The 144,179-nt window shown below is 31.4% G+C and overlaps 4 protein-coding genes and 1 non-coding gene across 7 annotated transcripts; 2 read left to right on the top strand and 3 right to left on the bottom strand.

Annotated features, from left to right (window-relative positions):
* The first annotated feature begins 34,046 nt into the window (after positions 1–34,046).
* Fas2 (neural cell adhesion molecule fasciclin 2) lies at positions 34,047–63,451 on the top strand. The gene is made up of 15 exons (XM_088268301.1): positions 34,047–34,219; positions 35,504–35,670; positions 36,595–36,719; positions 37,522–37,662; positions 38,235–38,369; positions 39,015–39,158; positions 39,732–39,901; positions 40,532–40,801; positions 41,126–41,318; positions 42,263–42,537; positions 43,145–43,295; positions 43,935–44,127; positions 55,498–55,696; positions 58,694–58,801; positions 63,174–63,451. Exons 2-15 carry the CDS (start codon positions 35,526–35,528, stop codon positions 63,313–63,315), a joined length of 2,391 nt encoding a protein of 796 aa, XP_088124427.1. The 5' UTR covers positions 34,047–34,219; positions 35,504–35,525; the 3' UTR covers positions 63,316–63,451.
* A 3,179-nt stretch (positions 63,452–66,630) lies between these two features.
* On the bottom strand, positions 66,631–93,767 carry GlcAT-I (Glucuronyltransferase I). 3 transcript variants are annotated; one of them, XM_088268299.1, is made up of 7 exons: positions 93,421–93,755; positions 89,489–89,602; positions 85,712–85,871; positions 79,603–79,749; positions 76,719–76,946; positions 74,926–75,082; positions 66,631–68,816 (listed from the first exon to the last, which is right to left on the bottom strand). In XM_088268299.1, the coding sequence occupies exons 1-7, from the start codon at positions 93,618–93,620 to the stop codon at positions 68,812–68,814; spliced, it is 1,011 nt and encodes a 336-aa protein (XP_088124425.1). In that variant the 5' UTR covers positions 93,621–93,755; the 3' UTR covers positions 66,631–68,811. The 3 variants fall into 3 exon arrangements, with proteins under 3 accessions (XP_088124425.1, XP_088124426.1, XP_088124424.1); XM_088268300.1 differs by having other exon boundaries at positions 68,679–68,816; positions 74,938–75,082; XM_088268298.1 differs by lacking the exon at positions 66,631–68,816 and having other exon boundaries at positions 74,858–75,082; positions 93,421–93,767.
* A 7,167-nt stretch (positions 93,768–100,934) lies between these two features.
* smg (sterile alpha motif domain containing protein 4 smaug) lies at positions 100,935–109,799 on the bottom strand. Its single transcript, XM_088268296.1, has 5 exons — positions 109,013–109,799; positions 108,252–108,931; positions 107,174–107,392; positions 102,710–102,926; positions 100,935–102,202 (listed from the first exon to the last, which is right to left on the bottom strand). The coding sequence occupies exons 1-5, from the start codon at positions 109,480–109,482 to the stop codon at positions 102,019–102,021; spliced, it is 1,770 nt and encodes a 589-aa protein (XP_088124422.1). The 5' UTR covers positions 109,483–109,799; the 3' UTR covers positions 100,935–102,018.
* A 6,437-nt stretch (positions 109,800–116,236) lies between these two features.
* On the bottom strand, positions 116,237–116,308 carry TRNAE-CUC (transfer RNA glutamic acid (anticodon CUC)). The gene has a single exon. It is a non-coding gene; the product is annotated as a tRNA-Glu (tRNA).
* A 3,543-nt stretch (positions 116,309–119,851) lies between these two features.
* gt (transcription factor giant) lies at positions 119,852–125,836 on the top strand. Its single transcript, XM_088268288.1, has 3 exons — positions 119,852–120,071; positions 120,697–120,770; positions 123,824–125,836. The coding sequence occupies exon 3, from the start codon at positions 123,826–123,828 to the stop codon at positions 124,849–124,851; it is 1,026 nt and encodes a 341-aa protein (XP_088124414.1). The 5' UTR covers positions 119,852–120,071; positions 120,697–120,770; positions 123,824–123,825; the 3' UTR covers positions 124,852–125,836.
* Positions 125,837–144,179: the final 18,343 nt, after the last annotated feature.

Genomic DNA, 144,179 nt, shown 5'->3' with positions numbered 1-144,179 from the left:
CGACACATTTTTAACTTAATATTTACCCGCTACAGGGCTGAAAGTGTTGTTTTTTTTTTATTTTTTAATAAAAGTATTGTTTTATTATTTTTTTAAATACACTTAATGTTTTTCAAATGGTGAAAAAACATTCAGGTTTTATCTAAAAAGTTCTGTTGCACAATAAAAACTTCAATAAGTGGCTTGATTTTTAATACATTTCATTATATTTTTCAACTTAAAAAACGATCTCCTCAAAAATCAAGTTTTTTTTTTATATATGACGTTGAAAAGAGTGAGCGATATGTGTGAAATTCACCTGTTCTACCCACAATGACAACCACACTAATAAAACTTTTGGAACTTCTTGATATACAAGTATTAATTAAACTCGTAACATAGTTTGTTTCAGTTAAGCAGTGGTTCTTTATAATATCATTAAAATAAACCTCTCTTCTACCATTAAACTAAATTATGTCAACTATTTGTTTAAATTCTGAAAACATTAAAATGCAATTTTCTCAGCTTGCCAGTTTTTGGGTTGGATGGTTTCTGCAGAACATGGTCCAAATGGCTTTGTGTGTTTTATTTATTTTACAATTTTCGCAGAACACGTTTTCCGTAACAAAACAACGATAATTTCAAATTTCTACAATTACACCAACCCGTTGCACTTAAGAACGTTAAACCAAAGTTTGATTTCGAAGTAAGTGCCGATCGCGTAATCGATATTGCTGCATAAATTGCTCTTAATTTTACTCGATATTAATATTTCGTAATTTTCGGAACAAATTTGGGATTGAATCGCCCTATTTTCAATATTTGGAACTAATTTGGAAAGAAAGTCTGACGATAATGTATATGGGCCATCTACAAGGGAACATTAGGGTGGATTGAGACCTTATGAAATTTTATGTATTAAGGTTTCAGATTTTGCCCTCGTCAGTTGTTGGCTTTTGCCATCGTTTTAGTTTACGTTTGTATCGTTTTACTTTATTTTTTCATAAATTTCTTTGATACAAACGGTAAAAAAAACCACTTGATTAGTTTTACAAACTTTACCTTTTTTTTCAGTCTTGTAATATAATCACTTTGGTTAGTTTTTAAATATAATAAAATAATTCACTCTATTACAAATGATTATGTCATTTACTGATTATATATTTATATATATATATATATATATATATATATATATATATATATATATATATATATATATATATATATATATATATATATATATATATATATATATATATATATATATATATATATATATATATATATATATATATATATATATATATATATATATATATATATATATATATATATATATATATATATATATATATATATATATGTATGTATATATCATGTTAATTTATGGTCAATCATTAAAAAATGTTCATGTAAAACGATGAAATATGTGGAGATTTACAATATATTACTCGTGTAATGCAGTTTTACAAAAATATTCTTTACTACGCGTAATTGCAAGTCAGCTCGAAGAAACCTGGACAATTTTTACCCCGACATGTTGATTTTAATTGGCCGGCAAGGTCATGGGAATTAACCAGCCCTTTTGGAGATATTTGAGGGCTAGGGTTTTCGTAATTAGGCCTCTAACGCTATGATTTTTAAAAGTCGACATTAAAAGAGCGATAAGCCAAGAGATGCTGCTACGAGTAACGGATAATTTCCAATAACGACTTCAATAATGTTTAGTTAAATATGATTTTCAACAACAACAAAAAAACGTAAAACTACATTATGTGTCTATTTTTTTTACTGTGGTCATTACATTTAAACAATCAATACCCATTGCGCCACCCTGTATAATATGTTTCCAAGTAGTAGTAGTACTAAGTAGGTACCTTGAGTTTGTAATTTGTTAGTTGAGTAATCATTTTTGAAAAGTTATCTTCAAATTTGATTATTCTCAGAAACAAATAAAGTATTTCGCGATAATGTTTAATAGATCCTTATTAAATATTTCTCGCAGAAAATCTCTCGCCATTACTGAGATTATAATTAATCCTCCTCGAACGCGAACGGAGCGTTAAACCTCTTTTAAAATTGATGATTTAATCAAAAGTTAATCAAGTTTATAGATAAGATAATCGGAATTTAAGAACTGAGCCTTTGTCTTGCACGGGGAAGGTTTTCATTATATCTGATGCCTTGTTTCAACACAATTCTTGATAGCGGCTTATCCGGAAAGTAATGCCTCAATTATTTTTAAAATGAGAAAATCTAGAGCTCGGCTCTCTTTCCTTAAGGTTGTGTTATATCAGGCACCACGTGTGTGGAATGTATTTAAATTTCTTCTCGAAAACGGCATTCGAATAGGAAACTTTGTTTTTCATCACGACAGGGGTGTATCTTCCTCTTGCTCTCTTCCGCACCCGATGGAACACATGGCACTGCATCAAATTTATGTAATGTCAAGTTGATTGTTGATAATAGGTTATTCTCAATAAGGTAATCAGTGTAATATTTACTAATTAATGGAGTAAAAAAACACCTTTATTCAGTATTATAAAATAATGGTTTTAATCACTTTTATTTTTTGTTGTTTCTCTAATCGGTTTCGACAACAACCTTGTCATGTGCAGGGAAAGATATGAATATACATGTCTATCCCTGAAGTTGACATGGCTATTGTCGAAACCGGTTAGAGAAGAGTACCTAAAAATTATGTCGTCAAAACAACATTTGAGTCTTATTTTATATGGTTTTATAAAATTTGTCACAAAGTATCTGCAATATAAAGTATCACAATGTGTGTACGACAAACGGAAAATTCCACATCATTTATTTATGTAAGTATGTATATACTAGTAAAAAAATTCAACATATTATCAAAAAAATATTGTTATATTTTTCAGAACCAAAAATACTTTTCTATTATTTGGTAAAGCTCATTTAGTTTATTTATTTATTTTTTTCAAAACATATCACATACATAAATCATATAATAGATGAGTAATTTCTATTTCTCATTTTGGGACATGGGATTAAATGTTAAGAAGACTGGAACACAAAGTTACATTTTTTTTAAATAACCAAAACTAATACATGTCAAAATATAAAAACAATAAACAGGTATAATAAATAGGTTTAAGAAGCACATTAAAAAGAAATAAATGAGAAAAGCATAAATAAAGAAGCATATTTAAAATAAACAAATGAGAAAATATAAAAAAACATAATGTAAAAACAAAATAAGAAAATATGACTTATCACTACATATATCGCTCACTCCTTTCAAGAACGTCATAAATAAAAAAAACGTAAATTTACAGTTGTACATGTTTTCGGAATGCCCAGAAAATGTGCTATATCCCAGCAAAAGTGGCAGGTTTTTAACTTAATATTTACCCACTGCAGGGCAGAAAGAGTTCGTTTTGCATTTTGAAGAAAAAGTTTGTTTAATTTTTTTTAATAAACTAAATATTTTTCAAATGGAGAAAAAACCTTAAGGTTTTACCTAAAAAGATCTGTTGCACGTAAAAAGTTCAATAAGTGGCTTGATATTTATTTTTAATACAATGAATTATATTTTTAAACTTTAAAAACGACCTCCTGAAAAATCAAGTTTTTTGATTTATGACGTTCTTGAAAGGAGTGAGCGATATATCATTACATAAAGTATTTTTTCAGATCATTTATTTTGGATCCCCGATGTCAGACAACTGGTTAATTTCCGTATAGGCAATATATTTTAAGAAACTTACTCCAAATTTAGTAGTGTTTATCGGCTCCACATGTATTTTGTTATGTCTTCGTGTATTATGATTATGAATTTCTTTGTTAAAAATCGGTATGGTGTTGCTGTGAGTATGTATCACTTCATATATATCTTTCCATAAAGTAAAGTTATTTAACTTAAATATTACTATTAACAGGCACATAATGCAAAATATTTAAAATTGTACATTTTTAATCATTATTTTATTCTCTGTTACAATTGAAAAATTACTGTTTTAACATTGGTAGAAAATTTTGAAGGATGATTTTTAAAAACATATTTTCCTTAATCCGTTCCTGGAACCCTTTAGAACCCAGTTTATTGTATTATGAAGTAACCTAGACACTCAGTTCGCTATATCCCGCAGCCACCGTAATAAACTTTGAAAAACTGCCATACTTTTGCTGTTTCGCACTCTAAATAGTGGGAAATTTCAAAGTTTTTTTTTTCATTTAAGCCGGGATGAGTCGGTTAATATATTTGATAAAACTTAACAAGAAATCTTGGAGAACTACTAACTTGATGTGATAAGTTGTTTAATAAAAGCCTTCATAACCCTCTATAAAAAAAAGTTTCTCGAAGGTCAGTGGCGATGCCAAAGAGAAATAACTAATAAGTTATTAACAAAAGCTCTTATTTTGGTGTAGCTAGGACCTACCCTTTAGATTTCTTTTTACCGTTTAAACTAGATAGTGTTATTTATTGACTTGGCGTTTAATTTGTAGAACTCCATTTTAATTTATGTATTAATTTTAAATCAAACACAGATTTTTTGAGTCTACTATGTTGTATTTTATTAACAAAAAAACACATAAAAAATTATATTGTGACAATTGTTTCGCCTTGTTAGGGCATTATCAAACGAATGTCAACATTCGTTTGATAATGCCCTTACAAGGCGAAACAATTGTCACAATATAATTTATGTGTTTTTTGTTAATAAAATACAACAAAGTAGACTCAAAAAATCTGTGTTTGATTTAAAATTAATACATAAATTAGATAGTGTTATATCTGTAATTTAAACTAACTATCCAACACGCCGCTTTCCCGCAGGGGTAGGCTGAGAGAATAGAATGCCACACCACTCTGTCATTGCAAACAATCTTTGTCACTTAAAGCATATTCCATATACATATTCACGCATCTGCTCATACATACCCACCGATTATTCCGACATCACTTTCACTGAGTTCCTGATCACTTTCAAGTATTTGACCTATTTGATCATGCCAAGTTTTCCTCGATCTTCCTCTGCATCGATTTCTAACTACATTCGACTGAAATTTGAAATCTTCAAATGATCTTATAGATTTACAACATTTCGAGTGTGTCCAAATACTTGTTCACAAAATTTGGATTATCTCCAATTACAGGAGTTATTTTCATATTATTTTTTGACATCTCATCAAAGATGAAGAAGAATATGGAAGTCTGGGCATTTACGGGGCTGACGACCGTCATAGGCTGGTTTAAGTGATCACTTTACACACGTGTAACATTAACTACCCATTATTGACAACCACACTACTCAAATTCTTGGAAGTTCTATGTATATATGAACCAATTTAGAAACCTTGTTCTTAAATCACTAGAAATTCACTAGAGACATCTATTGGTGAGATGTAAACGCCCAGACTTCCATATTCATCTTCATCTTTGATGAGATGTCAAAAAATAATCTAATGAATTCATATGAGAGCAGTCTTTTTTTGTCTTTTATTCGGTTCTAAATGTTATAAATTTTCTTCAAGTTTTTTTTACTGGTAACTGTATATACTTTAACATTTTTTTACCATTCTACCCATGATCGACAACCGCGCTGTTCAAATTTCGGTAGTTATATGCATGCTAAAATTGTAAAAATCTTTGCATGATATTTCTTTAGCGTCGTCTATGGTGGAATCCTTCCTGAAAAAATATTAATATTAATAAATTTAATTAATTTTCTTTCTTTCAGTCGATTACTCCAGAACGCAGTCTTTATACTCAGATTAATCTGGGTTTATTTTGATCAACATTATATATTTATTAGTGTACTCAAAGCAGATAAGATCTTCAACTGAACGAACAGAATCTTGATATCTTAATAATACACAGAATGTATTGAATTTTATCTTACGACCACTCTCCTTATATAATCCTTGATCAAAACCAGTCCAGCAGTAAGGGATTGTTCGCTTTAAACCTTATATTAACGTCGAATGTAAAAACGGTTGAAAGAGTCCTGATGTGAAATTAATTTACGAATTAGCTTCACAGAAATAATATTTTTATATCACAAAAATTGAAATTGAATTTGTATTTCATATGATATTTTATTTTCCTGAAATTTAATTTATATTTTATAATATTTTGATTGTGTTCAAAGTTTTGTTCACAAATTTCAGTAGTGCTCCAAAAATCTTCGATTTTTAAAATGATATTTCTCAACATAAATAAGGAATAATATGTAGGAATGAATTAATACACTCGATATATTTGAAACAAAAAAATAATAATAATAAATTAAAGAAAATATATATTTAATATACGATAATTTCAGGCGGCTCCTAGTATATAAAATTTTTCGGGAAGAAACTTACAAAAATACATACATTACATAAAATTTAAAAAAAATAAACAGTTGTATTATACCACTAATTAAATTTTATTTCATTACAAGAGACTAGTTTCGAAAACTGTAGTTGTTTTCATCGATAGGTGATTAGAAAACTTACAGTTTAACAACAACCTTTATTAGTCAATCATTGGTAGACTTAGGAGTGTTACAACACATTAATTCGTCACTTTTACCAGCCTATGACAAATCGTAGGTCCTGTAAATACCCAATCTTCCATATTCTTCTTCGTCACATCAATAACAACATTCTTTTCTCACCAACAATAGCATTGTTATCTTACTTGGAATTTACAGATTATCCTGCCATCTGTTGAAAACTTTGTGAAAATAATGTTTAAAATTGTAATATACCAATTTTTGCAACAATTTTATTTTATACTTTAGCGTTGGTGCCTACAAAATTTTTTTATTTGTACAAACTTGTCCGCCTCCGTAGTGTAATGGTTCGATTCCCAGGGGGGGTCAAATAAATATAAGTGATTTTTTGACTTTAATATTTATTCAATATTACCCTGGACCTGAAGCGGTGGGCTGATCCCCTTTCCTTCATTCAGCGATCAAGATAATACTGCATTTATATGATGCAATGCCCTATGCACCACTGGGGTACGGATAAAGGTTTGAAAAATCCAACAATTTTATGTTATACTTTAGCGCTGGCGTTTCATGTAAAAACTGTATATGACATTTTTACGTCTTTTGGGTATTTTTTCTGTATAAGACAAACCATGAATCGTCTGTTTAAGTTCCACGGGCTTAATAAACTGCCAGAATCCCATTTTTCTTCGTCTAATTTCCCCTCTTCTCTCGTAGGGTTAATCCTGAGATGATTCATGGTGATATATAGCCCTCGTGTGCTTGGTATCTACAGATTACCTCACAGGGGGTGGATTCTGTATTCTACCGATTGAATTCACCGCGACACCGTATCTCTGATTCCATTATATATATTTTATTTTATTTTTAAAGCATTATTGTATGCGGTGCTTCCGGGAAATCACTGAAAAGTAATCCGTTTATTTATGAGCCATTGTGTGTCGCGTTTATATTTATTTTCTTCAGCTTTGTCATTTTACGAGACTACCGATAGGGCTTTCTCCTTTCTCCCGTACGATTTTGCACATAAGCTCGGAAAAACGTTGGATCTGTGAAGTTATTTGCCGTAAATATTATTCCTTTCCTTTGAACGGAATAGAAATATAAAGCAAAGTTTTTGTATTCGTTTTCTCAGCGCAAGAAATATTACCATACCCTATGCTTGTGATTACTTTTATAAGCACTCATTTTGGGCCACGACTTTTGCCTTTGCTAAAATAGTTAAGTAATACGCTATGTAAGTTTTACTTAGGATACCAATTTATCTTCTTTTTCTTCTTGCCCTTATCTACATCTAATGGTGCATAGAGCACTGCATCTTTGTGTGACATAGGGAGCGGATATCCATAAATAGTAGTAGTGGAGAGTAAAATAAAACTAACAATAATAATTATAAAACCCTTATCCGCACCCCGATGGTGCATAAGGCACTGCTTCATAAACGCAGTGTTATCTTGATCGTTTACACGTGAAGGAAAGGTGATCAGCCCTCCGTTTCAGGTACCAGTCCATGATAATATTGAACAAATATTACAGTGAAAAATATCACTTATTTATTTGACCCCCCCTGGGAATCGAACCCGGGACCTCCAGAACGGAGCCGTACGTGCTGACCATTACACTACGGAGACCGACAAAAAAAAACAAACTCAAAAAACTAAACTAAACCAAAACACTGATATTTATTGTGACACAGTGGGAATTGAACCCAGGATCTTCAGTATTGTAGTTAATCACGGTAAATACTCGTAAATGTGAAGACGGACATACATAGGTGTATTGTACAAGTGGATTTGGATCTAATCTTTCTTGAATTTCGTATATCAAATGGGACGATTAAATTGTACGAACATTATTTCATTTCAAATGTTTAATTTAATTCAATTTATTCAATAATAATTAATATAAACATTATAAACTCAAATTAAATGCGTATACATTAAAACATAAATTTAAAAGTGGGCAAGAATACTCATGTTAAAGATGTAGAATAATTGAATTTAATAAATGCTTTTTATTATCCTTTCATTATAAAAAATGTTTTTTTTTTAATTAAAAAAAATATATTGAAAAAATCATGTGTTCAATATGTGTGATTAACTGTGTAAAGATATAATTATACTTCAAGATATTTTTATGGGGTTTATTGCAATATTTTCAATGCAGCAATCAATATATATAAATATTAATTTTTCAGTTTTAGAGATTATACAGAGATCAAGGCTGAGATTAGCATTAACGATAAAATTAAGAAAGGTGTGTTGAGATGGTTTGGACATGTGGAACGTATGAGTGAGGAAAGAACGGTTAAACAAATTTATGAGGCGAATGTGTAAGGAAAAAGAAGCAGAGGAAGGCCGAGGAAAACTTGGCACAATCAGGTATGTCAAATATTTGAAAGCGGCTGTGTCAGGAGTCGTCATAATCGTCGGGTATGTATGAGGAGATGCGTGAATGTAGAAGAGGCGTTCGATTCTCTCTGCCTACCCCTGCGGGGAAGCGGCGTGATGTTAGTTAGTTAGTTTGTATTGAATTGTCTGACTTATATTTTTCTGTACTTTTTGACAATCAGAACGCAAAAAAACGTTCTAGTATATCTCATTAATTGTGATATAATAAATGAACTATGAACAGACCAAGACTTATATATGCTATCGGACATAAAACTTTTGCGATCGTAAAAATGCGATGCTGACGAATGAATGAAGTGCCGACTGATTTGTTTTATTTCACGTAACAGAAAACGCACATGGTACCGCGTCATTACCTAAAACGGAGTAAACCGTACCCGAGGCCGGAGTTTCTTGAACATATTAAGTTCCACAAACAAGCCGAGGGTGACATCTACCGAGATTTCCCGCAACACCTGCTTCTCAAAACTTGCATATTACCCGCCCAACTAGTGAGAGCCGAAATAAGGTTCATATGAAACATTAAATCTTAACCCAACTTCTGTTATAAATTTATATGAACTTTATATGAGAGGCTTAACCCCTAATTTGACAATAAAAGCTCCTGAATTATTACTGAAACTTGTTAAAGAAGTGTAATTTTCTTAATTTTAGGAAACCTTCATGATGATAATTTGATAACGAATTTAATAAGACATAATTGGTTGTTTTGTTTTATATTTATTAAATTTTATTTTTAATTTGAACTACCTTTGTTTCGTCGGTTTCTTAATATATACTTTCCTTTTTTTTAATATTATATTATAATATTTTGTGTTCATATTTTTGTTCACGAATTCTGGATTTGCTCCATTTGTGAGTTGTTTAAACAAAAAAATATATATTAAGATATCTCAACATAGAAGAATATAGAATTATTGGGTAATATATAAAAAAAACATGTTTTTTTTATTGAATTCTACATTTATTTATGTATATATTAGTACGTGACGCGTTTCGTCTTCTTAGGACATTATCAATAGAGTGTTTGATAATGTCCTAAGAAGACGAAACGCGTCACGTATTAATATATACCTACATAAATAAATGTAGAATTCAATCCAAAAAACCGTGTTTTATTTTGGATATATTACCCAATAATTCAATTTGGAATTCTACCAACTGTCTGCAGTTACAATAAATAAGAATATAGAAGTCTGGACATTTACAGGGCTTGCAATCTGTCATAGGCTGGTTTAAGTGATCATTTTATACGAGTGTTACATTTGCAATTCTACCCATGATCTAAAACCACACGACTTAAATTTTCGGAACTTGTATATTTATACATATATCCTTTAATAGACACATTATTTCATAATGAGTTCTCGCCAGCATCTATGGTTGAGTTTAGTATGCTTATTATTTAGTGAATCCCTCACTGTGTGTATGTGGAAAAAAAATCTTTTTTTTTTACGTAGTGGGAGACAATTTTTTGACGACAATAAATAGTTCTTCCAATAAGTTTCAATTTCATTTTAGATAAGATCTAGTATATTTGATCAATTTTGGTTTTTACCCGATCGAAAGCTTTTCATTTCCTTCCTGTTATTCACAATCACCCGACAGAGAACATGTTTTAAAATAAATAAATTTACTTTCATGAAATTCGTCAAACATTAATCTTTTTTGCCGCAAACATTTCGATTGGAATATAAAATCGAAAAATTTCAACTCGGCTTTATTTGCACTTCAATAGTGAGCTTTTCCCGTGGGAATTACTCGGCGAGCTTCTAAGAAGTTTTCAAAGAAAGTACGTATATGGAAACAAAATTTTCGGTCCCTCGGCTTCTAGATTCTATTTTCGCACTTGCTCGAAGCTATTCCAATGGAGTATGTCAAAATATTTACTAGGAAAATATATGTTTTTGTTTACATACATATTGTTAGTGTACTTTTGCTTTGTTGTTGTTGGTTTCAATTCGTATTTTTTTTTCATTTTTCGTATAATATCATCGATTAATTTACATTTCAATTCTCGATTAATACACTCCTCACATTATTGATTTCATATTGGTTTTGCAACACTCTCTTCTCTCTTTAAACTTTTATTTTTCTAAAGCTTATTTCGTAAATAGATATTTTTTTATTTGACTTTTTTATTGAAAAAAGTTTTAATGCTCTAAATTAAATCCTTTCAAGCTCTAACAAACTAATGATTCGTGAATCCATAAATCATATAGTTATTTAAATAATTTAATAAAAAAAAAACAAGATATACTTCATGTATATATATATATATATATATATATATATATATATATATATATATATATATATATATATATATATATATATATATATAAATAAATAAATATATATATATATATATATATATATATATATATATATATATATATATATATATATATATATATATATATATATATATATATATATATTTGTACAATTACGTATTTGAGGAATATTAAATTTATTAATTATTTTTCTTCTTTGGGAATTTACCTGAATAAGTATTTTTCTTTATTTTTTCACCGATCTAGACTATATCCTTTTCTATAAAAAAAGCAATAAAAATATTTTAATTTAATCAATGTATTTATGATTGACACAAAGATAATTAATTACCTTGTATCAAAATTACGTTTCGAATGTAGTATTAAAAGATACATCAATAACTAGAAACCTCACAAAAAATTCTTTATTGCATCGTTATGCCAATAAAAGTTCACAAAACGGCGCCTCTTTTTTATACTTGACATTCACACGTCATTCAATGTGAAATGCGATGAAATCTTTGTTCCTTCAATCAAATTCATTGTACCTCTTCCGCGATTTCATTCAATAGACATCACTCCACTTCCGTATTTCTTCGTTAAAAATTGGGCATTTCGAAGAGGAAATTTAGCCATTTTAAAAACTGTCTAGGGCTGTGCTCAGGGGTGTTCTTGGAGGAGAAATCAGCGTGTATCGTCACCCCTGACACATTAGGGATGGGAAGTGCTCAATGAAGATTGATGGACGTCGATAACACCCCCGACTGTAAACTCCCAGCTGCTGAATTCGAAAACAGTTTACTACCGGTGCGCGGTGTGGGTAACAAGTACATTGATAATCTTTCGACATTATTAGCCCTTTGTAATTTAAAAAATAATGAAAAATTAAAATTTTCATGTATTAACGCAGATTTTACAATATTCATATATAATCGTTAGAAAGTAAATAAAATTACAAATAATCAAACATTTCTAACGTATTTGTTTGTTATCTATTGTTTTGGCATGAAGTTTGTGGGATAACATAATAAATTATTTAGATATAAAAATAAGGCATTGTTGATAGTCTGTAATTTTATTAACGTATTTTCGTATTAACGCAGATTTTTAAATATTTGTAATCGTTAGAAAGTCCGCCTTCGTGGTGTTATGGTTACCATGTTTTGCTACCGTACTGGAGGTCCCGGGTTCGATTTCTAGAGGGGGATGAAAATACATAATAATGATTATACATTCTAATATTTATTTATATTACCTTGGACTGGTGGTCCCTGAAGCGCAGGAGTGATCACCTTGCCTCCATGAATGTAACAATCAAGATAACACTGTGTCAATACGATGCAGTGCCCTGTGCACCATTGGGTGCAGATAAGTGTATGAAAAAAATCGTAAAGTAAACAAAATTGCAAATAATAAAATATTTGAAACTTTTTATTTATTTATTGATTTGACATTTAACTATGTGAAAAACTACCATCATTTAAGTATAAAATTAAAAAAAATGGTTAATAGTTTGTATTTTCACCTATTGATGAGAATATCTGTAGTTCTCAAAACTAATCGTGTTTACATTAAGAAACTCAAAAGTGGTGTTATAAATTAGTATTTTTTTTAATACATTATTTTTTTTAAGCAAAATAATTAAGACATGAGTCACCTTTTATGACAAGTCATCAATCTTTCTACGTTAAATGTTATTTTTCAATCATTAGTATTCTTATTTGTGTATTATGCCTTTGATATATTACATTTTACCTCCCTTAACGGAAACATCATCCCTAAGTAAGTTTATTGTGCTTACTAAAAGCTGGCTTCTAACAGTCGTGGGTGTGAATTATGTATAATGCAGCTGCCATATTTCATTATACGAGTAATATACGATATTTTAGTAATATTATGATTAATTTCGTAAAATGTCATTTATGCATCAAGGGTAAATGGGTCATTGTTACTTCTACTACTTCCACCATCACGCCGTTTCACTGCAGGGGTAGGTAGAGATGATTGAACGCCATACTAACTGTCTTGACATACACTACTAGCTTCCGTCATATCCCCACATCTAGTCAAACATGCACTCCGAATACGTAGAGTTTTGACACCGCCAAAGTTTTTAAGTTCTGTTTGATCTGATCAGCAGATGGCGCTGCCATTTTGGTACAAAACTGTTTATCAAAAAAGTACATTTCACCCGTCATAGATTAAAAAAACTACAGTATGTAAAAAACATGCGCTTATTCAAATGTATCATTATGAGAAAAAATCAAAACAATCCGTGTATTAAGGAGATTTAAGATTTGAACAAATGAACATTTACATTTTTAATTATATACATTGTAATTGTAAAAATTATTTTTATAATGGCTTTTATTCAGTTAAAAGAAATACATACAATATTTTTTAAGATCTGCTTATCAACATAACATTTTTTTATTTCTTTTTACTCACATAAATTGTATACATTTATTTAAATCACATTTTCGAAACAATTTTTTTTTAAATTGCAGAGACCCACCAAGCCACCTTGTGTGTCTTGTCGGTGGAGTTCTTTTGAAAAACATTTTTCATTGTTTTTAACCATTTACACCTAATATACACACAAAAAAGAGAGAAAAAATAAGAATAAGTATAAATATTTTACAATTTTCATAAAATTAACTCTTGATCATTCACCCATTCCTTTATTTTGCCTTTGTTCCATATTTTATTTTGACCTCTAACATCCGTCGGCAACAAATTAAAAATGTTCGGAACGATATATTGCAGTGTTTGACTCCCATATTTACTGTTAATTCTTGGGACTATCAAACCTTCGTAGAGTGTAAATCGTGTATCATGGTTGTGTACTAGAAGATTTCGATATTTTTGTCTAGTTTGTTGTTCAACGATGATACTGATACACAATATTCCACGTACCGGCAGTAATTTCAAATGTTCAAATATCAAGATCGGATTGTCCCTTTGATTATATATTATATATATAACTGGGTACAATTTTTTGATTATGGAATTTGCAGATTTTAAACCATTTTTAAATTTGTTTTCGTCGAATGTCCCCAAGACTTAATTCCATATCTTTATATGGATTCTACTAAAGAATAGTAAATAATCTTTAAGGTCTGTTTAGGCAGGATAAAGTTCAACTTATAAAAACTCCCTATAATAAGATCATATTTATACCATGACGTAGGGTAAGAATAATCCATAGAGATTTTTTTATTTGAAAAAAAGTAAGCTTTGCACTGTCCGCCTCCGTAGTGTAATGGTCAGCACGCTCGGCTACCGTTCTGGAGGTCCCGGGTTCGATTCCCAAGGGGGGTAAAATAAATATAAGTGATTTTTTCACTGTAATATTTATTCAATATTACCATGGACTGGTACCTGAAGCGGAAGGCTGATCACCTTTCCTTCATGTGTAAACGATCAAGATAACACTGCGTTAATTGACACAGTGCCCTATGCACCATTGGGGTGCGGATAAGGGCTTAAAAAAAAAGCTTTGCACTAATTAACGTACCGAAATAATAATATTCTACGTCAATTCGCGAAACGTTTCAAACATCCAACGCTAAATATAAAATAAATCCCATGTATTTTTTAACGTTTTATCAAAGATTCAAATCACTTTGAAGGAATATTTAAATCCTTTCAAAAGGAAATGCTCAAACGGTGGTTTTCTGTAGCTTAAGGAAGAATATCTCTATTTTAGGATATTAAAAGCCTCCGCCATTTGCTCGCGAACCTAAATGAATACATTTACTAACTCAGTGGTTCTTAACCGGTGCTTGTTGCTTGTTCAAGTGTTCCGCGAAATTATGAAAACCAAAAATTAATGTTGGCTCATTTACTGTGCGATTTAAGTTGCAAATATAGAAGTTGTGTGCGCTCACCTCACGACAGTGGTCAAAATATCTTTGATTCTATATCATCATACTTAGAACAATTGAAAATATGATGGGAATTATAGGTAGAAATTTGTACAGACGGTGCTCCATCAACGGTGGGCTTAATGAAAGGATTTGTTACCCATGATTTGTGAACCTTGGCTTAGCAATTTGGATTCAGAAATGAGTGTGGCTATATCAAATATTAGACCTAATATCGCTGAAATTCATAAAAACCGACAAGCTCAGGTGTCACATTAAATAATTTTCGCCGCAAAAATTTTGATCGGAGTATATCTGTTTTTATGTATTTTTTCAATAATTGTAATTTTTAACTTGTCTGTAATTAAGTAATCAGTTTTATTTTTAATAAAAGTTATCTTTGTTTATTATTTGAATATTTAGTTTTGGTGTTCCGCGAATTTTCTTTGTGATCAAAAGTGCTCCCTGACTTCAAAATGGTCCAGAACCACTGTATAGCTAGCGGATTTTCACGACCAGATGTAAGATTATTATTAATGAACGGAACGTTGTTTAAGAAGCTTCAACTTCTGGTTTGTCAATACGCATTACGCAATTTTCGCTGTGAATTTATTAAATCGAAGCAAACTAAACACTCTTGACTCTTGTTATCGTTGATTTAATTATCTTGATGTGGCATTGTATGATTGATGATTGCTTTGAAAATTGCCGACATGGTTCAAAATAATGTTAATAATAAAATTCCGATACGTTTCAATTTGTTCGATTAATAAATTGCATTTTATGCTTATCTGTTTTTTATGTACATTATAATTACTCAATTATTTATTGTTCGGCATTTACTTTGTGGAATGACATAGTTATTTTTTTAAAATTAAACACCTGAATATACCACTTTTAATGAGTTTAATTTATATTTACTTTATATATAAATAAAACTCATTTAAAGTGGTATATTCAAGTGTTTAATTTTAATAAAACAATTATTAAATATTTTAACATAAATGGCTCTTTGTTTATTCATCAAGAATTCTGTACCAAATATTATCTTTCATGATCTTCTTCTTCAAACCCTTATACACACCCGATGGTGCATAGGGCACTGCATCATATAAACGCAGTGTTATCTTGATCGTTGTTAATACTTGAATGAAAGGTGATTAGCCCTCCGCTTCAGGTAATATTGAATAAATATCAAAGTGAAAAAATCACTTTTATTTATTTGACCCCCCTCCCCTAGGAATCGAACCCAGGACCTCCAGCATGGTAGCCGAGCATGCTGTCCATTACACTAAGGAGGCTATCTTTAATAATTTATCTGCTAAATTGTTTTGTTAGCAGTTTTTGATCGTAGCATTATTGTAGATTCATTAAGCAGTTCGCAGAGGCCTTGCGGAGCCCCAAGGCTCCACGGAATACACTTTGAGAAACCCTGGTAGAGCGTACACACGTACTTGTACGAGCTATTATAAAGGATACAACTCCCTTGTAAACACAGGTCACGAATTATCGGCATATTCGGATGACAATTCAAATTATATCCCTATGGATTTGATCTATATATTGATTGCGCCAAATTACTTTGGCTGTCACAAATTCATCTCAAATACGCATTTCATATTACCAGGAAAGCAGCATCGATTGACAATCACAACTGAATGACGTCTCCTATCTGATCAACTATTCACTGGCATACATCGGGTAATTGTGTATGCACCGCTGAGACACCGTGGCAATGCCGTCCCATGTCACCCTGGTAGATCGAAAGGTTTATGAACCATTATTGGTCACTTAATCGGTCCAACGAGTCAATAAACAGTTTAAATCTTTATCATTTATCATATTGATTATTTATTTGGCTTTAATTTTATTGAGAAACGTGATGATTTAATTATAAAAATAAAACACTTGCAAAATACCGCTTTTTGAGTTTATTAATAACTTTGGGAACTAAAAATGTTTTCATTTGATTTGACAATCAATTTGTGTTAAAATCTATCCATTTTCATTTTTACTTTACTCGGTAAAGCAGTAACTTTGTGATAAAAATGTATGTATTTTGAATTTAAGTATTATTTAGTAGGTAAATACCACTATTTTATCAAATCTATTGTGACACGTGTTTCGATGCATTCAGCATTATTTCCAAACACCGTACGTATGCATGTGTGTCTGAATGCATTGAAATATATGTCACAATAGATTTTTTTAAATTGTGCATTTTTTGTGACATTTAAGAAAAACCTAAATTAAAAATAACAATAATGTTAAATTTTAATTATTTTTTTAATTTTTATACTTTTGAATGTCCATTATTGGTTCGATGTCCACCAATGGCACTTCCACCCTATGTCTGTTCATTTCGAGGACAGTAAATGGTATATTTTCAACTGTCTCTTCATCCCCCGTCCACCTTCTCTACCACCTTCCCTACCTGTGCAATCTACCCTCCCGAGACTAATGGACCAACCCTAATGAACAATGCACGGAATAGAAAGCAGAGATGCGCCAGACGCCAGAATTCAAAAAAAGTATAGCCTTCGTCGCATTTGACTTGAGATGAGCTTTTATATTTCGTGTTGGGAAAAATTTTCTGACTTTCTTAAAAAAAAAAACAACTTTGCAATATGACTTTTATTTTGTTATTTAGTATGAAACTTACTTAATTTTTAATGGGGAACATTAATATTTTGACTTGATGAATTATAAAACTAATTTTATATTTTTATATGATAAATTATTAAAGCTTTAGGCGGAATAAGGAATGTTCGAGTAGATAAATAAATAAAGGTTTAAGGTAGGTGGTCCCGTGGTTAGTGTAGCGGAGTTTCTGGGTTCAAACCCAATCTATTATAACTTAATACCTATTTTTACTATTGGGCCGTTTATGTCATAAAAAATACGAAATTTAAATGTTTTTCTTAATTTTAAATAACTACAAATATTGTTCTTTATAAAAAATCTTAAATCTGAATTTTCATTTGATTCCTGGGTAATGGTAGCTTACTACTACTACTATTGACACTTATACGCATCCAATGGTGCATAGGGTACCACATCAAGTTTATGCAATATTCATTAGATAGTTTATTATATAAAGGCTAGGTGACAACGTTTTTTCGCAGAATTGTTTTTCAATTTTCACTTGGTAAATACCACTATTTTTTTAATGTAATATGACACGTGTGTCATATTAGATTTAAAAAAATAGTGGCAGTGTAAAGTGGCGTCGAAATGACGCATTTGACGTCATTATCAAACACCAAAATTCAATTTCACTTTTAATTTTTACTCCTAATTTGTTTTTTTTTTAAATTCATTACTTTTAATTGTTATTACTCTTTTTTTACAACCAAATTTCTATAAAAACCTTCGTTTTTATTTGTGTTTGTAAGTTTGTTGTGTTCTCATCTAATTGATGAAGAACATTCAAACAATTCGTATTGCACTGTATTTCATTTCTTGTAATGTATTTTTCATTGTTTACTAATGTGAATTATAAATAAATAAATAAATAATGTTGATATTACAACAAAGTGACTGCCGAGTCAATGAAATAAATTACAATATAACCCACTGAACATTATTTTAATGGTTTCTTTATTGTTACCTTATTTTCGTTTTTACAGACAAGGTCAACTCTGTATAATCCAGTTCCTGATTTATTTCTTTACGTTCGGCGTTCCCATAAAATTTTACGCTAAGCATAAGTGAAATATACTTCTTATTCGAGTCAAATTGGATTTCATTCTTTTCAGTTATCCACTCAAATTGAACAAAGCAAAGCCGAAAAACTTTTAAATTTCCTTTTATCCTTCATCTGAGTAAAATCCGTATATATTATACATATAAGAAGACAAGCGCCGGGTTCTGCAATAAATCTACTGACGCGTGTTATGGGAAAAATATTTTTCTCACATTATTTTCCGAGTCATTTTTGGTAATATGGTTTATTTACGTGAGATGATTCGGAGTTTTCTGGAAAGTATCATTAATATAATCTCGAGTTGTATGTAATACTTGCTTGTCAATAAATATTATAATTACAGTATATGTTCATTAATGACGATAGCCTTTTATCATTATCAAACACCGATGTTTGATAATAATGTTGAACGCATCGAAACACGCGTCATAATAGCTGTATTTATCAAGTTAAATTTAATAAATGAAAGATGAAGAAGAATATGGAAGTCTGGACATTTACGGGGCTGACGACCGTCATAGGCTGGTTTCAGTGATCACTTTACACACGTATAACATTCACCAATTCTACCCATTATTGACAACCACACTTATATCATAAGCTTTGTGAATACTCAAGACTTCCATTTTCTTCTCCATCTATGCTCAACATATCTCAATGTCAAAAAATATAAAATGTTATGTTAAACATACTTAGGACGGGAAAGGTATTTCTACCCGGTCGTTCGATTGCTGCTTAAGGACGGGAAGGGTATTTTGACCTTCTGCGCCGGCTTCATTTCAATGACCGAAAAGAAGGAATTATTTCATGCTTTATATAAATATTATATACCAATCTCTTTGCTTTGGTCTTAACTACATGTACACAATTTTTTTCCGTCGCCAGCGGTTAGAAATGTGTTAATATTTAAGTCATTTTTATTATTACGTATAGACTGAAATCTTGTCGTATAGTGTTAACTTCTTACACGCTAAGACACGAGTACCTAGCTCGGAACACGCTTCGTCATTTTCGAATCAAGTTGTATTGTATCAGTCTAGTGCAGATCTCTGAGGCAGCAGACAGTCCACCCTTGAGTAGTCCATCCCCTGATGGCAGTCGAGGCACGTACGTTATCCGCCCCGTCACGTGACGTCACCCGCCTCCTTCATCCCTCGCTGCGCGCCCTGAAGGGTGTCTACCCTTCCAGAGAGACCACTAGACACTGTCGCGAGTCTGATGACGTACCTGCGAAAAATAGATTGGAGACACAAAACCTTACAAGGTCTTAAAAATATCTCATAAGTATCAACACACACTACTAAACCATCGTTTTTTCAGTGTCCACTCACAACAGAGAAGGAGAATTTTCCAAATAGCTTAACACAGGCAGGAATCCAACTCCCCACCCAAGTATCCACCCTTCTTTCTGAACCTAATTCTAGAATTACGGTCATAATTTCTAAAATCATAAAGCTAAACGCATTCAAGCTATAAAATCTCGCATTATTATTTTTTTCAATTATTATTTTGTTTGTTATTAAATAAAAACAATACTTGACACTGGCAGAAATATCCTTTCACTGGATGACTGCCAAATATATATATTTTATAAGTTTTACGTAGAAATAAAAAAAAATAAAACACGGAAAAAAAATATCACACTTAAACACTTGATTTAGCTATTTATTGATTTGGCGTTTAATTTGTAGAACTCCATTTTAATTTATGTATTAATTTTTCGATTTCACGAATGTTTTGTTCGTTTGAATATGCCATACTAGGCGAAACAATTGTCACAATATTATTTTTTATGTTTTCTTTTTTTAATAAAATACAACTTAGTAGATTACAATAAATCTGTGTATGATTTAAAAATTAATACATGAACTAAATTTAACCCTAAAATGCCATTGTATCCTGATATTAAATATCAACACACTCTACAAGTATAATGTTTTAAATCAAACACTGATTTTTTGAGTCTACAACTTAGTAAACTCAAAAAATCAATATTTGATTTAACATTAAATACATAAATTAAAATGGAGTTGTACAAATTAAACGCCAAATCTATTTATAAACACACTTACAAGTTTTACATGGAAATAAAAAAATTAAAACACAGTTTTTAAAAATCGACTACCTATTTTTAAATACTAGAAAGCCATTGTATCGTGATATAAAATATCATGAAACGATGTTTTTATATAGTTTTTCCTCACATATTTATTTGACCAGTCACCGAGTTTACTGACATCATCAGACTGGTGGGAGGCTACAAAAAATATGTTTTGCATACACAACAAGGCAGGGGTTGATTGAACCACGATTTTATAAAAAAAATCTGAGAAAATTAATTCAAATGTAATGCTTTCTCCAATTTAATATAGGTGAGATTCATTCAGAATTGGTTCAAATACATATATTTTTTTAAATATAAAACGAAAATTGCCACGTCTATAAAACATAAAAAATTTTTGTTCAAATATTTGCTTAATGTCATCAAGTTCACACAAATGGAATCGAATCGACGAGGTCTCCTTTTTATGTATGACCGACGTAAATCGCTCCGCCTCTAATGTCTTATCTTCTATTTCTTCCGCTTGTACAACCATCCGATCGAGTTTTTTCCGCCTTTTCATAGAATATATCTCTTCCTCCATAAATATGACAATATCTTTTTAAAGGATAGCGTGAACTTTCAGGAATAAAAATATTTCTTCCGGTTTATTTCGTTTCTAGACTTAAAATAAATAAGTGTAAAATGTTTTCATAAAACAAAGACCCGAATGACTATAGATAATTTGTATTACTTCTTGATTTGGCAATTTTTTTTTTAGTATGTTAACAAAATGCAAACTATGCCATGTTCTCTCCGATTCCACGGCTTCACACGTTAGCCAATGATTTTGAAGGTATAGATTTATTCAATATATTGTTATCCACCTTGAAGTCTGTACTTTCTCAGCATTTCTTCTCCATGTTATAGTGGATAAATTTAAACGTTGTGTTTCACTGTATCTCGCTGCTCGCTGATAGTGTGTGAAGGAAACGTGTATTTACCAGTGCTTACTATTAGTTTTTTTGTTATTATTTTATGTTTAAGACTTTTTGTTTCTCTAATAGTGTATTCATTAGTGTATTTTTATATTAGATATTGTATATATGATAGAAAGATAGATATCAATATATTATAGGAGTTAAACACTGTCTTACGTTTTAGATTACGTTGAGATATTCGTACAAATTCGAATACATTATAAATATCTCCATTATATTTTCTCTCTTCATTCCCAAAATAACACCCGACCCCTAAGTGGGAGTATTATAGTGCGTGAGTAGTGATGTGTGACCGTAAGGGTTTACGAACATTAAATATTAGGTGTGTTTAATTTTCCGGAGTCCCTTATTTAACCTTTTCCCTTATTAATGATCACCTTAATTTTCCAAGACCTCGGAAGGCTCTTCTGCTTTGTGTAAAAAGTATTATATCTACACCCCAAACTCTCTGAAACCATTGTGTATTTACATGAAATATAGCAGAGAGCTTCGGCGAACTTTTCACTTCTCATGAATACTATCTCTTAAATTTTAATTTAATTAAATTTGTTATAAATATTTATTAGATGTTTAACCTTGTATGAATATTCATGGTTTAATTGTGCTATTTTCATAAGTTACGAGGCGTTAACATATTATCACATAAAGCTGATATGATTAGTTTTAAAATGTAGAGACCAAGTTTATGTGTGATGCTCGTGGTTCATTTAAAACAAAGAATCAGCAAAAAGCATCATTTTCGCAAGTTGTATACAATATATGAAAGGAAGATAAAAGTTTGAGTATCCCAGAGCTTACGACCTGGCTGGCTTAAGCGATCACTTTATACCCTTGTGTAACGTTCACTTGAAAAATAACGATAGGTGTTTCATCTTAAGTAAAGACACTTATAATGTGGCCGTATTATGTTTATAACGTTGTATTATAAAATTAAATAAAGAAAATAACAATGAACGAATCCTATGAAATGGACTTACCATGTTATGCCTCTGATGTACTCATATAAATAAACAAACACCTACGAACACCTACTACAAATTTTACAAAGCATTCCAAAGTTATTGTTTTTTTTAAAGTGTCATGATATACTCGTACAATATGAACCTAAATTAGTTTTTTTTTGTTTTAAAAAATATATCATTTCAATGTGTATCTTGTATTTTTATTTACTCAATTATTTTATTACTACATATGTACGCCTAAAACTATTACAAAAGTGTATATTCTATAACATTGATTAAGATTGCTGTTACAGTAATTTAATTGCATGACGTACTAAAATTTTATTATAATTAGCAATGTATTGGCTCGAATTAAGTAACTTTAAACACAAAGAGTAAACCCATCCACGGGTAGCAAAAGGCAAAAAAAATCTTACTAAGTAGAGACATGATAAGCGGTATTGCATAAGCCATTTCTAGATTAGTCATAAACCATTTCTAGATAAAAAAAAATTTCATTTTATATATTTACATTTTTATTTATAACATATTACATTTGAATCATTTATACATATGGAGAACTTTTATATTTCGATTCGCCGTTCCTCTCCATAAAAGAGACTGAGCTCTTGTGCTTGAAGAGGGATTTACACTCGTGGTTTAATGTTATATAATAAAAGATATAATAGTATTTTTTAAATATTTTTCAAGATTTAAATGTTTTAAGCTTTAATTTTTTTCTTAAGTATTTTTATATCATCTATCTTTTTATTTCTTTAGGGAGTTTATTGAAATGTTTGGTTGCCAAATATTTGACGTTTTGCTGAAATTGCTTGGTGTTTCATTTTGGAGTAGAAAAATCGTTAGAGAATCTCGATGATAATTTTTTTGTTAAATTTAAATAATTGTCACCCTTTAGTATTTGAGAAATTGCGGTTTTTATATAAATGGATTCTATATTTGGAACTTGAAATTTAGTTTAAATAATTTTGTTGGATATATGTTTTTTTTTTCAAAATAACTTTAATGATGGTTTTTTGTACTATTTTCACAGAGTTCAGTATGTTGTTGTATGAGCCTCCCCATTCAACAATGCCATACTGTAGTAGTGAGTGTACGATAGCAAAGTAAATTCTTTTTAGGTTGTCGATGGTTAGTACGTTTCGAATTCTAATAAATTGAGTCGAGTAAATTGTATGTAGACAATCTACGTACAATAACTGATATCTAATCTTGATTATGGATATATCAAATTGATACCTACTAACAATCTATCAACTGTGTATACTACAATATTACTTGGCTTTCTATGCTCAAATACATTGAACTAAGTGTATGGGACCACTTATTCCGCCCTCCGTCTCCTCTTTAAGCCATTCCATAATACGTTTAGTATTATTATCAACTCGGAGAACATTCTACGATTCTGTCAAGTACTTCCTTGCATACAGTATTACAATATGATATCATCAGTTGGCTCAAATGCATCCCACAAGCATGATACTTCGTATTATTGTATGTAATATTATTGTTATACACAGAACATAACTTCCAACTATACCTTTGTAATGTCAGTTGTTGGACTTAACGCGGCAATGGGTGTTATAATTTACCAAACCACATTAAATTGTTAATTTAAGTTTTACTCAGCAAATACCAATATTTCTTAAAATCTCTTGTTATACGCGTCACAATCGATTTTAAGAAATAGTGGTATAAATAATTTTTTTCAAATTTGAGTTACGTTTAAATATAAAAATAAAACAAGAGTATTGGACAACTTTTTGATTTATTTAAAAACATGTGTTTATTTTACTTATAATTTATATTTAAAGCAATATTTAACTTTTAAAATCATTGACTTTTAAAATCACTATTTAACTCATCAATCATCAATATTTAACATTTAAAATCACTATAAATATTTTATTGTAACTTTATTATAATATCTACCGGTTTCAAAGCAAACCGCTTATTTTTCATCAGTCTTGAAAAAGAAAAAGAACCGATAGATATTTGAATTAAGTTATTATAAAATATTTATAGTGATTTTAAAACAAAGTTATACATTAATTGTTTTTTTATTGAAATGATCATGTTTTTCCCCAAAGTTATTGCCAAATCAATAAACAATTTACTTATGTACGTTATTTTAAAAATGCCAACATAATAATCATTCTTGTATAATTTTTTTCTTTCGACGTGTATTTTAATAAAACAACCCTTAATTGAGTAGTATGTAAAAAATAAATTAATCGAAACTGTGCGTTTTGCGTAAAATTTCAATTTAGATCGAAACTCTTTGACTAAGTAAGGTTAACAAGAGTCTCAAAATTACACAACTTCCCATTGTGTTCGATGCCAGTATTGTTATAAATTCCCGCTTCCACGATCAGATAGCAAGAAAATATCAGATTTCTCCACCCCACGCTTTCACTTACAGCCCTTGACTTTTCGTATAAAAGGCATAATAAAATAATATATCCCTTAAACATTTATCAGCGCTTTATGTGGAAACTTGTACGTCCATCGGGTAATGCAATTTTATTTCGGCGTTCACCCTAAAGCAATAATATTCGGCCATGCAGAAATAGAGCATTTTTCTTCAAAATGGCTTCGCTCCAACGAATTCAAGATTTCATCTGTATGCGACAAGATCCACGTGTGGTAATATGTACATGCAAAACGCTCCACGTGGCTCCCAATATTTTGGTTCAATTTATATTTTTATTTTATTGAATAAACTATTTGTTATAATAAACGTACATTTGGTGTACTATTACAAGTTATGTCTCGTGACCTGACCATTCAAATATTTTAAATTCTTGATAATGCCAAGTTGTCCTTGGTCTTTTTCTGCTTCTATTTCCAAGTAAATTTTTCTCATAAATATTTATTTCTATTATTTTTTTTACTTAGTTGGTTCACATGACAAAACCATCTTAACACACCATTTTATAAGTTTTTCGCCAATATTCAGCCTTGCATTATTTATTTACATCACCATTCGAACACCTATCATACATCGTTTTACCTCAAATTCCCAAAAATTCAATGAAGGGTTTGAAAATGTATGATGAGATTCCTGAATGTATGAAGAATGAAAAGAGTATAAATGAATTTAAAAATAAATGTTTTGTTTACTGTAAAGAAATGAAAATATATATATATATATATATATATATATATATATATATATATATATATATATATATATATATATATATATATATATATATAAATATATATATATATATATATATATATATATATATATATATACATATATATATATATATATACATATATATATATATATATATATATATATATATATATATATATATATATATATATATATATATATATATATATATATATATATATATATATATATATATATATATATATATATAGTAATTAAGAGATGAGATAAGAGATGTAGTAATTAAGTGTACAAAATTGTTTATATAATGTAATATAAGCTAACTAAAGAAACAAAAATAATAATAAATAGTAAAAAAGATCGCTTTCCAACTGCATTAAATCATCTTTCATCCTTCTTTTGCCAACTCCATCCTCCACTTCCATACTTTTCCGAGCCAGATGAGCTTTCGCTGATAGGTTTTTATTTATCTACAACTGATTTCTTCTTCTTCTTCTCTAAACCCTAATCCGCACCCCAATGGTGCATAGGGCACTGCATCATATAAACGCAATGTTACCGCTAACACATGAAGGATGGTGTTCTGCCCTCCGCTTCAGGTACATCATTATATATATATATATATATATATATATATATATATATATATATATATATATATATATATATATATATATATATATATATATATATATATATATATATATATATATATATATATATGTATATATATATATATATATATATATATATATATATATATATATATATATATATATATATATATATATATATATTTATACACCATTCAAGGGTACTACTAGGGTGCATTATTTTACCAGACTCCAGACCCTTGTAAGACGTATAAAAATGCTACAACGTAAATCATAACAGCGCTACATGACTGCAATCAGGCTTGCTACTCGCGCGGAGACCCCTTCAAAATACACAATAATACTTCTGCAACATAATACAAATATTATTATGGGTCTTGGACATTCATGTTGACTGTAGATTTCCCTCGCCGATTTTAGGGGTGTGTCGCGGCGGTCTCTCCTAGGGAATTTGCGATGCAAGACGTGTTTCTTCGAAACTCGTTCAAACAAACCGTATTTTTCTATTTCAAAATTATTTTTCTGAAACGTAATTTTTTGTTATTTTGACATCGATGAAGTAGAATGTGGAAGTCTGGGTATTTACAGGGCTTATCGCTGTACTGGGGGCTCTAAGTAAAAATCTGGGTTTTTAGGAGTGTAAAAATCATAATAAGACTTTTTTCTTTTATATATCATAATTTTTCCCTTGCCCTTTAGTGCAGGGTTGAGGTTGCCTTTACAAAATGAATGATCTAGTTAACATTGCATCAATCTGATGCAGTGCCATTTGCATCATTAGGTGCTGATAAAAGCTAGAGAAAAAATCTACAACTCATCTAATATAACCATTTAATAGAAGTAATCATTTAGTAATCATATTATTTTTTGACATCTCATCAAAGATAAAGGAGAATATGGAAGTCTGGGCATTTACGGGGCTGACGACCGTCATAATCTGGTTAACTAATCACTTTACACATGTGTAACATTCACCATTCTACCCGCGCTTGAAAACCACACTACTCATATTTTTGGAACTCATACATGTATCATAAACCTCATGATGCGTTTTGTTTGAGTTCACAGTAACTATCTACGGTTGGTAACAAAATGTAAAATTAACTCTTAAGTGGAGAAACCTAAATTCGAAAACACCCTAAAATGGTGTAAGTAATATTTTGTATTTTCAATTCCGTACGTAATATATTTTATACGTGAATGCTAAAAAGTTTTTTTTTAAATAATAAAAAAAAAACTAACTGATTAACTTCTTTGCTACTTCCTCGCAGGGGTAGTCAGAAAAAATCAGTATAACAATGAAATTTTGAAATTAAAAAAATCTGACTTTTAACAGAAATAATGATCAAAGATATAGACACTTAAAATAAGTGTAATAAATTTTAAACTATGTTTCTTAGGCATTTTTTTGGATGTGAAATAATTCCTTAGTATTGCACATACATAAATAAACGATATTTTGTGGACTTACAAATTTTAACCATATATTTCCTCTATCATATTTATTCTGAAAATAAATGTGATTAAGCTTGCAACATTCCGTCAATGCCTATAATTTTCCGAAATTTGGGTAGTATGATGTCAATCATGGAGAGACTGGCGAATGTTAAACAGTGTATAAAGTTATCGATCAAACCATCCAACAACAAATCTTAACTTAACATTATATTTTTAGTTTTATTTTTTTATGGTTCACAAACAATGAAAAACATATTGCAAGAAATAAAATACAGTGCCATACAAATTGTTTGAATGTTTTTCATCAATTAGATGAAAACACAACAAACTTACAGAAACAAATAAAGGTGCAGGTTAAATACATATTTAAAGAATAGAAATTTTGTTGTAAAAAAAGGGTAGTAACAATTAACAGTAATGAAATAAAAACGTTCTCTAACTTCATAATTTCTTCATGTACCTACTTAAATTTTTATTATTAAGTTTATAATTTGACCAGATAATTTATTTACAACATTTTGAGTGTGTCCAAATACTTGTTCACAAAATCTGGATTATCTCCAATTACAGGAGTTATTTTCATATTATTTTTTGACATTTCATCAAAGATGAAGAAGAATATGGAAGTCTAGGCATTTACGGGGCTTACGACCGATTATAATCCGGGATCCGGATCTCACATGCTAATATAAGAGTTTCTGCTTAATAAAAAAGCTTCTTTACATCTCACCAATAGATTTCTCTAGTGAAGTTCTAGTGATTCAAGAACAAAGTTTCTAAATTGGTTCATATATATAGAACTTCCAAGAATTTGAGTAGTGTGGTTGTCAATAATGGGTAGAATTGGTGAATGTTACACGTGTGTAAAGTGATCACTTAAACCAGCCTATGACGGTCGTAAGCCCCGTAAATGCCTAGACTTCCATATTCTTCTTCATCTTTGATGAAATGTCAAAAAATAATATGAAAATAACTCCTGTAATTGGAGATAATCCAGATTTTGTGAACAAGTATTTGGACACACTCAAAATGTTGTACCTACTTAAAAGTCGATCATTTCATTCGGTTATTATTATAACGCTCACATTGTTAACAAAGTCTATTCAGTTGATGACTTCAAATATATATATGTTCATTGTCTTGCTTTTCATATGAAGTTAATTATTATGTCGGGTTTACAATTGTGGCGCCCCCCTCCCCGCGTACGTGAGCAGCATACTACGTCATCACTTCCTCCCCCTCTTCCTATATCCGGTTCCACGTGCATCCCAATGGCGCGATCCTAATTTACCACGTGCTTCAAATTTATTTCACTGACTTATTTATTTCAAATTTCTGTTTTGATGTTTTCATTTTAAAAAAATAATCCTTGACGAAAAATAAAACGAATGCTGGCATAAAATGACTGCCGTTTCATTTAAAAACAAACCAAAATAAATATATTGTATAAAAGTACATATTTGTACGTAACGTGTATGTATATATCATATCATGATATTTGTGTATTTTATGATGTGATGCCTGAATGTATGAAGAATGAAAAAAATCTGAAAGAATTTAAAAATAAATGTTTTGTATACTGCAAGAAGATGTTAATAAATATTATGTAAATTAAGTGTAAAAAAATTTCTTCTTCGACTTCTTCTTCTTCTTTTTTTCTGCTTAGTGTAGGCCTTGTGGCCTGTTTTTACTATAAGTATATATAATGAAATAGTTTGTATTAAATATAATATACGCTTACTAAAGAAAAACAAATCACGTGAGAAAAAGGTAGATAATTTAGATTCATACATTTATTACTTTATTTAAATTGCATATATGCTCAAACAATCCTTACATATGCATGTAATAATTACTCAGCTTCTAAATTAAGCTATCCATAGTTGGATAATGGAGGTGGGTAGATTTGAAATAGATTATATCATTCGGGCATGTTATACATGATTACATGACTGAGTATTGTAAAATGTGCCCTTCGCACGGGAAAACTTAGTAAGGACGCATTATTGTAAACAGTTCAATTTGTGCTTGATGAAAAATCCATTCATGAAAAATTCATAACAAAATTATAACTTACCAAAATCATTACACGTATTTATATTTTTGTAATGTATTCTTTTTTTGTAATATTCTATTCTTGCTTAGCGAACATCTTGTTCATCTACCGCTTTTACTTACTTTTATGTAGTATGTAGGTAGATGTTATTTTTTATTAGCATTACATTTATATAAACAAACTTATTCTCATTATATAGGTACTTAATATATTCGCTTTAATTAAAAAAATTTTAATGTTTCATCATTTGAGCTGGTTTGAGCATTAACTCAGTTATTTTTTTCATTTTATATACAATATTAAAAAAATACGATGTTGCAGCCCAAAAAAATATCCCACGATCTCCAAACAGTGGGGAAAAATAAATCATTAAAATGTGACTACGGCGATAACTGAAAATAATTTCCCTGCTTATTAATGATATTAAACCTGTATTTTACAGAGATTTTAATATGCCAGCGTAAAGCTAATTATTACAAAATAAATCATAGTCCGTGAGACCCTTTCATCAAAATTTATGCTGTGGGGTAGAATTATTAATGTTGCGCTAAATACGGTTAAAGGTTTTTTGCCGTACGCAAGCCTTAAACGCTGCCGCATCGCATCTAATAAGCGTAATTTTTATACATCCTTCCCCTGTCATTAATTTAAACCCGCGAGCTTCCTGAACTACCTTCGATAATGGGGGTTTATTACCATTCTCTTTAGACTGTTGATTTTCCGCGAGTAGCGAGCTGCATTCTGACTCTTATAATTGAAATTATATGCCAAAACATAAAATAATACTGAATAAATATTTGCCGATACTCGGAGGAGCTGATGTCGGTATTATTCATCGTATTGTAGACATTGCCATTTGAGTTGCCGTACATGCGTCGAGGGTCTCGCATTCGATTATAAATTATAACATCCCCTTTGCATCGTTCGCCCCCTATCGTGGAAGCGTGCATAAAAAGCCGCATCATCCCTTCTCTATCAACATTTACTCCCGGCGCAGCTAAACAATTAATAAACCAAACTCAATTGCTTCGCGAAAGGGTACGCGGAGTGTCAATTTTACTCAAATTTCTCTCGATTGTTCGGGGGAAATATAATGTATAACACAATAACTTTATGGTGTCGCGTTAATACTCGGGGAATAAAGAGCGAGGGTGAGTGGAGAGCTCTCGAGTGCATCCTCAGTCTATGTAGAAAGGAAAGGCCTCTCGTCTTCCCGGTTTTAGCTCGGCAAAGGGAGTTCGTGGAGGAAACAATGCCTCTCAATCACGTATAACCTTATCCGCGTTTGCTTAGTGATACATCATACGTCGAATATCCGTACCCGTATTATATTGCAACTGGCATGACTCAGCTCTACACATTTCGGGTAGGAAGTAGAAAGATCGCCGCACCTCGTTCCAGACTGTAGGCGCTTTGTTCTTCTAAATTAGGCGAGCGAAAGCTCTCTACAGATAACGATATTACGTTCTATGGGAAAGTTATCACCGTTACTGAATCTGCATTGTTTCGAGCTTGGCTTGAGGCCTTTTGAAACGTTTTACAGCCTCTAAATAAGGCAGTTTTCTGTTTCCGAACTTAATCTTCCAATGCTACCCTTTATCTCTCGGGTAATATTCCGTCGTCTTGAAAAGTTCTACTTGTAGCGTCGCATTAATTTTATTTAAGTTCGCAATATAATTCAGTCATTTTCATACGTTACACTTTGTGCGCTATATCTTGTATCAATTCCGACAGGTCGGCCTTAATGTGCATGAAGAACATTTATGGTGCCTTGGTGAAATTCATAATACAGGGTGTCCGGTGCAGAATATCACATTTTAATCTATAGTTATATATATACCTAGATCTCATACGTTCAAATCACAACGTGCTCGGCCGCACTAAGAACTGTGTTCACGTTCATTTTTTTAGAATGTATATTGGATTCGAGAAAATTAAGTAGCATCTTATTTTTCTCTTAACCCGGGTAACATTTTACGCAATTGATTTTTTTCTTTAAACACCGTTTTTGTATTGAAAAAACAAGTTTTTTTTCGAAATAATTATATGGTTTTGAAAAGAATTTATTATTATTTACCACAAAGTGACTGCCAAATCAATTGATGAAATTAAAATTATAAGTTTGTAATAACTAGAAATGAATAAAAATTGTATTCAATTGTAAAAAATGTAACTACATACTTATACGAAATAAAATAAAAATATTATTTAAAAAATCGGGCTTGGAAAGACATCTTACCTTTTCGGCGGTTGGCCGGCAAATGAGTTCTGTCTTTGCGAATATCCTCAAATTATAAATTAATTTTGATATTTTGAAATCCCTATATGGTACACTCAATGGTGGGATTCAGCAGGTTCGCACCGGTTCACTAGAACCGGTGCCTGAAATTTTTGGAGTTCTCCGAATCGGTCCTTAACCCTTTGTTGTCACACAATATTCCGATTGAGATCATGTATCGGAGCACGCTCGGTTTACTTGGTCCACCACGTTGTAAAAATATTTGAACCTCACAAAGAGAAAAAAATATTAGAAGATGAAAAAAAAAGTCGAAAAATTCAGTTAAAAAATTCAGGTAAAAAGAATATCTTGAAAGCTATACGCTTCAAAAAATGTACAAGCAAACAATGCTTTCCTTTCTATAACTTGCTAGTCTCCCACGGGGCCAGAAGGAGATAAAAACATTTAATATATTTAAAAAACGCGATAGAAAATTACTACATATTGTTATATTACTTTTAATTGAATGTAAAAACTATATTTTTTATCGGCGGTAGGAGTAGTACCTAAAGGCCGAACCGGTTCTTGAAATTTTTTAATCCCATCACTGGGTACACTCTGTATAAGGAGCTTGCTCCATAAGACTCCAAGTTCCAAGGTTGGCCGTCCGGAGTTTAGTTCGGAGGTGTCATTTATCATTTCAGGAGCTGACCGTAATTCGAGCGCGTAAAACGGATACCTCCGTTTTATGATGCAAAGGAAATTAATTTACCTACTTTCAGGCCGGGGTTACCTATAAATTGTAAATTTTCACCGGCCGTAGTCTCGAACCTGGTTTACTTTAAATTAATTTAAACTTTGGACATTGGTTAATAAATCTGATCGCTTCCAAAGCGTGATAATTAAATTTCGACACGCAATAGATGCCTTTTATTACAGCGACCAAAATTTACAGCACCCAATATAATATAATAAAAATAATAATAACATTTGTGTCGGGTTGTGGTCCCGTGGTAAGTGTCGCGGACTCTTACGTCAGAGTTTCTCGGTTCGAACCCACTCCACCACAATTTTATACCTATTTCTAATAATGAGCTGCTTAATAATAATAATAAAACCCTTATCCGCACCCCAATGGTGCATAGGGCACTGCGTCATATAAACGCAGTGTTTACACGTGAAGGAAAGGTGATCAGCCCTCCGCTTCAGGTACTAGTCCAGGGTAATATTGAATAAATATGACAGTGAAAAAATCACTTATATTTATTTTACCCCCCTCGGGAATCGAACCCGGGACCTCCAGAACGGTAGCCGAGCGTGCTGACCATAACACTACGGAGGCGGAGCCGCTTAGGCTCACAGAATATTTATGAAATTCAAATATTTGTGTAAATGATTAAAACACAAATATGTAAATCTCATATTTTTTTAATGTTTATTCCGGCTTGTCTAAGCGGGGTTAGTTATGTTTTGTTAACAACAAAATCTTCTTCTTCTAACCCTTATCCTCACCCAATGGAGCATAGGGCACTGTATCGTATTAACGCAGTGTAATATTGATTGTTACTTAATAAAACATATTTTATTTAATACAGAGTCTGACTACCCATTTTTTTTTAATTACTGAACATCCAAGTGACTCTGAAATCTAGCTACGGCTTATGCAACACCGCTTATCATGACTACTCAGGCTTCAACTTTTTAAGTTTTATATCCTATGCCTACTCGTGAGTTGATTTACTTTTTATGTTTAAAGTTACTATAATTTCATGTAATTCATGAGTGAAAATTCTAGGCAAAAAGCACTCGCTGACTACCCATTTGTTTGAATATTACAGATGGATGTCGGGCAGACAGCGATCCCGGACTGGAGATTCTCCCCTCGCAGGCTGTTCAGAGCAAAGCAGTGGGATCCAAATTGCTGCTCACTTGCAGACCCAACGTGGCTGATACTGGACTCATCTCGGACCTTAAATGGAGAGACAACAATAATAGAACCATCGAAGAAGCGTAAGAAAATACCTATTCACTATAAGTAGTACAAACGTTAACAATCTTATGCCCTTCAAATACATGTGTTTTTGAAAGCTCAGCGTATAGGGTGTCTCATGAAAAATTTTAAATTTCAATAATTGATTAAGCAGTCACTTTTTGGTAAAATCTATCCATTTTTAATTAAAGTTTTACTTGTTTTATATCACTTTATGTCAAGTGGTATAAAACAAGAGTTTTCTTTAATCATTGTAACATGTCTTACCACAAAGTTAATGCCGAAACAATAAATAAAGTTTTACTTAGTAGATAATGGTATTTAGTGAGCAAAACTTAAATTAAAAATATTAAAAACTACTATTAACATTTTATTTATTGTTTCGGCATTAACTTTGTGGTAAGACATGTTACAATAATTAAAGAAAACACTTCGTTTTTTACCACTCAAGTGGTAAAAACGAAGTGTTTTCTTTAATTATTGTACTATTAACATGTTGAATAGAACGCCACACTCTACTGTCCTGACATACACTCCTAGCTTCCTTCACATCCATACATGCCCTCCGATTCAAGCAATACAGTAAACCCTCCTACAACATTGACATAGGTCTTTATCATAGGCAATTTTATAAAGAGTTAATGTTTTAAATTGTATTTTTACATTTTGACTAGCAGGAATGACTGTAATGAGTCGTTTAAAATTGAAATGCAATTTATAATCGTTAACTTCCCTATAACGTCTCCTCTAATAACGCGCTACCTATCTCAGCATTATAGGGGGGTTTACTGTATTCTGTCCGCTGTTTTTTTGTTAAATGTTATTTATTAACCGCGTTTAGATTGTTATTATGTTTGGATACAGTACATAGAATATGATAAAACAAATAAGAAAAGTGTAAAGCGCCCATCAGACGGTATTATGTAATTGTATAAAAATGTCACTGTATAAAAAAAAGCCAAATATCATTATTATCATTATTATTTTGTCCGCCTCCATAGTGTAATGGTCAGCATGCTTGGCTACTGTAATGGAGGTCCCGGGTTGGATTCCCAGGGGGGGGTCAATTAAATATAGGTGATTGTTTCACTTTAATATTTATTCAATATTACCCTGGACTGGCACCTGAAGCGGAGGGCTGATCACCTTTCCTTCATGTGTTAACGATCAAGATATCGCTGCGTTTATATGATGCAGTGCCCTATGCACCATCGGGTGCGGATGAGGGTTTGAAGGAATCATTATTATCTTGCTTGAAGACAGGCTTCTAAGAGATATCTCTAATATTTATTTTTTTAACACAGGAGAGGAAGGAACAGACCAGCAATGTACACCGAGTTGATGCCGGAAGGGATGTCTCTTGCCCTTTTTATTTCATCCCTCACTGAAGCGATGGCTGGAACCTACCACTGCTCCGCTAGTTACGCCAACAGTGAAAGACTCTATGCCAATGTCACCATCGGAACCATAAGTAAGATCTTTTTACCTTTTAATTTGCCTCAACTTGTATTATTTAGATTGTCAGTGACAGGTATATTGAAAGCTTTTAAATGTAAATTCACAGTAAAGTGGGGATACAATTTTATATTGTTTCACATTTTCAATAAATTCCGCAACTTAGTTCAAAAAAATATATAATAAATTGCCTAGCAAGAGCGGATCTGTCAGGAAGCCTAGATGCTTCTGTATTAGATCTGGGCATGCGGTGGGACAGCTCGACTGTCCAAACTCAAAACACAGTAAGGAACATTTTTTTTGTAGTGTGTTTTTTTTTGTATTTTTGGACTAAGTAGATTCTACTTAGTCCAAAAATGCAAAAAAAAATGTCCCTTACTGTGTTTTAAGTTTGGACAGCCGAGCTTTCAATATTACCTTTTAATTTTTTGAAAACCTTAAAAAATGCTGCAATAATGTCCTTAATGAATTGGCTTACCTTTTAGTTATTAATCAGTCGTATTTAAGCAACTAAATTATTTTAAAAAAGATAAAAATTTAAAGAATCATTGTTTTTTTTTACTAAAACTCGTAAAAGGTAATTTTTAGAATTTATGGTATTTTCAGAATTTGGGCGCCAATATTGAAATAATAAATATATTATGATCACGAAATAAAAGGTCATTATTGAAATCAAAGCATTAAAATATTTTATAGATATAATGTAATTTTGATTGTGGTGTAGTGTAGCCTTCGTAGTGAAGTGGTTAGCGTGTTTTGCTGCCATGCTGTTTGTTTCACAGGATGATTATCATAGTGCCTAAAGCGCAGAGCTGTTCGTAGGGCACTGCTTCTGTATAAGGCATTGCCCTATGCACCATCGGGTGCGAATAAGGGTTAGAAGAAAAGAAGGATTTTTTTTCATGTAAATCCTTATACTATTGTTTTATTATATTCATAGTCGCCATTACATGGAAGGATGCTCCCCTAAACCAGTACCCAATCAAAGGACAGGATTACAAAGTCAAGTGTGATGTGTCCGCCCGACCCCCGCCAACAGTGGATTGGTCCCGAAACGGAGAACAGGTAAAACATTTTTGTCATTAATTCTCCCCATTCTTCACAGTCAGTACTGTTATATGCACCTCTTGTACAAATACAATGAACAAACTCGAAATTTTTGATCGAACTAATACAATGTACAGACTAGAACAGTGGTTCTTTACCATGTTGGAGGTACCGAACCTACAGTACATTTGTTATGACTTATTTTAACCGCCCTACACATACAAACGTATGTGATACGCGCGGTTTTTCTTCACCATTCTGCGCTAACCCATATGACCTACAAGATATCTGTTCCAAAAATATTTTATGCGTACCGGATACACTGACAAATTTTTGTCATGTATCTTCCCTGACAATATTTTGTGACAACAAACGTTATGATTTTTTTTATTGTTTTTAAAAAATATGCTTGAAAATAACCTGAATGTAAGGTGGTTACGTCCCGTCCCATTTTTTTAAAAAAATGTATGATTCGGAATAGGTGCGTTGTTTTAGCATTTGAGTTCTTGCATTATTTTTTCTGCCAGATTGATATATTACTTTCAAATAATATACTAGGTCTATTGGATAAATTAATATATCGTACATCGTATCATATTTCATAATTTCATACAATAAGTCTGGTGTATTTTGACCTTTGCCAAACCCGCGAGACTGACTCACCGAACCCTTGGAGTTCGATTGAACCCAGGTTTAGAACTACTGGACTTAAACCTTTTGAGATGTAGCTGTATAGACACATCCTGGTCTGCAATGGCATATGCAATTGGTCTTATTTTATAAAACTGCAGGCAAATTATGTGATGATTTTTCTCCACAGATTTTCACCAGTGGCCGTTACGTATTGGACGCAAAAGGTCTCCTCATCAAGAATGTGGAAGAATCTGATGATGGAACGTACACTTGCAGGGCTGCCGTCATGCTTACTGGAGAACTTGCTGAGAGGAACATCAAACTAGAGGTAGTTTTTTTTGCGATTAACTGTGTTATGATTATTGCCTTGATCGCGCTATGTATGCTATGAAAAATCCAACTATTTAAAAAAATTACTTGATAACAGCTTCACCAACAGGGTCCAAAATTAACAGAAAGCTGCTTACAGCTAGGACAAACATATACCCAATCCGGACTCGATTGGGTCTGTAGTTCCCGAGACAAGTGGTATCGAACATATGCCAGAATATGAGCTAACTTTAAAGTTATTTTAATATTAACCTAGCCGGCTCGAACAGGGGAATTAAAATCCACCATTTTTGAATTTGAATTATTGTCTAATTGAGCGATACAATTAGATTACTCCGCTTTTGATTGATCTGATTTCCGACCTCTCGCTTATCAGACAGCTGCCGCCAGTCAGCTCTTGGGGGCATGCTGGAACGGATGAAGAATCTGTGACTCGAGTTAAGAGCTCTGTACTATGATTTCCATACAAATATGAACTGGGGTCTTTTGGTACACCGCTTCCGATCATGTGTAATTTTTGGAGGAGCAGTACGGAAAAGGTTAAACCTAATGTGTTTTATATTATCACAGGTTCATACTCCCCCAAGCATGGAACCAATGCCTGAGACAGTGGAGGTCCTGGAAGGTGAAACTACCTCCATTACTTGCCAAGCCAAAGGAAAGCCCCCACCAGTGTATTCATGGACCAAAGTCAACACCCAACAGGTAGGAAACAAATACTTTTAAAAAATACAGTAAATTGTAAAGAGCCCTTGAGGATTTTTCACAAAAATGGTGCTTTACAAATTGTCAAATAAATAAACTAGATGCTATAAATGTCATTAATCGATTCGGCAGTCACTTTTTGGTAAAAACTAATAAAAATTGTAAAGTTAAAATAGTAATAATACTAAGTTTTACTTAGTTAATATATTAGACATCAGTGGCATACACGTATAAAAATTAAACTGCGACTGTGGAAGTTTTTTGTACATTGGTATGGCTTCCAGAAAATTCAAAACATCGGAACAGGGAATACAATAGAAATTCATAAAAATATATATAATAATTAACACTATGACAATGACTTAAGCCTCCCCCCTATTGTGTATGTTCCCACTGATAAGAAATAAAAAATAATATATAAATAAATAAATAAAAATAAGATACAGCTCCTACCCCCTCTTCAACCTTCAACGTCACAAGGACACAAAAATTTAGACTGAGCTTCTCATACGGTGTTTGAAAATGATACGGAATGCAGCGAAACACGTGTCACAATAGATTTTGAAAATAAGTGGTATTTGGTACATAAAAAAAATATTAAAAAGCTTTAGATGTCTTTTAATTAATCTTTGGTTGATATTTCAGGATCTTGGCAAAGCTGATCGTTTCACAGTGAACCAGCACACGGGTATCCTAACCATGTCCAGAGTTGACCAATCGGATATCGGACCATTCAAATGTGTCGCCACCAACAAAGCCGGCAATGCGGAAGTCAACGTAAACATTGAGGTAACAAACCCTTTTTTGTGAACAATTATTTAGACACACTCAAAATCGTGAATAAAATAACTGGTCAAAATATAAGCTGCATAAAATTGTAAAATCAGGCTTTTAAGCGTTTTCCAGTACCGCAGAACGGAGCTACTTGAACTTTGATGTGTTACATGAGCCAAGTACATAAAAATAATTAAATCTGTATTTGGTCTACAATAATGAACTTATAAGTGTCATCTATCATGAAAACAATGAATCATGTTGACACATTCATTATTATAGACCAAATACAGATCTAAATAAAATAAAAATTGTACTGGGCTCAAGTAACACATTATAGTTCAAGTAGCTCCATTCTATGGTATGTAAAATAATCCAGGTTTAGATAATGCATACATCCAAATTAAAGAGTCTCAGCTTAATAAAAGTTTTCTTAATCCATTCATAGACAGTTGTTTTGAACAAATCATGGAAATTCATGAGATTGATTGTATGTGTGTGACTTCCAAGTATTTGGACACACTTAAAATGTTGTCCTAATTTTAATTTTAAAATTTTCTTGTTTCGCATGTGATCTTTTGCTTGCAGGTTTTGGTCAAGCCGAAAATATACGAGCTGTTGAACATCACTTCCCCGATCAAATCCGAGACACGACTGATTTGCAAAGCCACGGGTCGTCCAGCTCCTACAATTACATTCAAGAAGTTTGGAGCCGCCAACAATTACTTTGTGAAAGGCCCTCAAATCGATGATGACAGGTATTTTTTTAAATATTGCATACATCTATGTTGACTCATGCTTACTGACAAATATTTGGGTTATTATGCAAAATGTTATGGTTTGTCCGCCCGCGTAATGGTCAGCACGCTCGACTACCGTTCTGGAGATCCCGGTTTCGATTCCCAGGGGGGTCAAATAAATATAAGTGTTTTTTTCACTCTAATATTTATTCCATATTACCCTGGACTGGTACCTAAAGCGGAGGGCTGATTACCTTTCCTTCATGTATTTACGATCAAGATAACACTGCGTTTATATTATGCAGTGCCCTATGCACCATCGGGGTGAAGATAAGGGTTAGAATGAATGAATATCATGCAAAAAGTAGGTAAAAAATCCCCAGATTTTTCTTCATTAAATATCTCAATAATAATACTGCTTGCTACTTTACTTCAGCCATCTTCTTGTGTCCAGTATTGAACAAAGGCCTCCCTCTTGGACTTCCACGGTTGTCTGTTGGATGCGACTCTCTTCCAGTGCAGGCCCGCCACTTTCCTAATGTCATTGGACCATCTTGTCTGAGGCCTACACACGCTTCTGCATCTTGCTCCAGGCCTTCAGTCAATCACCTTTTTCCTCAATTATAATTATATTTATTTTAAATACAGGATTATTGTCGATGAACAAGTCAACCCCGACAAGAGTGAAACTATCGGAACTTTGACAATTCTCAACACCCAGCGATCTGATGACGGCTTGTACGAGTGCATGGCTTCCAACAAGGGTGATAAGGCGTACAAGAATGGACACATTACTGTTGAGTTCCCGCCCAGTTTCGAAGCCTCCATGAACCAGCCACCGGTTTGGACTTGGGACATGAGACCAGCCAATCTCTCCTGCCTGGCGGAGAGTATCCCAAATGCTACCATCGAATGGAGGTAAGGATTTAATGCCTTTTTGTTATACACCATGTCAACACATTTTGTCAGGACTTTGCGGCATACTGGTACGTGCAGCAGGCGAAAACCAGTGAAAAGTTAACCAAAACCGAATTATACAACTCAAACAAATTATACAAATTGTTTTCCCACATTCATAGTTTATTTCGATAGGTCCCTTGAAAAACGATAGATAGAGGTTTCACTGTAGTTAAAAAATCACCCTTTATAAATTGTTGGGGATGTTCCGGGGTATTCTCTGTATAAATGTGTTTTATCACTACATTTATAAATAATGAACTAAATTATGTCCTGTTTTCCCAGACTAAACAACCAGCTGTTATTGGAAGAACCTAATGTAAGGATATTTGGTACCGGCCCCTCAAGCAACTTGATCATCACTCCCCGAGATCGCAGGTACTACACAGTGTACAAGTGCGTGGCTACAAACAGGTTGGGAAGAGCCGAACACAACATCGAACTGAGACTTGCTACTCCTCCTGGTTCTGTACTGCAGGTATGTCCTGACTTTTTAAAACTATTACTTATAAACATGGATGATTGAATTAAATAACGACTTCAATGCGTATAAAATGATGTATACATACATTCAATAATGTATACAGCACAAATTTTTTAAACCCCATAACGTTGTTCCAATTCAAATAAAAAAAACAACTTAAAAATAATTTTATTCTTTTGTGTTTTTTAAATCACATTAAACCGGCTAAGAATCCGCATCTAAAGATAAATAAATATTAATAAATTCAACGCGACTTCTGTCAACGCTATGTGAAATATTTGTATGGACACAGTAACCATCTTTGACGCACAGAACGTATTAAAATAGGTTCTAACTTAATTAGCTCAGCGTAATAAAAGAATAAGAAATTGAGAAAAAATAGAGTTACAGTAGTTGTATTGACTAGTTTGTGTATTTGTGCCTATCCACTCCATATCTAGAACATTTGGAGTCCAAAACTGCCTCCCAGCTCTTCTGTCGGCTGTCAACTCCTTTGCATCCTTGCAAGTCTAGTCCGCATCCTGAAATTCAGATGAAAACTGCCGACGCACTGTCCGCAATGGGCGTCCTGAGCGGCGGGAATTTTGTGCATTGTAAAAGAGGCAAGCTTTATTATGACATGTGAAGCACATGCCCAAGCTAGCTAAATTGCTTTCTACATCATACCCCCTTATTTGTTACAAAGTAAAACCCCCACAGGCCTATAATTCTTTCTAGATATCTTTCCTCAATGCTAAGTAAACAGCCTCTTTGGGCCCTTGTAACATCCCATGTTTCACAGCATATAAAAAAATAGGAGTAATGCAACTGTATAATACATTATTTGTTTGAGTTTTACTAGTTCTTAAGAATAATAAGAGCACTGTGATAAAGTCCATGTTAACATTAAATATCAGAAAAGAAATGCATTTAAAATATAATTTTGATATTATTTTCAGTCTAAATTGGAGAAAATAACCGCAACATCCGTTACGTACTCCCTGATTGGTCCCGGTGAAAACTTTGGTCTCCCAATCAAGGCTTATGTGGTCCAATATAAAGACGAAAGGAATTACGACTGGAATCATGCTAAGAATAAAACTTGGAGTGTGGACTCTCCCTACATTATTGAGAATCTAGCTCCCATGTCTACATACAACTTCAGGTTCGCAGCACTGAATGACGTTGGATTGGGTCCATTTGGGGCTCCACAGCTCTACACCCTGCCCAAAAGGTATTGAATACGTTTATTTTATTTTATGAAAATGAAACTAGAAATATAATAATTAATTGTCAAAAAATATTAAATGCAAAAGCAAAAAAAAAATATTTTAAACAAAAAAAAAATTACAGCATTCTTTGTTCCTTATTTTTTATTAGTTTTGAACATGGATAATGGGGGTAAATTTTCGTGCCCCAAGAGCACAACTCTAAAATTTAGACTATGCTTCACACGCGGTGTTTCATAATGATGTGAAATAGTACATTTAATGCATGTCACAATAGATATTGAAGAAATAGTGGCTTTACCACAAAGTGATTGCCAAATCAATCAATGACAATATTCAATAATTCAGAGTTGGACTGTTCTGATCGCTTTTTTTAATTTCATGTTTTGAATTGATTTGATCATTAAAAATTAGACACTTGTATTAGACCACTAATTAAGTTTTATGTCACACGACTAGTTTTGAAAACTACAAATGTTTTCATCGACAGGTGATCACAAAAACTAGTCATGTGAAATAAAACTCAATCAGTGGTCTAATACAAGTATTTAATTTTTTTAATCAACATGTCATTCCACAATGTTAATGCCAAATTAATAAATATGATTCAAGGTCATCACCAGAAGCCCCGCGACTTTTGCTTGGAACCACAAGTGAGACAGGAGCTGTTTCCTCACCGTATGCCGACCACTTTGAGCTCAGATGGAAGATCCCCGCTGACAATGGTGAACCCATTGACGTTTACGAGCTTTCCTACTGTCCGGTGAGTTATTTTTCAAAATTATAACTTGTGATTTTGAAGAGTTACCTTTTGATACTGTTCTAATAATGGCGATTAAATGGACACTCTTACTATGTGTTAGCACTGTAAATGTTACTGCCCAGTGTAAACTGTACTTTAGATTCCGAACACGGTTGAAACATCTTTAAAAAATAGCATATGCTTTTATTGCTAACAAGAAGTATGGATGTCACTTTTAACACATTGTTTGCGGGAAACGCTTAAAAGTGTATATTACATACTATGTATTAGTAGAGAGCAGGAAATGCTTTTAAGAATTATATTTGCATACTTTTGGCAGTGCGCGATGGATGCAAAAAAAATTGTACAGATTTGGAATTGGGTTTGTAGGTTACTTGTGTTCAGTATACGACCCTAATTAGTATTCTGATTAGGGTCAGTGTTGGTAAAAAAAACTGCCCAACAACAACGGTGTCTTTTCCTTTGTGTCATAATACTATTTCTGTGTTTCTAAACAAAACTATTTGCACTGAAAGTGCTTATATCTGACAAGCTGCGCTTTTGGCAAAGTACACCATAGTCCATATTTCTATTCTCAGCATCAAATTGTTAAATAACCGTTCTTTTTACGACGTCAATCATTTCTTTTTCTTTTTATAGGTGCACAAAGTGAATGGAGAGTGGACCGAAACATCCGAATCTCAATGCACGAAGGAAGAGATGAAAGCTTACGAGAACACGGCGTATGAAATGAATAACTTGGACGCCGACACGTATTACCGCATCAGATTACGCGCCCACAACCTTATCGGCTACTCCTCACCGGGAGAAATGTTCATGAAAACTGCCAGAGGTAAGTGGAACGAAGGGGAAGGAGACCAAATCAAAAAGGCAGGATTTTATAATGTGTATTACAGCCAAGAAGCTACCAGTGGGGCTATTATTACTAAATATTCCGCCCGCCTCGTGCTTGCAGTTTTTTCTTTGTATTGTTTGTGTTCTGTCGGATGAACTAATTATCATTTAAATTGACATTTTAGTTTGCGTAACTTGTCCATGTGTGTTGAATATTTTTCGTTTTGTGTTTGTCGATGGTATGTTTGTGTTTTTATTATTTTTGTATAATACTTTGGTTAATGCAATTTTTTTATCATGAATAAATTTTGTTTTACCGATATTTTTATTTTTACTTCATCCCCCACTCACTCTCATTACATATGACATTTCAAAAAGGTAAATGGAATAGTGAAATGAACATAGAGCAGTCTTCTTTTTGTCTCTGCCGAGAAAAACATAAAAAATAATGCATGGTTTTAAGTAAATCTTTATTTTAATGGTTAAATGTTTTCTTTTTTGATAAAATAAAACATTTTTTTTTTCAAATAGATCAGAGTAGTACTTCAAAAGCTTGTAGTTAGAACTTTATTAACAAAACTTTCACAATTACGGCAGCATGAATTAAAAAGTGTTGGGTTTTATTGTTGTGTTTATATTTGTTATTTTTGTTGGGTTTTGGTTCTTATTTTACAGCTTCTCTTGATAATTTCATTAATTTGTAACCATTGTTGCCGTAACACACAAAGGGATTTCAATTACTTAATGCTTATAACATATAATGTATTTCCATTTGTCTTCAAAGTATTCTTATATCATGTTACATATTGTATCATATGATATATACATATATTATTTATTATTTTCAGTATACATTTAACTTATAATTTTGTAATATGTATATATTTATTTAAAGACACTCATTATATAATATATTATATACATATCAATACATCAGAAACATACATATTCACATACTACATATCATATACATACTACTCATGATAAAGAGATATCTCGTAAGATACGTAGTAAAAAAAATTACAGGACATAAAAAACTGCAAGATATCAAGATATTTTTATAAATTCGGCAAAGTTATGTGTTTTAGGATAATAACATTTATAATTATACAAACTAGCTATTCTCGGCCGCGTGTTGCTATCACTAAACCTGATCAAATGGAAAAGAAAGAAATGAGATATCATAGATAGAAAGATAGATATTACCAGCTGTTAAGAAGCGCTATCGACCATGAGTAATATTTAGTGTTTTGTGTTTAGCTGCTACGTTTGCCTGATGGCATTGCCATTACGATGAAAAAAAAACATTTTTCTAAAAAGAACATCTTTTGAGGTATATAAAAACTTGAGCGTATTTAAATGCAATGTGTCAAAATTTCAATGCAATCAGTCCATTACTTTTGGAGTTTTAAGATTTTGAACATTCACATTTCTTTTAGTTAGATAGGTAAAAACATGTACCTACTTATGTTGAATACAACGTTGTGTCAAAATTTCAAAGCAATCGGTGAATAACTTCAGGACATTTAAATTATGTAGAAACTAATATTTACATTTTTATTTTTATAGATATATCACAAAAATCTAAATACTATGCAGTTTTTGGATGCCCTTTTAAAATTATATTAATTGTCTTAATTTTCGGCTTCCACATTATTACCAATACCACTTATTTGTTAGTTTTTTGGTTATTATAAACACATATTCAGCTCATGAAAAACGAAACAAAAATCTTACTGACCCATTTAAATACATACAACCTCATCCATCACTCCATTTTAGATTTTTGCGTAGTGTGATCATTACTTACTTATTTTTATTCTTAGCGGAAAACAACTTTATTGTAAAACTCTTCATATTTTGAAGACCATAGTATGATTTCTTTTTAGTGTAAATGGATTACTATGTAGGTGTTTTTCTTTATCTGAACTTCACAGAACAACAAAAATGCTATTAGGTTATCCGGAAATGAATATCTTTTTCCATTTTCAATGAACAGTTCGCTCACTCCTTTCAACAACGTTATATATCAAAAAACTTGATATTTCATGAGATCATTTTTAATGTATAAAAATATAATTAAATGTATTAAAAATAAATATCAAGCCACTTATTGAACTTTTTACTATGCAACAGACCTTTTTGGGTAAAACCTGACTGTTTTTTCTCCATTTGAAAAATATTCAGTATATTTTAAAAAAAATACTAAAATAAAACATTTTCTTAAAAATGCAAACACAACACTTTCTGCTTTGTAGCGGGTAAATATAAAGTTAAAAATATGCTGTTTTGCTGGGATGTAGTACATTTTCTGGGCATTGCGAAAACATGTACAACTGAAAATTGATAATTTTTGATATATCGCTCACTCCTTTCAAGAACATCATAAATCAAAAAACTTGATTTTTCAGGAGAATGTTTTTTAAGTTTAAAAATATAATACAATGTTTAAAAATAAATATCAAGCCACTTATTGAACTTTTTACTGTGCAACAGATCTATTTAGGTAAAACCTGTAGGTTTTTTCTCCATTTGAAAAATATTTAGTATATTTAAAAAAATAATTAAACAATACCTTTTCTTCAAAATGCAAAAACAACACTTTCTGCCCTGTAGCGGGTAAATATTAAGTTAAAAAATATGCGTACTTTTGCTGGGATATAGTACATTTTCTTGGCATTCCGAAAACGTACACAACTGAAAATTAACAATTTTTTATTTATGACATTCTTGAAAGGAGTGAGCGATATGACGTTGTTGAAAGGAATGAGCAAGTTGTGAAAATTACTTTCTGTATTTTGCGCTATATATCAAGTTAACTAATTAGATCAATATGAAATTCGTAAGATGAATTAAAAAAACTTTATAGTCACGAAGAAGATAAAATATGATGTCCTGAGTGTTTACTCAAAACATCATATTCAACCAAAAAAAATATATGTTAGATCAATAAATTTATTATTGATGATATGTAATACATAATGTCATTAACTTCTTCTTCTTCTTTTTCTTCTTCTTTCTGTAGATCGTAGGGATCTGTTAGTGGCTCCGCATGTCGCTCTTGGGATGTTGACTCCCAGCTATCTTTCCATCTTTTCGGAAGTCTGCCTGCGTAATTTAATAAAAAAATATGAATGTATTGTAATAAAGTCCTAAATGGACAAAAATTCAATGCATTCACACATAGTAGGCTGTGTTAAATTTTAAAATTCTGAAGAAGTAAGTTGGAAGATATCTTTCTAAATATTTTGTTTCAAAGCCGTTTGATTACATATTAGGAAAAAGAAATTGTGAAGCATGGTCATACCCATTGAAGACAATAACATTTTAGATTTTTAGATAAATATAAGTAATGTATGATAGATGTTCGATTAGTGAAATAAGGAAGGAATGCAAAGCTGAGATAAGCATTATCGATAAAATTAAGAAAGGTGTGTTGAGATGGTTTGGACATGTAGAACGAATGAGTGAGGAAAGAACGGCAAAACAAATTTATGAGGCGAATGTAATTGGAAAAAGGAGCAGAGGAAGACCGCGAAAAACTTGGCATGATCAGGTATGCCAAATACTTGAAAGCGGTCAGGTTAGGAGTCGAAACAATCGGCGGATGTGTATAAGGAGATGCCTGAACGTGGAAGAGGCGAAGAATGTTTGCAAAGACAGAGTGATGTGGCGTTCTATTCTCTCTGTCTACCCGTACGGTGAAGCGGCGTGGTGGTTAGTTAGTTAGTTAGATAAATATAAGGAAATAAAATACTTGTAAAAATGATGTTCATTTCCGGTTTATCTTTGCATTTAGGATTTTTTTAGTCAACTGAAAGAGTATTATTTATTGCTTGTATAAGCATAATTGAATTTAATTATAATTTAATCTACATGCTTCATTAAATGCCATTACTAGTTCCCATTACATGGGCTTCATATTATAAAAGAAACAATAAAATATTGCCTTTAGTATTTGTAAAATATCTATTTTATAATATGTATCCCTTATCTATGTAATATGTACATATTTTTTATACAATATATATGGAATTCTCCCCTATCCAGGTAATTACTATGGAAGTGCCACAAGAGCAACATCGTCAACATCTTTGGTGAAGGGAATATTGCTAATCATCATTATTAACCTTACTAATACTTATTTTTATGTACAATAATGGTATTCGGAGTGTACTTTAGCCCATTGCAATGATCATATAAAATTGTTATTCCAGTAAAATATTCTTTAATTTAATCAGGATAATATGCTTAATCCAGGTTTTTAAATATATGTTTTGTGCAAATAAACTAAAAGAAGTGTGTTGATTTAAAATCTTAAATTTATAAATAGTTGTAAAGAATATATACAGTTTTTTCATTGTGTTTATTTGCATCAGAGATTTTTAATGAAAAAATGTGTTTTATGAATTGTATTTGAAATTAATGGTATTTCAATGAACAAATGCAGCTTTAATGTGATAATTTAAGCTGCCAATAGAATTTTACAAAATAATCTTGTTATAATTATTGTTTTTATGTTATTGAAATTTTATCAATATCATTATCATTCTAACAATTTTATGGTGTTCATAAATATAACTGATTGTTTCACTTAAATATTAATCATATATAAAATATTAAAAAATTGTAAATATTTAGTACTTATGGTGGTTTTAAGAGTCATTGTAACGTATGTATATATTAAGTTTTTACTGGTTTTGTGTGTAAATAAACACATGCTATTTTATTTCCAATCACCGTTCATTAAAGATTAGTATAGAGACATCAACGTGCAAGAATTATTTTGTGTTTATCCCACCAGTAGAAAATTGTTCATTTCTTGGTGATAGATTTTTCTGTAAATTATTTTAACAATATTATCCTTTGGTGACGTTGCCTTTATAATTTTTTTATATGTTTTACTCTTATAACTTTTCTTTGCTAAAAAAACTCTACATAGTAGTTACAGCCTTTCCATAGAGACTATGAAATTATCAGATGAACTCAAACAGAAAATTTTGATCTTTCTCTGGTTTATCTAGATTTATAAATTATTTTTACTGACTACGATTCTCTGTTCCTGCTTTTCTATTCCTTTAAAAACAACATAAGAATACATTTCTAAGCTTTTGAGAATACTCATAAACCTACAGCCATACTTTTTAAATGATCAAAACCAGCTTATCCAAACGTACTTTTCACAAAAAAATAGCTTTCTAAAAAATCTTTGAAAATTACTTTTACATATTTGCATTTTTATAAAATTTTAAGATAATAGACATCCATCGAAGTATGTTATATGGAATATCAATATTTTGACTACAAGCAATTTTTTACAGTTTTCAAATCACCCTTTGATGTAAGTTTTAAGGTACTTATAAATAATTTGAGTTTTCGAAAAAGACATTCATCATTCATAAATTCATTAAATATGAGTAATATTTAATAAGTGATATTTTTTCATATAAGTACTTAACCAAAATACTTTTCTTTATTATTATATTGTTATGAATAGGGATTAAATTTACACCGGAAGAAATTATCCATAAGGACCAAAAATGCATTTCATATTTCAAATGCTTTGCATTATTATATTATGAAATTACATAGCCATTTACATCAATAAAACAACATCATATATAATGTTATTAATATATTAGTTTTTGAAATCACAGGAAAGAATTCTATTATAATTTTTGGTTTCAAAAAAAGTCATCTCCTTTCATCAAGATTCATCACGATTCATGGAATGAAGGATTTTAGAATATCATATCATACGGTGGGTAAAATGGAGGGACTGAATTGATAATTACTAGACCATTATTTGACTATTTGATATTGGCCTAAGCATTTTTTATATAAGATGTTATCTGACACTTTAATTAGTAGATTTGTGCACATAACTTCATTACACACTTAAGAAAAAATTGGCATCAGAAATCTAAATGAGAAAACATCTACGAAACAAATAAAAAGATTGTAAATATTTATTGTATCTGTAAGTTCAATAATCGTATAGAGATTGAATATTTTGTTCTTTATATTGAAGTGCGTGTATTTTTAGATTCTAATACTTAAAATTGACAATAAGCATTTTGCGTGGTTGGTTTTTCATTGGTAGCTTTACTTGTATCGGAAAACGGTAGAATGACGAATGATTGTCACCCATAAATATACATAATCATTTTCTAGTTCTATGGTATTGTTCTAATTACGGCTGTCAGTGTGTTCTTATAATAATAAAATCATATTCATTGTTAGAAATTCTTCATTACTAAATATTTAGAATATCTGGTTCTCGAGATTGATAGAATTATTAATTTATGAGTGTAATTAATTGTATTGATGTTAAATATATAACATATTATACAATATATTGCTAATGACTTGATAGTACAGGGTAGCGCAATGGGTTTTGATGGTTTCCAGAGTTTTATTATGAATATACTAATGAAATAACCAAAGTCAAAAATGAATATTTTTACTACACATATAATGCAACTGCATTATATGTGTAAACTTACTTTCCTGCATGTATCCTGGTATGGTGATTTGAATTGACCTCAAAGTCATGAAATTTATCCAACCTAAATTTGTGTCTTATGGAGGCTAGGTTTTTCGTAAATAGGCCTCAAATGCAACAAGCATTAAAAGTCAACATTACTCAAGAAATCAGAGCAATAAATCAAGAGATGCTGCTACAAGTTACAAAGAATTTTCAATCACTACTTCAACAATGTTTAGTTAATCCTGGCGGCCATTTAAAAGGCGTTATTTTCAACAATAAACAATTAGTTTGTAAACTGCATTATATGTTCAATGAAAATATATATTTTTTTTACCTTGATTTTTTTATTAGTATATCTAAAATAATATCCTTTTAACCATCAATACCAGTTGCGCCCCATGTAATTTAAAAATTTACTTACGTTTCAACGATTTCGAATATTTATTCATGTAAATAATGTTACCTACTGATTATACTAGATATACAATTCTTTTTTTTTTCATTCATAGGAAAAACAATTTAAATAGTAAATGTGTAAATTCTTTGAAGGATGTTAGTGGATATAAATAATTGAGTTTATTTTTCTTTATTCAATTTTAATAAATCTAGGCTGGCTTGAAAACTTATTTTATATTTTATAAAAGAATGCACTTCATAGTCTTATGCAAAATTCAACTAGATAAAATATGTGAATTTCATATTAAAAGTACTTTGTTTTGTTTCATACATCATGCCATCATTGGTGATCTGCTAATATTTCATTATATTTTAAATATGAAATACCGCTAGGAGATTTTTAAATCATGTAACCCTAACCTAACCTAACTCTAAAGGTACCGGTTTTATAAATTTCAAATTAAAATTGACAACTTAAAAATACATGTTTGCATAGTAAAAAGGCTTTACAGGATATTGTAACAGTTCACTTAATGTTTTATATGTACGGTCAAACATCTGATACGATTCATAATAATTTATTTTGCTTCTGGCCATATTAGAGATATTTGCAGATAGCATTCAATATCACTTTTATTTCAAATGTAACATTTTATTATAAATATATTTGTTAATTTATTAATAAAGAACGTGGTTAAATCTATGCTATTGTATACCTGCATTTGTTTTATTTAATTTTATCTATGTAACATTAAATGTGTAGTATATCCAAAATAATATTGACTGGTGCCAGCCAAAATGATGTAAGCAAAAAATAGCTTCATTACCGAAGACGTATTTGAAGCATTTTAATTTTGTTAGGTAGTCATATAAATTTATATTTGTAAATTGTGCATAATTTTTTTCTTTTTTTCTTTCATATGTTGGAGTTATCATTTTTATTTGCCTTGCTTATGTTGTACAAGGCTTGTTGTATTCAGTAAAAAGATTTTTATTAAATCTGAACAACTTCATGTAAGGATTGAGTGAGATGATTGTGGTCTATTTATTCATGGAAATTTATCTGGCCTTAGGGATGACAATTTGCTTTGAAACGCAATTGTAGACCTACCATTCCACTTCTGAAGTATTTGACATTTTGTGTCCTTTTTCAATTCATATTTTTAACTTCTTTATCGCAAATCTGGAACAGTCCCTATGACTCATAAAAGATTTGATATCACCGAAGTCCTTATTTAGATTCTTGCATTGCACCTCTTTCTTTCTCTGCTAAAAACGTGGCAATGCATCAACAAATGCGCATATTGTAAAGGCTTACTTCCATCTTATAAACTTAAAATGTTATAGGAATATGACTACTTAACAAAGTTAGGCACCAAACATGTAACATATGTATTTAACAAATGAAGAGAGAAAAATCATCTTTCTCTAGTGATATTTCTGTTTTCTGTTTTCAAATAGAATTTCGATAATTATTTTGGTTAGACTACACCTTTAATGTGTTTGACGATGATAACAATGTATATGAATGTTAATTTTTACATTATTTTAAAAAGATGTGTCTAAGTGTTACAAGTACAAGCGAAGAAAATACATTAACTAATCTAGTTGTGTTCACTAATGGCAAGGTCCCACATTTCCAATAAACACCTCCAAACGTGAATATTAAAGGTAATATGACATAAATACTTCATGTATAACATTAACTGCATGTTATGCATTCCAGTGAAGCTGGCTTTATTATTAACATTCTAGCACTAATTAATTTACTTACTTTCAACTTTAACTCTTGTATCTAACTGTAGACAATTTCAGTATCCGATAACCCAACGCTTGCCTTGTTCTCTTTACTAATCAATCAAAACAATCGTGATCAGTTTTTTGTACCGGAGTTAAAGACGCATAGCATGTTTGCTCGATATTTTTAGAATGCGAGCATTTTATTTTACAAATTAGGTTTGTAATTTAAAACAAATATTTCGTTTGACGTCAAAATTTAAATTTACATATCATAGTATTTCACTATTCTGAATTATCTTTATGTATTCATCATTGGAGTATTCTTTAACTTTTTTTAACATCAAATTACTGTATGTTACATCATTTCTTATCATTAATTTTGTATGAAGCATATTTTTATTTTTATACAAAGTGTTAGACACCGCATTGTTTTACATATTGTTTAAAGTGGGTAGCCGTTAGTCTTGCACGTTGATGTTTATTAAAAAAAAAATCATGGATTTTTTTTAAGGATTGCCTTTTTCAAACAGACGTCCAACGTTTTTATTTTCTGCTCTCTAGATCAACTTTTTTGGTTTCTTGTGAACATAGCATGCCATCTGTGATGATTTATTATAATTATTTGAAAACTAGAATGTGGTGTTAATTTTCGTTTGTCAATCAAATAGGATATTATGCAAAACCACACTCACAACCATCATTTAAAGTGGTGATGGCCTTTATTAATAGGTTTCTTAGATTAATAAATATTTTCAGTTTGATTATACTCTATGCCAGTGGTTCTTAACCGTGTTGGAGGTACCAAGTCCCACCAGTTTCATATGCGCGTTCACTGAACCCTTAATTGGAAAAATTTATAGCTAGATTAATTGATATATTCCTTTTAATGAATGTTAGTACATAGATCTAGTGATCTATTGGATAAATTAATATATCTTACTATTTTAGTCGGGTGTATTTTTTGACCTCTACTGAACCCGGGAGACTAACTCACCGAACCCCTGGGGTTCGGTGGAACCCAGGTTAAGAACCACTGCTCTTTATTGCGTAAATTATTTGTCAATACAATCATATAAGTCCTGATTGATCAAACTGGAAAAATTTCTATTTCATGTTAATTTTTACACTGTATTTTAATTTCTTCATTGTGAAAAAACTACAAGCACCTAACCTTCACTATCGAATCAGCCATCATCAACCATCGACACGAGCCTCACCTGCTATACTAACCATGAATCGCAATTTTCCACAGACTCTTCACATTTATTACTACCAGTTCCAAACATCATACTGTTACTGTTATGCAAAACCGTCCTAAATCCAATCTTTATCAATGAAAAAATAAATGATTGTTTTCAATCTTTGATCTCATAAACTCATTCAATGATAGCTTTGAAACACAATGTTACATTTAATTATGTGCATGTTTTCATCTATCTATAAAAATGTAACAAAAGAGATGTAATTTTTTTTTTTGTAAAACATTTTTATCGCAATGGCAATGCCATCTTTCAAACTTAATAGCAACTAACGCAATACAAAGCATTGCTCATGGCGGATAGTGTGCTTCTTGACAGATTCTGTCACATAGCATTTTCAATATATTCGATCGCATTGTTGTTTTACAGATTTTTAATATTTTCATTGTTACCGTAGTCGAGTTATACGAGTATACGTATTAAAAATCTATGCTTTCTTTCCATTCATCTAGACTGAACCAAAACTGCAAATTGAATACCTTAAAAATTTATTTACTTTTCAAATTATGTACAAAATTCTTTTATATTATATATTATTCAAGTATTTAAAAATTAACTTAACTGTTTTTTTTTAAACATATACATTTTGTCAGTTAAGCCAAGTTACTTATGAAACAAAGTTGAGTTGGTTATGTATTCAGAGTCCTAAACGAGGAAACCAGATTTTTATTTTTGGTTGCTAAATATATAGTCCTTTACCTACATTAATTTAGGGCTTTAATATTTAGCTCCCAAAAATTCTCACCTGGCACACTCCGATGCCATGACTCCGAATACACACCCAACTCAACTGTGCTTTATGGAGACTTGGTACAAACTAATTCTACTATTATATGTCAATGTACGTAACCTATTATAGAGCAATCGTCTCCCAAGATATGCGCATATGTGTGATGTAGGATAGTTCTACATAACAGTAATAATATTATATTAAAAAACAATTTGATTGAAAAAAATGTTTACTTATTAAATTTTTTAATTGAAATAAAATCACAACACACCAAATTCTAAAATAAAAATGTTCCAAATGAATAGGTACATATTATTAAAAAAAATACATTTTAACTTTTTAATTTAAAAGATTTAAAATAAGTGTGTAGTTATTAAATAATTTCTATCACACATATCGTAGTCGTACAGGAGAAAGTGACCAACTAACAAAACATAAAATGTTCAGGAGGGTCATTTAAGTCACTTTTGCTTGGCAAGAAAATAAACATCATTGCAGTTAGTCATTTTCAATAAGTCAATAGATTTTTTTTAGGGCGATATTAAGCTAGCTAGATATTAAATAGTCAATGATCACGTTTTTCTAAAAAATGCACTTAGTCACTTTGTCCTGTATGACTACGATATATTCTACATTTAACCCGATCATTATTTTTTATTATTAAAACCTGTAAATATTTTTTTAATTTGCTTAAATAGATCTTTTTATACATTCATGTTTCGAGTAATTTTTAATATTGAAAATATTTTTAAGGTTTGGATACGGCTGTACACCGTCATGAAGGTCCCGCATTGTCCAGTGCGGCAATTATTGGAATAGTCATTGCTGGCGTGCTTCTCATGCTGCTGGTTGTGGACTTGATGCTTTGCTGTATCCGACGCCAAGGAGTGTTTGCTACCATTTGTCACCGTAAATCCAAACAGCATGAAGAAGATGAGGCCAAATTAGGAAGGTAAGCCCGAAACAGTAATGACATTTTCTTCTTTTCACTAATAGAAATATTGTTTATTGTAACTGCAGACAGTTGGTAGAATTCCATATTGAATTGTTGGGTAATATATTCAAAATTAAACAAGGTTTATTGGATTGAATTTTACATTTATTTATGTATATGTTAATATGTGACGCGTTTCATCTTATTAAGACATTATCAAACACTCTGAGTGTTGCTGAGTGTCACATATTAACATATACATAAATAAATGTAGAATTCAATCCAATAAACCTTGTTTAATTTTGGATATATTACCCAACAAGAAATCTTGTTTCTTCAATGATCTACTCACTAATAAAAATATTGTTTGAAATATACTGACTTATTGAAGAAACAATATCGATTCAACAAAAACAAAAATATTAATGTTTGATGTTTACAGTGTTTACTTTGTGGTTAGTCATTTAACTTTTTGTTTGCAAAAATTTTAGTAATGATAGTTTATCACTCACTGAGGTTTTAGTGTACCGGTTTTAAGACGTACCCATCCTAAAATTGTCCTGATGAAGAGAGGGGTACGTCTTGAAGCTGGTAGACTAAAATCTCTATGAGTGGTAATATACTAAGATTTTTGCAAAAAAAGTAAAAATAAATAACAAGGTATTTTAAAAAAAAAGGACATCTGAGTGATAAGACATTGTTACAGTCTAGTCGCTCAGATGGAAAGAATTGTATAGTAAAGAAGTATGAGAAATACATCACAAGCGCTAGACTAATTGAACATTAGTTTTTCTTGAATCAATTTACAATTTGGGGCCCTTATCTACCCAACGGTGCCTATAAATTGTTGTCAAATGATGTTTCAATAAACACAATACCTTTTCTATTTGACATTTTTGTAAAGAAAATTTATGGATTTTATTGATTCTTTCCAGTGTAGTCCGCCTCCATAGTGTAGTGGTATGCATGTTAGGCTACCATACTAGATGTCTTGGGTTCGATGCCCAGGAGAATAGATATTAGTGATTTTCTCTCTAATATTGATTTATAACTGCCTTTAGTGCAGGGCTGATCACCTATCCCTCATGTATTTAACATTAAGATTACACTGCCTTTTTACTATGCAATGCCCTATGCACCATTGGATGCAGATAAGGGTTAGAAGAAGAAGATTGATTCTTTCTGAATCGTTTTCATACTAATCCTTGATTCTGTTTTCTTTTGTAGTTTGACCTTATTTCTTAAATGTACAAATAATTATTTTAACAAGCAATATAGTTTCCTGATTATTAATATAAAAAAGCTTAAGACACCCATATTTATGTAAATAAATACAAAATAGAATGTATCTATCTCCATGGTAATTTATTTTTCTAACTTTTCACTAACTGGATTAGGTTTAACAACTGTTTTAAAAAAAACTCTTTTTAAGACAATTGTGTCGCCTACTTTCAAAATCTGCCTGATCCATGTAAGTCGATTTTACAAAAATGCAAAATTCTCCAGGTAACATTTCTGTTTAAAAGATTTATCTATCTTTAGATAAAAAATTATGAAATAGAGAATTTTTCCATTTTTTAAGAAAATTATTCAGTATTTAAAACAAACACAAGACACAAACCGATAATGACGTCATCTTAATTTTGGACCTATCCCCGCTCTCTGATTGGCCGATATGGGCCAGAAGGCAAGTTCCATGAATATAGCGGAATTTGAAATATAACGCTGTTTTTGAGTATTTTTTAGCAGGGTTTTCAAGTATATAATTATTTTAAACAATAAAACCGAGTATGTTCATATTTTAAAATCTTATAAAATTGGATCTGGTGGATTTTGAAAGTAGGCTACACAGTTGAAAGTATTGTATTAATTTAATATTATGGTAAATCTATGTTTCGCATTCAAATAACCAAAACTACTTCTTACTTTTCTTAATAATTCACCAAAATGTTGATAAATGTTAGGTTTTTAGATTGAAAGGGAACTTAGTTCCAGTTCTGTTTTCTTTCTTTTTATTCTTGGTGTAATGACTTGTACTGTCCATGTTCAATGTTAGATTTTTAATTTCTTAGTTCTCGGTTAATGTGAAAGCATTTTGAATGTTCATCATTCACAAATCATTCAACCGAAATCATCTGTCCACCGTCTGATCATTTTCAACATCAACATGACCTCCGTAGAGCATGATTCCTGTAGTGATAGTATGTATATCACTTCTTGAGTTTCTTCAACACTTTTCCATACATGTTCTGAGATAAAAAGAGACACAACTCACATTTCTTTATACATACACTCTATACAGTTATTCATGCATTAAAACAATTTACAAAATCTACTTTTTGTAATCCAGAAATTCCCTTTCCCTATCATGAGGATCCCTACCCGATAATGAGGAATTATTTTTCTTATTTGTACCTCCTACGATTACTTACTGTAATTTATGTATATTAAAGAGAAATGTACCCTGAAAAAATACACAAGAATACAAATATCCTGTTCAACTTATATTTTTCAAATCAGTAGGCTTACCTGAAGGTACCTGAAGCGGAGGGCTGATCACCTTTCCTTCATGTGTTAATGTGTTAATGATTGAGATAACAGTGTGTTTATATGATGTCCGCCTCCATAGTGTAATGGTCAGCACGCTAGCTACCGTACTGGAGGTCCCGGGTTCGATTCCCAGGGGGGTCAAATAAACATAAGTGATTTTTTTTACTCTAATATTTATTCAATATTACCCTGGACTGGTACCTGAAGCATTTCCTTCATGTGTTAACGATCAAGATAACAGTGCGTTTATATGATGCAGTACCCTATGCACCATCGGGGTGCGGATAAGGGTTTGAAATGAATTAATGAATTATATGATGCAGTGCCCTAGGCACTATCGGGTGCAGTTGAGGGTTTGAAAGAAGGAAAAATGAAGGGTATGGTCCGTATGAAATTGGGAGATCACCAACAGTTTACTCTGTATTTTGAGAGGATAATTCTGAAGGAGGTAAATGTTTGTCTCAGTCTGTACGGCTGGCGCTTCCCGCTCCCTTATTGCAGTAACAAGGCGCCCCCGGCCCCCCCCTCGCCCGCCCCCCTGCCGCCCCCCGTCAAGCTCGCCACCACCCCAACGTAAGACCGCCAACGCCACACGCTGATAACAAACCGACCAACAATCGCATTTCACTTTACCAACACAGCAATACATTAATGTTTCTATTTATTAAGGCCATACTCGCAATAATAAAATTGAGTTAGCTTCCAGCAACGCATAGAGCCGGACGTCAGGTCACTCCCAATTTTTTTTTAGCATTTATATTTGATTTTTGTTTTGTTTTTCAGAATATGTATCGAAAAAATATTTAAATTTTATTTTTAAAACTCCTTACCTTTCAATAACTTTTTCCTTTTCATACTTATTTAGAAAAAAAACTAATTTTTTTCAGTACTTAAAAAATTATATTACGTCACCTATTACCTGGGCTTAAAGAAAATTACGTTGTTATTTAACGAATAGTGTTATTTTTTTAAAAGTATGTTTAATTTTATTAAAAGTATTTTTTACTTTGTGGTATGGTAATATTCCACTCTCCTTATCATTCATCGTTCACTTTGTGTATTACCACTAAAAACACTACTTTAATACTACCGGTTTTGGAATAATCATTCCATAATCAATAATTGATGCGGTAAAGCTGCTCAAAGCATCACTAATAAGTAACAACATATAATGTAATCCTGATTTATTTCCTTAAAACTTTCCAGTCTGTTATATATGAAATATATAAGTGTGACCTCAGTAGCCAATGATAAAATTAGTTTAGGACTTATATTACAGTATGTAATATTATACATAGTGCAGTATCTATATTGTAAAAGATAATTTTAATAACGAATTTTATGACCTTGCCATCAAATTTGTCATTAGAATTATAGTGCACTGTTTTGATGCGGTATCCATTAATACATTTTCAAAATAAGTATAAAAAATTAAACAACTTTGATTTTTTCAATCTTACGGATCAATCAGGTTATGGTCATGTGGATAGTGTTGCCGACTCTAAGTCAGAGTTTCTAGGTTCAAGTCAACAACCATAATTTAATTCCTATTTTTAATAACAGGTCGCTTAGACCTACAAAAATAGTATGATATTGAAGTATTTATATGTTGATATATCTATGACGTGCCTTTTACTTTAAATTATGCAATTAGTTGAAAATATACATATTATTTTACATATTCTTTAAATGTCAAAATCAGCAAAAATCAATAAGTTTTTACAGTCTGGCAGATAAGTAACGTCATTATTTTTTCAGTGTTGTATTTTTAAACTGAAATTAGTACATCAGAGTGTTTTCAGTAATTGAGAGTAGGTAGCATTTCTTCATTCTCTCTGTAAATTGTCATTTTTGTAATGCTCCGATCGAAGTGAAATGTTATTGCTGTTATGGTTTATCCACGTCACGGTGGTTACTTTTGTAATGACGCCTGTTGTATTACCGAAATCATCATTTTATTTTTTATACAATTATTAGTTTGATGCATGCATTTAAGTTTGAGCTTTATTATTTTACGTAAGACCATATTTAATTTAATTTAATTTTTTACTCTCACCATAATAATAGCTGCAATATGATCTGATTTTAAATTTCGTTTTCAATCCATATTACGGTATACCTTCTCAACACCTTTGATAAAATTTTCTCGAACGATTAAAAATACTTAATTGATTTATATTTTATTTCCCGGCAAAATATATATATATATATATATATATATATATATTTATATATTTTTTGAAGATTTACTAAAACAAAATTATATGTACGTTACTGGCGTTAACTATACTTTGCTGAAAACGGTCAATATGCCTTAGTTTTCGTTTAATCTTTGTTCAATCGACAATACATTTACATATATAAAATAGAATAAAAGCTTTCATAAATATATCTCAATATCATTCATTGAACATTTCACAACATTAACACAGATTTTAAAATTTCTTCTAAAACATTTTTTTTTCTTTTCAATCATATTAGCCACTCACACTTTTTCTTTCTCACAAATCAAATATGTACCTATTTTGAATTTAATATGTGATATTATTTTTATTGATGTTTTTTCCATGCACATGTACACAGTAAATTATTTATATTAAAAAAAAAACATTTAATCCAGATTGTTTCACCCTTGAAGCTGGCACAAGCATATTGTCCATAAATGTCAAGAGAAAACACTGTTTTCACAACAAAGTACCTCACATGAAGGATTTATTTTTATAAACTAAACATAACACACTTAAAACCAACTTTACAGACTTAGATATTATTATAATTTTGTTAACCTACAGAGCTCTTTAATAGGTGTTAATACTTAAATCCATTTCCTGAAATTGGCCCAATTCTACTACCATTACTGTTAATGTCAGGGGAACGGGAACCAATTGACTTCAATATACTCAATACTTCTGGATACAGGATAAAGGATTCATCCATTCAGTCTTTGAGTCAGCTTTATATATTATCTTGTTTATAAAACCGACTTACTTCTGCCACATCCTTTCAGCTCTCACATTTATAACCCACTTGATGCATTCAAGTAATTTATGAGAACAAATTAATAGTTTGTCTGTCGCCATAGCGTAGCGGTATATGTGTTTGGTCACTGTACTGTAGGTTCTGAGGAAAAATCTGGGTTTTTAGGAGTGTAAAAATCATAATTAGACATTTTTCATTTATATATCATAATTTCGCCCTGGCCCTTTAGCGCAGGGTTGAGGTTGCCTTTATAAAATGAATGATCAAGTTAACGTTGCATCAATCTGATGCAGTGCCCTTTGCATAATTTTTCTTCAAACCCTTATCCGCACCTCAATGGTGCATACGGCACTGCATCAGATAAACGCAGTGTTTCTTGATCGTTAACACATGAAGAAAAGGCAATCAGCCCTCCGCTTCAGATACCAGTCCAGAGTAATATTGAATAAATATTAGAGTGAAAAAATCACATATATTTATTTGACCCCACCCTGGGAATCGAACCCGGGACCTCCAGAACGGTAGCCTAACGTGCTGACCATTACACTATGGAGGCGGACATTAGGTGCTGACAAAAGTTAGAGAAAAAAATCTTCAACTCCTGAAATATAACCGTTTAATAGAAGTAATCATTTAGTAATCATACTTTAATTTAATTAATTAGCCGTTAGCTCATTGTTTACGCCACTCTTGTAAAGCCAAACTAAACAAAAGTACACAGGTAATTTATGGGGGAAAAAAACTTAGTTCAAATATTGTCAGGGGTTGAAAAAGTTGTTAAAAACACATTTTTGACGAGTTAACATTAACGGAACTGTACTAGAATTGCACCAACGTACCTTTTACATTGTGTGTTTGAACTTTGAGACTTACTTGACATTATGTTCCCTTATGTTATATGCTTGCCACTTGCGTCCGATGTCCTGCCACACCTAATAGTTATGTAGCTACCACGCCAATGTAAGAAAACTAACACAATTCACATTCTTTCTCCTTTCCATTGCACGGCACTAGACAACGGGCTATACATATACTCAGGTCACTTCTAACTATATATTCACTTCTAACAATAATCATCTTATCATTAATGTATACTGCTTACTCCAAAATCATATATTTTGTGTATTTAAAATATATTGTATAGTTGACACCATTTCAGCTTTCAGAGATGCTAAAACACATTCTTACCATAAAAAAAATCTATGGAAGCACTTGGTTCTTGACCACCTTGAACAGCAGGACGGCATTTCATTCTTGCCGCAATCTTACATAAAGATATTTGTATTAAACATTTATCTTTAATTTCACATTCTATAATTAAGTCTAGAAACATCATATAAATAAAATAATAACATCAAAACACTTGCATATATGTAGTAGGTTCCTTGTGACTTATGCATAACAAAATGGTTCTTTAATATGAAAAATTCTTCAATTTGTTAAAGTTATTATTAATTTATGTATTTATTTTTCCTCTCATCCATGTAATTTATAATTATAAACCCTTAAAAAATATCATATTTTCAGAACCCTAGTATTGACCTGAATATGTCAACCCGTAATAAATGTTTTAGTTTTTCAGTATTGTATTGTATTATACATGTTTTTATTGAATGTTATTTATTTTCAGATTTATTTTTGTTCATATTTCAGTGAAACTGCATGATCATTATAGAATTATATGTAACTTGTCTTTGTGATTTTGTATTTTGTGATTTGCCAGCCATATCATATAGTTTGTTTCGTACCTACAATGTTTATTGAGGGATTGTTTTTTTTTTCATTAATAAGGTTTCTCTTTATTATTTATTATAGGAAATTTGTATCGATTTTAATGCTAGTATTGAAGATGCTACTGCTAAATCATAATTATTTTAAAATCATATTTTCATCGTTCGCTTTAAATGTTTTGACATTTAATACCCGAATTTCATCATATTTCATCTTGCATTTGTATGTTCAACAGAGACGAAAAGGAGCCTCTCAAGGATTGCAACGATCGGGCCATCATAGACGGATCCATGATGCGAAACACTTCGGTAGAGTTTGACGGAAGGAGAGCTCACGCCAAAACTGGAGACATCATCGGGAAAAACTCCGCAGTGTAGAAATGTACTCGCGATTTCGCTTCATAATAACATGTTATTACGTTGAAACTCGTGTTATTGAGTCGGCGATGACAGATGTTGGAAGTATCAGTATTCAAAACTCGAGTTTTTCTCTTCCCATGGATAATGGTGGTTTCACTACGACAACCTTCTCCGGCTAACTGAACTTAATACCGTATATTCATTCCATTACACAAAATATGAGAATGTTCACTGTCCTTACTTGTAAATACAAAAAACTAGGGCATGACAACTCTACTCTCAGAATGTCTCTCTTTTATATAAAAATATATTTATTAATCCTAAGATTTAATTTTTAAATATTTATCATTAATTTGATCAAAGTTCTTGTGATTTTCCCTTCATTCAGTCGCTTTTTATCTTAACGAATGTCGTTTATTGTATTTGATAAATAATAAAGATATTTATTTGGTTTGGGATTTTTATCCTGTTCACCAAAAAACCGTTTAGAAATAATAAGGAAAATTAAATATAATTAGTATTATATTGTGTGCTTATCAATATGATATAATATATGCCATACCGCAGCTGTTTGACTATTTATTCTTAATAGTTTTATTGGTTGGACTCATGTTTTATTTATTTAATTTCCATGACTGTTATTAATTTAACGACGTTTTACACTACTCTCTATAGTAAAATAAATAAATGTTAATACAATATCTGGTTTATAACAACAAAAATATAGGTTTTTTTTTACATAAAACTAATCAAATAAACATTGAATAATAAAATAAACATGATGTAATAATTGCGGACCAAACAAATAAAATAAAAATCATAATTTTTAGTTCACAACAAACTTTGTATTAATTTTTATGTTCTTATAGTAGTACCCCTCTGATCTGTCACCTTTGGAACTGGGGGGTATGATTGGAACGCAAAGAAGGACGGATTATCCAAAAATATAGAAAAAAATACAGATTTACAGCAAAATAAACACTGATCTCAAAATTTACTTTGTATTGTTATAAAAGCTGTTTTTTTTTATTGAAAACGAGCAATACAATAATATTTACATATAAAAATTGAAGGTAGCATATAGTAAAAAATTACTTACTATAGAAAAAAATTAAAAACACGGTCCGATCAACCAGAGGAGACCAGCTGACAGCAGACGTGAGGGGTTTTACTGTATTTAGGAAATACAGTTTGCACATACTCTGTACAAATGTAGTACTATACAAAATATTTGATTATGTAAGCACTGAAATTCGAACTGAAATTATAACATTTACATAAAACTAAATTAACTGTTAAAACCTTTTTTTTATATTACACAATAAATATAAATTCACTCTCTAACATCCATGTGTCAACTGAATAATTTTAAGTGTTTGATGATATACTTAGAACCAATTTTCTGTTAGTTATTTAATGTGCGTAGTTAATGTAAGTTTATATATATTATTATTATAATGAGCGTAATTTAAATATCTAGCTTGACTGAGGTAACCAAGATAATTAAGCTTTTTATCTTTTAAACTCATTTCAATTTATTTTACATTTTCAGCTCTCAAATAATATTTAATTTATTTGAATACAAAATTAATAACAAAATTAAAAACTAACAAAAACATACTTCTTCGACTTAAAATCAATTATATTAGATTAAATATTATTAATACTTTAAATATACTATTTTTAATCAAGTATATCTATCAATAAAATGACGCGTAAATATTTTTTAAGAGAGTTAACTTTAGCATCTGTATCGTCTCAAACATGTTTTTTTTTTTTTATAATATTTATTATTAAAATTATGGCAGCAGAATACATGGTATAATGTATATTTTTATTAAAATTAGATTGACAAGTTGCTTAGTATGTAAAAATATATATCACTATTTATATTCCATCTGTTCACCATAAAATAATTTTCTAAATTGACAAATGAAAATTCTTAAGTATATTTTTTTGATTGACTGTCAATATTTTTTTTGATGTTTTGTATAAACGCATTTACATAAGTGCCAGATATTAAATTTAATTACATTACGTCTTTAAAAAATATTAGATTATGTAATACGTAGTAATATTAAATTTGACTTTGCAGTAAGTATTTCTGATTTATAAAATGTTTCTTGATTTGATTTAAAACGTATAAGACCCGGCTTTTAAATTTATATAGCCTTGCCTAAAAATATTGCTTGCGATTTACTTATTATTAAGAAAAACGAGACTAGTCAAATGGAAAAATAGATTTTGTTACATGAATTTGTACACATATAAAGAAAATAACTTATTTTCTGGAGGAACATTTCCTTCAGACTTTTGAACCTCAACAGGCCCCGTTACAATACTATCATTATAAAATTAATATACTTAATTGAATACCCAATAAAATTACTTTGAAAAAATTCAGTTACGCTAATTTTTCTGTCGAGGTTTTACAAAATTATTAAACAATTTGTTATCGGACCGTCTTTACGTTTTCAGTTAATATTGTAGGTCAATTATTATAATGGCGTTGTTAATCATTACATGGCTTCTCGTCTTACGCAAAAACATGTTCGTATATTTTCGTAAAAGGAGCTTCTCGTAAAAGAAATATATAATGTGTGTATACTTTCCATAAAATTGTAAAAATGTTTAGTTTAAGATGTGTGTAACCCTTTTTCCTTTTTTCAAATTGAAGTTTAATACAGCTAAGTGCGTCGTTTATATGTGAACTGGAAAAACTGCTTAAATAAAATAAATTTTTAAATAAGTTGTTTTTTTGTTTTTAATACCCATTTCTTATTCTAATATTAGCTTTATATATTAACATTAGTATATGGTATATTAATTATTTTAAAAATATTTAATAAACCATATACTAATACTTTCATATTGACATTTGTTATTATGAGTTGTGATTATTGATACCTAGAAATAAAATAGGCGGAAATGGTCCGCCTCGTTAGTGTAATAGTCAGCACGCTCGGCTACCATACTGGAGGTCCTGGGTTCGATTCCTACAGGGGAGGGTCAAATAAATATGTGATTTTTCACTATATGACGCAGTGCCTTATGCACCATTGGGGTGCGAATAAGGGTTTGAAGACGGATGAAGATTTATTCAATATTACCCTGGACTGGTACCTGAAGCGAAGGGTTGATCACCTTTCCTTCATGGGTTAACGATCAAGATAACACTGCGTTTATATGATACAGTGCCCTATGCACCATCGGGTGCTGATGAAGGTTTGAAGAAGGGAAGGAATAGAATAAAATACATGAGATTTTTTAAATCAACAATACATATCCTACAGCGTATATATATTTTTGAAGTAAATATGAAAAATGCACATATTTTCTTTTAATACTTTTTATTTTACAAAGATAATTTACATTACATTACAAATTATTAAGTAAATGCTGGAATCAATTTCAAATATTCACCGCCAATACAAAAACACAGTGGTAGTTTTATTTTTGTAAAGGCTTTACAAGTAAAATGGTAAATGATACCATTTTAGTATCAAAGATAATATATAATTACATTTTGAAAACAAGAAAAAATTGGAGAGCATGTCATTGTGATAATTTACATAACGATTTCAATAATAAAAAATATATTTAAAATACGTAAGTACATTTTGTTTAAAATAAATCTTAAAAAATTAAATTTTGAGAAAAAATATGAATTAAAAATAATTTGGCAAAAATACTTAAACCTATTAAATTTTATTATATGGTTTGCAGCTCTCAAGTACGTATTTGTAGTTTTAAAGTTTGCATGTAAATTGTACCTCAAAAGTGAACTCGTATATATACAATCATCTCAATTTTCAATCATAAAGTAAATGTGAGTTTATATTCAAAATTGATGAATAGTGGTCCTACGTTCTAATTTGAATTAGTCAAAACGACTACTCACTACAACACCATACACATGAACCTCATGTCTTGACGTCATCAATATAGGGAAATGACACAACACCTTCTAATATTTAGTGCCTGTTCTCTGCTTATTACAGTGGCACAGATCTGATAGTTGTCATAGAGAAGGTGTAATCAAACTATGAATTTAAAAGGGTTTTGTCTATGCACCCGTTACAGGTGCAAGAAAATTAGCTGGTGCAGGAAATCATCACCAAACAACTCGAAACAGGACTACCCGAACACTGTTCGGGTTAGTCAATAAAGACAAATACATAAATATACATATTTGGCTCGGGCAAATCAATACCACCACGTTGGAAGACGATTTGCCCGAGCAGCACTCAGACTCATCAATGCAACACAAACTCCTTGCCCGAGTCACGTGAGGGATAAACTGGCAACTGGTTAATACATTGAACCCTTTTGAAACTCACAGCAGTCATGTTGGAGAATATATGTTATTGCAGTAAGGATTGATTACATATGATTTCAAATATGTATGAATTTAGAAACATTTTTTTTATTAAATGAACAGATTTTTTCCCCATTTTAATTGAATTGGTAGATTTTGTAATTTTATTAAAGTAATTTTACAGTACAAATAAATTTAAATTCAACTCGCTTAATTTTCTAGGACTGATAATATAACCACCATATAAGGTAGTTAAGATTCCAAACCCAATTTTCTTTATATTCTCACATTTGAAAAAAGTTTTGATCTATACTTGTGTTACAGGGGCATGAAAAATTATGACATGCTCAAATTTTGTGACGATTCAGTAAAAATATACATATGCAAACATGCATGTACAAAAAAGGGCTTTTTCAATTATGAATTAGGAATTTTAAATGTGTGTCAATTCAAAACCTATTTAATATAGGCCTAAACTTTTAGTTACCGTATTATGGGACAACTTATTTGACAGATACGTGCCCATCAAATTTGTATATTTGTGACATTTCTGTATACTTGCTTTTTGAACACATAAATAAGATACTTTATGGTTACTAGGGTCAGGGATATTGCGGCATTTTATCAAAAAGCTAAGCTATAATAAAAAAATTGGAAAAAATACATGTAATATTAATTTTATATACATAAACATAAAGAGCACAAAAATAATCAAAGAATATTAAATTTTGAGAACAATTTTGTACTTTAATTTATTTAATACAAGCATTCTAGTTTCACTCAATAAGTTTGTAGGATGACAAAAAGTCCACAAAATAATTTTGAAAATCGTAAATTGAAGTTGCACGGGATAGCCGATACCTTAAAAATATCAGAAAGCAGTGTTTTCACCATTTTGCATCAACACATGTCCATTAGAAAGCTTTGTTAGAAGCAGTTACCGCATTTGCTCACAGCCAATCAAAAACAACGCCGACAATTCAGAGCGGCATTTGGAGTTGTTTCAGCGCAATAAAAAGGATTTTTTCATGCAGCATGCAACAATGGATGAAACATGGATCCATCTCACTCCAGAGTCAAATCGGATGAGTAGACAGCAACCGATGAAAGCCACCCAAAGCAACCAAAAAGCAAATGTGAGCTAGTTAGGTTTTGCCCTCCGTATTTTGGGATGTGCGTGGTATTTTATTCATCGATTACCCTGAGAAAGGAAGAACCATTAATAGTGACTATTATGTATAAGGCATATGAAGGAAGAATTTGCAAAAAAAAAATACTAATCCTACGAACTTATTTGAGTGATGGACTAAACAGATTGTTGGGTGCATTGGTAAAAATAACTATAATAATAATAAAAAATCACTTTAAAAAAAATATGAAATTGGAAGAAGAATTAACAGTCTATTACTATATCAAAAAGTCAATTTGTATAATACAGACACCGTAGATAACAAATATTGTAATTTCAATACTTATAAATATATACATGAATGAGATTTTATAATAAGCTTGTTTTTAGAAAAAGATATAGAATAGGTATTCGTATAAATACAAATTCTGAAAGATTTATTCACTACATAACTCTGTTAATAAATTACTTATCTATCTAATTATAGCAAAAGATCTTATATTGGTAATATTGTATCGTTTTATGTATATATATAATTTGTTTTGTATTAATGGCACACTATAAATAAGGTATTTTATTAAAATATATTATGATTTAGGATTTAGATAAATCAGTTCCATCTCATAGCTATCCCGTATTTAATTTATGAATGAAATAAAACAGCATTTATCTAATGCAATGTCTTAAGGTGGAGACTGACCGGATTATTTCGTCGTAACATCGCTTGCGGCGAGCATCACCGAACATTCGAAACTATGGATGGAGCGCTCGGCTCAGTGTACTGACTGCCTGAATGCTCGCATCGTAACGTGTTACGTTACGACGATATGCTCCGGTCAGTCACCACCATTACATAAAAAAGAAAATGATTATTTTTAAACATACAGTAGACGCTCTCTTAACCGGCTTAGCTAGCCTCTTCTAGGAATGCCTCGCGCCCAAAATACACGCAGACAAGTAGCAACTTGAACGTCTGGCGTGATTGGTTAAAAAAAAATTTGGAGTGATGTGTGGCATATTTTTTTCTGTTTGTGAAATGTTCATTTTTAATGTATATGTGAGGAATACAGAATAAAAGTTCTGTTTTCTTTGTGTTTTGAAAAAATGTGTTTATTTTTCTTCCCTGCAAAGGGGTTTTTTTAAATGCGTTTTTCACTATCACTTCTCTTTGACCGACTTTCTCGTAATCCGGCCCCGGGTCGGTCCCGTCAAGGCCGGTTAAGAGAGCGTCTGCTGTATTTATCAGCGATAAGATAAAACTGATTTATTTAAAATGGTTACAAGGTTACCGTAATAGTGGCCCGATCCCAAATTTAAGGATTCTGAGATAATAAATAGCATTCAAAAGTATTTTATCAATAATAATAATAATAACCTTTTTAGTGCTGAAGAGTCCGATTGCATTTCTAGATAGCTCTATCAAAAATGTATGGCAATAAAATGGCTAAGTTGAATAAAAATAAATGTTTAGAATCTTACTTAGATTAGTCTACGAAATAAGTCAATTTTATTTACAGGATTGTCTGGTTCAATTAAGAACTTCACTTCACTTCCTCGTAACAAATATTCTTTTTACAGCAATTTTGAACTGTGCATGAAAAAAAATATTCATTTCTCTCATAAAGAAAGATAGTTAAGTAAATATTTTTCTTCAAGTGATGTATGTTTGTTTAATTTTAGGTAAGAAGTGTCAAGTTTTAAAAAACAGTAGTCAATGAGTTACATAGATTTCCCAATTTGCAAATAAGGCCACTATCGCATTGGCAGCCCATAAATTCAATCATTTTAATGGCAATGTTTAAAGTAGTAAAGCACATTTGATCAATATTGGATTATTAGATTATCATGTATTGAAAAACAGCGATAAAGGCAATGAGTTAGAACTTTGAACATAGAATCAATTTTTTTATTTGACTATCACACGTTTGCGGACTACACACATCTGAGTATCCTTTTTTAGATTGAAATTGCACCCAGCACGGTAGTCAAATGAGCTAACCACTTTGTATAACTAAGATGGAGGTCTGGGTACGATTCCCGGGAGGGTCATATCGATACAAGTGATTTTTCACTCTATGTATTTATTTCATACCACCCTGGGCCGGTACCTGAAGTGCAAGCAACTGATTACAATGAAACTGTGTCAATATAGAGCGTTACCCTTTGCACCTATGGGTGTGTAAAAAAGAGTTAAAAGAAGGAAAAAAAAATGCATATTGTTTTTTTTTTAAATCCAAAAAAATCCATTTAAATATCCAAAAAAGGATAAAATTATGCAATGAATTATTTTAAAAGTTTCATACTTATATAAATCAATTTGTAGTTTTTGGTTATTTCCTTATACAACAATCGCACAAAAGAAAAAACTTTTAATAGTAAAAAATAAATAATCTCTGAAAGGTTGAAGTCAAATGATTAGATTTCATAAGTCGTTAATGACTATGCTTAAATATAATATGTATATAATTTGTCATTTTTACTATTTGTTGGACAATGCTTGTATTATTTATGATTAACTTTGATAAAAGTATGGCTTCATTAGGGGTTTTAAATTGACTTAACTTGTTTGGGAGAGCAGTCATCCCATCAACAGCTTATTTTAAATCGCCTGTCAATTAAATTCTTGAAGTGGATGTATTTGACATGTTGATGCATCGAACAACGCTTTGGATACCCTGGACGGACATTGTCAGCAAAACAAAGAGTTCTCCAAAGAGCCAGAATGAATAGGGAACTAATGTCAAATATTAAAACCCAGAAAGTGTCCTATTTTCAAAACATTACTCTGTCATTCAGCCTACTGTCTCATCCCGTCTTTGGTTTAGGAAAATTTCGATGAACAAGAAAGATACATCCACCATTTGTGGAATGAGGATGGGACATTGCTGTACGAGAGAGCCCCTTGCGAAGATTGGTGTCTTTGACTCCCCCATTTGCGAATGTGGTTTTGAAGAGGAAGACCTTAACCATATTTTTTTTTGCCCAATAAATGACCAAATACCAAAAATTTTTAAAACTTTGGCCCTGCTTATATCGATATCCATCTCATCCTGGCGAGCAGGAACCCAATTATCTACAAACTTTTAGTTATTTTTTTTTAATTGAACGGAATTAATTTATAGTTTAATAATAAGTCTATCATGTTTTATAATTAAGTAATATTATTTAATCACCTTGCATTGGCAAAAGCAATATATTTTATATGCAACGCCATTATATATTTAAAAAAAAAAGTGTTCTATTGAAATACATGCTCAGAGGAGAAAAGTACAAGCTACTGCAACTGATCATTAAGGGTAAGATCGAGGGTCAAAGAGTTGTCGGAGGAAGGCGGATCTAATTGCTCGATAATATACATGAGTGGACAGGAGTACGGAGTGTCAGCGAGCTGTTTCGGACTGCCCTAAATAGGGAAACTTTTTCACAAGCAAGACTTCGGGGGAAACCCGATACGACACATAAAGAGAATGGGATGAGACTGCTTTCCCAAAAATAATAACTTAAAACCCTTACTTTAGCATCATTTTTAAACACTGCATGATGGTTGATAATGATGCTGAATGCATCGAAACACGTGTCACAATACATTTTAAGAAATAGTGGTAATATCAATTATATTTTCAATTAAAAATATTACCACAAAGTGATTGCTGAATAAATTAATGAAAATATAAGATAAGGTTAGGTTCTAAAGTTTACACAAATTGGTTAAAATAAAAAAATCATCGCGGCAAGAGAAAAATTGATGTGTTGATGTGTACATAGTGGTCTGTAATTTTGTAGGATATTCAAATAATATATAAAATAAAGAATGTTTTGCAATGTGAAAAAATAATTTAGATGCAGATCGACATACTTATTCTATTTTACGACATGAATGAACATTCTAGATTAAAATAAAAATATTTGCATTTCCTCAAAAACAGATATATGTACGTGTGTTGTATGCTTAAATTAAAGGCACGGACGTAAGGATAAAATACTTCACGAGAAATGCTTGACAAAAAACCTTTTACGACATTTTCAACTGACAAAAAGTTGCCAGAGCAATGTAGATAAAATTAAGCATGTTTTTTTGGTTTCATATGATAAATATTTTGGCAAAACATCCCTGTTAGATAAAGATAAGTAAATTCATTTATTGAATACCCCGGAACAAAAGCACAAACAAAAATTGTTTCACATTCATCACATTCGACTTATTTCCTATTTTTTTAGTCTTAATAATAAATTCACATATTAATAAGACATGTTTATAAATAGGCTTTTTTTACAATAACAGCCTTCCCAATTACTATTAGAATAATAGTAAAATATTCAACAATTTTTCTACAACAAAAAAATGGATACATATTTTATATGTACACTGAAGAAATAAAAATATATTAGCATAGGAAGCAAGAATAAATATTTAAATACTAATATTTTAGATGTTAAAAACTGCAAAACATAATTAATTTAATATATTTTTTTATAAGAATATAAATCAAGCACCAAGAATACATTGAAAGGGGTGATATAAATATTTAAATATAAGTAATAGGGGAAAAAAGAGTAAAAGTATAAAAAAAAAATTGTGATTGTGTTTCGTTGAATGTGAGTAATATAAAAGATTTTTTAACTGCCAGTAAATGAACAGTAAAAAGGATTATATACTAATTATTAATAAATTATAGTAAAAACTAAGCGTATATTTAATTGTATATAAAATAAAGAATATCTAATATGAATTGTACATCAGATTGTATAATAAGTCTGTGACAATGTCTTTGGTGAAGGAGTACAAGGATTTGTGCATTGGGAAAAACAACTTAAATATGTAATGAGTATCAAAAACAATTTCGAAAACTAGTAAAGGAGGAAGTAATATCATTTTTAATTAAGAATCGAAGGACATTTACAGACGAAAATAATATAGTAAAAAAATCTTATTACATATCGCTTACTCCTTTCAAGAAAATCAAATAAAAAAACTTGATTTTTCAGGAGAACGTTTTTAAAGTTTAAAAACATAATGCAATGTATTAAAAATAAATATCAAGCCACTTATTGAACTTTTTACTGTGAAACAGATCTTCTTAGGTAAAACCTGAAGGTTTTTTCTCCATTTGAAAAATATTTAGTACATTTAAAAAAATAATCAAACAATACCTTTTCTTCAAAATGCAAAAACACTTTCTGCCCTGTAGCGGGTAAATATTAAGTTAAAAATATGCCGCTTTTGTTGGGATATAGTCCATTTTCTGGGCATTCCGAAAACATGCACAACTGAAAATTGACAATTTTTGATTTATGACATTCTTGAAAGGAGTGAGCGATATGTAAAACACCTTAAAAGGTGGGGATGTATTTGTTAATGAAAAATTTAAGACTTAGTTTGCACGGAGTCAAAAATTATCCACACTTTGCTCATCGAGTTTGCCTCTTCTTTCTTGACATTGCAAAAATTTCTTGACAAAAGCCTCAAAAGAATTGAGAGATGACTTAAGCATGCTTCGTAAGTTATTAATCCAATTTTTTTTTTATAAAAGTTTAAAATTAATTCGTAAAACAATTCATATACTTTATCCATAAACCATAATGTCCATGTTTGTCCGGTTCCTTAGTTTAATGGTTACCGTATATGGCTACCTTGCTGGAACCTCCGGGTTCGATTCCCAGGGAAACCAAAATAAATATTTAAGTGATTTATTACACTAATATTTAATTTATTCCAGACAGGTACCTGAAGCGCAAGACTGAAGACCTTGCCTTCGCTTGATTAACGACGAAGATAACACTGCTTCGATACGATGCACTGCCCTATGCACCATTGGGTGCGTACAAAGGTTAGAAGAATAATAATAACAACACACAAACGCATTTAAAATTTACAAAAAAAAAATTGCCATCTCACACATTTGTTTGTTTTCCTTAAAATTAACTATGTACAGGTTAGGAAAATTTATAAATTAGGGATGAAAAAATCGCACACATTCTAGATAAATAATGAAATTTAAAAAAAGTTACAATCGTTACAAATTTCGGCAAACCGTGGCCGATACAAAGAGTGACAAAAGTTTTTCATAATATACAATGCCCAAAAAACTAAACAAAAAACGGGAATCACAGGATTTATAGTAAAAAATATGCGTCGGAAGTAGAGTTGATGAATTGTAAAGTATTATTTAGACTTCAATACCATCATTTGAACCTTTTGAATTTTTGGCACGCAATTTGTTCTCTTCGTTCATCTTGGGTTTTTCCGTTCTCGTGTGCCACACGTACACCTTGGTACATTTGTCTGCTAGGGGCTCCAACTCTTCACGCGTTATGAGCTGTCGTAAAATCTCACTTTCCTACAAGCATACAATGGTAACACTGTACAGGGTGTTTAATAAAACATATTAAGGCGGAGACTGATCGGAGCAATTCGTCGTAACATAACGTAGTAACATCGCTCGCGGCGAGCGCCGTCGAGCATCTGAAATTATGGATGGAGCGCTCGGCTCGGTGTACTGACTGACTGAATTCTCGCATCGTAAGATGTTACGTTACGACAAAATGCTCCGTTCAGTCTCCATCTTTAGTCATGGGTGATTCAAAAAAATATATATAGCTTTTGTAAATATAATTGTTTCGCCTTGTTATGGCATTTTCAAACTAATGTTAGTAGACTCAATTTACTACAATTTGGTAACACTAAAAAAATCTGTGTTTTTTTTAAACTTTTAATATATACATTAAAATGGAGTTCTTCAAATTAAACGCCAAATCTATAAATAAAAAATATATACATATATATTAAGCCTTTTGGTTACCAGGACTTTTGGGGTTACTATGCCAGAAATATCGAAATTCAAACATAAATAATTCAAAAGTAAGATGTGTTAGATAATTTATAAACATTCTGTACCATTGTTTCATGACAAAAATATATATTGGAGTTTAGTTAACTAAATGTATGCAAGTTATAAAAAGATCTAAACCTAAATGTCTAACAAGTAAATGCTGTTCGCTTAATGTCCACATCCTTTTTACGCCATACGCATAACACTGAAGATCAAATGAAGTCGACGAATTGAAAGGAATACAGTAGGGGTCGAAACTTTGGCAAAGCATGATTAGGTACTATGCATGGTTGCTTTTGTAGAGTTGAATCACGGTCCCTTAAGATCAGCACTATGAAACGGTTAGGGGTATTCGAAATGTGGTTGCATCATAGAATGCTAGGCATTCCACGGACCGATACGGTCAGCAATGCAAACACGCCCCAAAAAGCAAGAGTAGAAAGACAGTTGCTAACTGATACATTTCAAAGTCTTGAAGGTGTCCTATCCGGGGCATTCGCTTAGAGAAGAGGAATATGAGCTATTGCAACTAATCATAAAAGGTGAAATATAGGGTCGACGAGGTGTGGGCAGAAGGCAGATCTCCCGGCTCAGGAATATACGAGATTGGACAGGAATTAGAACAGTTGAACAGTTTAAAGCTACCCAAGACCGGGATATATACTCTCAAGTGATAGTTGACTTTGGAAGGACCTGACATGACATATCGCTCATTCCTTTCAAGAACGTCATATTTCAAAAATTGACAATTTTCAGTTGTGCATGTTTTCAGAATGCTCAGAAAATGTACATATCTCAGCAAAAGAGGCATATTTTTAACTTAATATTTACCTGCTACATGGCAGAAAGTGTTGTTTTTGCATTTTGAAGAAAAGGTAGTTTAATTATTTTTTTAAATATACTAAATATTTTTCAAATGGATAAAAAACCTTCAGGTTTTACCTAAAAAGATCTGTTTCACAATAAAAAGTTCAGTAAGTGGCATGATATTTATTTTTTATACACTGTATTATATTTTTAAACTTTAAAAACATTCTCCTGAAAAATCAAGTTTTTTGATTTATGACGTTCTTGAAAGGAGTGAGCGATATGAAGAAGAGGAATTGGTTAAGTCAAGAAATTATTACAGCAAATTCCAGTTTACCTGATATCCCGCTTGCACCTTGTGCGTGAATATAGCCTTGGGATTGTCCTTGATAAGACTGAGATGTATGGCGAAACCGGCCATGTCGATGGGGAAGGGGCGTTCCGGTCTCCAGACGGAGTTGAACCCGAGTATCTTGGTTCCGTCAGGATTCACCAGTGGCCTCTCCACCATCATACCCCCCACCAAACCAACGGGCCACACGCCCACCTTACGAACGTGCCTCATCTAAAAGGTGATGCAAATTGTATATAATGAAACATTACATGAATAAAAAAATTATAAATATTGGCACCTACTGGGTAAACGTGCCAATATATTATTTAGAAGATACATTTTGATCCTTAGTGCAATATACTAATTACCATTTTTCATTCATACAAGAGACAATTATATTACGATTCTTTGCTCCCTTATTTGTAAAACTTTCATATGAATGTAAGAGGCTTGCAGACCCCAATCTTTTAATAAATAAATAAATTTTGTATTATATCATAATGCAACTACCACTTTTACTGACCCTTATCCCCAACCAATGATGCATAGGCCACTGCATCAAAATGATGCAATGTTAATTTGATCATTTAATATGTGAAGGCAAGGTGATCGGTCCAATACTAGAGGTATCAGTACAAGGTAATATTAAATAAATATCAGAGTGAAAAAACATTATATTCACCCCCCTTGGAATCCACATGGTAGACAACGCTAATCGTTACACTATGGAGGCAGACAAAATGTTATTTCCAAATTTTGAGTAAATTTATTTGTACTGTTACTACAATACAAATCCTGGTAGATAAAATTATTAATGAAATAAATGAAAAGTTTATGTTATCTACCAAACACTATGATATCGATAACAAGTGCTACATTTTACTAATTAATATCATTGTATCCTGTTGTGTTGGAATGAGCATCAAAAATACAAATAATTATAACAAAAAATATACAGAAAGTAAAAACACACAATTATATTATTACGAATAAAGTAATATGTGCATATTGCAACACAAAGAAACAGATTCCTAGTCAAGTTTATCAATTGAATTCACCCAAAATGATAAATAGTGATAAAACAATTATCTGGTACACAGTATGTAGGCATGATTGCTCTCAATAAGAGGAAAAATATAAGCTTCGTAAATACATCATTTGCTTGACAAACTGAAAATACATGATAAAGTAGTTTGATAATATTTAACATTTCCGTTACAGTGCTAAGAAGGGCAAAGACGCTCATTCCTGGAAATGCTTCCTCATGAAAACTGCTATGTAGCAATTTACTTGCTGTTGTTTTTCGTACACATTTAGCAATTTATTTAACTGATGGTTCAAAATGTCCACCTCCGCAGTGTTATGGTCAGCACGCTCGGCTACCGTTCTGGAGGTCCCGGGTTCGATTCCCAGAGGGGGGTCAAATAAATATAAGTGATTTTTTCACTCTAATATTTATTCAATATTACCCTGGACTGGTACCTGAAGCGGAGGCCTGATCACCTTTCCTTCACGTGTTTAGGATCAAGATAACACTGTGTTTATATGATGCAGTGCCCTATGCATCATTGGGTGCGGATAAGGATTAGAAGAGAAGAATCAAAATGAGCTCCGCACTAAAAGGGTCAATCGAATAGTCATTTTAAATAAAACTGATGCTGGAAAATTTAATTTATAACTGAAGTGGTAATTTTTCAAAGAAAAGGATCACCATTAAAAATATTCACCAAATAATAACAATCCATAACAGCATAAGTTACGAATCTGTTCATTATTAAAAATAAATATTTAAATATTGACCTAACCAAGGCATTTTATTTCACGGCTTTATTATTTGCAGTGTAAATGCTGGATAGTACTTAAGGAATAGTTTTCAAAGCAAAAATTACAAGAACTTATGCGTAACAGGAGCATGTATCAAACACTATCGCTGCTCGCTGATAGTGTGTGAAGGTGACATGTATTTACCAGTGCTTACTATTTGTTATTTTATTATTATTTTATGTTTAAGACTTTTTGTTTCTCTATTAGTGTATTCATTAGTATATTTTTATATAAGATACTGTATTTATGTATTATGTTAAGGGCATTAGCCGTTCAATAAATAAATCAATGTAAAAATATAGAAGCAAAAAAGTGATTGAAGGTCAATTACCATATTTTACAGATAATAAGACGCACTTTTTTCTTCAAAAAATTAATCTAAAAATGTGCAGTGTTTGACTTAAAATTCCCGCCAGTCTTAATGTAAAATTCCCAGTAAATGACTAGATTCAATGCCCTGGGAAACCTATTTCTATCTGGCAACATTGTATGTAGTGATGGCAATCGTATAACAAAAAATTATGGTCCACCACACAACACCACATGTGCATTTGTAGTACACGAAAACAAAAGCACACTACAATTTTGCAATGCAACGTTTTCTATTTTAAATGAAGAGGTAGAAGAAGAAAGACAACGAATTTCAGGGATTTTAAAGGACAGTTCGGTTTCATATAGTAATATTTTTTAAAATCTATCTTTGCAATTTAATAATTACTTTACCCTTTTCACTCTGACCATTTTTTCTCATAACTGATCAGCTACTCTGATTTAAAAAATGCGAGGTTTTTCTACCATTAAAATAAATATTTTGGTTCCCTAATTTTGGGACACTCTGGCAATTCGTATGACCATGTTAGTCAAGATTAACTGTATTTGTTGCTGAATATACTTGGGTGATAGACAAATCAGTGATTTAAGTTATACCTGCGCCGGGCCAGACATTGTGGCCCACGGAGCTGCCTACTAGAATCATACAGGCCAGAATGTCTGGCTTACAGAGGGGTAAGAGTTAAAATTAAGGTGCATTTTATAGTACATATATTACAAAGAAAATCCTCACCTCCTCGAAAATCTTGAGGGAGTATGTGTTGTCGTCGTCCATAAAAAACACCACTCCGTTGAGCTGGTCCTCATTCAGGTTATCCCGCAGCCAGCTCAACCCCGCGTTCCTCTGCTCAACGCCCCGTGCCTTCATCCAATGCGGTTCCTTTTATTATATTGCGGAATACCAAGCAATACGGGGGAATGATTGATCCGGGGTGAACATGAAGATTGTGGATGAAAAGAAATCCAAAATAATACATGAGCTGGTGACACTAACATGGGTAGGTTGGTCGGGAGCCGCTAAATAGCGATTAGTCAATTAGCAGGACAAAGTATGTTATGCAAATGGAAATGATACATTAGACACATAATAGAAATATACATAAAGGTGGAGACTGACCGATATCACCGAGTATCCGAAACTATGGATGGAGCGGTTGGCTCGGTGTACTGACTGCCTGAATGCTCGCATCGTAACGTGTTACGTTATGACAAAACGCTCCGGTCAGTCTAGGTTCACCTTAAGGTATACATTTCACGGGCTTTCTTTTTAATTTATAATATTTTTAATAAAGTGCATTTTTAATTTCTCAAATTTCACAGTTGTTCAGATGCTGATAGCATTTTATTGGGTTATTGTGTGTGATGTGAGCATCATCCCTAATGATAGCAAGATAATATCCAAGAAAAGGAAATGACCTATGAAAAATTTAAATGTGTATGGAATTAATTATTTTTTTGCTACTTTTTTACCGACATCATTGACCGATCTTTCACCTGTTAAATAAGTTTGCCTATTTGTAATAACTTAAGCAATTATTGTCATAAATAATTCATTTAAAATATATGCTGAGCTCCCTTTTTACACAATTTCAAAATACAAAATGCCAAAAAAAGAGAAAAAAATAATAATTATTCATTTAGCAATGCGTAACAATAATTTACAATTTCCTATATACTTTGCATATGCTTAATACTCGGCTTTTTGAGTAGAGAGGTATGCGGAAGGGGGCTAGATGAATAATTTAAGTAAGTATTTTTTATATAAAGACAAGTAAAAAATATTATTTTAAATAAAATAAAGAAACAATAACAAATTGTATTTATCGATATTCTGCATTGATTGTTATAGAAGGACCCCCTCACAATCCACCATAATTTTTACTATTTTAGCATACTTTTTAATACTATATAGCGTGGAACGTATTTACTGCGTAAATGGAGAGTTCAGTATATTTATTTTCGAGGATAAAGCTACAAATTAATTAATATCTAAAATAATTTTAAATACCTTCAGAAATTAGGCTTCAGATCTATATACAAGCGTTAAATTATTTTTATTTTTATTAAAAAGGGATAAATAGGTGTAATAAAGGTTATAAAAATAAATAAAAATATGTGGAAATCACTATGCATTTTGTACCTATAAAATTTATATACTAATTAAAAAAATGTTTCTTTAATATGAAAAAAAAAAACATTTATGGTTTGGAATTGACATGACACACTATCATTAATATTTATGGGAAACAGTTGCCATTAATCAAAATCAATAACAAACTTAGGCAAATAATTACCAAACCAATCTGTTACTTGAATTATCACCTGCATATTGTGTTAATGCATAAATTTTTACACGACTGATCAGTTAGTAAGTTGACCTTAATAAATACATTAGCGTTTAAATTTAAATGATATCAGTTTTTAGTTCAAAGCATTTTGAGATAAAAGAAATAGTAAGTAAACAATACTGATAAGTATATTGATTCCCCGAAGCTACTAACAAAGATCAGCAAAGGTGTTTCAAATTATCACATACTAAATAATATTTAAAAATAAATAGCACGAATCAAATTTAATTATTTATTTAAAATAATGTTTTCTATTTTGTCCGCCTCCAGAGTATAATGGTTATCATGATGAATTTCATTCTAAAATGTATTTAACATTAACCTGTACTGGTATCTGGAATGCAGGATTGATTATCTTGCTTTCATGTTAGTAGTTACAAGATAACGCTGTGTCAATATGATGCAGTGCCCTATGCACCATTGGGTGATGACAAGAGTTAGAAGAATGTTTTCTGTAATGAAAACTTGATATAATTGTATTTAAAAAATCATTTGAGTTCTGAGATATATCGACAATATATCGAGTCTGCTGATACTTTGTCAAAAGCACGGCCGTCGATACACCGACAATGACGTCAAAATAGAAATACTTTTTTTGTCAAAACCCTATTGTTTTCGGCCTTACTATTTCCACCAAATATGAAATGGAACATTTTTGCAAAAGTCTTCACCAATTTAAGCATACATACAAGAAATAAAAACTCAGCACTAAAACGGTTGATATTACCAATTTAAAAAATTATTTTTATGATCGGACCGTTAAGGGGTCCACGAAACACGGTCAATAAAAAGATTGCCTATTAAATTCAAGCAGCTGTTAATACTGATCTAATTGTAAATGTCTATTCATCACAATATTGATGGTAATTTATAATTAAGTATGTTAAATTATGATGTTTTCTCAAACTCACTAATTCAGTCCATCGTATCAAGGCCAATATTCAACGATTTACAAAAAATACACCCACCAGCGAATTAAAGAGTCCATAGAATTAGATGTAGGAACCGGGACAGGAATATTTGGGAACATTTGGTTGTGGATCACTGAAACATCTATCGGGATCTAGACAGGAAATATAAACTAATTCAATAAACAAGGAAAAATTAAGATAGGAGAAAAATAATATTCGAGGCAAACTAAACTTCAAAACTCTTTTATTTTTGGTTTTTATCCCTAGAAATCGGAAATATTGTCTTAAACGTGGATAAATTTAATTTATATTTGAAGCAATAACTATTTAAAGTGATTTTAAAACAAAGTTATATTTTGATTATAAAGTGGATAAATTTATTTCTAAAAATATCACAAAGCTACAAAATATCACAATTGTTTTTTAAAATTAAATGTGATAAAATATTTCATAGTTTTAATTTCCTTTTATTTTAAATTATTGCATTTTGTCTTTCGTGAATGACTCAAAGTTTGCACCTAGTACCCTCATATTATGCGTTAATCAAAACAGATACTGCGTATAGATTACATAACTTAATAGCTGTACCAGGACAAGCATTGCTGTGACTCGGTCTAGTTAAATGGAAAAAAAATAAAAAGCACACATTTTTGTTTGATCTCAATGAAAATATTATAAATCTATAAAACAACAATGCATTCGAAAACATTAAAAATGACAACACAGCTGTCAAGAAGCGTGTTGTCCGCCATGAGCAATGCTTAGTTTGGCGTGCGTTAATATTACATTCAACAGATGGCGCTGCCATTGTGGCCGAATACGGTGTTTAAAAACATGTTTTTAGGTAAACACAACTGTCATGTCATAAAAAAACATGAGTATATTCTAATGCATCAAAATTTGTACCAAAATTTCATGCTTGTATCAAAATTTCAAAGCAATTTTTAATAAATGAACAACTACTTTTTTAAACACTCTCCTTAACGTTCATCATTCACTTTGTGTAATACTACTTTAAAACTACTTTACAATTTCTCTCTTTCAAATAATAATAGTAATAATTTATGTTTAATACGAATAGGAGACCATAGCAATTTTACTTTAGTATACAGTTAACCTGATGATGGAATGGTTATTCCGAAACCGGTAGTCGTGAAATAGTGTTTTTAATTGATATTACACAAAGTAAACGGATGAATGATAAGGAGAGTTTTATATTACCGTACCACAAAGTTAACAAAACTTTTAAAATACAAAATAAATTACATTTATTATTTAAATAAACAGATAAGAAAACTTCCATTTAAATTCAATATTAATTCACGACAAATGGGAACATTTTATCTCCCTAAAGGTCATTGCATCTCAAGTACAATAACCTGTCTATATTTATAAGTCATCTGAAAAGCGATACGGTACAAAAAATAGTAGTTGTTTACCACAACTAACCACACGTTTGAATACTAAGTAGGCTCTTAATTTAACTTTGCATCTGAAATGTAAACAAAAGACGCTAAAAATTCTGCTCAAGTACATTGGATGGTAAGGTGACGAAACGGCAAAGAAAAAAACTAGTTGAACGGTATAATCAGGTTTGTTTCATGGTTTAAACATTGCGAAAATTATACAGCATGACTTGTGAATGTAAATGAGTGTATTGGACGATAGCGATGACAGAATGGCCAAAAATTAAATATTTAAAATGAATGCTTTGTTGAACAGGGTACTTGAGATGGCCATTTTTATTTACTAGAAAATCCTTTAAGCCAAAGGTAATGAGTTTAGAGTATACCAGTAAGATTCAATAAAAAATTTAAATAGTGCTATTTATGCTGTAGAATTTTTTCAAAATCAGATATTTTAAACTCTAGTTTTAGACTATAGCAAGCCAAAATTCAGCTATTTTAAGATAATTATGTAGAAACACAAATCGTTCCTAACAAAATAATAGAGTGAACATTCATTGGCGGACCTCTAAGGGCGTTTGTCCACTACATGAAATTACACGGAATTTTACCGTCCGGCACGTCAGTTTGCGTTTTAAAACGATGATTGGCTTAGATCGGCTTGTGCTTTGGTCGATCTTTCTTCGGATCAGAGCTCTTGATTGGTGCGTGCACACGTTGCGCGTAAATTCGATCACGCTTAACTGTCGTGGTTGCTTTCATTTTCCAAAACCGGACTGCCGGACGGTAAAATTCCGTGTAGTAGACAAACGCCCTAACAGTTCAAAGATTCCACTTAAACCCATTGCACCACTAATAAAGATGACATAATTTGTTCATACAACACACTATTATACTTATTTAACCGAAATATACTATTTTGTTAAACTTTGTAGAGTCTGTTTTTGGTTGGTTCGAAGATACGAAGAGGCCGCCAATATACTTAATTTATTTTCTCTACATGAAGTTTCAATAAATAAATTTAGTAGATTCGAAAAATAATTATTTGATTTCAACATTTAATATATAAATTAAAATGGAGTTTTAAAAATTGAATGCCACATATATAAATAAATGAAGTAACAGTTACCCATCAGGGACATCTATAGATGGTAGGAATATATTCATTGTTTCTCAGCAATAAGGATGCCAGCGTAATGATAGCGGTTTTATATTACAAAGTAACTAACGAATCAACAATTTTGAGAAACCCAACAAAAACAAACACATAATTGCAATATTAATATGATGCAACGAATGGAACGGCTCATTTTCAATCAAATTAGGTGCTTTGTTATCGTCTTATAAAGACCCATTAAAATTATTAAAGAATTGATTAAGTGGATTGATTGTTCAAAAAGTTTAAAGTCTACAAAAATAGTTTGGCACATTGCAACATACCCATTATTCGGCTGATAATACATATCTACTAATGTCATTTTCTTGTTCTCGGATCTAATCAAGATTCTTAGATCTAAACACAATGTTTGTAGGAAACGCTTAAAAGTGTCTTTTACATGCTGTTGGTGGAGAGTGGGAGATGCTTATAAGCAATCTATTTGGTTTCTTTTGGTACAGTGCGAGATGCCAAAAAACATTGTACTGATCGGAGTTAGGTTTGCGGTAACTTGCGATTAGTATACGACCCTAATTAGTATACTAATTAGGGTTGGGGTTGATGAAAAAACCGCCCGCCAACAATGTGTTAATAAGTGGAAGTCATATATCGCTCACTCCTTTCAAGAACGTCATAAATAAAAAAAAACTTGATTTTTCAGGAGAACGTTTTTAAAGTTTAAAAATATAATACAATATATTAAAAATACATATCAAGCCACTTACTAAACTTTTTACTGTGCAACAGATGTTTTAGGTAAAACCTGAAGGTTTTTTTACCATTTGAAAAATATTTTGTATATTTAAAAAAATAATTTAACTATACCTTTTTTTCAAAATGCAAAAAACAACACTTTTTGCCCTGTAGCGGGTAAATATTAAGTTAAAAATATGCCACTTTTGCTGGGATATAGTACATTTTCTGGGCATTCCGAAAACATGCACAACTGAAAATTGACAATTTTTGATTTATGACGTTCTCGAAAGGAGTGAGGGATATGTAAACAAAATGCAATACTCACAGTAGGTTTGAGAATTTTATTTTTCTTCGTTCTGGCCACAAGGTGGGTGTATTGAAGAGTAGAGTCCCTCAAAAAGTTTTCTACTAGGGAAGTCTTGAAGTCGGAATCTTCTATTATAATCCAATGGAAATTTTCCAACCACATAACAGTCTGTGATAACCTAAAATACAGACAACATGATTGTAACATAAAGACGCCTATCATATTAGTATAATGTAACCAAAGTATTGGAGATGCCCGGCAATGCCGACAAAGACAGCAACACCAGCATCACTCCCCGCCATCTGCAGTTGACCATCCACAATGATGGGAGCTCAACAAGCTGCTCTCCGACGTGACCATCGCTCAGGGAGGTCTCCTGCCCAACATCTTTACCATGCTCAAGCCCAAAAAGACTGAGAAAGTGCTATAATACAGCGGTTCCACTTCCCCACTCAGACTCAAACAACTGACAATATTTAAAAAAAATATTTATCGTGATTATATCCATGCCATAATCCACATCTCGGCTGTCCAAACTTAAAATACAGTAAGGGACATTTTTTTGTAGTACGTTTTTTTGCATTTTTGGACTAAGTAGAATCTACTTAGTCCGAAAATGCAAAAAAAACGTACTACAAAAAAAATGTCCCTTGCTGTGTTTTGAATTTGGACAGCCGACCTGTATAAGTACCATTGAGGTAGTATTTTACGAAAATGGCGCTATATAAAAAATCCAGAATGATTTTTATTATTGTGATTAACCTGACTCACCCAGAGTATATCTATAAATTACACATGCTCCAAAGAGAGGTATTTGAATGATCCAGTCTTATTCATAGAATATTGAATATAATAATATGGTTTGTGATACAAGTGACATGCTGTCGTTAACATTCACCAGCTGTATGAATGGTGGTGGGAATGATCGGAAGTCTCAGTAATGCCTGCAGGTCAGTATAGCTGTCTCGCTTCTATGCGGCTGTGGCGTACAATAGTCAGAGTGAAATAATATATCACGGGTAAAAGTTACAATCTAGCAGTAACACAAAACGTTCAAATATTATTTATCACGCATTGATTGAATCGCTTTGATTGCTAAATATATTTATGAAAACTACAAGTTGAATTGAAAATCACACCTTCAGAATATTTCAAAACAAAAATGACAAAGTATTTCTAATTATTATTGTATTATAAAGATAAAAAAACAATAAGTATAAAACTGCCCCAAATGTTTATCAAGTTATCAAGTAAAATATTCTTTTAGGGGGGATTTCAATTCCTCCCTTTCGGTCTAGGTAGATTATTATTATTAAGGTGTTGATCTGTCAGCCTCCGTAGTGTAATGGTCAGCATGCTCGGCTACCGTACTGGAGGTCCTGGGCTCGATTCCCAGGGGGGGTTAAATAAATATAAGTGATTTTTTCACTCTAATATTTATTCAATATTACCCTGGACTGGTACCTGAAGCGGAGGGCTGATCACCTTTCCTTCATGTGGTCATGATCAAGATAACACTGCGTTTATATAATGCAGTGCCCTATGCACCATTGGGAGCAGATGAGGGTTTGAAGATGAAGAAGAAGTTGATCTGAACCAACTTGCCGATACATTGAGATGTAATGTCTCATATAGTAATTTAAAGAATATTTGTGTGAAAGTACCGACTATGAAATTTGAAATCAGCGTGTTCTAGATATCCACACAATGGTTGGAAATAGTTGAAGTATGATTATTTTTAATGTAACACTCGACCGGTTAAAAGCATTTTTATCAATAGCATCAATTACTAAGAATTACGAGATAAATAAAACAAGGATAATGTTTTAAAGCCAATAAAGAAATAATTAAAAATGCATAACCATTTTGTGGAATCATTCGACATTGGTCTTTTAGGATTAAGTTAAAAATGAATAAATAAATTTTATGAATCCAAATCACCTATTTTGTAGATTTTTTTTAAATGCTTTAATTTCAATTAAATTTAACTATTTATTTCTACAGATTTTCTTCCGACCCTTATCCGCACCCAATGGTGCATAGGACATTGCATCAAATTGATGCAATGTCAATTTGATCATTTATTATATACAGGCAAGGTAATCAGTCCTGCGCTTCACGTACCAGTCCAGGGTAATATTAAATAATTATTAGAGTGAAAGAACACCTATTTTCACTCCCCTGGGAATCGAACCTGAGACCTCCAGCATGATGGTCAAATGCGCTTACCACTACACTATGGAGGCTGACAAAAAAATTAGATAGGTTGATGTAATATAATTTTTTACTTTTTAAACATGAATAAAATATGGTAATGATAAATAAATAAAAATTACATAAATAAATATAGTATACCATTTTTTAATGTTGTCAAAAAACGTAACAGTAAATTCCTATAAAGAATGTAGAATAAAAATAGATTATATATTATAAGATTAAAACCAATATTTTTAGCTTTACCACTTTATTTTTATTTGACCAGCGACCGGGTTTCGTCGTTACCGACATCATCAGATCAGTCTGATAATATATTATCTAATATCATCAATATATCATTTTTAATCTAATAATATATTAAAAATGCAATTCCATCACGAAGTGTCAGTGGATAATATAAATCTATTAAAAATAGATAAATAAAAGGTAAATTATTTAACAGGGATATGCAAAAGCTTAAATGTATCCGTTTTTTTTTTATATATCTTGTTTTTTTATTTCAATTGATGACTCAATACTATAAGCACCTTGTAATGTATGATGTGTTCCAGAAATTGAGTAACCAGTTAATCAGATATTTAAATAAACACATAAATCACTCACTGAATGACAAAACCCCTGACCATGAAAGACAATGGCATCGGCTTATTCCTCAAAGTGTCTAACTCCATTTGACCTCACTGTTTAGGAGAGTCTCTACTTCTTCTTCTAACCGTTGTCCGCACCCAATGATGCATAGGGCACGGCATCGTATACAAGGAGTGTTATCTTGATCAGTCCTGCGCTTCAGGTGCCAATCCGGGGTAACTAATATTCAATAAAATATAACTCAAACATTGTTTTGAACCACATTTATTTTTGGTACTTTTTTCCAACTGGTTTTAAAAAAATATTAAATAATAGTTGAATACTAAACACATCATAAACAAAAATCATTTCTTTAATTTTGAAAACGGTATAAAAATATTGGATTCTAATAAAAAGGTTAACTCGTTACATAATTTAGAGATTTCTGAAATTAAAAAACCATTAAAACAAAACTTTAATATTATTGCTAAGCAAGTAAATTGAAACAATAGCTTTATTTTAAATATCTTCCTAATTCCTAGAAAAAATAATATTTCAAACCACATTTAATTATTCACTCCTTAACCCCGCCTTCTCACTTAACTATGAATATTTCTCTTTTTTAAATTTAGTATCTATACATCCCTGAAGATGACGAGGTGCTCGCCAAAACCGGTTGGAAAAAGTACCAAAAATAAAAAATTGTCAAAAATAATGTTAGATTTATATTATAGCGTTTATTAAATGTGCCATAAAGTATCAGCAAAAAACATTCATGAAAGCTACTAATATTTATATTGACCCTCCTGGATATCGAACCCGGGACCTCCAGCACGGTAGTCTAACACGTTGTTATTCAGACAAATGTGTGTTGTTTCTGGCAGGATTCAAATGGAGTTAGACATTTTGAGGATTAAGCGTATGCATAGTAATTTCCTTGATAGCAATGAATTATTTTGTTAAGAAATAATTCGTGACTAACGCGCTAAATAGTTAGATCATCATAAATACCTTGTTAGTTCCGCTTTTTGTACGGGACGGGCGTAAGTGGGAGTGATCGCGTATATCATGGGAAGATCGCTCCTAACCTCCTTCCTGTCACCGGCGCAGTGTTGAGTCCTATTACTGTACGTAAACAATAAATACAATGAAAAAACTACCAAAAGCAGAGTGAAAACGCTCCGCCGCCTAAAAGATTTTTCGAAAAACATCGTAATTTGCGCCCAAACCGAAGGATTAAAACCGCGCGATCCTGACAAGCTACGTATCGAAGAGCGTTTATTTAACAAAACGTCAGGCAACAAAGCCGCCGGCATTTCGCAATAACTTGAAAAACTAGGATAACGGAGACGTGCCCGCGCTAATAAACTTTCATTACGAATCATCAATCAAAAAACACAATCACAATACTACACACAAGTACACTTAGTTTTGAAGGATAGCGACGGTGTTGCCAGGTAGCAAAAGTTTATCTAAAGTATCGAAAGAGAGGGGGGTTGGATTAGATATCTTTATTTACATTGTTTTTTCGTATCTAGGAACTCGATGGTATGGTAAATTATTGACAAAAATAAAACGATTTTAGATAAATGAACCAGTCTAAAACTTCGAAGAAAAAATACATATAACTACCACCAACCCGTTAAAAAAATAAAGATAGGCTATTTTTAGCCAATGTAATAATAAAGTAATTTATACACTTCGAAAAAATGTGCATTTTTTAAAAGTACCTACAGTATTGTTTTAACCCATCGATCAAGACATTTCAGACAAACAACTAGGGTTAAAAGTTCATTTGAAATTATATACAAGTGGAAAAATATTCTAAACGCCAAAAAATGCTAAAATGTAAAAAAAAATTCTCTTACTCAATTCAATTTTGTAACAGTAAAAGCTTGATAAACAATAGACATTAGTGCCTTATCACGAATAAAAGCTATTCATAAATATGTTTTGTTATTTATTTAAGTACCATTTTCAAGCTATATCATAACTCTAATATTGGAAGAATAACAATAATTATCTGATATAACAAGTAACAGTTTTAAAAAACGAACTCAATGGGTCTAATTTAGCTGTTTATAACCAAGGTATTTTGTCCGCCTCCGTAGGGTAATGGTCAGCACGCTCGACTACCGTTCTGGAGGACCCGGGTCCGATTCCCAGGGGGTGTAAGAATAAATATGAGTGATTTTTTCACTGTAATATTTATTCAATATTACCCTGGACTGGTACTTGAAGCGGAGGGCTGATCACCTTTCCTTCATGTGTAAACGATCAAGATAACACTGCGTTTATATGACGCAGTGCCCTATGCACCATTGGGGTGCGGATAAGGGTTTTATTATTATTATTATTACTAACCAAGGTAGACTGTACTTCTAAATTAAGATTTTATAGTGGATTTTTTTTTTTTACTTTTTCTGATGTAAGAATGAATAATTTTTATATCTAAATCATCATGTTATTCCGGAAAGTTAATGCAAAAATAAATAAAACAATATGAAGGGCTTATTATGCGTGAAGATATATTGCAAACCAGATCTATCAATTTAGGTCCGTCTATGTCAGAGGTTCCCAAACTCTTTTATCTCGTAGACCCCTTGCCTTACCTGATATTGATTTTTATCAAATTCATTAACTTCAAATGTACTTTTGACAGCCGGTATATGTAGTGTTACTCACTTTGAACCACACATGTTAGGTTTTATACATTTATATTTTAAATTCAAATTAAAACATAGACCCCTTGCAAGTTGTCATAGACCCCTGGGAGTCGATATAGACCACTTTGGGAATCACTGGTCTATGTAAAAAATATAATTTGTTTTAGTATAAGAAAAGACATTTTTCAAATCGTACTTATTAATAATGGCTTATCTTGATGATTGACCTAATTTTTAAAAATTAAATATGTAATTTCAAAATAGTTATTGGGAAATGTTTATATTAACATGTATGAATTTAGATATCACTACAAAGTTTTTAATAATAATTATAGTATTTGGAGTAAATGCGCAATTCGTTCGATAGGGGTCATTATCATGTGAAATCGGCGGTTCGTATACAAAATAAAAATGGAATAAAAAACATATAAACAATTCATTTCACACTGGCGTGTTAATATATTTTAGTAGCTGATGAAAACAATATTTTTTGGAACAGAATTGAAATGTTTTTTTTATGATTTTTTCTTATTGTGCCACATTTTTCCTAAATTGAAACAACCTTCTATCATTTTTTTATTTACCTTTTTATACCATTGAATAAAAATCATCTAAAATTATCTTAATTGCAACCCCATACAAGTGGTTTTATAAACATTTAATATAAAAAATATCAACATTTAATATAAAAAGTATATAATTATTTTATTTTTTTTAAATAACATCACATACAGTATTTATAAAAATAGAGTTTAATTTTTTATGTAATATCCTTAAATATCTCTATTTCAGTGGCTTTTCTACACGTACAATAGTGGATGAGAAAATATGATATAAAAAATACATGTAGTATATTCAAACAATTGAAAAAAACATATATCTTGGACTAAAGTTGTTGCCAGTTTCACATTCCAGCATCAAGTGCTTTGAATAACAAAAAGTAAATATCAATAGTTTTTGTTTTTGATAATTCCTAATTAGACCTTTATTTTTTATGACCCTTATCATAGCTACAGGGAGAACTTATCACAAACAGGACTTCGAGTTCCTGTTTCATATTTAATCCCAAGTGATAGCCAAATACTGATAAAATTCAGTTATTTATTTTCATTAAGTCAAACCCCAGAGGCGAACCATATATGCTCAGATAGGGATGCTATACGTACAAGTATTATTCTGGCATGCATACTTAAAATAAATGTATACATTAAAGGAAGTTATTTAATAATTAAAAATGAAAGTCTGTTTTTAAAAAATAAAAACAACAAAATGTTAATAAATAAATAAAATAACTAAAAATCCTTCCACCTGGGGATAGAGCTAAGAGCTTTATTGAGTAAAGAGGAGATAAGTGACCACATAACCAAACATGCTACGAGCAAAGCTTGGCTGACAGTTAATTTCTCTTATTATATTGTTTGGACTAATCCACAGTATATTAAAAACCGTTTTATGTGGATGTCTCTTATTTTTTAGCCTAAATCATTATAATTCATCTTATTTTCCTCAGACTCTTATACGCACCCAATAATGTATAGCAATGGACACTGCATTCGATCAATGCAGAGTTATTGTTTGCAAATTACTCAAAAGCATGGTCCTGCACATTGTTATTATCCAATTAAGAAGTGGTATTGATTTTCAGTCATTGAAAAGAAATAAACACAAAATTTTAATAATAATAATAATATTAATAAAACAAAAAATGCCAAGTTTAAGATACATGAAATAATTCATTTGAATATTGCTTTCAAACTTAAATTATAAATTACTTTGTAATGACCACAAAGATTCCTTGCGAGAACTACTGTGTTACTTAGTATATTTATGAAATTCTTTCATTAAAACATACTGCTAATCTTTAGATAATAATGATACAAAATATTTGTTTTATTTTGCTTGATTAAAGTATTATTTTTAAAAGTTAAACCCAATTCAATAAACATTATGAACCAATAGTTTGCTACCGGAGATAATAATGGAAATGTTATAATTTTCAAAAATACTAGAAGTATCAGAGTTATGAATAAAACTTCTTATGTAAAGAATATTATGCTCAACGTACGTGACGTCTTCCTAGTATTATGAATTGTTGAAATAAAGTAGTTACACCATCAAATTGCGTATTATTACAATAAAAGCTATTCATCCAATTAGGTAAGTCAATTTGTATGTAAATATTATTATCGAGTCCTTGCAATTCAATAATAATTAGCAGTGAAAATAATTGATTTACTGAATGGAGCGTACAACAAGAGAAACTTTTAATTTATTTACCTGGATGAATCCACATTATGTGATTGTCTATGCGACGGAACGATGGAATATTCAATAGGAGGTTCACTTCTAACCTCTTGCAAATCATTTGGACATTGAGATGACCCGTTACTTGATAAATGTACACAAATAATTACGAGCGAGATGAGTGCTGCATAAAATATGCAGGTTCTTTTTTTGATTCGAATATCTGTTGTCATTTTTAAACTAATTATATTACAATAATATCACAGTATCAGATCTAAACAAATTTACTCCATAACTGAGTTGAGATTCAAATAAGATTATCGATGTTTTCCACTATTTGACAGCCATTTCCATGCAAAATGAACTATAGCTACCACAACACAGAAACGAAATAGATACGCAGTACCAATATTGAGGATATATTTTAGTAATACCAGTGTAATGCTAAAATTTGGCCATGTGCCGACATGCGACATCGAGATATGTACCTACTGTTAAAATACCACAAAAAAATATAAATATGATTGACATTTTCTCTTTACGCAATGTAAATAGATATTAGATTCAGAATACAAAGTAGCTTAATAAAATATGAACAAACATTTTCATAATGAGTTGATAATGTGTTATTCTCAGGATTAAAATGTTCGAGAAATATTTTTTTCTAGTTTATCCCTAAAAATGTCCTTTAAAAAATAAAATATTGGTGGTTTCTACTGTTTTTTTAGAATGTAACTATTCGCTGATGCTAAATGCATTTCATTTTATACTAACTGCTACAGAAGGAAGAAAAAAATTCTTAGGAGACCCGTTATAGTAAACAAAGGACAAATTCGTATATTTCTGTGTTTGTTCTCGACTAAAATATGAACTGTAAAACTATAGTGAAGACGCTCCTTAAACATTACCATGTGACTGCTTGACTGATCTACCGGCGAACAAACCCTCAAACTTCTTTTGAACAATATGTCTATAAAAAATTTACTTCTATTAAAAAAAAAATTCTAAATACAATTTAAAAGAGAAAAATACGTGAGATTTTTCCAAGGTTACGTAAATGTAATAAATTAATCATACTTGGGTAGATCTTCCATTGACAACAGTTATTTCCGTCATTAATACTATTGTTGTCATGAGTTATCGTCGGGTATGTATGAGGAGATGCATGAATGTAGAAGAGGCAAAGAACAAGTGTTGCAAAGACCGAGTGGTTTGGCGTTCGATTCTCTCTGCCTACCCCTGCGGGGAAGCGGCGTGATGGTTAGTTAGTTATCGCACAATATGTATATTTTTTTTTACGCACTGAAAAGGAAATAGGTTAATAGTAAGGATAGTAATTAATAATAAAATATCAAAAAATAAATAAAAAAACATCATTTCTATAGAACACTTTTATTACAACCTGCAAATTTCGTCACACAGTTTTTTTTTTTACATAAAAATCCAATCTACAAATATTAAACATGATCTAGAACACTACATGAACCCATCCCACATAACCGTTACTAGTTTTTCTAAATATGTATGCATAACAATAATTTAACTATATTTATGTTCTGGATGGTTGTACTATAATATAGAGAAGTTTAGTTATCCTGTTATAAGCATTCAGAAGATGCTTCACTAGTAGATCAGTCTTGTGTTTACATGAAACATTTCAATAAAATCAGATATCACACGATATTTAGTACAATTTTAAAAATCACAATTAATATTTGCATAAAATGTATAAGCAATCATTACTAAACGCATGTTAGGGCAGTTGAATAAATTCAATAACAATCCAAAGTTTCCACATTCACTAGAAAATGAAAATATTATACATCTTACTATGCAAATATTGCTCTTTTACGTCTATGAATTAACATTCAATCACATAACAAGTAGGCATATGAAATAGGATTAATAATCTGCACACAGCATTAATTTATGTGGTAGCTACCTATCTGAGGCCTAAGTCCGGAAGTTCTCCAGGAGTTTGAGGCAGTCAAGATCATCTGCCTCGAGTTGCCGCAGTTAGGCATTTTGCAGTTTCAATACAAAAATATGAGTAGTTGGCGAGCAGACATGATCAATGATAATTTTGTAATAAAACTGCAGGGTAGCCAACTGCGGTAACTTGAAGGGGTTGTTTCTGATTGCTCAAACTGCTTGTCTATTCCCGCACTAACTTCTCGCTGATCCTCCTATGTATGAATGAATTATGTGATTTGATCAGTGAATTACCGTGAAACATTCGATGAAGCAAATTTGCAAAGCGAAAGTATCCAAAGATATATGACAATACTAACACCTATAAACTGTTGTGACTCTACTGCTCCCGGAGCAATTCAATTGTATATCTCTATTAACCTGTTGGCTCAGTTTTGTTCGACAACAAATCATGTAATTCTTTCATAAAAGGGAGCATCAGCCAATCTTATTACGCGGGGCTAAGAATTTAGACCTTTATGCAACTTGACAAAGTGGTTTAAGCCTGAGAATATTTTTCAAAGTCAAACTAGACAAACAACAGCTAACATTTTTAGTACACAAATATGAATGATTTGAAATTAAAATTACAGTAGCTTTAACAGCTTTGTTTCCAACATTACATGACCAACAATATTACGAAAGTTTTTTTGTCATTTAATTACGCAAGTCTTAATTAGTAAAAGAGTGAACACAGTTCGTCTTTAGAAATGATTACTATGTTTTATTACATTGTTTGTTTTTCCTATCGAATTAAGTATTGAACCTTTTTATGCATGTCAATATGTATTCACAATATGATTTTTGTTTTAAATTACCATGTCTAAAAAAAAAGATTCCAAGACAACAATGAAATATTTTTGAGAACATTCAGATAGATAAAAAAAATCATTACTTACGTATCACTTATATTTTTGTACTACATATTCCAAATTGCAAAGGCTTTCCCTAATAAATATTATGTCCTATAATTTAATGCACCTATACATTACACTCCCATAAACAAATTTTTATTATTCCCAAATAAAAAATAAAAATAAAATGCCGACTCCGGTAGAGAACAACATAATATATTTATATTTTTAATAAAAATGGATAACTTTTAAAGATTCCAGAAGGTATTTCTCAACAAACTCAATATGTACCATAGGTAAGTCAAATTATCATATATTTCAATAAAATAATCATTTGAAGGAAACTAAAGAGTAAAATGAACTGCATAAAAGAAATACCTAATATGTATGTACATATATTGTATCATATGAAATATTATTATCGGAATATAAGTTGTAGAACTTTGATTTGATTGAGTTATGGTGCTTATATTTTGATTATACATTTTTTTTTTTGATAAGAGGTACATGGGTCCATAAGTGAAAGTGTCAAAGAAGTGAAAATGCTTATAAAATTCTAGAGCAATAATGTTAAACAATATGACTACTCTAGTATTTTATAATTTCCGGAACCAAGACCTGGGTCTATTAGTACTAATATGTAATGAAATAAACAACCTTATTCAATAAATATGCCATTATTTTGGTTAATCCGACTCTGGAATATTCGAAAATTTCTAAAACAAAACATTTCGCAAATTCATTAAAAGGATCAAATTGATTTAAATATAGATTTTTTACACCTTGCATCTTATTATGTAATAGAAAAATTGACGATTTAGAGGATATATTAATAACAATTAGGTAAACAACTTTTATTTAAAAAAGTTTACTATGCACATATATAGAAACATAAACAAAGGAAACTGTAATAAAGATATTTAATTTTTAAATTTGCCTGAATGCACTTAAACTGTGGTAGAGATATAAGTGCGCTTAAAAGATTGCATGCTTATAATTAATTTTTTGTTCCTTTAGATGTCATTTCTGTTTACAACTAATTATGTTTGTTAAAAACACTTAAACATCTGCAAACGATAATAAAAGTATAACATTTTGAGAACATTCCATATTTTTAGGCCTTTGTGCATTTATACCTAAGATTCTGCAAACTTTTCATCAAATCACACGTAGTAAACTTTTAATATTAAAAAATTTGAAAACTGGCACCATCTTGGGTACCTGGAAGTAAATTTGCATAATCTTAGGCTGACTGAATACTATGTAGCAAACATAGCGATAGAATGATACAAAAAAATAGAACGAACTTCTTTTTCATTGGTGTAATATTTTTATATGTTCAAATCATTTTTCTCATTGTACTGTTCACTAATTCCCTACACACGTGACAAGAACTGTCGCTTGTCTGTCGCGATAGCGTCTTGTCATGTCTCATGTGCAACACCAAGGTAAATTCTATGTATCTCAAAAACAAGCATATAAGCTTACTGCAAATACGCATCAGCTGGACGCTCACCTGAAATTTGCTAGTCAGCTTTACTTGACACTTCATGGGACTGTAAAAGTCGGAATGAGATTTTAAGAAAACTTCTGTACTAAAACAAACTACATTTATAATTATAGTCTTCAATAAAGGACACCTGAAAGATGACGTTATGAAAGTGCGGTGTTTAAAAGCAGATTGGTACAAGTCAGGAGTCAAATTAGTAGGAACTGCCATATCATTCTTCACATTTAATTACGATTTATATATTTCAATTAGTGCCTCTCTATAATTGAGCATTTCATAAACAATATTTGGATAACGCAACCATTGTATATTTTATTATGTATATGAGAGACTCGCTAACATTTATTTAGGCACAATAAAGTACATTGCAGTAGCCCTTTGGCAGTTTTCTTAAATTCCACATTTGTGTGAATTGTCACAACTGTGTGTATATGTAAACTATGTATGTGACAAACCGAAAAATTCTTTAGAACTGTAAATAACATATCATATATAAGGAAAAGATTATTTTGTTTAGTTGCATATCTGCTCAAAATAAATATATGCATGATCCAAGGATACTTCAAAGATCACTCCAAAAGTACTTTGTTTTTATCATTAAATCATACCTTTTTTATTTATTGTTTCGGCATTTACTTTGTGGTAAGACATGTTAAAATGATTAAGGAAACACTTGTTTTTATACCACTTGAGTAAAAAAATAAGTGTTTCCTTAATAATTTTAAATCATACCTATATGATTGACTAAAAGAAAACAATGTTTATCTAACTGATGTTTATGTCAAGCTATTGCATAAGTTTCAAAATCTTTTTTTCTGATGGTTTCCTTAACTATGATTATATTTTAATGTTACAATGACCAACACATTTGTTAGAGATTTTGTGCTATTTTGGTGTAATTTTTTTAAAGTGATTTAATCTAATTTATCTATCATAAAAACAGATTCAATTTGATAAAATGATTCTATGGAAGAAAATTTCATATTTTAAATTACAATTCAAAGAGGGACAATTTTAAATAGTACCTAATAGTTGAAAAATTTCATTCTACTCATCAAAATGTTTAATGTTAAAATCGACAAAATTTCAAATATGAATTTACAATAGGAGTTTGAGTTACAGCCTTTTACTTACATTATTAAAAATTCTTAAGCAACTTCGTTAACTCTAATCAATGCAAAACTACTGATATAAAAATATGCTAAGTTGAAAACGTTACTAGTTACCAGCTGCCCAATTTTAAAATCAAAGAGCCATATTTGGGAGTTTTAAAACTTGTCAGTCATTGAATGAGTTTATTTTTGTAAACTGAACTATTATCTGAGGAGTGAGATTTTAGTAGTTTTTAACTAATATTAGTACTCACAAAACTAAGAGGTATGATAGCAAAAACTAATGCATATTTACATCATTTTGAGTGTGTCCAAATACTGGTTCACAAATCTGGATTATGTCCACTCAAGGAGTTATTTTTACATTTTTGACATCTCCACATAGATTAGGAAGACTATGGAAGTCTGGGTATTTACAGGGCTTATGACCTGTCATAGACTGGTTAAGTGATATTTTTACAAACGTGTAACATTCACTATTCTACCCACGATCGACAACCACACTTCTCTTCTTTTTGGAACTCTGATATATATTATAATCTCATGACACTGTACATGTATGTGAGTTCACTAGTGAGCAGTGTGGTTGTCAATCATGGGTAATGATGCATGTGTATAAAGTGATCACTCAACTAGCCTATGACAGGTCATAAGCCTGTAAATACCAGAATTCCATATTCTTCTTCATCTATGTTGAGATGTCAAAAATTTCGTGCACATTTATATGGCAATATTGATTTCTTTACAAATAGGTTCAAAAATATTTTTAAAATTAGGGCAAAAATGAAATTGTAATTGTTTGAATTAGTGAGCATCTACTGTACCATATTTCGTACAAACGTTTCAAGAAATTATGCAACAAAAACATGTCGGGTTGTGGTCCCGTGGTTAGTGTCGCGGACTCTTGAGTCAGAGTTTCTCGGTTCCAACCCATACCACAATTTGATACCCATCTCTGATAATGAGCTGCTTAGGCTCACAGAAATAGTATGAAATTGAAATATTTGTGTAAATCATAAAAACACAAATATTTCTCTTTAAAAAAAAAAAGAAAAGAAAAACAAAAAAGTCTCCAGAGGTTGCTACAGGTACAATTTTGTTCAGTATTGAGACATAGAGAAATGCTACATTGTCATCCACACTCCTCTAGCACTAATTTTATCGGATGATAAGATTCACCCATGCTTTCCTTGACATTAATATTTTGGTTACAGTCGCTTGGTTTTAAATTTGGTCAGCCTTTATACACCTAATATTATGTCATTGAATTAACTACATACTTAAAATTTTAACTGGCCATTGAACGATATATTAGTTAAGTTTCATATAATATATGAAGCCAATTATTTTATTTGCGTTGCGTGTAAATTTATTTCTAATATAAATATATCATTTTCTGTCAATTTAGATTTAAATATACATAATTTGTAATCTTTGGAGTATAAAAAATAAATAAATAGTGATAATGTAAACATTCCTTGTGGAAAAATTGCTGATTTTTATATGTAGACATAGGTATACCATGGAAAAATTAGTTGATTTCTATTGTTTCCGTAATGTCAAAATAACATTTCCTGCAAAATTTATATGTATTTTTTTTTGTATGTAAAAATTAACAAAATTAACACAGGTTGTGAAAAAAATAAATGTCATCAACAAATTGCGCGAGAAATTAGAAAGCAAGGAATCCTCACATAACATTGTCATGCAAGAGCCGTAATATGTACAAATAAATATATAAGCAATAATAAATAAAACTAAAAATAATATATTTGACTGAAATGTCAACCGGTTTATAAATTATACAAATAATTGATAATTTCTTTTTCTGCATAGTATAATTAAGTATAAACTCTATATTTATTAGTTTATTTCGTTGTAATTTAACAGTATTTTTATTACACCATATAATATTTTATAATATGAGACTTGTAGTAAGGATATTCATGTAAATATAAATATTATACATATATGATTTCGTGTAAATGAAATAAAAGTGTCTTGACAACTAAATTTAAAAAAATCAAATGTGCATAAAAAAATCTCTCATTATTTTAAGTTAATATCATTTTCATACAGTACACAATAAAACATTGTTAATTTTTCTTTTTAACTATTACCATATTTCAACTATAAATGTTTTATTTCTTATCTACAATTTATGTTCAGATACGAGACTGTATTTTTGGCAAATTGAATTATTTTCTTACTATTGTCTAATATTTGTTAATTGATACACTTCAACCGGCCACATATACATATACATAACATAAAAAATACATACCTAATAAACATTTGACTAACAAATAATGTTAAATTAACAGGAAATAAATAAAGAATTAACACATATTAAAATTAAAGTACGTAAACGATTTACACAAATAATATGTCAAAAAATTATACATATTATTTCCATCAGTACGAGTCCGTTACGATATAGATTTGTAACATACATCAATGTCTCCGAGTTGAGTTAATGTCACACACTTGATCAATAATTATATATTATAAATTAATTCATACATGGTTTGAGTTTCGCTCAAAGTAATAATAAGACAGCTTTCCTTAAAAATAATATTGTTAAAAATATTTTTTAACCCTCTTGTTGTGATCAAATGGTTCCAAAAGTGAACATATTCATATTCGACGTTAGTAAACCATTCGGATATTGAAATACTCAAGAATGAAAATAAACCATAAACATATTTCTGTCTAGTCGTGACAGAGAAGAGTGGTTGCCATACTATCGTCGGCTCGGTCATTTAAGTAAGGATATTTTTAGTACGTAAAATTTAGTAGACATCTCGAATGCCATAGTCAATTTGGTAAAAAGAACACATCAACTGAACATGACCACATTTCATCACACGTTACTCGTCCTCAACCCGTTACATGAGGGTTAATCCAATTAGAGTCATTTTAAAGTAACAACTATTTAGCGTTGCATCATTAAAGCTATATCACAACTAAGCCATTGTTAACCAAAGAGGCTTAAGCTACATTGTTTTGCACGGGGCATTTCGGCCGTAATTGACAAAAACATTTTTATTTCTATCACCATCTAACAGTCCTGTTTCAGAAGTGGTAAAACAAGTGTCAGCTCTCGTTTAACGCAGTCAATTGTTTTGGAATCAGTTTTGGAACAATTTGAAAGCAACGATGAACAAAAACACGTGCGAGGTGATCAGTTGATTGCCTGTTCTGTCATTTGAAGACAGAGCGATTCTAATCTAGAGTTGATGTCACCCATCGACGCTGCAGAAGGAAGCGGTCTCGGTAGCGGCGGTGAGGGGAAGGAAGGATACGAAGAGCTCTTCTTGTTTGGTTCGGGAATTTGCCAGTTACCGCCACTTAAGCATGAACGCCACCTGAAAAATGTATGTTTGCTTTAATTTATAAGAACATATTGTTTTTTTTTTCAAATACAAATAGTACATCCATATTTGTGTTCACATTTGCAAAAATGGTCAAAAAGAGATGAAACGTGAATACGGCGATTCTACTCTATGCCAATACAAAAAAAATAATAAATTTGATGGCAATTATGCATTGCATAACATGGATATATTTTTTAAATGTTTAACATTATGCCCAACAAAAATTGTCAGCTGCTTTCATAGAATAGTCCCAATAGATTAACATTTTTTGTATTTTTGAAATTACTGTACTTTTAGTTTCTCCGTGTTGCCATTACCCCCCACATCACAGACAATATGAACAATATACATAGATGACAGTAGGAACCGCAATGTATATTGTTTCTCCGTGTTGCCATCACACACCACATCATAGACGACATGAACAACATACATGGAAGACAGTAGGAACCACAATGTACTTTGTGAAATACATAAAATGAAATTTAAAAAATTCACCTTGGTTTCGGACGTCTCTGGAAGGGAGCATCGCCAAGATGGGCTAGGAACTGCCTGGGGGGCACCCGGTACTTGAGGGACTTGAGTTCAGCCGCTAAAGCAGCACTGCGGGAGAAGGCATCGTGGGACAAAGCGCGGTCCACTAGCCAACAGTGCAAGGCCATGACGACACCCCCGTCGAGGTATGATGCCCCGTTCGACAATAGACGAGAAGATGCTGAAATGGTCAAATCATTCCTTAAAATATCAAGCAAAAGCAAGGATAGAAAGACCAGAGATATTTCTAAAGGTGGGGACTGACCGGAGCATTTCATGGTAACTTAACATTCGCAGCGAGCATCCGACTTCGTGTGGAGCACTCAGCACGAGCGGCGAGCAGCTCGGCTCGCTGTACTGGCTTTACGAATGCTCGCATCGTAACGTGTTGCATTGCGACAAAAAGACTCTGGTCAGTTCCCACCTTAAGAGGTGGTCAGGAAGAATATTGGATTTAGCATACAGTACTAACGTTTCACAACTAGTGGTATGCATACACCTAGGGATACACAAAGTTGGTTGAATAGATACACATGGCAATATCTTTACTAAGATAATTATTAGTAATTCAATGAACAAGAAAAAAAACATTTATAAAAGTATTAATACTTTATTAACTTAATTTTTTTCTTTTAGACATTCCTCAAATACCATGCAAATTTGTACTACAGTACTAGCAAAAAATGCACATTTTAACAAAACATTAATAATTTCTGTACCATCGTGCGATTATTATGATTTTTTCAATACTCAGGTCATAAAATAATATTTATGATTTAACAAGCAGCAGTTGAAATTATGAGCAAAAAGTGTCGTATTGTGATTCATTCTAGAAACATTTTATTTTCATTAAAAATATTTTCTTCAAAATGTAACATTTTCACCAATAATAGTGCTTATTTATTTTATTTTATTTTTAGTTCGTAGTAAATATCATTTTTAAATGAATAGTTCAACTTTGAAATCGATATAGTGATTTGCGTAATTGTGAGAATTATTTCCAGTACGTAGGGTAGAAAAACTGACTTGGTCATATTGCGTTTGGTAGCGAAAAGCCGACTAGTCGGCTTTTTGTAGTTAATGCGTTAAAATCGCTGAAATATACTTAGGCTGAATAAAGAACATTTAGCAAGCATTATGTATGCCTATTTAAAAATAATAAATTTGAAACATTGTAAGAATCATGGTACTTGTACAAGCGGAAGTTAGTCTTATATTTTTAAGACTTTTAAATAAATTAAATAAGTGTCCTAAATATGAGATGACCCACTTAGTTTTTGTTGAAAAACATACATATTTACATGAGAATGAATAATTAATGCTTATTTATCACAAAGTACAGTCGTCACTTTTCTCAATAAAAACATGATGGAATTAGTACACCATCCAACTTAGTCACACACACTGACATGTGACATATATTCCAACTTAGTAAAAACGATAATTTTATATGCCGTTTACATCATTATGATATTATAAGTAACAAATAATATTGACAGAATAGTTGAAATACGTTTTATTTACCACAAAATTTTAGAGCATCCGTAAACAGCAAAATTTTAAACTGCACAATAAAATACTAGATAACTTATGCTATATATAAATATTTTTCCACCTTCGTGGTGTAATGGTTAGCGTGTTTAGCTACCGTGCTGGAGATCCCGGGGTCATACACATTTGTGATTTTACACTCTAATATTTATTTAATATTACCCTGAGCTGGTCCCTAAAGCGCTAAAGTGATCACCTTGCCTTCATGTAAGTAACGATCGAGATAACACTGCATCAATATGATGCAGTGCCCTATGCACCATTGGGCGCAGATAAGGGTAAAAAGAAGTAATTTCATGTTTCTTTTATATTAAACTCTTCATTAATCAGATAAGTGAATAAAATTTCACCAAGTTACGACCTACAATTAAAAATACTTGTGACCAAAACAGAATGACATATTTTTGTTAGTAATATTCGTTCATGAAGAACATTTTTCAATCTAATTCAATGATTACGTACATATAAATATGCGTTTTTATATATCGTTATCGGGTGTTTTTTTTCAACCCCAACCCCAATATTACTCAGACAGTCAGCTGCCACACAGTATACTGATCACAAGTAACCGCAAACCCAATTCCAATCTGTACAATGTTTTTTGGCATTTTTTGTGCTCTACCAAAAGTAAACAAATATAATGCTTATAAGCGTCTCCCACTCTCTACCAACGGTATGTAAAATACGCTTTTACGCATTTCCCGCAAACAATGTGTCAACATGACTGCACTGATGATTTAGATCCTAGGTTATCGACTGGGCGATAATGTCCCATTGTGAGCGTTTGGGACTTCCAGAGGGACAGTCTACAGTTTACTTACAGTGTAATTAAAATATAAAATATAGTGATGGATGTAGCTGTTTCGCAACAGATGATAGGTAAAAAAAATGGGTGGGCTCTAGAAAAAAATATATTCTAAATTCGGGCGGTGGGCAAAATAAGGTTGAAAACCTATGATTTAGTTATACGTATCATATTTAATTTTTTTGGAATCACATTTTTGAGTTCTAAAAATGTGGATTATCAATTATATGAAATATTGAAAAAAAATACAATTAGTCATTTTCAATAAAAAATATTTACATTTATAATAATACATACACATATATGTATACATATATACATATGCACATAAACAAATGCATGTCCAGAGCAAATCTATTTAGTATTATTGTTACATGATTCCTAAATTGTTTTGTTGCAAATTTAAAACAAAATATTACCTACTTAACAATAAATATCATTATTTATTATTTCATTAATATAGACCAATGTTAAAGATTTATTTAAAAACATTTATTTAAAAAAAAAAAATTATCCCATCATTTGAAAGTCAGGTGATGACAACAGGTGATGTCATTTTCCATGATTTGCATCATGTCTCTCAATGTTTGATGTATTTAGAGAATGAAATTATACTTATCAGGAATCGATAATGGGTAAATAAAATCACATTTTTATCAAATCAATAATTAGTATACAATTATTCACGCCATAACATAACTTTGATCAAATAAAGGTCTGGTCATGTGTGAAATAAATCTTGAATTAACCAATAGGAAAACAAATACACCAGAAACAATTCGTGAAATATTCCGCAGGTAAGTATGGATACAAATTATTCAAGGAAATTTTGTAACGGAAGCGTCTGCGTTTGGTTTGAGATCTTAGACAAACAAGTCATGAGAGTAAATTTACTAGAGACTATAAATTTTTAAACTGGATGAGGTTGGTTTAATACAGGGGATGAGGTTGGCCTAAATTCTTTGTCATAGTGACAAATTTTAACAGCATTTAACGGAAATATGTCCAATAAACTACTTTCTAATTACAATAAGGTCTACTCACTGAAATATATTGTAATATGAATGGCAAAATATAATAATAATGCTCCTGCATTAGGATAATCCGGGGCATTTTTTGTATCAATTTGAAATTATAAATTGAGATTAAGTTGAATCGCAGTAATGATATAAAATATTTAAAAATAAATCATACCCGAAGACTAGCCAGGTCTTCGTAAGATTTATATTAAGATAATATCACAAATAGATACCAGTTACGTGTGCATAGCGTAGTTCCGAAATGGCAAACTTTAGGATATAAATCAGAACTGGCAAAGTTCCCCATGAGATACTTTTTTTAGCACTAAGCCTTGATATCAGAATTGCTCTCGCGCTAGGATAGTAATGGAATGATTAAAAAAGTCTAGTGGTCGCAAATAAAAGGAGAACTACCCCAATTTTTTTTCCATAAATTAAATAAGATTTGATTGGAGGAGTATTCCAATTTATATATAAAAAGATAGCTACTAAAATAAAATCTGCAATTAAATTCAGTATTTTATTCTCTCTGCTTAACTCAAATTTGCTTTACTTTTTTTATTGAAAAATGGATTTCACTTTTCTGGGTTCAAACCATCATATTGTAACACAAACTGGGAAATATTCTCTTTTGAATTACCGTAGAACGGGGCTACTTGAACTTTGATGTGTTACTTGAGCCCAATTAAAAAAAAAAATTAATCTGCATTTGGTCTACAATATTAAACGTATTGTGACAATAAGTGTCACCTGTCAGGGAAACAATGAATCGTGTCGAACATTGAATCTGACCAAATACAGATCTAAATTTTTTTTTTGTACTGGACTCAAGTAACACATCAAAGTTCAAGTAGCTCCGTTCTACGGTACTTATTTTTATTAAAAAAATAAGTACAAAAAACCTACCAGGATCAAATCTTTTAAGATTTATGATCCCGAAATCATTGCAGAGAGATACGGTCACCTACCTACATTATGATACAGTTTAAACTGTGTCACTTCTTAATAATAAGCAATGATTGACATTATGGGAATTAATAGTTGACAACTTACAAAGGTCCAAAACTCGGACTACCAAGGTAGCGAGTATAGATTCCGGTTTGATGGGACTTATGACTATATTCCGTAACTGCTCAAGTAGAGCCGTCATGCTCGGTAGGGGTATGAAGGAGCCACTAGACAGTTCTCGTTCCATTCCTTCTAGAACACTTTGTCTCTCCGTTAACTTCCGAATTGACAGTAGTAATTTGTGTCTTGCACCTTTTGTCACGCCTAAAAATAAAATAAAAAACAAAGTTAAGATTGTAACATGTAGATTAATGGATAAATATGTAGTCACATGTTGGTTATAAAAATAATCAGCGACCATTTTTACAACACGTTAAACGGTTCTCTTCCTTAAGAGCTCTCCAATGACGTTCTAGTCAGGCCGGTCATACAAAATTAGTGTGTTGACCGCTCATCTTTGTGCTTGTTTCTATCTTGCCTATGTCAAGAATTAATTTTTATAATTTAAAATATAGAACACATAATATGTACATATTTAACACCACACAGTGTATATATTTGGTAAGTCCTCATAATATCTTTTAAATATATATAAACAAAAAATAAGATTTTGCTAGGTTTTACTTTTCTTAAAATGTTACTGTCTATCGGGAGCAGCTTTACTAATATCTCATAGAACTTAAAGAGGTCAAATAGAAAACACAAATTTATTTATTGGTTTTATGGACTTAATGTATCAAATGACCAAGCATTTATTCAGATATTGTTTATTCCCTTAGAGATTAATTATTTTTTTTAAAAGATAGTGACGAAAATGGGATGTAGATATTATTTGATTTTTAAATCTTTTAATAGAATACTCATTTATCTATAAAAATCTGGGAAATTAAGAAAAATGTAAAAGGAGATTATCATTTAATTAATGGGTTTATGCATTGATATTGTCTGTTTAGGAAAAAAAAAAAGTACAGTTCGGTAAAAGTCCAAGTTGTAGTTAAAATTATAATAAAACCATGTTTTGAAAGATAGAACCACTGACATAAAAATGGCTGTCTAAAAATGGACAACGTAGGGTTTTATGTAATGTAAGTTATTTCCATTATATGTTGTAAACTTAGCTCACCTAATCTTTGAAGGTAATCCTCGTCGATAGACATCATTTCATCGTAGGAAATATTTGAAAAGAGCCAGATGTACTTGTGGAGTCTCAAGGTTTTCAGCCAGTGGGCGACAGTCGACATTCCTCCGTGGTCCCCGACATTGTTGAACCGGAGGTCGTCCAATCGCGTCTCGCTTCCGCTGCTGTTGGGCAAGTTCCCCATCGGCCGCACGTTCAGCAAACTGTGCTCGCTCGAGAGGGAGAAGCTTCTAGGTTTCTGGACAAAGTAGGGATCGTTGTTCAGGTTCTCCGAAGAAGAGGACATGAACACGTACGATGTCGACGGAGGCGTCAGGCTGTTGGACCTCCGCGCCTTGGGCTGGATGATCACCGGGTCGAACAACACCCTGTCGTTGTCACCGTTCAGCTCGATCTCTGTTCCGTTCTTAGAAAAGGATTCGTGAAGAACTTCGTTATTAATTTGGATGCAGATAGGCTCCGTATTATTCGATATGACTTGCTCGAGGGTACTTTTGAATTCCACATTTTTGCCGATGGTTCGTCTGAAGGCCTGGCAGCCGTTACTCGGCCATATGGGCCTGAGCTGCGAGGAGGGGAGTTCGGGTTGCTGCCACAAATCCAATTTGGATTTCGAACTACCCGTTACATGCTCTTCCAATTGTTTTAATAATTGCGTCAGTAACCTACATGAAAATTAAAACGAGCTTGATTATTTGCACAATTTAATGATATGGAATTTAATTCAAATTAGGGATAGAACTTACCGTCTGTCGTTGTTGTTGACAGCGGGATGAATCAGGAGGTATGATAACAATTGTTGGCATTCGTCAGTGTACTGAGAGACATTGACACAATGCCTCACCAGGTGTGGTACGCAGCTAAGATACAGATCCTTAGCCTTGTCATTTCCGGGTCTCAGTAGAGGTAGATGTGTCAACAGTTTGCTCAATTTATCCCCGACATCCACGTCCAACTGCTGCTCCGCTCCTTGCACCAAAGTGGCGACAAAACTCGGATCGTTGGCGTCGGTTTCTTGGAGAATGTATTCCGCGTTAAAATTTTGGGCCAAAGCCGTGTCGATAACATATCGGAGCAATTTCAAACTGTTGGTCGGGACTCTCCGAAGTAGCGCGCAGAGTACTACGGTCTTCTCGCAAGTCGTCCACCCTTCGAAAATACCCGCCACACCCCCCACTTGAGTACTAAATGATCCACTCATTACTATTTCTGGCATCTGTCGTGTATTTGAAGAAAAACGTCAATAATTTCCCGTCAATGTGTATAATATGGCGAATTTAGCCGCCACATTTCTGATTGACAAGTAATGTAAAATAACGTTCCGCAGACACTGCGCAAAATGACAAGTCCGAAAAGTAATCTTAACTGCGATCACCACACCTGCTTATGCTTAATAAAACTTCTATGATAGTTGTCGTTTCGCTAGCCCGCAATACGAATTATTTTAATCTCAAATATCACTGACTGATAACGTGGAATCAGGCTACCTTTCAAAACATTCCCAGATCGCCCCAAGATGGCTGTCGAATCACTGTAGGAAACTGCAAGAAATTACATGAATATTGCCATGTGTAAGGATATCGAAATTCCTTATATTATTGTCAAATTATGTGGGTAGATTTAATATATCGATGCGCGCTAATATATGAAATACTAATCTTAAACAATAATGTTTGATAATAAAAATAAATACAAACTTCTTTTTAATATTTAAAAAAAAATGAACAAAAGTTACAGTATGCGTATATTTCAAATTCACGTTTTTTCTGTATTACAATATTGTCCGTTTCCATAGTGCAGTGGTGGCTACAATGTTGGAGGACCCAAGTTCAATTTCCAGAGGGGTCAAAATAAATATTTTTATGTTATTTTTACCCTGGTGTAGTACCCGAAGTGCATAATTAATTGCCTTGCCTTCGTATAATAAAATATCAACTAAACAGTGCATCGGTTTAATGCAGAACCCTATAAAAGTATAAACCTTTTTTCATCTTCTTCTTCAAACCCTCATCCGCACCCGATGGTGTATAGGGCACTGCATCATATAAAAGCGGTTTTATCTTGATCATTAACACACGAAGGAAAGGTATCAGCCCTCCGCCTCAAGTACCAGTCCAGGGTAATATTGAATAAGTGTTACAGTGCAAAAATCACTTATGTTAACCATTGGGTCAAGATAAAGGTCTTCAGTAGTAGTAGTAGTAGCAGTAGTTATTTATACAATAATGTTTTTATAGTTATATAATTATTATACATATATATTATATATTTAATTAAGACATTTCCAAAATTTTAATACCTGAAAATTAAGTTTTCGTTACATTTGTTTGTCAGTACCTATTTTGAAAACCATATTTATTTATGTATTATTATACTATATGGATTTTGTAAAAGTAATTCGCTTTTCCTCTTCATTATTTGTTGGTTTAAAAGTATTTTCCGTGATTCAACTCCAGGCACCATTGTATTTTTACGTACCAAAATGTTTCTTGATTACTATTTAGAAAAGTTTATTCTATATTTGTGTGGCAATGTTTTAATAGCCTTACGACTTAAGTAAGCTATTTATAACAAGAACTAATATTGCTCATTACCAATAACAATCACCTGATCATTATTACTTTATCTTACGTAAATCCCCACGCTTGAATTTCAATAAGTAATTATTTATAAACCCATGATGAGTCACGGAGAAATCTAACCTATTGAAATATATGTACTATATAATGATGTTCATATTTGTATCAGGACATATGAACAAAAAATAATAATAAAATATAATTTTAGTATTTAGAAGGCTTCAGCCCTGTGATTAATATAATTAACTTTTGAATAGAATAACTGGTCAAATTATAATTTGAATAAAAATTAGTTATCAGGTAAATAAAATAAGCTGGAAGAATCTTACATACATTTCATGAAGGTCTCTGCTAAATAATGTAGAAACTTAACTCAACTCAACCATAAATGGTGCCGGAAACTCACGTGTGAATCAAGGCGTCAGTTAAAGTATTTATACAACATCCAAAATTTGAGTAGTGCGATTGTCAATCATGGGTAAATGTTACACATGTATAAAGTGATCATTTAAACTAGCCAATCAGGTTGTAAGCACTGTAAATACCCAGACGTTTATATTATTCTTCATGAATGTTGAGATGTGAATTAATATTTCATATGCCGTTAATTACAAAATTGTTTCAATTTTCATTAAAAAAAACATTAATTGAATTATGCATTGACTCAATTTTTTACGGGTCATGGAGCATTTTGAGAGTATTTATTCCATTTTGAAATTGGACAAGACACTTTTTGTGAATGTGATGAAATGTCATCACAAGATGTCTCTCATTAAGTGTGGATATGTCCAGTTTTTGAAAAAGAAAGGTTAAAATTGGAAAAGGAATGGACGAAAGAAGGAATGCAGTTGACAGAAATTAATAAGGCAATAAATAGGGCATAAAGATCTATCAGATTTAGTGTTGCCTTATTTAGTAAATATGACAAGACGAATAAGACAAATAAATTAACTATGTGACTAATCTTGATTGATGTCAGATATTGAATCCATTGTATCTATTGTATTGTGTCTATTATATTGTTTTTATGGATCAACCTTATTCATTTATTATTTAATTTATTATTAGATTAAAACCAATATTTTTAGCTTTTCCACTTTTTTATTTGACCAGCGACCGGGTTTCGTCGTTACCGACATCATCAGACTGGTCGGTAACGACGAAACCCGGTCGCTGGTCAAATAAAAAAGTGGAAAAGCTAAAAATATTGGTTTTAATCTAATAATAAATTAAAAATGCAATTCCATCACGAAGTGTCAGTGGATAATATAAATCATTTATTATTTACTATACGCATTCAATATTATATTTAATATGTATAAAGCGAATATGCTATAAATCTGTGTGCATAAAAGGCAAGAAGATTTTTTTAAAGCATCTAATAAATCGCCTTTTCTTGACGACAGTTGTGACCAAGATTTACTGCGTCCTACGCTTTATACTATATCTTCATTCCTCACAAAGTCAAACCACCGCACGCCTAAAATACTCCGCAGACACCTATTCTCAAAGCTTAGCACACGGTTGCTCTGGGCCCTTGTAAGGTGCCATGTTTCACAGTTTGCCATGTTTTCAGTTGGCTTGGCCATGTACACCGCATGCCTCCTGAGAGCCTTAATCAAGCTTGCCTCTTTTACAAGGCATCAGGTTCGCGCCGCCCAGGATAACCACAGCTGACAATTCGTCGGCAGTTCTCGTCAGAATCTGTCTTGGGAGGATACAAGGGAGCTGGCAGCCGACAGAAAAGCCTGGAGACAGTTTGTGGACTCCATATGCTCCACCTAGGGAGCGGATATGGTTTATATATCTAATAAATATTATTTAAAAAGTAATGAATAAAACATACCGTTACTTAGCTACTTCAAAATGATGCGATGAGATTTATTAAATAACGTATTGCAATGGTTGCGGGAATATTATTTGTCAACAGGCTTGTCTGAATGTAACATAATGGCGATTGCTTCGAATAATAATGCATTATATTTTGGCTGCAACCCTTTCATCCGGTGCTTCACACAATACCCATTTCAGAAATGTGAATAGAGTAGAATAGAGATGTACACCTACATGCGCGGATTGTACAGTTACCGAGCCACACGCATTGCACCTGGCCTTTTTGTTTTCCTGGTCGTCTACCACCTTTTCCTTGTTCCGTATTGGGTATTTTGTTTGGTTTTCCTGTATTTATGCACTGTGGGATCGGGGTAAATGTGTGGCTAACTTATATGTTACTTCCCACACAAATAGGGGCGGGTGGATCTCACGGACAGATAATCTGACATAAAGATAACTGTTGATATCTAGCTAAAATATTAATTTCCATTTTACAGAAATTTTCGCTGTTTTTTTGTTTTTAAGTAATCTATCTTTATTATCAAAAATTTATATGTGCGTTTGTTCAATTTTTCCCCAATCTTAAATCTTCTTAACTTGATGTAATCGGTACTTACCTATGGGTGGTACATAAGCTCTGATTTTAATCATTTTTTGACAATTTTCAAAACAAAGTAACTATTAAGAATGATATAATGAAAACGCTCTGTTGTTAAGTTAGCTTGAATTTGACATTAGTAATGAACAATTCACCATAGCTAGGGTAAAAAACGTGAATTCTTCAATTGATAAAAAAAGTATTAATAAAAAAAGCCGTCTACCCACTTAAAGGCAACTTGTATTGCGGTATCGCCTCTTAAAGTCTCTGTAAGCGCTTAGAATAAGCTCGTCTTCTTTCCGATTGCTTTGAAATTTTGACACAACGCTGCAATCGAATACGAGAGATTTTATATCAATACAAATAAAAATAGTAATATTGATTTGTTCAAAATCTGAAATCTCTCAAAAAATTCACCGATTGCTGATTTTTTTATAAAACAAAATAATAAAATACCGAACATCACACCACTTCCAGAGGTAGCCAGAGAGAATAGAACGTCACTCCAATCTGTTTTTGCAAATAATCTTCGCCTCTTGCACATTCACGCATCTCCTCATACAAGCCCGCCGATTATTTCAATGTACTTTATTGAGTCGAAATTAAATATTAGCGCGTGTCTTGCATAAATGGTACTTGTAAAATATACAAAAAACACGTTCATGTACCTGGCAATTTTTTTGAGAAACGGACTAGCATTAGGTATAATCGAATAAAAAATAACATAATTTACATCTTTCTAATATATTCATTTAGCTAGGTAATTCAACCAATTTTATTGTTGTTTCTATATTCCGCCGATTATACGTACTTTCAAGTATTTGGAATACTTGATCATGCCAAATTTTCTTGGTCTTCCTCTGCGTCTATTACCAACCGCATTCGCCTCATAAACTTGTTTTTTTACATTGTTTTATCCTTTCTTCACACATTCGCTTTAAATTGGACAAAATTTACATTTTTAATTATGTCGATTTTATGGTATTCTTGAACGACTGTGAAGACTTACTTCCTGAGCCAATTCGCATACAAATAATAACAAAATATCAAAAAGACGTCACAGGATATTGAAAAGAATAAAATGGATTGACGCTCTATGGAAAGTAGCGTTAATATCGTGGGAGTTACAAGGCGGTAAGGGTAATAGTGACAAGTAATACGTCTACCCTTGGACGGTCATCTTATGCATTGTTATGTGAGTTATTATTTTTTGTCCTTTCCTGCGATGTATGCATCCAACCCTGCGTTGGCGATTGTTGGAGAGACTTGGTAGCAGCCAGTGCATGTGTGGGAAATAACATCCTATAATAGCAAATGAGCATTATGGGAATATCTTCTATGGGAACGGGGAAAAAAGTTTCTCATGGGAAATTGGCTTAAAGACGCGTGGTTTGAAAAATATATTTACTCTCATAAAGTGTTTGCGTAAAGTCATTAAAAATAAACTAGGCGTAAAATAACTAATTATAAATTAATAATGAAGGTGGGTAGATCTGAAATAGATCGCTTCATTCGGCCATGTCGTGCAGTTTTCCCGTGCCGATTCACATTTTACAGTACTTATTTATGAAATTAAATTTCTTATAACATGCAATCAAATACGATATATTGAATAAGTCAAGAAATTTTCATTATATTTTTTATTGATTTATTGATTTATTTATGTCCGCCTCCGTAGTGTAATGGTCAGCACGCTCGGCTACAGTTCTGGAGGTCCCGGGTTCGATTCCCAAGGGGGGTAAAATAAATATTAGTAATTTTTTCACTGTAATATTTATTCAATATTACCATGGACTGGGTGGCTGATCACCCTTCCTTCATGTGTAAACGATCAAGATAACACTGCGTTTATATGACACAGTGCCCTATGCACCATTGGGGTGCTGATAAGGGTTTTATTATTATTTTTATTTATTATTATTATACTTGTGACATTATGTGTTGTACGAGTGCAAGTATGCAATCCTGAGTGCCCTAGATATTGCTTATGTTCTCCCTAACCTTCATTTCCTTTCCCATATAGCATTAATGTCCTTCGGTTACGTAATTTGAATCTCATTCGACTCCTACATATGTATATCAAGTATTTTATTTTAATTTTTATTCAGCCCCCACTCGTTTACGGGTGATTTTAGCTCTAAAAAACAAAATACGTTGTAATAACAATAAATAAAGGATGTAAGAGGATGTAGATATAGAAGCAAAGAAAACAACAATAATAATTTAGCATCATTTTGAGTGTGTCCAAATACTTGTTCACAAATCGGTATTATCTCCAATTATAGGAGTTATTCTTCATATTATTTTTTGACATCTCAACAAAGGTGAGGAAGAATATGGAAGTCTGGGCATTAACGGGGCTTACGACCGTCATTGGCTGGTTTAAGTTATCACTTAAAACACGTGTAACATTCACCAATTCTACCCATGACTGACAGCCACACTACTCAAATTATCGGAAGTTCTATATACATGTATATGATCCAATTTCGAAGCATTATGCTTGAATCACAAGAATTTCTCTAGATCGTAAACCCCGTAAATGCCCCGACTTCCATATTTTTCTTCATCTATGTTGAGATGTCATTTAAAAATATAATAACATGAACAATAATGATAATTAACTGACAGAAAGGAAAATATATAATAAGTTATTCGGTCTAAATTCATCAAATTATATTAAAATGTGGACAGTAAAAATAATCTATACTTACTTATCTAATAATTTGGAACGCAGGACTGATCACCTCACATATATGTTAGCACAGTGTCGATCCGACGCGGATTCTATCTTCTTCGTTTAACCCCCCTCTAAATCCAGAAGGGGTCAAATGAAGAAGATAAAATACTTTTATGTATCGATGAGCCTCTTTGATAAGAAAAAAAAGAAATTAATTACAAATATGAAAAATCCGAATTCAAATTAATTATAGTATAATAAAAATAAAACAGAAAAAAAATTCCGGTACCGGGAATCGAACCCGAGCCTCCTGGGTGAGAGCCAGGTATCCTAGCCACTAGACCATACCGGATCTTGCAAGGATCGACAGACTTTCACAACAGTGTGTAATTAAGCAAGCTTTTTTAGTCACATCACAAATACACCTTACAATTTGCAAGGTGACCTCAAAATAATAAAGTATCAAAATATGTATGTAAGTAGGTACAGATATGCATTATTTCATTCATTTACAAATTTATTTCATTACATCGCATGGAAATTATAGAGAAATGTTTTATATTTTTATTACTGGTATTACTACTACGACTACTACTACCATCACGCCGCTTCCCCGCAGGGAAAGGGAGAGAGAATAGAACGCCACGTCACTCTGTCTTTGCAAACATTCTTCGCCTCTTCCATGGTCATGCATGTCCTCATACATAACCGCCGATTATTTGTCGAAATAATCGTTAAGAGTCGTCCTTACCTGACCGCTTTCAAGTATTTGGCATACCTGATCGTGCTAAGTTTTTCTCGGTCTTCTTCTGCTCCGTTAAACGTTCGTATTGTATATACGAGTATGTATGTATATGTACATATCGTATACGTACAGGACAAAGTGACCAAATACCAAAACGTAAAATGTTCAGGTGAGCCATTTTAGTGACTTTTGCTTGGCAAGAAAATAAACATCAATGCAGTTAGTCATTTTTAACAAGTCAATATATTATACTTCCAAGTATAAAATCATTTGGGATTTTTCCAGGGCAATATTAAGCTCGTCAGATATCAAATAGTCAATGATCACGGTTTCGTAAAAAAATGCACTTGGTCACTTTCTACTGTATGACTAAGATAAGTATATATTTGAATAAATAAATAGAAATATAAAAAAAATGCGAAAATTCATAATTTTTAGCGTTTTTTAAATTTTTTTATTATTTGTAAAAGTACATTTATTTAAATCACAATTTATACATATTTAGAATTTTTTTTTTGCAGAGACCCACCAAGTCACCTTGTGTGTCTTGTCGGTGGAGTTCTTTTTCAATACATTTTTATTGTTTTTAACGATTTAAACCTAATATAGACACAAAAAAAATAAAAAAATTAAGAACATAAACATTTTACAATTTTCATAAAATTAACTCTTGATCATTTGCCCATTCCTTTATTTTGCCTTTGTTCCATATTTTTTTTTGACCTATAACATCCGCCGGCAAAAAATTAAAAATATTCGACTAACTGTTGAATTGAAACGACTAACTGTTTTAAATTCGCAAAAATATTGAATATTTTTAAACGCAAACTAGAATTTTGCAAATGTTGCCAGCAGGTATATTTTCTATGTACATTACAGTCAGACAATTTGCATGTTCGTTATCTGTCTCCGGACCCTATTAGTATCCAGAACACAAACAACCCTTTCAGGAATTTCTGAAAATTCCCGCGCAAAAGGCTTTGGGTAATAAATCTTAAGGGATTAAAGGAAAGGTCGTCAACACGTAATGGAGACTATTTTAATATTTTGGCGAGCATTTTGCGCGAACACAGCACTGTCCTCTTTCATCACTTGAAAAAGAGGCACTTTCTGGAGACAAAAACCGTTCGGAATCTCTGTTCTCCTGGTAATAAAACAGTGTAACAGATTTTGCATAAAGTGTTGTAAATTTCCAATATTTAAATAAGTGCCTACGCAACTTTTCTTAACCGTTAGAAACAACTAAAAGCTGTCGTCAGATATTTTCAACATGGAATGGATATACTGTATAAATAATCCGTAAAATTATTTTTTTTTGTTTTTATACAATTGCAGTCGTGCTGCTGCAAAGCAAATAACAAATATCTTAGACTTTTTATATTTGGTACCTATAGGTACCAAATATAAAAATTCTAAAATGATTGTTTTTCTTGAAATATAAATATTCTAAATATTCATTATGCGATCTCTCGTGTATTCAACGACCTAGATAAAACACTGCTTATATACGATGCAGTGCATTATGCACCATTGGGTGAGGATAAGCGTCAGAAATATATAATTGAAGTTATATTTTTACACAATAGAATTTTTTTTTCAATGATTCTTGCTGATTTTATGAACTTTTAGAGTTAATAACTGCCTTGAGAAAGACACACACATACAACATATATATACATATATATAAATATATATATATATATATATATATATATATATATATATATATATATATATATATATATATATATATATATATATATATATATATATATATATATATATATATATATATATATATATATATATATACATATTATGTATATAAAAATATGTGCCGAGATTTTCTATACCTGGCGAAGTCAACGGAACAATGTGTTTTAAATTTGCGAATGGTTAGGTACCTAGGCTCCTACTTAGCAAAGCTTAAATGGAGTATTAAAATGTGTGTTTTCGTATCTATCGCTAAGTGAAAAGAATGAATTTTGCATTATTTACGATGTCGTTTTAATATATTCATAAATCGTTCTCTAAAGACTTTCGTGTTCATTAAATAAAGGGTATATGTAATTCCTTTCACAAATAAGAAAAAAACGTGGTTGCAATTTTTGCATTGAAATATGCAACGTTTTGATATTGTATATTTGAGAATATATCACATGGAAATGTATTTCTTTTGGAGGATATTGCGTATTTCTTGTATCAACCTGCGAATAAAGAGGTACTAGTCGGAAAAATCTGTAATTACTACTTTAAGGCTATACTTAAATGGGATAAAAAATGAGAAAAGACCTTTACAAATTATCAACCTAAGGATTGCATTGCCCTTGCATACTGATATTCCAATATGGCGGCTAACCATCAGTATTAATATACAATATAAATTATAAAAAATACATGTTTACGCTTTAACAATAGGATAAAACAAATATATTAAAATCAGAGTTATAAAGCAGTGACCACCACACCTTGATTATTGATTAATTATTTGAATTATTTTAAATTTAAGTTTAACTTGGTAAAAACCAATATTTCTTAAAATCTATTTTTTCTTCTTTATTTAAAATTATTTTGCATTTCACAATATAAGTACAAAAAATATATATTAATACAAGAAAGTCCCACAACGGCATGGCCTGTGTGTGAGTATAAATTCTATTTTAAGTTATAGTAAAGGGCACTGGCAAGAATACAATAGATATTATCAGAAATAAAATAATATTAAAAGTACTAATATTAAAGATTAAAAGTACTAATATAAACTACAAATAATGTGACACGTGTTTCGATGCATTCCGCATACGAGGTTTAAAAATGATGCGGAACGCATTGAAACACGTGTCACTATAGATTTTATGAAATAGTGGTTCTTACCAAGTAAAACTTTTATTAAAAATGTATGGATATTACCGCAAAGTGACTCCATATTACAAATCACTCGATATACCGTTTATTTGTGTACGATCTATTTTTATTTCTTTTCCATTTAACCAGACATAGCTACAGCAACGCGTAGCCGGTTACAGCTAGTTAAAAATAAATATTTAGTTTCATAAGTAAGTACCAATAACCATTTTGTACCTTCTTTTTGAAATTGCAGTATTTAATAATTCTTTTTTTGAACTATTTTCACGATATACAATAAGAAATACGGTCCAGTTAGTAGACAATCAAAATTTACATATTTTTTTTCACCATACTTTTTTTTTAAGGAATAAATTATTGTTTTTTAATTGAACCATGGCTAAGCCCGTTGCCGGTCCTCAGCCCAGGAAAGCATCTACGAGCGGATTTTCTGACAGTCAAATTGTCAATATTTTAGGGGAAAATCCCGTTATTCCCTTGATTCTCTTAGGCATAACGATCACCAGTAAGTCTTTCCACCATTTTTAATTACATATTGAAACTAACTAACCACCACGCCGCTTCTATGCAGGGGTAGGCAGAGAGAATAGAACACCACACCACTCTGTCTATGCAAATATTCTTCGCCTCATCCGCGTTCATGCGTCTCCTTATACATACCCGCCGATTATTACGACTCCTAACCTAACCACTTTCAAGTATTTGGCATACCCTATCGTGCCAAGTTTTTCTCCTTCACTAAATTCTACTATATTTGACTCATAAATTTGTTTTATCGTTCTTTCCTCACTTATTCGTTCCACATGTCCAAAACCATCTCAACACACCTTTCTTAATTTTATCGATAATGCTTATCTCAGCTTTACATTCCTTCCTTATTTCACCATTCGAACATCTATCACACACCATTTTGCCCCACATTCTTCTGAGAGATCGCATTTCGACTGCATTCAGTCTTCTTTCATTCTTCTTTTGCCAACTTCATACTTCACTTCTATACATGCTTAATGTAATTTATATATTAAGGTTGGAACCAGGACTCCGTTGTGTACTACCAGCTTAAAAGCTAAACAATGGTATAATTACATATTGAATAGGTGTATTTTAACTCATTTTATTATTTTTTCCAGTATATTTTGTGGCGTATGGATGGAGAATAGGTTGCTGCTTATGTAGGAAAACGAATATGTTTAAAGCTGAATAGGTGAGTTTAATTATTTTGATACTTCGAACCCAAGGATGGCCTGAGCACCGAACTGGTTCGACGTAATGTTTACCATATCGTTGACTAGGTAAAAATTATGACCATCTAACTAGATAACCATCATATAATAGTTCATAACTCGCTCACTCCTTTCAAGAACGTCAATAAAAAAACTTGATTTTTCAGGAGAACGTTTTTAAAGTTTAGAAATATGATATAATGTATTAAAAATAAATATCAAGCCACTTATTGAACTTTTTACTGTGCAACAGATGTTTTTAAGTAAAACCTGACGGTTTTTTCTCCATTTAAAAAACAACACTTTCTGCCCTGCAGCGGGTAAATATTAAGTTAAAAATATGCATCTTTTGCTGGGATAAAGAACATTTTCTGGGCATTCCGAAAACATGCACAACTGAAAATTGTCGATTTTTGATTTATGACGTTCTTGAAAGGAGTGAGTGAACTGTCACGAGAGGTGGTATCATACACGACAAAAATAGTGAAGGACATTGGTAACATAAACCAAGCTAGGACACAAAATGCCGAACCCTCTTCTAGTGGGACAGAAAGTCTGCTGATGACAGTCAACAGTTCGCCTTATCTTGAGGAGTTTCACGAGGTTTCCTCCCAGCAATGAGCAAATGCTGAGAAGTTCCTGATTGGCCCACACTAGATTATCAGTCCTGTTCCCAATACAGATTCAAATAAAACAATATTTAATTAGTTAGATGAAACAAAAATCCACTTAATGATCTATAAACCTTGTACAAAATAAGCAAGGGAAATAATAAATGCATATTAATTTTTTTTACAAAAATGTTAATAATATTAGCATATAACCACTCACCGAGATTTTAAATGTCGGTGATTGGTTTTATAAAAATCTCGGTGAGTTGTTATATACTAATTTACTTAACATTTTTGTAAAAAAATAATTAAGTAAAACTGAATAATCGCAAAGTGCTATTATTAAGTAAAACTGAAGTGTTGCAAATAATTAAGTAAAACTGAAGTGCTTTAAAAAAATTAATATTGAGAATATAATAAATGCAATTTTCATCCACAAAAAACCTAACCATCAGGCCGTTTCCGCCAGAGAGAATAGAACGCCATATCACTCTGTCATTGCAACCATTATTTGCCTCTTCCGTATTCATTATTTTCCTCATACATACCGGCCGACTATTCCGACTTCTGACCTGAACGTTTTTTACCAAAAAAAAATATTTTCAAGCAAATCAACTCTGAAAACAAATGTATTTCATAATTTATGACGTATCTGCTTGAAAATCACAATTAGATGCATTTCAAACAATTCGGTTACATCTGACTATTATTTATAATTTCATTACAAAGTTAGTTTGGAAAAACTGACGAAATTCATTTAAAAACTGGATCTTTCCATTAGTCATAAATTTGATTCATAAGTGGCATTTACATGTTATTTAGTAAAAACATGATTCTAATGATTTCAATAAACAAAAAATGCACTCATGTATTTTTTTTCTATTCATACATTCAAAGTACAGTTATATCAATTGTATGGAGCTTGCTATTCATTGGTTGAATATTTTCAATATGCTGAACGTGATCGCACCACCAGAATCTTACTGCAACAGCTTGAAAACCCTTCATGTTTTATTTTTATTTTTTATTTTGTTGTGAACAACAACACAAAAATGTTGTGAATACGGTTTAATCATTTAAATTTCTTGGTGGAACTGCATTTTATACAATAAAACAACAAGTCTATAGTTTATCTCATTTTTATTTTACTTGACCAGTGACAGGGTTTCGTCGTTGCCGACATTACATGCATCGGTTTAATAATGTCGATAATGACGAAATCCCATCACTGGTTAAATAAAAAAAGTTGATAAATCTTTAGTTATTTTTTAATTTACAATAAAATCGGCAATGAAAACCTTATCAATTTGAATTACGGAGTGTATAACAAAGAAGTTCTCTTTCTAAAATTGCTTCCAGTTGATATTTCTTGCACCAAAAACAGGAATTTTAGAGATAACGTTTTTTGCCAGTATATCCACGATATGAGTCATACATAAGTTGTTCGTTTTGATTATGGGCGTGCCATTTTGCCAAATAAGTGCATTTGCAAATAAACTGACCACACATCCCCACCCTCGCAAAACGGGTTGTCGTAGGCTTCTCAATAGTAAAAATAGAGATCCAAACGCAACCCTTTCATAAGCAGGTCAAAATCACTTTCTTCTTATTGTGAATAGAAATTTATTGTGTTTTTTCTCTTTTTCTACCGGGCCATTTACTATTCAGCGAGTGTTCCTAGTGTAGATGTTACTTAATGCATTTTTACCCCTTTGGGTGAACTAAATAGTATTGTTGTTGGAACTCCATTTATAGTTTGGTCATCTTGCGATAGCCATTAGTTCTGCAATAACCTTCGGGTTTAATATTTCCTCGTGTCGTCTGCCTTAATATTTATAATTTTTGTGTGATTTTGTGAACAATCATTGTGAAAAAGTGCACCTGTTTTGTAAAATCGTGATAATCTTTGGATACATTTAATTGAACTTCTTACGTGTTATGGGATTATACTAATTTGTGACATCAATTTTTTTTTAAATATTTTGACGGTGAGCTAGCATGTTTCAACATTTGATTTACCTGAATTTTTTAAATAATATTGGTTGAAAAAAATAGAGAATTTAAAATATAAACCTTTACTTATACTATATCTCCCAAATGTGTCATTTCACTTTTACGAGATGCAGTTAATTTCAATGTTATTTAAAATATAACATGTTATTTATTTGTTTGTCGCTGATTTTGTAAATACTGATATGATATTTTTAGCATAAATACATAGATTCTTAGAGAATATTCAAATATTTCATCGTTATCTGCCGTCGGCAATGTTTGTATGTTTAAGTTGTAACGTAACATCCACATTTACAAATCAACTACTCATTCCTGTCCATTAGTATTTATCAGACATTTCGATAAATATTTTTAAAGATTTGTTTGTAATTTTGAGTTTATATTTATGTTTGGTTTTATTTTGTTTTCAGAAATGGCGGCCATCGGACAAGTCACTTCCTACTCCTACCAGCTCCCACTTGATTTCTCGAACCACGACAACGCCGCGTTAGATCTATCCAGAACTAAACAATCGCAAGGAAAATTTTTCAACAATAATATCCCGACCAAACACGAATATGAGAGAGATTCTCTAGAACTCCGTTCTCCAGTTCATCCCGACTCTTCCCAACACAGGCAGACGTCATCGGCCAGGAACAGCGTGTCCCCTCACTTCTCTTCCGCACACCAGTACTCCGAGAGAGACAATTATTACGCCAATGAATCGGTTAATAACTCGTTCACAGGTAATCGATCTCCTTCATTATACAGCGCCGATAAAGATCCGTCAGTCAGTCCGCATTCGGGGCAGTCTTCACCTAACTACGCATCTTGCTACCCCGGATCGGAACATCTCAGCCCTTACATCATCCAAGCGGCGTTCCGGCAACACCTCTTACTTAAAACCCCCCAACCAAAACAAAAAACGGAATCGGACGCTATTTCGGACGCTGGGTCCGAGGGGTCTCAAACATCTAACTTCCCCATATACCCCATGGTCACATCCGGAAGAGACGGCAAAGTCGCCAGGCCTTTCAAAGCTTATCCCAAAGATCCCATGAGCTTAGCTGCTGGTTTTTCCTCCGTAGACGCCATTTTAGACTCGCAATCCGCTGAAAAATATTCAGCATTTAGGAAAAGGATGTTGGATCAAATCTGCGCTGCGAACGGTGGTCATGCGACCGTATCAAACCCAAAAATGCGAAGAACCCTCAACTCCAATTCCAACAACAGTTGCTACCTGAGCGAAGACGGATCCGCAAAAGGAGACGATTCTTACACGGAGAGAAGGAAGAAAAACAACGCCGCAGCAAAGAAGTCGAGAGATAGGAGAAGAATTAAGGAGGACGAAATAGCCATCAGGGCCGCGTTCTTGGAACGAGAAAATATCGAGCTAAAATTTGAGCTCGCCGCTGCTAGAAAACAACTAGCCTTGTGCGGTGTTCCTCCGGCCCAATAAAATTGTTTTGAATCATTGTAAATACTGTTTGATGTCAATCTAAATTAAATCAAATTAATAATTTTGTACATACCTAAGTATTAAAGAAATTATATAAACGAGCCAAAGAAACATAAATTAAGACGAACTGCATTCTATTTAAATAATAGTCGAAAGTGTGAGTAGGTACATGTCGTGGGAAGAATCAAAGAAAAAGTATCAATTGAAAAATTACCTAAATAACTATTTTTCTAAAATGTTTTGTATTTTCATAACACGAATGGTCTGATGTAAATGTCGATTTTTTTCAGTAACCCACCAAATACTTGTTAATATGTATTTTTTTATGTCAACACAATCATAATGAGTAAAAAAATTATAATTACAAAAGAAAACTGATGAAATATAAATCACTAGAAACTGTTATGATAGTGATGTTATTACATAACATATTGATAGCTTTTTTTTAATTTTCTGGAATAAATGTTAAAATAATAAGTTCCAAATAAATATTAAATTGTAATAAATTACGGGTTAATATAATAGACTGATTATTATAGATTAATAAAATTACAAAAAGGTATTTTTGTAATAAAATTAGAAAATAAAGTATTTGTAATAACGATACATAGTTGTGATAAATAATATATTCTTGTCAATGATTTTTCTAGAATTTATTCGTCATATCAATAAATTATTTGGAATTATTTATGTAATAATTATTTAATTTTGTGCGTAATGCATTTGTTAATTGTATGAACTCTTCAATTAAAAAATTACACCATTTAAATTGCATTTTTTGTTTGTTCAAGTTGTCGAAAAATACAGAAAATTTAGCGTTTGGGCAACACCAGGCTCTTTTCAATAAATTTTTGCTATTGCATTTTTACGGAAAAAACAGTATTATCCCGACATCTCTGTTTATTGTCGGTTTTTTTGTGTTTTAGTATTCCATTATGTGGTTTCCATGTACCCTTGTATTAATGTATGAAGAAAAGTATACTCTATATAAATCGAAAACATATTAAAGTATGCTTTTAAACAATTAAATATGTTTTTTCATTGATTCGGTAGTCACCTTCTAGTAATATCTTTCATTCTTAACTTTTCACTCGGTGAATACCACTATTTAAAAAAAAATAATTGTGACATGTGTTTCATGTATGTGCAAATGGCGCGAAATGCATCAAAACACGTGTCACAATTAAAAAAAAAATAGTTGTATTAACCACATTACAACATTTTGAGTGTGTCCAAATACTTGTTCACAAATCTGGATTAACTCCAATTATAGGAGTTAATTTTCATATAATCTTTTTGACATCTCATCAAAGATGAAGAAGAATATGGAAGTCTGGGCATTTACGGAGCTGACGACCGTCATAGGCTGGTCTAAGTGATCACTTTACACACGTTAAATAACATTTAATAGTAATTCCGTGGTTAGTGTCGCGGACTCTTGAGTCAGAGTTTCTGGGTTCGAACCCACTCTACCACAATTTGATACCTATTTCTAATAACGAGTTGCTTAGGGTCACAGAAATAGTATTAAAAAAAATAATAAACACACAAATATTTATCTTTTATAATAAAATAATAAGTATAACTTGAATTAAAAATGAATGGGCTTTTATTTAATTAATGATTTGGTTTATTATATAATAGATATTGTACAAAGATAAAGCAATTTATGGAAATTTGATATGGAAACCTTTCGGTATAATCAGATTAAACAAGTTGGACATGGTGAACGCTACTCAAATATGTACAGTTTTCAAGCCCTGTTGATTCTCAAAGACTTCCATTTATCGCTCACTCCTTTCAACAACGTCATATATCAAAAATCGTCAATCTCAGTTGTGCATGTTTTCGGAATGCCCAGAAAATGTACTATATTCTAGCAATAGCGGCATATTTTTTACTTAGTATTTACCCGCTACAGGGCAGAAAGTGTTTTTTTGCACTTTGAAGAAAAGGTGTTGTTTAATTATTTTTTTTAAGTACACTAAATATTTTTCAAATGGAGAAAAACATTCAGGTTTTACCTAAAAAGATTTGTTGCACAGTAAGAAGTTCAAAAAGTGGCTTGATAATTATTTTTAATGCACTTTATTCTATTTTTAAACTTTAAAAACGATCTTCTAAAAAATTGAGTTTTTTGATATATGACGTTGTTGAAAGTTGTGAGCGATTTATCAATTCCCATAAATTGCGTCATGTCTGCGAGGTCTGTGTTATGAATATTATTTTCGTAAATTAATTAATTGGCCATCTACCTACTTTAAGAATCTCGATTAAAAAAAAGGTTACCATTTTTTTACCGACACTTTATTCCAAAGTTTAATGGAAACCAGTCAAATTGATGAAACTTTAAACTAGTTTATCCAATGAGTGCTATATTTACAAAAATATTTTATTTCAATTTGAAATTAGAAAAAAAACACGTTTATTTCGATATAATATACTTTAAACCCCAAAAATTAAAACAGCTATGTAGTATAAAGTTAATGAAACTATTTTTATCTGACTAAAATGGCGAAAATTTATATTATCCACTGACACTTCGTGATGGAATTGCATTTTTAATTTATTATTAGATTAAAACCAATATTTTTAGCTTTTCCACTTTTTTATTTGACCAGCGACCGGGTTTCGTCGTTACCGACATCATCAGACCAGCTAAAAATATTGGTTTTAATCTAATAATAAAATGGCAAAAATTGTTAAAAATCGACCTGAATATAATGAAAATTAATATATACATAAAATATAGGAAATAAATACATAATTAAGAATGCAAGGCATAAATCTTATCGGTAAAATAAAGTAAGATGTGATGAGATGGCACGTATATGGATATGTAGAATGGTTGAGTGATTTTATTCTTTTCCATACCCCATCGATGTCCTTATTGATATTTTTGATTATTATTTGTATCAGAATTGGATCGGGAAGTAATCTTCACAATCTTTTAAAAATAGGGTTATCGATATAAAAAAAAATGTAAATGTAATTCGAATGAGTTAAGAATGAATGGTAAAATAAAGTTATGAGGCGAATGCGGTTGGTAATAGAAGCAGGGGAAGACCGAGGAAACTTGTTATGATCAAGTACCTACTTGAAAGTGGTCAGGTCGAGAGTCGGAACTAATATCATAGGTTTATAAAATAAAACAACTTTATTTTAACTACTTTTTATTGGTACAATTTATCCAACCGGTTTCGACAAGAACCTTGTCATCATCAGGATTTATATACTAATTTCTAAAACATTGGAATACTAATTAACCACGAGTATTTCAATGTTTTAGAATTTAGTACATAAACCCTGATGATGACAAGATTCTTGTCGAAACCGGTTGGATAAAGAATATCAACAAAAAGTGATTAAAACGAAGTTGTTTTATTTTATAAAGTTTATAAAATGTGCCACAAAGTATCTGCGAAAAACATTCAAGAAATAATATCAAAGGTTATTGTCCAAATTAAATAATATTTTCTTACCATTGCATTTACACAGCTTTTAAGAATTAATGCAATTTAGATGTAAATCAATAAATGGGCAGAATGGTGGACGTTACACAAGAGTATAAAGTGATCGCTTAAGCCAGCCAAATACCTGGTCATAAGCCCTGGGATGCTCAGACTTCCGTATTCTTTCATTAAAAGGAAATAATGATGCATGTTTCATATCAACTTGAAACACCTTTAAAAATAATATCATTTAGAATTGCAAAAATAAAATGGCGACTATTTTACCCGGAATTGTAGCACCCTTCATCAATAATGACAGAGGTAGGTGGGTGCATATGTGTAAAGCGAGAGCTTATTGCATTTGCGGCCAATGTAATCATAGGACCCATCTATATAATGTACATCTGTATTATTGTGAGGACCGGACTCCCTTTTATTTCCTTAAATACACATCCTACGCACGTTCCAGACACGAGCCAAATACAAGGTTTAATAGGGTTGATTTTTTTGGTGAAAATTAAGGGTTTTGTTCGCCTGCGTGGTGTAGTGGTCAGCGCGTTTGGCTACCGTGCTGGAGGTCGTGGGTTCAATGTTTTGTGCGGTCAAAAGTAAAAATAAACAGAAGAGATTTTTCATTTTTATATTTATTTTATATTACCCGGACCAGTACCTGAAGCGCAAGAATAACCATCTTGCCTTGGATCAATATAACACCTTACGATCAATATAACACTGCGGCCATGTGATGCAGTGCCCTATGCACCATCGGGTACAGATAAGGGTAAGAAGATTGTAAGGATTTTTAAAGTTAAAATCTTTATAAAAACCTGTAAAGAACATATAAATAATTATGTTCCTTGTCAGGCATTTAAAATAAAGTTAAATATAAATCATTTTTCTTAATTACACACACAAATACACACACAGACACACGCACACATTCACACATACTTAACTAACTAACTAACTAACCATCACGCCGCTTCCCCGCAGGGGTAGGCAGAGAGAATAGAGCTCCACACCACTCTGTCCTTGCAAACATTCTTCGCCTCTTCCACATTCATGCATCTCCTCATACATACCCGCCGATTGTTACGACTCCTATCCTGACCACTTTCAAGTATTTGGCATACCTGATCGTGCCATGTTTTTCTCGGTCTTCCTCTGCTTCTTTTCCCGCTAACATTCGCCTCATAAATTTGTTTTACCGTTATTTCCTCACTCATTCGTTCTACATGTTCTCACACATACTTAAAATATGATATTAGTACATAGCTCAATTGGTTGAATTTATCCACAGGTATAATAGGTATAATATTATGTATGTGTCAAATTTTAATTCCTAAATATCTCAGATTTAAATAATCGTAATGAAATCAAGGTCAAATCTGATTTCAACAACATTAAAAAAATGTCAACTTGTCATAATAATATTTTTCTTTGTTCGCTTTGAAAAACATTACGTTAAATGCTTCAATATTTAAGATTGAAAAGTTTATTAAAAATATTTCAAATTATTGGTACATGATTTTCCCCTTTTTCTATCAAATTACAATATTTATAGAAGTGCGTAATATAATTGAAATTTATGATATATGTGCTTAAGTTTTTTTTCTTAAAAGTGCTTTTGAAGGTTGTGATGTGGCATTATTGTTAATATTACCACAACCCTTATATTAATGGGGTTGTTTTCCTGTACTGCGGATACTGCATATACAGGATATAGTCCAGATGAGGAAAAGATAACACACTGCAACACCCTTATGTCGTAATTGAACAACACAACCCCACTGAATTGGTTTTATCGATAATTCTTATCTTTTGTGGTCGTGTAGGAATGGAATCTTTTATTTTAACTCAACTTTAGCTTGGTAAATATTACTGTTTATTTAAATCTATCGGTGTCTGCCTCCATAATTTAATAGTCAGCGCGCTCGGCTGCCGTTCTGGAGGTCCCGGGTTCGATTCCCAGCGGGAGTTCAAATAAATATAAGTAATTTTTTTCTCTCTTATATTTATTCATTATTACCCTGAACTGGTACGTGAAGCGGAGGGCTGATCGTCTTTTTCAATTGTTAACGATCAAGATAACACTGCGTTTATATGCAGTGCTCTATGCACCATTGGGGTGCGGATGACAGTTTGAAGAAGAAGAAATGTAACGTAGCACGTGTTTAAATTTATTTAACATCAGTATCAAACATCGTTTGTGAAACTTAAAATCATAAAAATAAAAGCAATCTTTTCCTCTTTCACATTCATACGTCTCTTCATACATACCCGCCGATTATTCCGACTTCTGACCTGACCACTTCCAAGTGTTTGAAGCACTTCATCTTGTAAAGGTTTTCTCGATCTTTCTCTGCTTTTATGATTGACCTCATTCACCTCGTAAATTTGTTATGCTGTTCTTTCATTGCTCCCAATTATCACAATGATTCACGTGCCCAAACCATCTCAACACACCTTTCTTAATATAATCCATAATTCTTATCTCAGCCTTGCATTGATTCATTATATCATCATTCAAACATCTATTATACATCGTTTTGTTGCACATTCATCTTAAAGATTGGATTTTGACTGCATTCAGTCTACATTCATTCTACTTTTGCCAACTTCAAGCTTCAATTCCAAAAATTATGTTTGGAGTCAAATTATATTTATATATATATATATATACATGTATATATGTATATATATATATATATATATATATATATATATATATATATATAATATACATATATATATATATATATATATACATATATATATATATATATATATATATATATATATATATATATATATATATATATATATTTATATATATATATATTTATATAAATAAATAAATATATATATATATATATATATATATATATATATATATATATATATATATATATATATATATATATATATATATATATATATATATATATATATATATATATATATATATATATATATATATAAATACTATAGTAGATAGGCAAAATGTGAATTTATTGGTTAGCTACTCGACACCGAATACAGTTTCTAGTGGGGTAGGTAATGAAAGTGTCGAGGGGGAAAAGGAATCGATTCATTGGTGGAATTTTTCAAGGGATGAAAGTAAATAGGGTCTCTATCGGTGGGATCTAATACCTACGCCATCCCCAAAACTTCCCCTATTCTTGTGTATTCGCAAAAGTGGGAGGATATTGCTATTTATGAAAAAATAAGCTTTAGCTTAGTCAGTACTCGCACACTTATTTTCATCTCCAAATTATTTTTCAATCGTAAAAATTCACTCTACGAAACATCTAGATTGAACGTTTCAACGAAGAGTTTTTTAAACTAAACCCAGAAAAATATAAGAAGTGAAAATAGTCACAAATTAAGGCGAGCATATTAAGAAATTTAGATATCTATATAAGATAAAATTGTAAATGAAAATTTTTGTTTTTTCCACTTGAGTATTATACTATAGTTGCTTTCATCGACAGGTGAATAGTAATACTACGTATTCATTTACAATTGAATCACGTCTTACAACAAAATGAATGCCGAATCAATTAATAAAATAATCAAGATATATAAATGAAAATGTAAATTTTATAAAACAAGACAACTTTGTTTTTAACCACTTTTTTATTGGTACATTTTTACTTCAACCGGTTTCGATAAGAACTTTGTCATCATCAGGAATGATGGTGACAAGGTTCTTGTCGAAACCGGTTGGAGAAAAAGTGTACCAATAAAATAGTCGTTATTAACAAAGCTGTTTTATTTTATAAAGTTAATAAAATGTGCCACAAAGTATCAGCAAAAAACATCCAAGGAAATGTAATTGTTCAAAATCTCAAATCTCCTAAAGTTATTCACCGATTTTATTGAAATTTTGACATAAAGATGCATCAACAAAAAGGGCGTGTTTTTATTTATGTTACATATGACAGGTAAACGAATGTTTCTATTTAAAAACAGAATTTTTTACCACAATAGCAGAGCCGTCTATTGAACGTATCAGAAACACAAGCAATACTAAATATTTTTTATGGCGAACAGCGTGTTTCTTAACAGCTGTTAAAATATTGCATACCCTCAAGAATCGTGAAATTTAACATATTACAAATGTGTGCCTTTCTATTTTTTTATTTTTTATTTTATTAGATTTAGCCACAGCGACGCGTGTCCTGGTACAGCTAGTAAATTCATAAAAGGTATGTAAATTGGGAATAATAAATAAACAGAGAATAATATTTTAGTCAATCAATATTTCGCGATTAATATTTCAGCTAAAGTTTTTAATTCGAATCGTCAAATATACAAGGAACTAGAAATATGCAATACAAAACTAAAATTGGGAACTAATTGCCGTGGTTACCTGTAAATGATCGAATCCAAAAATTGAATAATATATATCGACTTATTTGTTCGCCTCCGTAGTGTAATGGTCAGCGCGCTCGGCTACCGTTCTGGAGGTCCCGGGTTCGATTCCCAGGGGGGTCAAATAAATATAAGTGATTTTTTCACTCTCATATTTATTTAATTTTACCCTGGACTGGTCCTGAAGCGGGGGGCTGATCACCTTTCCTTCATGTGTAAACGATCAAGATAACACTGCGTTTATATAAAGCAGTGCCCTATGCACCATTGGGTGCAGATAAGGGTTTTATTATTATATTATTATTTAGAAGCATTAGTTTTTTTTTAATTCGGGGGTTTAATTCGATCGCCATGTCTACGCTTAATCTATTTTCTAGATATACTGGAAAGTAAAATATTAACTATTTTTTTGTTTGTATGGTATAGCTTTAAAATATAATAGGAGTGGGAAGTACAAATAACAAGTATATAATTAAATTCATTTTATTTAAATTTCTTAATGTAATTTTACTCTATTATTAAAGTAAGTTGTATAATAAATTACTTTTATACACTTAATACGATTTATTGTAACTTTCACCTTTAATATTGGATATCTAGATATCACTCTTAACGATGGCCAAATATTTTGCAATATCTGCATAATTCGTCGCATAACATCCGTGAAAGCTGACATATTCTATGAAAATAATATATGAAACTACGTATTGCGAAAGCAAAATATTATTATTAGAGAATTATGTGAATTTAGAGGATAAAGACTGTCACGTAACAATAATAAATAATATGAACTAGACTGTGTGGCGGTGGGTGCAATAAAATTGAATGAGTCAATTATTATAAGAGCAGTTTCCATGATAACGTAGTTTGAAAGATGTATGTAATATTAATTTGTATAGAAATGTATATTAACTATAGTTGTAAAATACATCAATAATAATAATAAAACCCTTATCCGCACCCCAATGGTGCATAGGGCACTGTGTCTTATAAACGCAGTGTTATCATGATCGTTTACACATGAAGGAAAGGTGATCAGCCCTCCGCTTCAGGTACCAGTCCATGGTAATATTGAATAAATGTTACAGTGAAAAAATCACTTATTTTTGTTCGCCTCCTTAGTGTAATGGTCAGCACGCTCGGCTACCGTTCTGGAGGTCCCGGGTTCGATTCCCAAGGGGGGTAAAAAAAAAAAATAAAAAAAATACATCAACAGTTCAAAAATCAATCCAATGAATTTTGAACGTTTGTCATAAGATTTCAGTATTCGCACAATTCATATTTACGTTTTTTTATTTATATTCATGAACATACGTGTCGCCTAATTTCAAAATCCGCCAGATCCATGTAAGTCGATTTTACAAAAAATGCAAAATTCTCAGAATAACATTTATGTTTTGAAGCTTTAGATAAAATATTATGAAATCCATTATCTAGAATTTTCCCATATTTTGGATTTTTTTAAAAGTATTTAAATACAAAAACAAGAGACACGAACCGTTAATGACGTCATCTTAATTTTTGACCTATCCCCGCTCTTTGATTGGCCGATATGGGTCAGAGGGCAAGTTTCATAAATATATAGGAATTTGAAATACAACGCTATTTTTAAATATTTTTTAGCAGGGTTTTCATGTATATAAATATTTTAAATAATAAAACCCACAATTGGCATTCCGATAGAGTATTTATTTTAAAATCTTATAAAATTGGATCGAGTATTAATACGAATTTAAGGCTTTCGCGAAATTTTACACCATGGATATAAATTTATTTAATATCGGTCAATCAACGATTTCAACCAATATGTATCTTGATGTGTATTACCGATTGAACTACTAAAATCTTACATTAAATTTCCGAGAAGTGCTCATCTGAGAGCTACCATTTTTTCAGCATAACCATATTTAAGAAGATAATACTTTTATATTCTATATTTTATTTACGTTTCTTTTATGTCCATTCTGCATCACGTGTTGCCAGGTGCAGTGAACCAAACTGACACCAGCGAACACAATTGGCACGTTCTGATGGCCGAGAAAAAATATGCGCATAATATATAATGCCCTCTAATCTCGAATCTCTCGGATATTGAGTGGTCATTTCTGGTAAACTCCTGGCAGCATTTCATTCATGTGTCCAAATCCTTCAGTTCTTATTATGCCCTGATAGACAATGCTTCGCAGCCTGGTCCAAGAACGCGAGTCAAATTGTAAAGGGCTTAGAATTAAGATCAAGTCGGACGATAAAGACGCAAGAAGGGCTTAGAGACGAAGAATAGATCAAATTATGAGACATGTCGTCCTTACTTAAGTTTTTCCCCGAGTTATCCCGGGTCTTCCCGTTACTTTGTGGAAGAGTTTTGTGAATATTTGTGCATAACTGTTTTGTTGCACATGCTCTTGAATTGAAAATTTTTACCTACATTTCGGACAAGGCCTGCAAATCACTCAGTCGCGGTAAACCTTTTTGTTTCTCGTTTTTTTTCCAAGGACCTGAATTGATCACGTAGGTAATTTATTTTTATTTTTAAACAATAATTCTTACCTACGTTTTGATCAAGAACCGCAAACTATTCAGACGTAGTAAATAAAACATTTGATTTCTAGTTTATTTATTTTGTTGCAAGTTTTAGTAAGGAATTTAATTATTCCTCTTGTTTTTTTTGTGAAAAATAAAAAACCTTTTTTTTAAAAAATAACTGTCCTTGTATTTAAAAAAAAACATCATTTATAAAGTTACTGGTTTTAGCGATTATAATTGAAATATTGAATAAAATGGAATGAATTTTTCTACGTATGTTATACCTAGAAATGATAAAACATATTATATAGAGTGTTTAATATAAGTATGTAAACCTTACTCGCAAATTCTATTATTTGGTATTCTACTCTTCTATGTTTTTTTTTAATTTACGTTGTACTTGGTGAATACCACTTTTTCTCAAAATCTATTGGCACATGTGTTGTTAATTTTCTGACTGATTCCATCCATAAAATAATAACTTAAAATGAAGAGTGATTAATTTATTCCATAATTATAGCAAAAGTAAATTGAAAATAATAATGCTACCAAATGTTGGCGATCTATGACTGTTTCATACAACCCTTGCGTACCTAGGGAGACCATTCTTTTGGTGCATTGTTGAGTACGTTTTGCATGCAATCACCTGGACAATAGATAAAGGATGAAATTTTGAGTACAAACTGCCACAATCATAATGGCATTGCTGGAATTATCAAGAGAATATGGAACAAAAATATCATCAGGGCACAATGAAAGAAAACGCTGTAGTTTTCGAAAAAAAAACACGTAAACCAGCCAAATGAAAGTAAATATTATTTTTTTTATATATTCATTTATTATATATTATTTATAAACAAATAAACACATTTCGCTCACTCCTTTCAAGAACGTTATAAATAAAAAAAACTTGATTTTTCAGGAGAACGTTTTTAAAGTTTAAAAATATAATACAATGTATTAAAAATAAATATCAAGCCACTTATTGAGCTTTTAACTGGCAACAGATCTTTTTAGGTAAAACCTTAAGGTTTTTTCTCCATTTGCAAAATATTTATTTTATTAAAAAAATAATTAAAAATTACCTTTTATTCAAAATGCAAAAACCACACTTTCTGCACTGTAGCGGGTTAATATTAAGTCAAAAATATGCCACTTTTGCTGGGATATAGTACATTTTCTGGGCATACCGAAAACATGCACAACTGAAAATCGACGATTTTAGATTTATGATGTTCTTGAAAGGAGTGAGCGAGCTTTTATATGGAGATTGTGGCTTACTATTTTATGCATGACTAATACAGTATTTATGATGAAAAAAGTTTTAAAAACAAAACAAATACAAAAAAATAAAGGAAATTCGTGGAAAACGAAGGAGGTTTCACCATTTACTATTTTTATATAATAAAAAATAAACGTATTAGACTGGTTAAATACGAACATTTTATGTAAACATAAAATATAAAAAAAAAAATCAAAGTGGGTAGATAAAGTAAATATAAACATAACTCCACAAAATAACTGCGGAATCAATAAATGAAATTAGTTATTTGTCTGCAAAACTGATGTATTTTACTTGTTTGTAGATTTTAAAATTATAAAAAACCATATTTTACTGAAAATAAATTTAGAAGACTGACTTTATACCAAAACCTATTTTTTTATAAAATTTTAGTATGATATTTATAAGACTGGTTATACGAGTACGTATTATTTAAAAAAAAAAAAAAATATAATAAAGTGAGTAGATATTACAACAAAGTAACTGTCGGATCAAAGAAATGTGTTATTTCGTCTGTATCACTGATGTATCATATTTTGATTATTACCATGATATTTTTAATTTTTATTGTATATATATATATATATATATATATATATATATATATATATATATATATATATATATATATATATATATATTTTATTATTCTTCTTCTTCTGCTATTATTTTACTGGTTTATGTTCCCGTACTCCAAAATCAGTTCAGTTTCTGATGTTCTGCAGTCATAACGTTCCTCTTCTTCCAACTCCTTGCCTTCTATGTATTCATAAAATTAACTTAACAAAATTACTCGTATAAGAGAGTGATTTCAATAGTCGGCATTAAGTGTAAGGAGATGGGAAATGGTATACTCACTGATGAATCACCAGAGATGAAAATGCCTTAATACGAAGGATATTAAGGATAATAGGATACTGTTAATTATTCCAACGGCAATTTGATCGGATTTCCGTTCCGATTACTAATAACGTCCTGCCATAGAGAATGGTGCACGTGTGAATTAGAAATTCCATTAATCAGGATATATAATTGGAAGATTCATCTGGCTCAGACAAATTGATGAATTGTCACTAGGGCTGTTGATAAATCCCATTAAAGAACGTAAAATTTCAGCATTATACGGCAAAAATTTCATCTACTCAGTTCCATGAAAATTTAATTTAAAAATATTTTTTCTCTTCCAGTTCCATGAAAATTTAATTAAAAAATATTTTTCTCTTCACCCGCACCCAATGGTATATAGAAAATTAAAATGAGTTGATACATTGTTATATTGATCGTTATTAACATAAATATGAGATTCTTTGGCTTGCTCTTTGGATCAGGGCATATTTATCTAGGATTAGGTTGTTTTAATGTATTTTGTAAGAGTCACCTTGAGACGAAGCATTTGTCGTTTTTATAAGAAGGAAGATGGAAATCTAAGTATTCCCCGGCTTACGACATAACATTTGTCTGGTTTAAGCGATCACTTTTGTAACGTTCAAAATTCTGCCCATAATTGAACATTCACGTTGCATAAATTTTTGAAAAATGTAAATGTACACTGTCGTTGGATTCTTTTCGGTTGACGTTAGTACTCTTGTTGAGAATTTGTGAAGTACATTTAATCTACGAATGATCCAGTATCTGATGGAATAAATAAATACTTAAGTAAGATTAGATTAGGTTAGGTCAATCTAGGTTAGGGTAGGTTAGGTCAGGTTCTATGAATAGGCCACAGTCGACCATTCTATCCGATAAGTAAGTATTAATTTCAATATAAAAATTCAATACTCGTTTAAGACGACGTTTTGAGAAAATTAAAGTAAATACAACTACTTTCGAGAGCTACAAATATTCTCATAAATAGGTGAAAATACAAACTATATTTGTATGTAGCTATGTTTGTAACATTATCTGTTGATGACAGAGTCTGTAGTTCTCGAAAATAGTCGTGTCTATAGATATTAATATTTATATTATTACTTTATGTTTAAGAATTTTTGTTTCTCTATTAGTTTATTCGTTACTGTATTTTTATATTTGATATTGTATATATGTATTATGTTTAAGGTTTTAACCGTTCAATGAATAAATAAATAAACAAATAAACTCGAAAAATGATACTATACAAGTGTTTTTTTGTCAACTTAAATCATTGAGTCATTCTACAACATTAATGCCTAATCAATAAATAAAATAATAATGACGATCATAAATTATTTTTAAACAATCATTTTATATTCATTTTATATTAGTTTCTATCCCTGATGCTTCCTTGAAAAAGACCCTCATGGATTCAATGCGAGGGCAAGTCTTTTCATTTATGTGTTTATGGTTTGGGAGTGACATCTTTGGCTGTCAATATTATTTCCTGTGGCGTATTTCAGAAGCCAATGTTTCTAACAAACACGTCACAATCTGAAACGGAAATAACATCCAGTTCTCGTGATTAATGATTACGCCTGTCGTTTGGCTTTCGATAGCGAAACTTCTGTCAACTGACACAATTATCTGACTATTCTATACAAATGGTAACTGCACTTACTGTTACGACACTGCTGACGTCATTTGTCATTCCAAATAGTTTAACCCAGTGGTCTTCAAAGCAAGGTCCGCAGAGCGTTTATCCGGTTCATCGATAGTTTGCAAATTTCTTTGATTCGATCACCCATTACTGGTAACTATCATACTATGATAGTAACCACTAGTTTTTCATCTTCTTGTTTTTTTGTTTTCTGTTAAAATCAAATATTTGTATTTTATATTAGCACTTTTAATCTACTTTCATTTCTGATATCTATATTCTTGCCAGTGGCCTTTATTATAACCTAAAATAAGTATACCAACCATATACATACATATATATATATATATAACGTGGTAATATTTTTCTTTGTAAATTGGGTGTAAATAATATGTAAAGTGGGTGTATAATAATAAAATAAACAATGTGTTGCTTTGTAATTAAAGTTTATAATTAAAGTTTATTCTTAATTTATCTTTATAATAATTTTCTATCTATCTATCTGATTCTGACAGTTCAGAATATTATATTTTTTTCTATCGGATATCTTTTGTTTTATATATATATATATATATATATATATATATATATATATATATATATATATATATATATATATATATATATATATATATATATATATATATATATATATAGATATACATATATTTATATATATATATATATATATATATATATATATATATATATATATATATATATATATATATATTTATATATATAAATATATATATATATATATATATATATATATATATATATATATATATATATATATATATATATATATATGTTTTGTACTCGTAATTATAATATATCGTGAAATGCAAAAGAATTTAAAATTCAGAAAAAAAAACTGCTACGAAATTCATGATGTTTTTATGACAAGATTTTAAAAGTATGACTGTCAGTTATTCTCTCTTCTTTTAAACGTGTAAGTAATTCATTTGGTTGCCGAATCTCTTGATCCGAATTTACTATTTTTAAAGTGTAATTTATAAAAAATTAGAAAAATTTTACAATTATCATTTGTTAAGGAGAAAACGAATATACTCCACAACTAAAAAGAGTCCTGTATAAAAATCGTTTTTAAAATATTACAATTGTATCATAATATCTGCAAATCGTTGGAATTAGCTGATTACATCGTTTAAAAATTAAAAATAAATTTCACCACAGGTGTACTTTACCGACTTTAATATGGTATTTTTAAAAAAAAACCCTTATCCGCACCCCAATGGTGCATAGGGCACTGCGTCATATAAACGCAGTGTTATCTTGATCGTTTACACATGAAGGAAAGGTGATCAGCCCTCCGCTTCAAGTACCAGTCCAGGGTAATATTGAATAAATATTACAGTGAAAAAATCACTCATATTTATTCTTACCCCCCCTGGGAATCGAACCCGGGTCCTCCAGAACGGTAGCCGAGCGTGCTGACCATTACACTACGGAGGCGGACAAAATATGGTATTTACTTTATTTTTATACTGATTTTTAAAAAAATATATGAATAAGTATATCATTTTGAAAGAGGACAGATTAGGTCTAAAATAATTATTGAATCGTAGAAACTGTTAACTGTAATTTTAAGTGTTTTTTTTCTTCAAATAATTTTGATATGTCGCACTGGACTAAAAAGTCCTAAAAGTCGGTTACCTAAAAAGGTAGGGTGAAAAAATCACTTATATTTATTTGACTCCCTCCTGGGAATCGAACCTAGGACTTAAATATAAATATAACTATACCTTAACATCTATTATGGATCGTGTTTCGATGCATTCCGCATCATATTCAAACACCATTTCTGAAGCTAAGTCTAGATTTTGTTGTGTCTTTGTGCATCGAAATACGTGTCACAATATATTTTAAGAAATAGTAGTTACCAAGTAAAACTTAAATTAAAAATTAATACTTAATTATTCTGTGGTATTAGCGTTAGTAGAATTTTTAATAGATTTTAAGTAAGAGTTATATTAACCGAGTAAAAGTTAAATAAATAAAAAATAGATAGAAATTACTACAAAGTAAAAACCGAATTAATTAATGATTTTTTTGTTTGTTTTACTGTCTATGAAAAATCTTCTTCTTCTTCTTCTTCTTTTTCTAGATCCTAAGGATCTGTTTGCGCCTCCGCTTGTTGCTCTTGGGATGTTTACTCCCAGCTGTCTTTCCACCTTTTTGGAGGTCTGCCTGGAGGTCTGCGTCTTTCAGGCATTCCTTGAAGAGCGATGCGTGGAAGTCTGTCATCTGACATTCTGTTTACATGATCATTCCAGTATCGCCTTCGTTGTCGTCCCCACCTCATGAAAAATCGTTGGATTTAAATAGTTTAAAAGTTATATAAGTTCACCATGATTCATTTTATCAGTATGCACTCATTTTCATGACTAGTGTTATCAGTTATTTGTTCGAAAGTAGTTGATTTGTGCATAACCTTACATAAATGAGTAAACGATATTACTATTTATGTTTGCGTTACACAATTTCTAATTTAAAATCGTCTGCAATAATGCATTATCGCACTAATGGACTGATTACGAAATCGTCAATTGTGTGCTATCGTTAAATATTTACACAGTTACAAAGAGTTGTTATAAACTTTGTCACGTATGTTACATAAAATGAATTGTAATGTGAAATGTATGTTATACATATGTGTTTTGTATGATATCTTTATAAAAAATAAATTATTTTGTTCAAATCTTAAATCTCGTAAAGATTCGTTACTAAATTTTGACACAAATTTGCATTTACATAAATACGCGCCTGTTATATACCTATGACAGGTGTAATAGCATGTTGTGGAAGTCTGGGTATTTACAGGGCTTACGACCTGTCTTTGACTGGTTTATGTGAATACTTTTTGCACGTGTAACATTCTACCCATGATTGACAAAACCGCGCAACTCAAATTTTTGGAACACATACATATATCATAAATCTCATGTCTCTTAATTTTTTAGTTCGCGGCGGCATCTATGGTTGATTTGGAACAGCTTTGTTTAGATATGTTGTCCGCCTCCGTAGTGTGATTGATGGTCAGCATGCTCGCTTACCGTTCTGGAGGTCCAGGGTTCGATTCCCAGGGGGGTTTAATAAATATAAGTGATTTTTTCACTCTAATATTTATTCAATATTACTCTGGACTGGTACCTGAAGTGGAGGGCTGATCACCTTTCCTTCATGTATAATCGATCGAGATAACACTGCGTTTATATGAAGCAGTGCCCTATGCACCATTGGGGTGCGGTAAGGGATTAATTATTAAAAAAATATTATTGTTTAGATAACCCTTTTATTTAAATGAATATTAGATTATTACCAGATTATTTTGCATACTGCGAGGCGCCTGAAAACATGACTCTGAAAATTTAAAATTATGGCAGATTATTCGTTCCATTGACACCTTCATTCACATGTTAGTTCTCGGCACCATCTATTGTTCAGTTGAGTGAGTTGTTTATTATTAGCAGAGACGTTTATAAAATGTATAAATTATTGACATGGCTAACAATATTTATAAAACAAAGATAATTATTCATACGTCGTTTTATAGATTCTACAAAAAAACTTTAACATTAAAAAATAAATGGAGTTTTTACATTATTCATTTTTCTTTTCTTAGAATTCTCACAACCTCGTAACAGTATTTTATAATTTTCCAACAATTGCTGACATTTCTGTTTATTGCCGGGTATAAAGTGTTATGGCAACTGTGGTATATCTTTTGTCTAACCCTTTCGCACAATGGAGTGTACCGGGGGAGGGGTTGAAATCTAATCAAGTCTAGGATGACGCATCGTGTATACAATATATGGCAGAGGTAGGAAACACGTGGACCGCGGATGTAATGTTTATAGTTGAAGTATGATGCAGTGAAAGAAAACTTTCTACTATGTCTTATGATTGACTGGAGTTGAATACGATATGGAATAAATGCTCGAATAGTCATGATATAAGGAAAGAATGCAAGACTAAGATAAACATTATCCATGAAATTAAGAAAGTTGCGTTTAGATGAACGAGGAATAATTGAAAATATTAGTAAGAGTTCTTTACGGTGGTATGGACATGTGGAGCGAATGGATAACAGGAGAATGACTAAGAAAATATATGTGGCGAATGTGAGAAGGAAAACAGAACGAGGACGACCGAAAAAGACTTGGCACGATCAGATCAATCAGAACCTAAAATCTGGCGGTGTCAAATGTAGGCGTAATCGGAGGGCATGTATGACTAAATGTATGGATGTGAAGGAGGCGAGGAGTGTATGTCAGGACAGAAGAGTGTGGCGTTCCATCCTCTCTGCCTACCCCTGCGGGGAAACGGCGTGATGGTAGTAGTAGTAGTTTAGATGGTTCGAGAAATTGAATTGATTAAAATCCGAATTGTATGACGATTTCTTTAAAATAAGCTAATCAACGTAATAATTGGGTTGCGTATTTCTAGGTCGATGTATTTGACAATATACTGTTAAAAACGTAATATTGAAAGCTGTCCCACCGCATGCCCAGATCTGATACAGAAGCATCTAGGCTTCCTGACTGATCTGCTCTTGCTAAGCAATTTTTTTAAAACTAAGTTGCGAAATTTATTGAAAATGTGAAACAATATAAAATCACAATTGTAATTCTTTCCAACTTGCGTTAAAAGCGTAAGTTGGAAAGAATTACAAAAGAATTACAAGAAAATATAAGGCAATCAACCCCAATTAGGTAACCGAAAAGTATCAGTTACTTATTAGCCACACATATTATTTTGACACTATAAGTGTATGCCAAAGTGTAGTTCTCTACCCCACGCGAGTGTTTTTATCTAGAATTTTCACTCATGAATTACATAATTTTCACTCATGAATTACATAATTACACTTTAAACATAAAGAGTTACTCTTGAGCTATGAAACTTAAAAAAATTGAAACCTGAGTAGGGTCAAAATAAGCGGCGTTGCATTAGCCGCAGCAAGATTTCAGAGTCACTTGGATGTTAGGTAATTAAAAAAAGAAAAGTTCTCTACCCCTGGGTCAATATATAGGAAGGGTATATAGGAAGCAGTTATTTGGGGTGGTTACTGAGTGACAATTGGCGAAATAATTATGGGGTTAAAATTTTTCTGCATTATTGTGTAAATGTAAGTACCTACATATGACCGAACGTG

This window comes from Brachycentrus maculatus, unplaced genomic scaffold, assembly GCF_059751285.1.
Source record: "Brachycentrus maculatus isolate JH-2025_06_01 unplaced genomic scaffold, ASM5975128v1 h1tg000316l, whole genome shotgun sequence".
Taxonomy (NCBI): Eukaryota; Metazoa; Arthropoda; class Insecta; order Trichoptera; family Brachycentridae; genus Brachycentrus; species Brachycentrus maculatus.
Note: the sequence above shows the minus strand (reverse complement) of the source record. Positions and strands in the feature narration are given on the sequence as shown.

What these genes read in the sequence shown, in the direction of transcription:
- Fas2 (XM_088268301.1), top strand. Translation starts at nt 35,526, where the DNA reads ATGTACACCGAGTTGATGCCGGAAGGGATGTCTCTTGCCCTTTTTATT. An exon ending in CTCCTGGTTCTGTACTGCAG is followed by an intron (nt 41,319 to 42,262) that starts GTATGTCCTGAC and finishes TATTATTTTCAG; the next exon opens with TCTAAATTGGAGAAAATAAC. An exon ending in ACGAGCTTTCCTACTGTCCG is followed by an intron (nt 43,296 to 43,934) that starts GTGAGTTATTTT and finishes TTCTTTTTATAG; the next exon opens with GTGCACAAAGTGAATGGAGA.
- GlcAT-I (XM_088268298.1), bottom strand. Translation starts at nt 93,620, where the DNA reads ATGACAACAGATATTCGAATCAAAAAAAGAACCTGCATATTTTATGCA. An exon ending in ATAAAATTCTCAAACCTACT is followed by an intron (nt 79,750 to 85,711) that starts GTGAGTATTGCA and finishes ATATAATAAAAG; the next exon opens with GAACCGCATTGGATGAAGGC. An exon ending in AGGTGCAAGCGGGATATCAG is followed by an intron (nt 75,083 to 76,718) that starts GTAAACTGGAAT and finishes GTATGCTTGTAG; the next exon opens with GAAAGTGAGATTTTACGACA.
- smg (XM_088268296.1), bottom strand. Translation starts at nt 109,482, where the DNA reads ATGCCAGAAATAGTAATGAGTGGATCATTTAGTACTCAAGTGGGGGGT. An exon ending in GTCAACAACAACGACAGACG is followed by an intron (nt 108,932 to 109,012) that starts GTAAGTTCTATC and finishes ATTTTCATGTAG; the next exon opens with GTTACTGACGCAATTATTAA. An exon ending in CAGAGACGTCCGAAACCAAG is followed by an intron (nt 102,203 to 102,709) that starts GTGAATTTTTTA and finishes TACATTTTTCAG; the next exon opens with GTGGCGTTCATGCTTAAGTG.
- gt (XM_088268288.1), top strand. Translation starts at nt 123,826, where the DNA reads ATGGCGGCCATCGGACAAGTCACTTCCTACTCCTACCAGCTCCCACTT.